Source organism: Rhea pennata, chromosome 10 (assembly GCF_028389875.1).
Source record: "Rhea pennata isolate bPtePen1 chromosome 10, bPtePen1.pri, whole genome shotgun sequence".
NCBI classification, from domain to species: domain Eukaryota; kingdom Metazoa; phylum Chordata; class Aves; order Rheiformes; family Rheidae; genus Rhea; species Rhea pennata.
In genome coordinates this window covers 9788549-9921112 of record NC_084672.1, presented here as the reverse complement: position 1 = coordinate 9921112, position 132564 = coordinate 9788549, and the positions used below count along the sequence as shown (strand labels likewise).

General features: G+C 38.8%; 1 protein-coding gene across 3 annotated transcripts; it reads right to left on the bottom strand.

Moving 5' to 3' along the window:
• Positions 1 to 11008: 11008 nt before the first annotated feature.
• ARNT2 (aryl hydrocarbon receptor nuclear translocator 2) lies at positions 11009 to 120353 on the bottom strand. Of its 3 annotated transcripts, none has more exons than XM_062583807.1 (19): positions 120275 to 120353; positions 93879 to 93990; positions 87680 to 87727; positions 81602 to 81815; positions 79097 to 79310; positions 55982 to 56084; positions 53275 to 53340; positions 52733 to 52818; positions 43612 to 43688; positions 41553 to 41687; positions 40553 to 40627; positions 34118 to 34269; positions 26402 to 26474; positions 26117 to 26240; positions 21821 to 21920; positions 19135 to 19273; positions 16884 to 17049; positions 14031 to 14167; positions 11009 to 12028 (listed from the first exon to the last, which is right to left on the bottom strand). In XM_062583807.1, the coding sequence occupies exons 1-19, from the start codon at positions 120303 to 120305 to the stop codon at positions 11930 to 11932; spliced, it is 2151 nt and encodes a 716-aa protein (XP_062439791.1). In that variant the 5' UTR covers positions 120306 to 120353; the 3' UTR covers positions 11009 to 11929. The 3 variants fall into 3 exon arrangements, with proteins under 3 accessions (XP_062439791.1, XP_062439792.1, XP_062439793.1); XM_062583808.1 differs by having other exon boundaries at positions 21821 to 21917; XM_062583809.1 differs by lacking the exon at positions 53275 to 53340.
• Positions 120354 to 132564: the final 12211 nt, after the last annotated feature.

Genomic DNA, 132564 nt, shown 5'->3' with positions numbered 1-132564 from the left:
CCTCTTGGAGTAGTAAATGGTGACCCATCCTTTTACTCTTTTTATAACACAGCCAGAAAACAAAACAAAAAAAATCCATTGCATCAGGTGTTGCTACAAACTCACTTGAAGGGATGGGTCATGCTGGTGGCTAAATACCATCACATGTTCTCTTATACCTTGAGATGCTCAAGCAGAAAAGGGAGGTTTAAAAAGAAAAATAAAGATCTCTTGTGGGTTGGTTGGACATGTCACACTCCAAAGTTTTGTCTTTCCAAAATGCAGGGAAAACATGAAAACCTAATACCGAACATTAGGGACATTCAGGCCTGATTATTATTTAAGAGTAGAATTTAAGGGATCGTTAATTGATAGCTTTGATTCTTACAGCAACACATTTTCGAGCACAGGCAAGACTGCTGTTTGATTGCTAAGGAAACCCTGTAAAGTGAAGAGAGGCTGCTAAACAGAAGAGAAAAGGCTTTTTCTTGAAACAGAACTGATTGGATCAGTTTATAACTGATTCCAAGGTCATAAATACTGAAGTCACTTGAACAGGGGCTTATGCAGTGAACATCTCAGAGCCTTGAAAATCAAATTCATTTAGGAAGCACAACTTCCCTGTGCCCAAGCCTTCCACGTGTGTCATATTGGCATCAGCCCATCCATCCCAGTAAGTACCTCACAAATAAGAAGACAGGTTGGAAAGCTGAGTCTGGGAGCAGGGAAGAAGTTCATCATCAAAGAGAAATGAACTAGATCACATCTCTGGTAGACTCAAACATCAAAATTATCTGGAATTATCTTGGTTTTTTCCGCATTTCTCTATTTTTTTTTCTTTTTCAAAAATACCATTTTGAGGGGAGGGAGTTAGGATTTATACTTACAAACAAAATAGGCTATAACTAATGAGAAGCAACTTGCATAATGGGAGCAGCTCAGTATTACACAGTTGCCTCTTGACATGTTTACACAGCTGGCCAGATACCATTAAAAGATATTTTCTCAGGAGGCAGTGTGGTCTAGAGGAATGAGCACGGGTCTAGGAGTCGGGAACTCCCACATTGTAATTTTGGGTCACCAGTGATTTGCTTTGGTGCACTGGCCGAGTCATTTAACCCCTGTGCGTGTCAGGCTCCAACTTTCTCCTCTACCTTCTCCTCTCATGGGTTGGGGATTTGCTGATCTCAAACCGGAGACGATGCATCTGATACAGCTTTTTGCAAGTCGTTCTGCTCCAAATTCAGGTCAGCCGTAAGTGTGCTGCAACAGGTTTTTGCTTTTCCTAGCGGTAAAGGAACACAAGCCTTCTTGATAAGATCGCAACCATTTTGCAGATCCTTACCAAAGTGAAAAAGTGAGGAAATACCAATGCTAATTCAGCCCAGGAACATTTATGATTAAAAAGCATCAATTGCCAAAAAGCTGACCAACATATCAAATATTATACGCAAACAGCAGCTTGCAGGGTGATGGAACTGCAAGTACCATGAAATGACTGCCTCGAATTCTAGCTCAGAGAGTTAGAAATCAAATAAAGCCTAAATTTACACTGAACCAAGGCCCAGAGCGTGACACTATTTGAAATCATAGCCTTCCTTAGCAGCGTTGCCCCTGCTATGATAATCTGAACCAGGCATTTAACTGAGGATCCTTTTGCTGTCGCACTGAGATTATGGAGTAGACTTCACATTTGATGGAGGGACAACGTGCAAACCACGCAATACAGCTGCTGGGCGATGCTGGGGGAACTAATCCTGCTGGAAGATATTTTAGCTGGTAGCTAAACTGTGATCTTACCCGTTAAACATCCTTGTTGTTTACTTCTCCCACTATCGTTAGGTCTGGAAACTGCCGTGTTTGTGTTTTACTGTGCTGTTAATAAAGGTTTTATTTGATGGATTATTGGAGAACATCCAGCAAAAAAATGTTCCAAATCAGGCTATAACTAGTTTGCTTCTTCATTCTAGTTTCTTTCTTCCCTCTTTTGGTTTCTCAGGGCCTATAATAAGAAGGAAAAGCTGCTGGCACAGCTCAGGGAACGGCCTTGCTGATAGACTGTATCTCTGGGGTTTTGTCAGCAGCTTGTGGGGATTTTTGTCAGCAGCTTGAGTCATTTTAAGGATCTGCTCTGCTCTTTGTAAAACAAATTTTTGCGAAGGACGACTGGCGTGGGAGCAGCTAGGCAACAAAATCCGAAGAGCAGCGTTACAAAGGGGCTTTCTCAGGGCCCCTCGGCGGCGCAGGAAGGCTCCGGAGGAGCAGGGCCGCCCGGCCCAGGCCCCGGCTGGCGCCCGTGCAGCCCCGCAGCGCCCGCTTCCCAGGCGGCAAAACCCGGCGAGGAGAGAAGCTTTCCTACCCGGCCGCGCCGCCCCTGCCCGCAGGAGTCGGTGGCTGCGGCCGCCCGGACGGGCTGCGACCCTGCGCTCAGGGACGGGACCTTCTCGCGCCGCACGGCTCCGAGCGCGGCCAAGAGGAGCGGAAGGCGGCAGGCGTTTGAGCAGCGGTTCCGGATGCATTTGCAAGAACTGCAGTTAGTTCATAGGCAACGGGGAATGATTTTCTAAAACGGGACAAATACAGCATTTGGCACACGTTCACTTCATCAGAAGCAACCGAAAGAAACTGCAAGTCTTGTTTTAAAAGGATTGTTCTCTTCTGGGTGGCAGCTGAGCAGCGAAGAAATTGGAGCCTTCAGGGTATCTTTAACCCAATTTTAGAACCCCCTGGAAATAGGAGTTATTAACGGACTTGTTGCTGGAAGCTCAGCTCCAGCATTTTAAATGTCTGTGAAACATACCCCGATGGGAAAAAGAGCAAGAAAACGAGAAAAAACACGAATGTGGTGCCTGATATTCCCACCTCTGCTAATAAAGATCTCTTTTCCATCCTGAAGTCTTGATTGGTTTTAAAACGGTCTTGCAAAATTCTCTTCACACCTTGCTAGCACGGATACAAAAAATCCACTCACCCCCCTCTGCTGACGCAGGGCTACAAGGGGGGAAAAGGGGGATTTTAAAAACCTGGCAGAGGAAATCCACTGCCCGCGCTGAGTGGGCGCACAGGCTGCTGTGAACTGTTGTGCCTATCTATAGCAATCTATAAATACTAAATATTACCATTTACTGAATTAAGGCTCTTGTCTTTCAGTAGCCCTATTTATATAATTGACACTTGCTTCGGTTGGTTTGCTACAGTATTTCATTGCCAGATGATATATCCAGGTCAACCTTGGTAGGTTAGCGCAGAACCCCACTCCCTCAGCAGGATCTGAGAATTTAGGTCAATTCGCATAACTTTGAGGAATCTTTAGAACTAAAATGATTAAAGCGACAATTTTCATTGACTCCCCGCTGAGGTCTCTGACCTTAAATCATGGAGGTCACAAAAAATATGTTAAGAATTCAAACAAAGTCCAATTCAGAACCCTTTAGATGAAGCACCTATGCATAACAGGCATCATCATGATTTAAAGAACTGCATTATTTGGAACACTCTAGTTTCTCAATAACTAAAAATTTAAAAAATAATTAAATTAAAAAAGTTAAAAAAATAAAAATAATTAAATAAAAATTAAAATAACTAAAACATTCACAGGAATTTCACTAATTTCAGTGCATACCCTTTCTTTTTCTACCCAAACAAAGACAATGGAAAACATAACATTAACAAACTATCAGTCCTGCAAATTCTCCGTAAGTCGGTAACCTTCTAGTTTTAGAGTTGCATGAAATAAAATCAAGACACTTTTCACTTAAAAGGGTTTGCTGTTTTTCCACACTGTATCGGAATAGATGCAAACCTTAAGGGTTTAAGCTTCACGGGTAAAATGACACAGACCCTTTCGTAGGTCACTGAATAGCTCATCGGATAAGATCTTTCCCTGACTACACGAGACAACCATGATGACACATGTGCATGGCATTAAAAGAAGAGGCCATGATTAGTCAGTGCCTTTAAAATCTATGTCTAAAAACAGATTATTTTTTTAAACATAGCTTAATTTGTTCCATTTTGAGCAGTGTTGCATGGGCAAGAGGGGTGAGTGGTCACATACCAGCCTGAGAGAACAGAGAGGAGGGGAGCGCAGAGGGGATTGAGTCGAGCTCTGCAAGCGGGTGCCCAGGGGACACTGCAATGCGAGTCAGGAGCGACTTCTCCGGCTGCCTCCTTTACGAAGGAAGGATGCCGACATGGGGTCCGTGCTTCCCACAAGGAGACCTCGCAGGGGCAAGCAGCACACGTGCATCTTTCCCGCGTGAGCACAGACCAGTCCAGACCACCTCCAGTGACCCTCAATCTTCACACACTACTCTGAGCTCTCTTGGTGGCTGGAGAGGAAAGGCAGGTGGGGACGTACTCATCAAGAACCTCCTTCAAAAATAGTTCAGTTTGAATCACCAATGTTGTACACGGCATTGCCTCCTGCTTTCTTCTGCTCAGAATTACACGAACCAGAAACGAAGTCAGGACATTCAGATGAAAGGGAGGAATCCCACAGCGTTTATGCCTCCTTAGTGAGTCATGCTTTGGTGTCTCTCGTTAGGGGCCTCCACTCATGCCACGTCCTCCATTTGGCCAGGACAAGTTGAAATTATGTGGAACAAAGAAATTAAGGAAAAGAGGAGGTCTGCATTTGGCATAAAATCCATAACACACAGTTCTCTCAGTGGAAAGTATTATAATCCAATCTTTGCCTCCCACTACATGCTGAATACCGTGCGAGTTGTATATATGTTTGTGAGGGTAAGATTTTCCCCTCTACGTTTAGCAAGTTAGAGGTAACAAAACTAAAAACAAAGTAGCAGTCTAGGTCTTCAAAATGTTTGCTCTTTGGTGACAGCATGCCTGAGTGTCTAGCCAGTAATTCCAGCGTTAAGTGGAAAATGACTATATTGTGATTTTATTTTGCAGACCAAAGCTGCCTCCTGTCAGGGCCACACACAGCACAGTTTTGGCCTCGCAGCAAAGGAATCATTAGCCACAGCAGCGAGGGACGGGCAGTATCTGGGTGTGAAATGCTAAGTGAGCTACCCAAAACATGTTTTAGATCATAGAGTGCACCAAAGTAGTTCAACCTTGCAGTGCTTCTATGCTTCAAGTCCTTTTTTGGTTTCAAATATTTAAAAAATATGTTCTTAGCTAAAAAGAGAAACTTGCTATTTATAAGAGGCAGCAGCACACCCCAAAGCACCGGGTAATTTTAATCTTCTCTAATAGGGTATGCATGCTGGAAGAGACTTCCAAACTGCAGTGGGGGCTTTGTTCTGTCCCTCAGAGTTGTGCGTGCATATTCGTAATCACAGTAATGTGTGCACAGCTGTTGTATTTTGTCTGCAACAGCCATGGTAATTGCACTTCAGCACTGCTGCATGTGCATCGTCCATGCATCGGCCGTAGGTTGACACTTTATTCAACCGGGTCCCAAATGACACGTTTTGTATATTACTATTTAGTGCCAGTCTATAATTAGAAGATAATTTTTTCCAGAGCTAATGAAAAGATGCCCTAGCAACCTCTGGATCTGATCCCAAATCCATTAATGCAGTTCAGCTGATTCCATTTCATTTTATGTGGGACGGAACAAAAAGTTTGAAGAAAGATGCTGCCAAGTATTTCCAATCAGGAATACGCTGAAAATCTTGGTGAAAAAGAGGATGGAAGAATTCATCCTGTATCTGTCCCTGTTACATCCAACTTGGAGAGAGAGTGGGAAAATTAAGTGAGTAATACTTCCTGAACGATGATGGTATATTGATGGAAATATGGCTAAGAATTTGCTCCCATGGAAAAATTAAGAACAAAATATTTCTATCATCATAATGAAGACTTAAGCCGTTACTGTGAGTCATTAGCGCCAGTTTATAGAGCCAGAGGAGATAACTGTAGGGGTACATGCAGCCTCAAACGCACTTCTTCCCCACATGCCAGCCTTCGCATGCGGATTCCTCCCACGGTGTCTGATCGTCCCAAGCTACAGCGACTTACTTGTGACCAAACATTCGGCTCCATTTCACATCCAGTATTTCCAAACCTAGATTCTGCACCAAAATTAATAGTTTCCAGCACTTCCACCCTCAGCCATCATTCTGGTGCCCAGAAGTACACCTGATTTCACACCTACGAGTGCAGGTTAACAACTTTCAGTGTGCTCAGAGGGATCCTCAACCAACCCAACCACACCACATTTTGCTCCGTGCCAGCACACCACCTGCTCTGTGCATTCCAGCCCGTCTGGATAATGTCCTTCAAAAGCAACTAAGATCCTATGAAAATGCATAATAAAAGCATCAAACAACTCCCATGGTGGAGGCATGCTGCATTTCCAAATGGGAGCTTAGGGCTTGTGGCATATCCATTTACAAAGATTGGTATTTCCACAGACACTTGCAAAAAAAAGAACATTGCCTTGCTAAAAACCTGATTTTCCTAGCAACGCTGTGCAAATGAACGTTTTTGATCCAGCATTGTGGCTACCCAGCCCCTCCCTTCAGGACGAGCGGGTCGCAGGTGAGCCTGCAGAGCCGGTGGCGCTGGCCGCGTGTCTGATCGAGCACATTCCTGCTCCCGCTCCGACAGCGGCGTCCTGCCGGGCGCCAGCGGAGCGGATGTCTGCGCTCCATGGGCAGAGCCCTTACGAGGGAGCCCGAGCCGTGCAAACCCCAGCTGCCCCGCAGCGGGAACGCGTGCCCTCCAGCACAGCGTCGTCAGCTCCTGCAGCGGCTCAGTTATCGGCACTCTGGATTTAAGGCGACGTAGATCGTGCTCACATAGTATCAGCAGACAAGGAAATGCAGTATGAATATAATGAAGAACCACTCCGAAAGTTGAACGCACTTTACATAAGAAAGTCTGAAAAGGTCACCAGAATATTTGTGGGAAAGATGCTTGCATTTTTTCCATTCTTACAACGAGACTAAAAGGTGGACAAAGAAACCACTGTGTTGCTGCCCCAGAGAGTAAATAAAATTTGCCGCAGACTATGGACTAATTCTAAACCATTTGTGCAGTAAGGAAACTCTGTACAATAGAGATACCAACTCGCACATCTCAGCTTGATCAACAGAACACGGTTGTTATTAATGCTTTTTTGCAACTCCTTTTAGAAGTTGAGGTGGCAGACTAACACCCCTCTCCCTCTGGAGAACCTTTATACGAGACAGGTAACCTGGGCGCTGCACGTCTAGAGCTCCATCATACGGCAGGACGATCTCGCACACGGAGATCTCAAAGACAAAGGCGAGGCAAAGCCTCCTCTTCTGATTTTTGGCACGACTCATCACTCAGGATTTTCTCCTACTTGATGTTTCCCAACGGCATATCCCTTTTATTAACAGGAAGACAAGAATTAACAACAGCTCATGACATTTTTATTTTAATGAAATTTAAAAAGGCAGTTATTAGTTATACATACACACAACTGATTCTGTACTTGTTAGTCATAAATATAGAACATTCAGAAGTACAAAATACACTTTATCCACAGCACAATTTCACATCAATAAGAAGAGTTTAAACAGATAAGTAACCAAGTGCCTAACAATGACAGAAGCCCATTTTTGGAGTTGTTTTCTTTTTTTCTTTTTTTTTCTTTTTTTTTCCCACTTTCTTATTAAAAAAATGACCATTCATCTACACAAAGTAATCAGTGCCCACAGTCACCAATTCCATGAAATACACTCTGGTTTAGAGCAGGAAAAGACTAACCTTTTAAAGACAATTAGATACCATCACATGTTCTTTTCTCCATTAAAAGAAAAGAAAAAAAGATGAAAACAACCCCACAACACAAACCGAACTCTCATTTCTCCTCTTCTCAAAGCTAACAACTGTGAAAAATGGGACTCCGGCAAAAATCACCACCTGAATCCAAACTTGAGCACTGCCAGGGAAAGTGAAAATATCTGAACTAAAAATTAGTCCACTCGATACCTTGCAAACAAAAAGTAACAGCAGTATGACACTGATAAGGCATTAATGACAAAATGGCTGTATTATTCTCGAAAAAAGAGTACACCTATGTATAAAAATATATGTCATAGCAATTGGGTAAATCCAACACTATTTAACACTGTGCCAAAAGTAATTAAGAGTTAAAAATGTAGTACTGCAAGAAGTATTTACAGTTTCATACTGTACTTAAAAAAAAAAAAGAAAAGAAAAAAGACAACAAAGCTACTAATGGATCTATCTGGTTAAAGCATCACTGTATGTACTGCCATTTAGCACTTTTAACAAGTAGCGTGATGGAGTCTCTTTTGTTAAACAGGATTTGCATGAATGAATAAATGTAAATACTTTAGTATCTAAAATGTTCTCAGTCTACATGCCCACTAATTGAAATAACTCACCCAGACCATAAATATTTGCAGTTTCTTGCTCCGTCAGTTTAAAAATCAGGTTCAGTTCAGTGTTTGCAACAGTTTGATCAAAAATCACAGCGTTATTTCCAAGTTAAAAAAGAAAAAAAGAAACAAATTCACCACCTGTAAAATTCTGCAAGCTGGCAGCCAAAGTGCTGGCAGAGTTACACTAACGGCACGTAATAAAAACGTTAGCATTCCAAAAGCACTTTATAACTTCACCAATAAGGAAACTAAGCTGCTTTAGTAACCAAACGCAAAAAAGACACAAAAGATACGGCACAGCTTACGCGACACAGCTTCTTCTGCCACAACAGCTGGGACGAAGCTGATCCGAAGGTGCTATAGCCACTGACACGACGGCCGCACGCGGCGACGGCACTGCCTGTCTTGCATGCCCAGCAGCACTAGCAAACGCTGAACTTGCTTGCTCACTTGGTCTGAAGCACAAAGCTGCCAAAGGCTTTAAGCACTCCCTCCTCGCTGGCTCAGAAGTGGCAACCCACGCCTGCCCGCGGGAAAGCGCTGCGGAGGTACGATGGCTGGGATCTGGCGGGGATGCAGGGAAGAGTGGGGAAACGAGGAGAAAGCACTGGCTCAGGATGGCAGAATGGAACTGGGAAGGACAACGACTCACAACGAAATCCCCAATCTGGCACTAGTCCAGACTGCCCTTCAATGTAATAGCCATGCCTTTTCCCAGCCAGAAAGGCAGGAGTGGTCTACAAGATGAGAAGCAGTCCATGAACTGATGCCTCAGGCATACTGGCTTCAAAACAATAATATTGTATTAAAAAAAAAGTACACTTGAATTACTGCTAACAGTGCACTTCTAACTACACAATCTAATTCTGTATATGAGAACCCTTCTACAGTAGTATAAAAACATGATACATTGCGAAAGTATCTGCACTGATTTTAGGAGAAAAAAATTACATAAATAAAACCTACTTTTTAGATTGGATTCAGAAACAAAGGTGAATTATAAATATAGTTAGAGCAACTTGTCAAGTAAATTAAAACAGAGGAACACTTTTTCAATTAATTTTTGTCTTTACAGAGAAATGTTTTTGAAAAATTTTAGAAGAATTGAAATTCCTCACGTCAAATGCCTTCTGTACAGAGATACAAACTGCTCATTACTGCTCTCTCCCTCGTGATTAGACGCTACCGACTCTGCTGCTCCTCTTACAAGTGTGCCCGTTGTGCAGACGCTGACTGTCTCCCTCCAGCCTGTAGGCATACAGGCATCTTTTACAGACATCAGTGAATTTCATGCAAAGGAAAGCAGAGCTTTGTTCACCTAATTCAATGAGCAGTCATTTGTCCAAGCACCATGAGCAGAAAAGGAGAAGGCTCCAAGAGAATAAACATTCATGTATTTAAATGATTAATGCTTAAGCGCATGGTTTTCTCATCTAAGCAGGTATTTTCCCTGTGTCTGGAAGAGATTCCTATTCTTTTCGTTTTCAGTGTGATTTTGGTGAGGCAACGAGAGGCCAAAAGATTTGCTGTCTCTGCAGCACTACACCTCACCTAACAATAGATTTAATTTTCCTTAAAACAAAGTCTTCAGCCCCACCTGCATGTAGGGTAAGAAACTGGCTCCAGATATAGCAAGAAAAACAGTAGGAAAGACTGCTCTTGGATATTGAAAACTACATGGCTGTTCTATGACAGGGCCAGGAAAGCAGAGTCGGATGGGAAAAGCACCGTACGGTTAAAGCAGTGGTTGGGGTTAATGTGTCTCCTTGGCACGTTAGCTGTGGCCCAGCCACCTGTGCTGCTTTTCAGCATGAAACCTGTGTGGCAGAGTGGGCTGCAGCACAGGGGACTGGTGGCTCTTCAAAGTATTATCCTGGGGCAAGACAGGCTGCAATAATGTGTGGCCCTACCCGTTGAAATATGCCCCATACTTCAAGAGGAGCTATGAGAAGCCAGACCACAGAGTGTGGGAATTGCTGCAGAAACCAAGATCTTTTAGGTGGGGGGCTAAGGACTATTGTTGCTGTTTCAAGGTATTTGATGGCAGACCTGAATATGCAAAGCTTAGGGAAGCTGGCCACTTTCCCCCTTCTGCAGAGGCTGGCTACAGCTTTCCATACCTCAAGGTTATTAAAAAAAATCCTAGACTCCTTGTCGTTTATGAGTGATTCCTTCTCCTCCGTCCCAAGAGAACAGATACGGATAAAAACATTGATTCTTAGAACCCAGCCTCTGTAGCTCATCATGCATATGCAATATCAAATAAAAATCTTTCTAATAAATTTGCATGAATATAGATGGTAAATGATTACCCCAAGAGGAAGGTAATTAACTTACCTCTGTGGAAAAGCATACATCATTCAGAATACTCAGAGCCTCCAAGCACTTGGTAGGCTGAAAATCTCATATAGTAAGTTTAAACAGAAGGGACTGCTTGGGAATCCAAGCAAAAATTCAGGTTATCACCACTGTGTACACAGAGGGCAACAGTATGATTGGTATCTATTACCAACTTGCTCTAAAAACGTACACTACAAAACCACCTCACTGCTTGTAGCAAATAAGCTCAGATGATTTTGTTGTAACAGGCCACCACCTTGCACTGTTAAAATGTGAGCTTTCACAGTACAAAAAAAGTATTTCACAGAAAGGATATGCAGCTAAAACAGAAATGATGATCTGGATGTGTTTATAGTCATTTTTATGAGGCAATCATTTTGGGAAAGCAAGAACAATATAAATTAAATCAGCTAGTGAGAAATTTATAGAATTACAGGCCTCAGTTCAGTGCAAAAACAGACTAATAGCTTATGTAAGTAAATGTTTGTTCTTAATAGAGAACAACCTGAATTAAAAGTAAGACCTATGTGAAGTGATCAAGAATCCTCCAGCTTCTAAATTCTCCACATATACTGCCAATCTTTTCAGTATGCTCCAGAATGGACCCCTTTTAAAGGCAAAAGAAACCAGTATGGGAAATCACTTCATACAGCACAAGATATACATAAAGTACCAAAATGTACACACATTCAAGTTTAAGTTAGAAAAGGTGGAGCTGAATATTCTGGTCAGAGGCCTATGTTATATTGTTTAATCTCACATTTAAACAGACCTAAAAACTACAAGAATAAAAGAAAACAGCATATTGTGTCTGCTTCCAGAAACTTAAGTTTAAAGCAAGGCATCGGAATTGAATGGTAGGCACTGTAACAAGACATTACCTTACCTTTTCTCTGTTAGTCTTTGTTACTTTTTTTTATCTACTTAAAAATTACCAAAAGGAATATTAGGTATCATTCACATTCAAATATTTAAGACTCAGAGACTTTTTTTTTTAATCAAGCAAAGTTTTTCATCTCTGAGGTAGATGACAATAAAACAAAATAAAAAAGGAGCTGTCAATGAACACCAACAAGTGCTGGAACTCCTCTGTTGGCACTCACGCAACCCAAGGAGGAGAGAGTAAGCCCTACATCACTATCTGATACATGAGAAATGTGACTTCTGTTTTAGTAGCTTCTACAGAAATGCAACACAGAAAAAGCAGAGCCAAAAATACATTGAAACGGCCTTGGAGAAGAACTTCATTTCTGCTTCACAAGCTACTCAGAAAATGGTGGAAACATGCCCAGATCAGCAAAATCTTCAATGTTGTAATTGCCAGTACCCTGCGTTGGATCCCCCGGCATTGGCAGCATGTCCTGTGTGATAAGTAAAATCAAAGTGAAGTGTCACTTTCTAACACATTATCCAGACACAAACTGTTTCCTGTTCATCTTTTCATTGTAAAACCAGAAAAGACCAAAGGCTAGATAAATAAGGTGAAAAACAGACCTGTGCAGGGGGGCTGGGTTAAGGTTTACACACTGCTTATGTCTTGCTTGAGCTTTTCTGAAAGAGATGTGGGACTTCAGCAGTACAGAGATTTCAGATTGCTCTCCTGAATAAACTAGATTTCAGCAACCTATACATTTCTCCCAGGTGGAAGCAATTACGAAATATAATGGAAGTAGTTTGTGGCAACAGGCTAAGATACGGGACAATCACTGGACTTGATACTTGAACTCTAAGGACACTCTGGAGTGACAAGTGCTTAACAGAAGGTGAGGAGCTATGCTACTAATAATTACACAGAAACTTCAAATCTGTAGGGTATGGGCAAAGGCAGAAGCTGCTTTTACTCTCTCAGTGATTTTTTCAGCACAGGAAATGAAATCTTTTGATGACATGAAGACATTAAACAGACACGTGATAATTCTGCCTCTGCATCTCACTTATTCTTCAGGGCAAAATGTTCCAAATCACCTTAGAGTCTTTGTGCTGAAGGTGAATGAGGCGAAAGTGTCCTGTGGGATATCTTCCAGGAACACAAAGTGGTTAGTGGGCTTACTAGAAAGCACTTGTTATTCCTCTGTTCCTTTTCCTCATGGCCTCTGAAATCTTTCTGAGAGCTGAAGACAGCCCTCTGATTTCACTGAGGGCAGTGCTATATAGGAAGCACGCAACATCTCATACAACCAAGCGCTAGAAGCAGGTCATTTCCTGAGCCCTACTAGTTCTACACCTTCCCTTTTTTCAATTTGATTCAAGGACCTGGTTTTGGAGAACTATTCAGTGTGCACTGAAAGGAGCTTCCTGGTATCAGCACAGGTTTGTGGAGGATCTAACCTTCTCACTAGCGCCCTGTAAGTAAGTGTATTACTGCTCTTTATCCTCTGAAAAATGCTAAAGATTGGGCATTTACCCTGGCTAACAAGCTGACCAAGCAGCCCTCATGTGCTTCAAAAAGGCAGAGGCAATGGAGGAAACTTCTCAGCAGAAAGGGGATTTCATGGTAATTGCTCCCACGTGTCTTAAACCAAGTGAGGTCCCTGCAGGAGGCTTCAAAAATACTCAGCCTTCCTTCCCAGTCAGAGATTGAAGCCACAGAGAAAAGACATCCCTTGCTGAGAAAACCAGAATTTATGCTTGCTTTTCCTGTCAACCCTTACAATAATAAGCTCTTACTGCAAAGCCAAGTGTTGCCAGGGAAGGATCATTATCCTTACAATAAAACAAAACGTGAAAAGCAAATACGAAAGCTCTCAGAGTCTGGTCTGTGAAGGAATACCTAGCAAGAGTAGCTGTGTACTGAAAAGTTACCCCAAAATAACATTTCATAACAGTGAACATTTCATAAGATGTTCACTGCTTCATCTCTAATGAAGGCTTAAAACTATGCTTATCGTTAAAAAATAGCTGAAGAGGATTCTTTGCCAACTGTATGATATCTGACTGCGTTTAGCATTAAAAAATGATTGGCTACTATCTTCTATGTAGTAACAGATGTATTTCCTGCTTGAACTGTCAGACTGATTTCTAATTGGACTCAATTAGGATTTTAGAGGTCAGTACCAAGAAAAGACACACACTATAGTCAGGACTATTTTATGGCTTCTCTACAAAATGCTGAAGCCTTAAGTAAAGGGAGCAAAAAGAATGGAACACAGGAATTTAAACAAGCAATGTTGCTGCCTTTTGGCAGAAAACCAAACTGTCTAAGGTCTAGCTAACATCAGTTATTTTCAGTGCAAACCCATGGCAGCACACAACATAAGGTGCCTTTGACGGGCCATGCTAACTCCCAGCTCATTGAGGGCCAGCGTTACTCGAATCAGCAGCGAGTTTCTTACAATGACGTTGGGCTCAATGAACTCTTCTCACCTGGAACACTTCGGTTTGACTGGGCTGTGGATGTGAATGCTGGTCGCCGCTTTGCTGGTTATGATGCTGGCTCTGCCACTGGGACCAGACTTCAGAAGGTCTCCCCTGGAACTGGCCGCTGCTCTGACCACCTTCGGCTGGACGAGGGGAAAAGGCAGATGTCAGAGAGCAGCTCCTTCAAAACGCCTGCCTGCTTTTGAAACCTCATCTAACACCACTTCTGTTTGCAAATGAGTTTTAGTGCAAAGACCCTGAGTGACCGCCTGCCCCTGGAGGCTGGAAGCTGAAGGGAGTTTCAGCACTGATCGTAGGTTGCAGGCCAGCCCAAGAGCAAAGCTCATTGTCATGGCTGCACAGACACAGCGGGCAAATTGCTAACAGCAAAATGTACAGTGGCACTGTAAGCCAGGCAATAGAAAAGAATTTTCTAACACTCTCCCACTGTTTTTCAATCACTAAGAGGGAACATTTGCCATTTGACTAAAAAAGAAACAGAATATAGCATCTGAATGCTCCTTTTCTTCTTTAAACAGTCCTTCTTCTTGGAGCAGTGGGAGCAATATTACCTTCTCACCTAAGAAGCATGCTTTCAGACTTTGTAAAGGGATGTAAAAACAGTAATAACAACCAACAGCCTTGCTGTCTTAAATGCAGACATTACCTTGTTCTGAGTGCTGTTTGCAGGGCTATCTTGTCCTTCAATACTACAACTGCAAAATGTATTTTCTGCATTTATACGCATTTATAACATGCAACTTATAGCTAAATTATCATCCTGTTCATATGCTGATGGTTTCTTAGAAGCATGATGTCATTTAAAGCTCAGAGCAAGTAATGAAAACAGCAAGGTTTTATGGCAAATACACTTAAAATGATCATTTCAGGGACAGGGATTTCTTTCAAATAGTCTACTGGAAAAAAACATGAGGCCACGCACATCACTTCAGCACTTACTATTGCACATATACTTTTTATGAGTTCAGTCACCACTCACATTTAACTGGATTCTGTGTGATTTTACCCTGTACTTGTACAGACTGGTCCCAAATGTATAAAACACTTAGGCAGTTCTCTTTCTATTTGAGTTACCTGCAATGTCGTCTAAGTTAGCATTCTAGAAAACTTGCTGCTAGGAGGCCAGCTTGCTTTCCTGCTAAACATTTTCTCTCTTCCTTCCCCACCCCGCCCCCCTTAATAACTCCTACTATTTTTGCCTATTTCCCTCCCTACAGAGAACAAGGTTGGTTGATCTGATTCTCCCAGATTATCAGCATCCTCCACCAAGAGTTGAGATCTCTGTAATAGCGACTCTACAGGGATGCTTCCACATACTACATTGTATCAGGCCTCTGATAACCAGAACCGACAGTTTTCACAGAGAATGATAGAAAGAATGGAAAACTCAGTCACCACTCCATAGTCATGGCTATAGAAAATACAAGAACACGTCTTTAACTCAATCTTTTTTGGTGACAAGCTAAAGCAAGTAAAACAGATAAAGTGAATATTTTCCATGAAAATAAACAGGCTGTAGTGGCTTATTTCTAACACATCTGAGGTAGATAATTACATCGCTTCTCTTACTGACCTTACTACAACAAATAATTCAGTTGACTCAGAAATCCTGTAGCCATTTTGCTAGTCAAAATAAAATTCATCTAGATTACCATTTAAAAGAAAACTGCAACTTTTCTTTTCTTTTTCTTCCCCCCTTGCCCCCACCCAGAACAACAAATTGAAATTAACTCAGTGAGGCAAATGATGCTTCTTTTCAGCTAAACAATTATTGCCAGCCGGAGGTTCAAGACATTTGTCTTTGTAGAGGCTGTGTTATTAATAGAATCCAAAGTGATGTAGGTCAGGAAATGTTTCTCATTAGGTGAAAGGGTTCTTGCCAAGTAGTTTAGGCCCGAAATGCAGGCTGTCTCATAAACAAATGTACAAAGCCTAGTGGAAATGGAGTCATGAATAAGCTCTGCAGGAAAGCGTTCCATTTCAATATACTTAGTCCAGGCAGTGCAGCACAGGTCTACACTCTTAGTGAGGCTAATCTGCAACAGAACTTCAATTTTATTCTCAACAGACAAGGGAGAAACTACATAAATAAGCACAACACTACCTAAGCTTATTGGAACTGCAGATTATTATCAACCAGCAACATTTTTCATGGACTCCATTTGTGTTTAACACTGATTGATCCATAAATTTTTACTCTTGAATATGATTCTGCAGGTGGAGTGCAGCAAACCTACCAAGGCCTTCTGGTTCATTCATTGACTCATAGTCTGAGAGTCACTAAATTAACATATAACAGGAAAAGAAAACCATTTTAAAATATGTCACCTTCTTTGGTTAGGTTAGTAAAAGGGGTTCAGTGTGGGTACAGAAAATCCTGTCCTGCTAAGTTCCAGTAAACCATCTCCAGACAAAAGGACATCATCATGCAGCCAGAAATTTGAAAAATAAATAGTAAAAAAAATTGGCCTCTGCCATTTAAGTGTTCTCCTGAGAAGTTGAAAGAGACTGAACCTTCTAGTCACAGCCTAGGAGGACATGTACTAGTGATGCAAGCAACTTTTGAGTCTTTCATGACGTCATTTAAAGAAAAAAAAGAAGTACTACAGTATCACAAAACATCACAACTTTCTGAAGTCTGCTGGATGTGGTAGAGCTGTAGCATGGAGGAAACAGGTCATCCCAGACCACTGTGCACAACAGGAAAAAGCAAAACCCTTTTACACTCTGGATTTCTCAATAACAAATCCACCAGAACAAGTTTGATGATTTTAAATGAAGTTAATACTGGAGTTTAATTTTTAGGTGCATTTGCGTGCTATGTTGTTTAAAACTTACCAAACCCTGCACTTCGGTTTGCTAAGCTAGAGTAGGCATTCCCACTTGGAGAAGATGTGGCAGGGCTGGAAAGAGGGCTGTATGATGATGGATCAGCTGGATAAGTGTGACTTGTTCCAATCCCAAAGGGTGATGACTGAGCCTTGCCAGACTGAGATGGAATTTGCTGAGGAAAAAGGGGTGAAATAACAGAATGAGTTTTCTGTTGAGGAGCAGCACAGCAGACTTGAGTTTCAACAACATAAAGCAAAGGCTAAATAAACTCTGCAGGTGACAGCAGGCATATTATCCCTAGTTCAGCAATATTTAGCTTCTGTCAAAACCAACTTACTGCTGCATGTGGAAAACAGCCAATTATAAACCAACACTACCACTCTCCCACTGATCAACTTGCACGTACTCAGTATCAGAGCTTTTTGTAACAACCTGACTTTCTTCATCTCTATTACAAGAATTAAGCCCGAACTGAACAGCTGTAAAGAATTTATCTCTGTTTGCCAAGTTTTCACAGTGCCACAGTAAAATCACAGTTATCCAAATTTCCAGAGAAAAGGTGCAATTTTCAGATGGTCAGAGTCTGCAGTGCTTGAAATTTCTTTGACCATTTCCCAAAGTTAATGAGTTGCTTTTTCTCCCCACTTAAGATGTACAGGGAGCAAAGTTGTCTTGTAAAAGGCTTGGGAAGGCGTGTGAATCACCAGCCCTGGAGAAGGGAGGAAACAGTCTAACTTTACTTTAAACGGGCAGCTGAGTTATCTCAAGAGTATTAAAGAAAACATCTTGCTGTCACTTTCATCTATGCAACAGCTTTGTCATAGAATCTCCAGGAATGTTACACAAATGATTAAGCACCGCAAGACTGCTTTGAAACAGGTACACGAAGACTAAGAGAGGTGAAGCGTCTCACCCAAAATCATGTACTATAATAACACACAATGCTACAGATAGAATCTGCTTGTAAATTATTCCCTAATTCTCCCATTACGGACAAATCGTGCAGTTCCAAGAAGTTTACTGCCTAATCGGTTCCACAAATAGAAATTAAAAATGGTTACATCTCTGGATACTTTTAATGATGTGCACTGTTACTGGCAATCGGCGTACTCAAGCAGAGCTATTCGCTTGGACAAACACCAGGGAGTTGCGGGGGTGAGGAGGGAGGAAACAGATCCCAACAGACATATAACGTGATGAAGATGCTATTAAGTCTTCAGCTCTATTCCTAGCTAAGCCATCATGCCTTTCAAAGGTTGCCACAATTACAATGAGTGCACAACATGTCACTTCTGCAAGGCTTAACTTTTCCTTTATTTTAGTTAGGATGCATGAAGGAATTACCAAATTCCCTACATTCACACACAAATTCTCTTGACTGGGACAGCACCTGGACAATCAGAAGGATGAGTAATTTTTTAAAGTCATTATTAGCATCCTTTCCATATTTTTCAAAAATGAAAACTGTGCCAATGTTTCAGTTGGCTTTCTTTGAAGAAGTGTGGTAGAATAACCATGGCACAGTGAGGGCTGGGCAGCATCAATGTGATTAACATACAAATAATTCAATTGCTGAAAATTATTTAGTGCCTGCCATTATTAGTGTGCCATTCCAGCCTATAGACCAACGGAAAGCCAATAGTGATTAGGAACAGCATTAACGCTAGATCGAATGCGACTATTTTATGTCTTTAAAAGAGCTTCAAAACAGGGTGTTTCTCATTACCCAGAACAAGAGGAGACTTCAGGGCTGGCACAGCGCTGTGCTGCTCAGCAGAGGCTGAGCTGCAGTGGGCAGTGCTCATGGAAGGGCAGTGAGCTGTGGGCTCATGCCTGGCTTTGTATGCTCCACTTTCTGATAACACTGCTAACAGTGGGTAACATTGCCGGGTGTTAGGCTGTGGTCCAAGAAAGATTTAATGCGCAGGCTTAATATTAAAGCCTAACAGCTGTCCTGGTTATTTCACTTCAGTGCACACATGAAAATAAGTGTAAGACTGAGATCTTCTATTAAGATTTATGTAGTGTAGCAAGTGCCACTATTACAAACTAAATGCCTTTATGCACGGGGCAGCCATCTCAAGCTTCATTACCTGTCAAGGAACAGAAGGGAACTGATTGCTCTCCAAGCACAAATGAAAATGACAAAGTGTATTTAATCACATGCCATTATATGTGGCATGTATGATTTCTTCTATAAGTAGTACACATTGCAAGCCTTAAACGACCAAGAAAATAAAAGACCTTTAATCAATACCTGTCCTGGAAAAGGTGGACGATTTCCTGTCCAGGCAACCTGACTCTGATTTAACTGGCGAGATATCTGTGTCAGATTCTGGCCTGTTGATGAAGATGACTGGATGTCGTTCACACCGGGCACATGTACCACGGATGAACTAAAGAAGCAGAAACAGAGGCTACTGTATTCCAAATACTGAAATTTTGATAATCATCACATTAATATGTTAAATTTGTCTTAAGTAAAAATTACTTAAGACCATCAGAAAACTAAAGCTAAAATGTCTATTCAAATAGACACTGAGAGCAAAATTATTTTGAATTAGACTTCTATAATCTCTTCAAAATAACCTGCAAGAATAAAATCAGTCTAATACAGTGCATGAACATTTAGTTCCAAATTAACTTAGCAGCTAATACATTAAAGAAGTTGTGTGCAGAGAGTATTCAAGCTGGTATTTCATTTTAAATTTGTGCTTATAGTCAACAGTATTTAAGTATTTGATTAAATACCATTCCCCAATTAAGATGCACAAGAAGATGATATGCATAAATATTTCTTTATTTGTTTCTTACCAGGGAAATGAAGGAATGTGTGTTATATATTAAAAATACAAGATTTTAATTCCTATTTTCACCACCAATGCTAAGAAACAGCATAAAATTACATATATCCAGGCAAAAGAATAATAAAAGTATAAGAATAAAAATAAACTACAGTTAAAAGGTTTGGAATTAAAAAGAAAAATAATTCTGAAGGAGTTTGTCTGTGTGTTAGCTATTCCCTAATTACTGAGTTTTATTATAGAGAAATCCCCCTGAAATTCCTCATTAAAGGGAAAATTACATGAGGGACTGCTTCAGTTTATCATTTTCTTCTCACAGAAGTCTTCTGTCCTACTGTTCAGTATATATTCATATGCAACCACACATTGTGAATGTGCATATATACATATATAAAAACACGAACTGTACAAATGCATTAGTACATCAATTAAAATAGCTTGCCCTTCCTCCAGTCCAATCCCAAATATCTATTTTCACAATCATTTTACATAGAAAGAGGAGACCCAAATGGGAAAAAGAGTAAACAAAGTTGAGCAGAGAGGAAGCAAGAATTCTGAATCCTCTAAGGAGACTGACAGAATCCCTCCTAGAACAGCAAACAAAACGTGGCAGGCATTTGAATAAAAGATTTGCTATTCTGTGTTTCTCTAGCTGCTGAAAGGGGAATGTCTGCTTAGAAATTCTTTGCAGAGTCTGTATTATTATTGTTGTTTCTACTACCATAGGGTGTCCAAAAAGGGAAATTTGGATTGGAAAGTCCATCTAACTGGCTACCCTGGAGGCACATCAGCATCGCTGGGGAGGGCTGGCCCTACTGCCAGCACCTTCCCAGTCATGCTGGTGAGTTCCTGGCATAATAAGCTGGCACTGCACCTGGAATATACATCTGCACACCAGCAGTTTTCAAAATGGTGCCTAAAGTCTGCCCAGGTTCAGTAACCTAACGTATCCACCTGGAAAACACTGATAGAGGACAGTTTATCGAGGGTAGTAATGCTGGCAGATGTGCTACTGCTTGATGTAATAGAACAGTAGTATAAAAAAAAGCTACAGTTAAACACTAGGAAAATTAACAAAGGAAATAAATAAAACATATGCCAAACTCCAAGGTGGCAAGTCAACCATCCAGTAATGTACAATATCCAGTTAGAAGACATTTAGTTTACTGCTATATTGCCCCTCAAAGTTATTCTTGTTTTTACTTGGACAGAACACAAACACAGTAACTTTGTTTCTCCCCACCGAGATTATTAGCAATTACAACTTTAAGAACATACTGATTTAAACAAAATTACAGTTTGAAGATGATTCCTAATTCCTGGAATTGACAATGCTATCCTCTGAATGGCTTTTCCTTCACTTTCAAAATCTTGGCTTCATCCAAAACAGGAGAATAAACTTCAGTATCGCTGTCCTAATACTGGAATCCTAAGGTTAGTGACACGGAGGTAAATATAATTGCTGTTACCGCATTCTCAAAAAAGTCACTGGAAGTGCATGCGAATTCTTAAATTTCAGATTAGCCAAATCTGTACACTGCCAGCTAGTAGGCAGCAACATCCACTCCGAATAACTCAAAGATACTTCAGAAAATACCAGAATGCCATCTCATATGTATTCTGAATTTGCCTCAGAAAACTGTTTCTGCCTGTGTCCAGGCCTCATCAGAGGCTACAAATGAAGCATCCCTTGTTCCCACTAGTAGTGGTTTTCCTGCTGGCTTGGATCACTGACAGATGGTGTCCTTCAAGTCAGCTTGCAGACTGCAAAACTACTGGGAAATAAGTGCAAAACAACCTAGTTCGGTTGAATGTTCCTCAGTCAGGCCTCTGGGGCTGGTCCCAATCACCCTTGGAACTTCCCCTCATGCCTTTGTTGCTGCTTCTTAGCTTTTTCCAATTATATCACAGCAAGAAGTATCTATCTATCATTTACTATTTTTAACAGAGATTCAAATCTTCTCAACTTGTAAGCCTAGTCCAGGTGCTGAGATATCATGTAGGAGTTAAGCATGCACAATGAAAAAAAAAAATCATTCATATCATTAAGCCAGCCCCATAGCCTTAGATTTTGTTTCTACCAAACCAAAGTGGAACTGTCCTCACTTTCAGAAGCTCATCCTTTCAGGACTACAGTACCTGAAAGTCTTTCCTGAATGTCCTGGCTGAAACGGGCTTCCTTGCGAATAAAGCTGCTGGTTTCCTGCTGTGGATGCTGAGGCCATCATTTTTTTATCTGCTACAAAAGAAAAACAAATCACGAGAAGAAAAAATTTAGGGGTGATAAAATGAAGGCATAATTATTTAATGGAAATTGCAATGCATACACACAGCAGGGTTCGTTTTTCTCTTCTTAACCGTTTATGAAAAAGCCTTATGGCATACATAAAAAGGCTATATGACAATTCAGTATGTTAACCGGAGTCACAGCTGTTTTGTGTCTTTTTCACACCCCCTTCCCCAAATGTACTTTATTAATGCTATTGTTTGCATGGAAAATAATACTGGTATGTGTCCTCTGGGCCACTCAGTCCAGACACCAACAGCAAAGCTTCACCACAGGATTAAATGCCACCTTGAAACAGTTTGTTTTTGTGTCCCCACTGGAAGCTGCTCCAGATCACAGAAGACAGGAAGGGGAATGGGACAGAAAGAGTATCTCTGGACGACAGGAGAAGTGATGGGTGCACAAGTCCCAGCAGTAGACTAGAGAGGGGAATGCAGCTTTCCTGGAATAAAGACAGAAGAGTCTGCCAAGCGCAATGGAATAAGGCCACAGGAAATGAGCCTGACCTGAAGGAGGTCTGTGTGGGCCTGTGTGGCCTACTTGAGAATAGCCTCAGGGAAGGGTACATTTCTGACACCAGGAGAAGCACTCCAGTGCTGCTGCTGTTACTGTAGCCTGTTTGTACTGAGGTAGCAGCTAAGAGCCCAGACCCAGCCGGATTAAGTACTCCACAAGTAAGGTATCGAAGAGCCCCTGTCTTAACTTGCTGACAGTCTCCTTCCCTCAGGGAGAGCAGGAGCAGAGCACCTGACTCTCCTGGGCAGTCTGGTGGCTTGCCTGCAAATCAGGGTGACCACCTGCAAACCTGGACAATCCTGCAGCCTCTGACTGCAAGAGGGCAGGCTGCAGACACTTTTCTTTCAGGGTGTTTGCACTACTTGCCTATGCACAGGATCTGTAGCAAAGCAACACACTGGTTTCTTACGGTCTTTGGTGTCCTATAAAATCTAATGCTTGAAGGAGCCATGAAATAGGATGCATCCACCCCACTGGGATGCAAGACGGTCTAACAGAGCAAGTAACACACACATGCAGATGCCATTAATTTTTATGATCTAGTCTTACATGGCAACAAAACCACTGGAGATCAATCTCTAATTGAATGAAACGAGCCTGGGTGAAAAAATGCCATTCAGTCCTATAGTTTACTATTCTGAACCTGGATTATTGTAAAGCCCAGAGAAACTCTCACTACTATTACTTTTTTTTCCCTATAATAATTTAAAGGTTTTGCTCCATCATTCCTCCATCGTGTTCTGTATTTCCTTTTCTATGTCCACCAAGTGCAAAACTCCTCACAACCAGCTGATCACTTCATACCCATCTCAATCCTGCCTCATCTACCCCTTTGCTCTTTTCAATTTCTCCTCCATAAGATGGTCTTCTGGGCACAAGGCACATTCAACTCACAAGTAATGCAAGACTCTGCTTGAGGTCCTGAGCTTTTAAGACCTGGTGAGTCTGGCCCTCCAAAGGCCTCCAACACACACCAGCTCTTCTCTGCTACCTGTCTGTAAGTTCTTATCATGTTATGTTTGTAGTAAGACTCCAAGCTCTCCTTCCCAGAAGAAAAAGTCATCTCAAATTACTCCAGAAGAGCCTCAGAGGAGGAGTATATATGCCACTGATGCAAGCTGCCATTGCTTTTTCTCTGTAATAGAGACATGCAATTCCTCACTGGCTACATATTGCCCAGCACAGAGAACAAGTCTGGGCTGTGAACCTACACTGCCATGTAAAAAGAAGGGGAAGAAATAGAGACAAGAGCTAGGAGAAGGCTGTGGATACAGTAGGAAGAAAGAGTTGAGAATGGGTTAGAATAAGGATTTCTTTGAGAAGAAGGATAAGTCATTTTGAGTTTTTGCAATAATCTCTCTCTTGCAGGAGGTCTTACCCTTTCTAGGGCCAACATCTACTGGGATATCAAGCTCTCAGGGTTTGCAGAGAGTCAAAATCCTGCATGTGCTTCAGATATTTGAGTGACTTACCAGCAAAATTGAGAATGCCCTAAACAAACTGGAATTCCTCAAGTTGGTCAGAGTTGCCATGGCAGTTACTGGGGTTTGTGCTACAAGACAATGCTAAGAGAAATGGCACAGCTCACTTCAAATCACCTTGAAGACCTCTTGCTTGAGTTGCATTAAGTGCTCCTTAGCCACATCTCTGACTCTTACTCACATCTCTCCCAGATGTATTCCCACTTAGGACTGGGCTCTACTTCTTTACTGTCACCTTTGCTACAGCACTAATAATCTATTTTGTTTTGGTGTTTTACTGGGATCCTCAGTCCTTTTTCTCTTTAGATCCTTTCCCTGTACTGCAGCCCCTTAACTCGTCAATCATGTACTCTTCTCCCAGTAGGACAAGTGTTTCGACCCACAGGATAAATATGTCCTTAGAAACTGCATCATCCTGTGCCTCAACATATTTGCATGAATAGGTAAAGCCAGACTTCCTCTCCCCTCTCTCTTTTCTTAAATACATGTGGCTACTGCACATGATTATGATCAATCTCCCTGTGTCAAACCTGTATTTATCAGTTCCTTAAAAACAAAATTAAAAAAAAGATACCCAGGAATCAGATTTGGTATCAACAGAATGCAAATGTCTTGCAGGCAGCATGCAGGTTTGCCAATATTGGTTTTGGACAGTTTATCTCCCCTCTAACTGAGAACTATCCCTTTTTATCATTCAGAGAAGACCTTGATCACCACTCCCATGAGAAATTTAGGCAGGGTGAATGTCCCAAAAAAAGCAGAGCCTGTAAATTGATAAGACTGAAAAGAGTAATGGTATTTCCAAGAACATAACCTCACAGCTTGCTAGACCCTTAACCCTAACCCATCCCCACAAACAGTTGAGAGTTGCCTGAAAATGAGCCAATAAGGCAGCCAAAAAGCAAGATGTTCTTGCTTGGAAAAACATATTCTGGTGTTTGGGGTTGGAGTCCTGCTACTTTCTAATGGACCCCTTTTACGGCCTCAGCTGTTGACTTCACTGTTAGAGTAGACACACAACGATGAACAGGAATAACAAAGGTCCCAGCAACAGGAGGACAGAATATCAAGTCTCTCCTGCAGCTACACTGCCTTCTCCGTTTGAAAAGGTCAAGTCAAACATAAGAAACCAATGCAGTGAGGTCATCTCCTAACATCCCTGGACTCAAATCTCATGGGTTGTTTCCTTCATGCACTGTGTGACTTGAACATTGATTTATTTAAAACAAATGTAAAAACTTTTCTTTTTCAGTGAGGAAGGTTTAGAACAATAAACAATTAACAAGTTCTTCCATGAGCCTGGTTTCCTACAGATATATTTTGGATGATCCATTCAACTGCCAGTTTTCTGAATGATTCCTAGGCAGCTAAGCTGGGGCTACTTTGAGGCTACATCTATCTGACTGATAAGTTTACTGCTACCTCTTGGAACAGGGCTGAGATCTTTCAGTGAGGACACTCAGCAAGGACTTTTCTATACTCACAGTAATTTCCATGAAATGTGTTAAGAATTTATACTATTTCTGAGACTGCTATCATTCTTACAAATACTTGCCAAAAGGTTAAAAACAGGTTTGTGGGGAAAGAAAACACAGGACTCGCAGAGAGATGGACAGACAGAATGACTAGAGATGCCTCATCTCCCTAGGAAACAAGGATATTATTACGCTTCAGAGTAGCACATGCATCTGAAAACTTCAATGTAAAAGCAAGTGATTTAAGAAAAAAATGCAGGTCCATCTTAAGACTTCTTAACAGTTTTCTGAATTCATGTCTATTGAGATTAACTGACACCTGCTGTTTAAGAAAGAAAATATATATTTAGAAGCTGCAAGTTCTACCCAGCAGATTTATTATTGATGAGCTGCACAGCTTAAGTGGCTCTTGTGAAATGAAAAGAGAACCAAAATCAAGCAACTCCAGTGACAGCACAGCAGTCCTTCACTCCTGGCATTTTGCTCCTCATTTTCTTTGGGGTAAATACCGACTAAAGACAAATTCAAATAAACAATCTTGAAAGACTGACTTTACCTGGAAATCTCCCTGCCACATAGTTAGTACCTTTTCTTCATTCTCATCAAGCTGCGTTCCAGATCATGTAACCATGCTTAGCATAATATTAAAAATTAAATAGCAGAGACAATAACTTACAAGCAGCTATTCCAGCAAACATCTCAGCAAATCTGGGATCTCTCTCTTGGGAAAAAATAGTATCTGGCTTTTCAACAGACTTTCCACCCTCATGGACATTGGCTGGTATACTTGGAACAGGCACCTGTTGAGATATACAGATGAAGGCAATACCTTCCATTATATTTGACAAAAAGGCATTCAGGGATAAACATAACATATTTTTATAATTCTGCCAAGATCTAACATTCTTCCGCATTTTAAAAGATCAGAGTCCAAAAATAAAGAACTATTAAGCAATTTCACCTGAGATAAGTCATAGGATGACAGCCCATCTCTTTGATGTACTTCAAGCTCTGCTTGCTGCTGCTGAAGTTGTCTGCAAAAGAGAGAAAATTACTTCAGTTACAAAAACCAGTCAAGATATAAAAAGGATCAGCCGTGGTCTTCTCTTTTATACTCAGAGTGAAATGTCTGTCAGTTAATTTAGGAAGTCTTTTCTTGTGAGATTCATCTGTTTTTAAAGATTTCTGACTGAGAAAGCTTACACCAAATGAACGTAACAGGGCCCATGAAAAGTTTTTTTCTGTAATAGCAGAGAAACGTGGGTGGGTAAGTAATGGAAGATGGAATACATCATCCTCATAAAGGATTTGAGGATGTGCTGTTAAGACGACGACAACATCTTTTGCACATTAAAAATGAATATATTAGGCAATTTCCCTGATCCTACTGAAATAAATATAAACTCTCATTAATATTAATGTATAATCATGCCAATCAACAAGAAAAACTGATCACAGCTCTCTCTGAAGCATGGCAGACTAAATGCAGCAATCTGTTAAGCTAGAAGGCAATGAGAAAAGAAAAAGAGAGAGCACTACATGTAAGTCTTTTCTGTAATAACATTATTTGGCTCCCTCTCCTCAGGATCAGAGTCCAGATTCTATTTAATTTTTGAAAGCTTTTAAGGCATCAAATCTCAAGAAATAAATTACTCTTATCATTGCATAAAATCAAGACATTACATAGAATCAATTTGTGTTCACAAATGCTACACAAACACAAGGCTCCTTTTCATGTTGCTTAGATGTGAAAAAAATCGGTTCTTTAAACAAGATAAGAATCACTGGAAGTAACAGCCTTTATCTGATTATAAGAACTTAGGAAAAATTAAAAATGTGAAAAAATTAAAAAGAAAAATAGTTCAAAGGAAACTGAAACAGGCAATAAACTTTAGAAGTATGTCAGAATGAAGAAGCTGAAAACTCTGAGGATCCTTGAAACAGATTTGATTTGTGTTTAATGTCAGGCACTGTTACTTTACAACTAGGCAAATACCAACAGATAAAGTCATTGGAAGCTGTGAGAAATAACTGGCAGGTGACATTTTTTATGGATAAAGTCTGGTAGGGACAGCATACAAGTGGTGCTAAGCTACGCATATTAACTTTCTACATTTACAGAATCTGTTTATGAAAATGTACAGATACTTTATACAATTGTAACATATCTAGCATAGTGATTTTCTGCATCAATTTCTTCACTTGCCTTTTTAATTCTAAATTAAATTTAATTCTAAAAAGATACAAACTCAAAGCTCCTAAATTATTATTCTAAAAAAAAATCGTATACAGTTACATTAAGTAATGCTATTGGAAATTTTGAAGTCTCTGTAACAAAACAACTTCAACACAAAATGGCACTGCACAGTAAAGTTTATCAAGGACTAAACTCTTTCGAAATGAAAAGCAAAACTGCATTCAGATTAGCATTTGCCCCTTAAAATATGGACCTATGCTTTGTTGTTTGGAGTTGCATCATGCACAAGTTGGGTTATTAGGAACCCCGTTTGCCCAAGCATATGTCTACATGATCTTCTGCAGACAGACAAGCTCTATTCTGAGCAAAGTGCAAGAGCTGCACCATCATTTAGCCCAGCACTGGGCTAAGTTGTGCCCAGGCACCGGTCTGACCAAGTAAGAGGCTGGCGTTCCTGGGGCATCCCCCCCCCTGCCAAGCACGCAGTATTTTGGGTGCTACTTCTGTTAGAAAGAGCCAGATTTTGGCTTTTTTGACCTACTTGGACACCTTTCGGCATTGCAAAGTCTAAAGGCGGCGCCAGGTGTGCAATACAAAAAAACCCAAGCAGTTTCTCTGCTGAGTCAAAGGCAGGCACAAAGGCAGAGCAGAGGGAAGCCACCAGCAGAGGTTGTTATTCATCTAATTACAGGCCATGAGGAAGACCAGTAGAGACTCCTGTTTACGAAAAAGCAAAGAAAAATCAGACACACTGCTATCACTCAAGCCAATTCTCAGCAGCTCACCTAAATGTTCTCTATAAATGTAAAATAATATAGAAGAGAAGGCTGAATTTTTGGTACACCTCTGACTCTGAAAGTGCAGGAACAGTCCCTCAAAACAACAGTTCGGCTTTGACCTGAGCTGCATAGCATTTCAGTTTAAGCTTTTAGCATCACAGAAGTGGAACTGGCATATTTTGTGATCATGTATTTTTTCTCAAGTGCTGCAGATAACACCACACTTCTGCTTCTACGGAGAGACTGTCAAAACGTTTTGCATCTTTCACTAACTGCTGCTTTCTGTCACTTGGTCAATATTAGCAAGATGACTTTTGGCCTGAGGGTGTGCAGGCAGCAGACTATCTGTATGATGCTCTCTGCTTGGTAAGCAACAAAAATACATAAAATGCTGGACTGACCAGAAAGTTATCTGACTGTGTATAAGTTCTGACAGCTGTCACAGTTTTTGTATGCTTCTGGCCTCTTTTCGAAGGAGAAATTCAGCTAACAGACAGGAATTACTCACCATGTGGCCTTTTCCCTGAAAGATATATTATGGTATGATAGACAGTAACAGTAGGAGAGATGTTCCAAAATACCAAGATTGTGGATTTCAACATTCTAGATAATCAGGACACATTTTTGGTCACTTGCTTAAGTATTTTTTTGTTTTGTTTGGTTTTTTTTTAATCAAAATCTTTCTTAAAATTTTGAATTAGATAGATTCAGATTGCAAGTGACTGAGAGAAACTTCCAAACAAATTGAAATAACAAATTAGGCACAAGCTGGTGTGAAGGTGAGGAGCCACTAGAACAAGGTACTAAAGTAGTTACTAGGTTTTTCTGTCCCTTGATAACAAAGGTTTTTCTGTCCCTTGATGTCCCTTTCAACAAAGACTTGGTGCTTTTCTAGAAGACACTTTACTCATGCACTTGTTATCAGGCTCCATGGCAAGCTGGACAAAACTCTGTGACCGGCAACACAGACACAGGATCAGAATAGACAGCCAAAGACCTTCAGCAAGCCTTCTTTTGTATCGTGAGTAAAACATAGAAAAAGCTAATCCTCGACGTTATCAAAGAGTCATGGATTTTCCTTATTATTTTAACCACTAGAAAAAAATACCTAAAAATTACCTCTGGAACACAAAAAGGTTCTTTGTTCTGCAAGCATAAAATGCTTACTTTTTTTTAACAGAACTATGGGAGGTAATTTAATCACAACAAATCTAGGGGGAAGTTTTCCTAAATACCACCCTGTGGACGATAAACACCCATTAAATCCTGTTGTTAACGTGAAAGCTAATTACACTGTTTCATTTGTTTTTATTACCAGTGACTTGGGTGCGTGTGTCAATAAACAGCACATTAGGTCTCTTCTGTTCCTATTAAAGTATGTTTTCTTGATTCAGCCATATACATACAAATGAGCCAAACAAAACAGCATACTTATCAGTTATTTGTTTTGTAGGCACTTCTCTAACTCAGCGCTCCTTCGCCCTGCTCTATCATCTATAATACTCGTTAAGCTACAGTACAATATAAATATCACGTTGTGTCAACAGCACTGAACTTGCACAGCAACCTACCAAATCTACTCCTTATGAAAACCAAATACTTAAGCACATCTTCACTGAGTTGTACGTAAGCTATGCTGCACTTGATTCCAACTGAAATGTAAAACCAGGTTAGCATTTTCTGCTCTTGATTGCTGCTATTGTAAAAGTGTTCAAATGAGGCTTGAACCACGCAACAATTCAGGGCACAGCTGGCCAGGGAGAGCTTGACACTGCTGTTGTGGTCACTTCCAACATTGCCATCTCATCAGCCCTTCTGACCAGACAGTACATGCAGACCCCTTCAATAACACAATTTCTACACCATTTTTGTAAAAAAAAAAAAAAAAAAAAACGGTACAAATCAAGTTTGGGCAAAACTCAAACTGCCTTCCAACTTTCAGACCAAAATCCAAATCATCCCTGGTTTTGATTTTGATTTTGCAACTTAAAGCAATAAAAGAAAGAAAAATTTCCAGGCTCTATACACGACACCATGCTCTATACGCGACAGGAAATAAGGTATTGTCTGGGTCGACACAGGATTCTGCACGCTCTGCAGGAATGCCTGGTCACTCGGGGGGTTGGTAGGAAACCGGGAAACCCCTTGGCTTAAACAAGGGATGCTCACTGTAGCAGGAGGTTTCAAATTTATTTAAGTAAATGTATTTGGAAGAGAAGGGAAGATTCTGCAAAAATTCGTTTTGACATTGGAGTGTATCAACTAAACACTAAAGGGACTTGCTCCTTTTCCAGGCATCAAAGTAACCAAAAAGGATCTGAAAGAAGCAACACTGTATCCTTACCAAGCCTTTTTGATTTAATGTTGGCACACATACTACTTGTATCTATTTTGGACAAAAACGAGTGAATACAATGGCTGCAACAAGGCCTTTAAAGTTCTCTTTCAGTTAATCTTAAAATTTCTCTCTTATAGATTACTGTTTCAAAGTCACCAATGTGAAATGGTTGGTCTTACACAGGCCTTGAGAGGTCAGATTGCCCACAGATGGCAGAGGGATCATGAGAAAGTAACTCCACTACCATAGACTGGAATTCTATCAGAATAGCTGATCACTGGTATTTTGGCCCTTGAGAATCAAAAACAGAAAGTTTCTCTGCCATGAGCATGGACTGATTCATCTGGCAGTCTGCCCCCAATATTGACCTATGCCAGCTCACTCAGTGATGAAAATCTTGAGACCCAGCACAACTGCAGGATTCATAAATGGATGCAGTGGAACATAGGACTCTTGGGCTTATAAAAACAAAAACATCAGAAGTTTCAATGAGGTCAGGAAAAGAACTTTCTATGTATGTAAGGTCTTTAAGAAATCATTCATTCATCACCATGATGGATTATTTTATTCAAATGTTGCTTTTTGTGTTTCTTATATAAATGCTAATCAATTATTATTTCTTTCTGGAACTCAAACAGCCCCAATTAAACAGGAAGATGTGGTCTAACTGAGGACTCACACAGCACAAATGCTAAACATTAAATGCTTCATTTCTCCAGGAAGTTTCTCTTGGATGACTGCACCCAAGAGAAACCGAGAGAAGTTTTATTTTCGTTTTTTTTTTTTTTTTTTTTGCAAGGAACTAAGTGACCATTTGAACCTAACGTTTCATTATCCTTCCACACCAAAGGCAAATTTGGAAAGTTGACTGTTTGAAGCTCCAAAGGAATATCCTTAAAGAAAAAAAAAAGCACCAAAACAAAACAAACAACAAAAATCAATCAATCTCCTCAACTGGAACCACCACTGCCCTCTACAGTCTTTTTGAAAAACATACTTCACAGATCAATGCAAAATTTGAGAACTTTACCCTTAAAAGGCAGATACACAAATGTGCACACTGTGGCTTTAAACTATTCTAAGTTAAAAACACACTTAAATATAGATTTATCAGATGCCTTGTCTTTAAAATTCATACTCAAATTTAACTACCTCAAGCCTGTAATTTATGGGGTTGGATACATTCTCAGAATTAGAGGCAAATCAATATCTGCTTCCATGCAAAATTGCATACAAATGCTCAACAGAAGACACCCTTGGCTGGTCCCTAGGGGAAGCACTTTGCTGGATCCATGACATCTGCCAACGTGTAAAGATGACGCCATGCTGGGGTTGGTGGAGAATAACCAGCCCCAGCAGGAGTTGAACGAGCAGGCAGAAATCAACAGTTACCACAGTTACACCTCCCCAAGGCATAAAGGAAATGTGAATTTAGAAACTGACCCCCAAAAATCCAGGAACAGACAGAAATAGCCCTGCATTACAGTAAGCCCTATTTGCACATTTGAGAAGTGGGAAAGAATGGGGAGGAGGGAGAGAAAAAAGTTTAAATAATGCATTCTTTCTGCTATTTGAAAACAAATATATAACAGTTTGTATCTTGCCATCAGGCTAGAACATTTTGAACATGACAGAAAGGAAGGAACATCCTCTGTGAAAGTAGCAGCAAGCAACTTCCATATTAGGTCAACATTTCTGGGTTGTTATTCAAACCTACTAAGACAGATATAAGAAGAGCCAGAAGTTGGCATAGTCCTACTCATTACAGCAAATACTGTGATGCCAAGCTGGTATAGTCAAGTCTTGGAAGAAAAAAACATTCCCAGAGTCAACACAACGGAGTCTATAGGTCAGACTTTCTAATCTCCGGACTCCTGGGAATCAAGTATAATTAAACTAGCATGGGACAGATTTCAGCAGTTGTCTCTTATTTTGCAGGCCTGTTTTCATATTAACAAAATTATTATGAAAAGAAATATAGGGAAGTAGATGTGTAGAAATATCTCTTTTGGCAGGGAGATAATCAGCTGTCTGATTTCAAGACATATTTGCTTGTTTCAAGGAACTGAACTATTCAGTTGTTTAAGTCCAATAGTTAGGGTATGCAGGGAAAAATGAGCAAACTGAGTGTTACGCTGGGTTTCAAATGACTAAAAGCAAGGCCCTTCTAGTCCAAGTATGTGTCACATCCAAACAGCTTTACTGTTCCCTAGTTTGCTCCTAAAGAGAGACATTTACTAGCTTTCTAGGTTCAAATGCCAAAGCCCCGGGGGGTTAGTTTTGCAAGTGGCATCTCCACTAGTAGACTGCTCATTCACCATTTCCGTTATACACTCTAACAGGTTTAGATCTTAAATCCAATAATTTCCTCTGGGTTAAAAACTTGGCAAAGAAATTAGTGGTCATACCAGAAGCAGATTTTGTTTTAGAAACAGATTTAAGTTTATATTGGAAGGAAGAAATATTAAAAAAAAAAAAAATCTGTAAAGCAATGTTATTGTTATTATTATTATTTATCAAATCCAAATTAGCTTCTGCAGTTGCTGGCTCACAATTCAGAAGGCACCAAAAGTTTCTCTACTCCATTATGCAGTGACAAAAGTCCACTATACTGCGAGAGTGACTCTTCTTTTAGAAGCAGCTCCATGAGCTGCGGAACTAAACACCTGTTTTAATCTCCTTCTAACAGGTTTAATGACCCATTTTTAAAAGTATTATTCAAAGACAAGATGATTTCAATCCCCTCTTAATATGAGGTTGGATCTGTCCCCAGACTTGAAGACAGTCCACCAGATCTTAACTGAGTATTAGCAGCCCTTCCGCCTCAAGCTCCCTAGGAAATCACTTTGCCAGCTTTTATATGCTGTAAGAGTCGACTTAGCTCAAGGAGAAGATGACCAGGACTACGACACACTATGATCACAGTCCACAAGAAAAAGCAGTCTTGCCCACACATGCGATACTTGTAAACACAGACCTGCAATTTTTCTCTTTGGTTTAGGAACCAGGCTAACCTTTCTCCAATACCACGACAGCTGCTCTGCTGCTGGAAGCCCTGTGCTAGTTAATGCAGCCTGGACTGAGATCTATGGGCTTGTCTAATGACATAACAGATAACTGACGTTTACCTCTGGTGCAACCAGATCCTGGAAGCACCACAAGATAATGACAGAAACAGCTGTAGCTGCAAGTACTTCTGATGCAGAAAACCTCTGTCATAATTAATACTGTTATACAGAAAATAAATACAACTGGAAACAGGCTACCACAAAAATCTGAACATGCATTTACACTGCTGATAACAAAAAGCAATGTTTATGTTCTTCCAACATCATATACGTGAGCATCTAGAAAGGCACATACTTTACATTAGTGTTGGTGCAGATGATGTATTCAATCTCATCGGAATAAGGATTCTGAAACGTGAAGCTGCTGGTTCTGATCAACATCCATTCCCGGTTTTTGGTACGAAAACGATACATCACAGACAGGACTTGACCTTTCAGTTTCACAACCTGCAAAATCATTTGGATAGGTTACTAACAGCAGATTGCTACCTGCTGTGCAAATGAATAGTAAACAACATAACTGGTGTGTTTTAGACTTAAATTACAGAAAGATATGAAAACAGTGGAGACAGTCTTGATACAATGAGAACGAACAAAATTCATTCTATGTTTGCAGTATCTCCTTTAGAATTAAACCTTCATGCTCTGTCGTACAAAACGTCCTCTTCCAATTTGCATGTGAGAAGAATATAGATTCAGGAAACAACAGGTTGTGCTGTTATCCCAACAGGAAAGTTTTAAGAAAGTTTTAGTGTGGAATGTTTATCAAGAGAGATTGACAGAAACCAAACTGAGGCATTTTTTTAAATATTTATATGAAAATCATAAACCAAACCCTGCAGCAACCTGAAACAAAAGCCTACAAAAAAAATGTTTTATGAAGTTGCCTATTTCCTTTTCTTCTTGGATACTTAGTTATCCAATTCACATATGTGGCATCTCAAATTACACCTTAGAATCAAAGTTGAGGATGATACTTTGATTCTAAGGTGTAATTTGAGAAAACATATCTGGCTTTTTTTTTTTCCAAAGATGTTAGAAGTCTGACAGTCTTTATGCTAGTGCAGAAATCTGTCTTCAGATGACTACTGTCTGGCTCCTCAAACACTGTGAACATTGCCTATCAAGTGCTAGAGATTCTCATTCCACAAGCCTGCTTGCATCCTTGGGTATTCTGATTTATATGTCCCTGCTGGATTTATCTTTGTCACTTCTCTTTACAGGTTGTGACAGCCCTTCCAGGAAAGTCCAACAGAAGTGCTTAGTCATCACAATTTTTAGACCAGCTTATTAATATGAATGGAAAATGATGGTGGGCTCCTGCTGGTAGCTGAGAAGGAGATATTTCTTCAAACTCAGCCCTTTTCTTTGCAGGGCAGTAAGGTTTGTCAGAGGGCTGGGGAAGACAGCTTGGGCCCCCTTCAACTCTCCCATCATGATTTGGAAGAATCACGAGACATCTCTTGAATGTCGCTTAAAGACAGAATTGCTCCAAGATGAAAGACCTCAAAGCACTGCTCAGGATGGCTGTGCTTTCTGTTGCCAGGACAGCTACGATGTATCAGCCCATCTTCTGAACTAAATGTCTCTTCTACCATCATATTAAGAGGTAGCAGACGGACCCTGGTGAGCTGATGTCGCATCCTGACAATTTCTCTTCTCAAGCACCACCACGCTAACTCAGTTACTCAAGAAATGCACTCTCTTAAAAAGCATCTGCTCATACCTCTATTTGGGAAGACATTATAACCTATGTCCCTGAAGGATAAGAAAAGAATAAATACAGCCCATGAGCTATTTTTAAGGAAGACTATTCAATAGAGCCATTTCCAGAAGTCCCTGCTCAGTGCCTTGGTCTCACACCTAACCAGAGTTCTGCTGAGCATCTACTCCTTGTAACTGTCTTTCACCAGCTCTTTCTAATGAGATCAAATGCTTTAAAACATCACCCTTGCACACCTGTTCCCTTAAAACAATCTTTCCTGTCTAAAGGCAGACAAGTCCTCTTACACCTTATTCTTCCCAACAAATGAACAGGTAGCAGGAAGTATAAGAAGTCGTATTATACTGCCCTATAACATATAAAAGTCTCCAAAGAACAATTCAGAGCTCTGAGGGAATACCAAGAGAGGGAACTCAAATATTGTTGTCATGAACAAGCTCAAAGTGGAAAATGTTTATCATTCACAATATATACATTTATACAATGATGTGCTATGGAGATCCCCTCAGCCCCCTGCAAGCAATGATGTAATTACCAGGGATGGGAGGAGAGAAGCAAAACACCACAAGACTTGGATATGGAAACCAAAAGCAGTGTTTAAACTGCCCAAGATACTGTAAACAAAGATGGGAGAAAGGATAAAGAACAACTTCACTACATTTCTTCAAAAAAAACATTTGAGTGAGAAACTAGAAGGAAAAAGAAAATCAGAGAAGGGAAATCATTAATAAAGGGATGAAAGAAGAAGAAGGATGTAAGTACAAATGGGAGAGATCAATCAATTAGACAACAATTGATGAGAAAAAAAAAAACAGCAGAAAAAAATAGCCCCGTGGTCTGTCTCTGATGTGTAGATGATTTTTTCACTGTTGCATAAACCCAGCAAGATCTTGCAGAGATGAAGTAGACCACGGGGTATGAACTCACAAAGAACACACAAAAGCCAGCAATTATGTTGGATGGGAACAAGATACAAAAAGAGATAATTGTAGATGAGAAAAGTCACAAGTGCTTTGTCTCAGATTCAACAAAATGCTTAGCAGCATGCTAAGCTTTCAATCTAATGGGAATTAAGCATGTGCTTAAATTAAACAGCTCTTAAGGGCATAATTGAATATAAATGAACCTACCACATGCTTATGGTTAGGTACATGCTGCAGTGCTTTGCTGAAATGAGCCTTGAAATTCGTGTGTGCAATACCTGCCAAAGTTAAAGCACCCCATTTCAAAGAGCTAAGCTGAAGCTGATAAATAAATAAAAATACCCACTTAAAAACAGTTTCAGCAATTTTACAAAGCAAGGCAGAGCTTACGCATCTCAAGCAAAGACAGTTTTTTGACTGAGCTTTCAGCAGAGGTTTGCTACTGTGTGCTTGAAGGAAGACCTGTCATTGCAGCCTTAAAATCACAGAATCAGTAAGGCTGTAAGGGACCTCTGGAGATCGTCTAGTCCAACCTCCCTGCTCAGAGTCACCTAGAGCATGTTAGACAGGGTTGCATCCAGGCGGGCCTTGAATACCTCCAGAGAAGGAGACTCCACAACCTCTCTTCAGGTTATTGAGCAAACCTAGCATCTTTGCATTAAAAATAGACAGGCCACACAATAGATCAGGTGAAAGAATATCTGTGAGCCTATCTAAAAAAGGCTAGAATGGCAGAGTGCTGAAAAAAAGTGCTTCTAACTTTCTTAAGAGAAAGGATGAGCCACCGTGTGAATGGAGACAGCACCAATAAACTAATGTCTATGTTCATAGTATTAATCAAAATGGAGTGAGAATTCTTCACTTGGATGGCCTATTTGTTTAAAGCTCAAACAGAATTCATATATCTGGTAACATCCAGTTCAAAATTTGCCCTTGATTGCCAAAGTTTCATTGAAGGCAACAGTTGGGTATCAAGTGAGGGATTTTATCACTAGACTACTATGGGCAAAAATCAAGGTTTTGATGGCAACAAAGACAATGTAATCATGGGCTGTCTCAAACTGAACCACCAGGCCCTGGACCCCATGAACTCTGGAAATATATGGCCTACCTCAGACTTTGAGGTCTAGATCTATCCCCACTATGCAACAAGCATGGATGAACTTAGGAAGCAGCCAACCAAAGAAGTATGCTCAAATATTTCTACACTGGCACTGCAACTGCATCGCATATGTTATCTAGGAATATTAGTTTAGGTCAGGAGAACACTTGTAAGGTTTAGTCATTCAACTGGCACTTACCTGGGCTTTTTGCATTCATTTTTTTTAACTGCTTTTTCACCACGCTATCTCAGGGGTGCCTCAGGGAAGCAAGGGGAAGGTTTACTGCAAATAAATGCCACATCTCATTGTGGAGTCTTAATCCTTAACCACTGGAATTTATTTTTTATTAGCTATCTACAGCCTGTTTTCCCTAAAAGTAGTTACTTTAGCAGAAACCCAGTATTTACCCTCTGTCTTTATTAACAAGTAATTGGGTTTGGAAATGGTGCTCCAATCATTCCCCAACTCCTCCTCCTCCCCCCACAAAGGGCTGCATTTCAGATTCATTAGCTGGATACAGGATTAAATGGAAGCAATGCAAAGAGGAGACATACAGTCTTCAGTAATGCCCAAAAAAGTTCAAAATAATACTGAAGTAAATGGCTTTTTCTAAATAAATGCTTTTGTAGTTTGAGTTCAGTAAGCCACATTCTACTATCAGCAATTTTCTACCACCACACCCAGAGAAAAGAATACAGAGCTTGTGTAGAAGTGTCCAGTCTGAACAGCATCCACTGGATATCAGATAGCTGTTTTCTGGAACCTTTGATACTGAACTCTATTTGTTGATCTTGGCCCTGAGAATATCTCGTTCTGGCTTGATTTTCCCACCCTGCCTGATGAATGAATTTATCTTCCCAAGGAAGTAAAAGCTTTGGGATGGATAGTGGCAATTGACCAAAAACTGCAAACCTCCCTCCCTCTTACTGTTATACACCGACCTGGTTCTGATATTGTCAGCAAAATAGAAATGTCAGGTTTTCAGAGGGTTTGAGAGAAAAAGAACTTACTGGAAATCAGTTACCTTTCTAATGAAAGGATTTCTAAAGCCAAACTAACTATAATAAAACAAACTGCAATGATCTATTTTCCCGAAGTATGAATTAAACAAACACTAATTCTGTAATAATACATAAAGTACAGATATCTTTGGTGGGAAAATTCTGAACTTCTTAAATTAGTGCACACAAACAAGATAACACAAAAAAGATTCAAAGCTAATGTTTAGCCTCTACTTTTTTACATTCTCTAGGAATAAAAACCACCTGGTGCATAGCTAAACCATTTACTTCAGTCTCATTTCATGATCAAAATAACAACCTCGATCACATTGCTACGGTTCTGAACAAAAATATACAAAGAAGGAATTGCCTACTAAAGAAACAGTGCAGTATTTTCATATTGAACTCTGGCCCAGGGAGCAGGAATTCTTCACTTCTCATCTGTGCTTCTTCCACTGTCTTGTTATGTGACCTTGAGCAAATCATGTAGGTCCCTGATCCAACAAATCATTTATGCATATGCCTAATATCCAGTAGTTTGATGAAAGTCCCCAGCAATTGACTTCAGGGATACAACAGCAGCCTCTTATGGCCTGATCTTGCTCTCACTGAATACAGGGAGGACTGAGTCACTAGCTTGAATGTTAGGTAGTCAGCCCTTCTGAGCCTCCAGCTGTGTTAAGACAATCACTTTAGAGACGGATATTTGACAAGTTATTATCCAGCAGCTCTCTGTCATTGTCTCTCAGATAAATTAGTGGAATCAATCACTTAAGCATTAGTGAAAAACAGCATATGTGTTCTCCCTGTGCTTCTTGCATGACAGTGCTGGTCAGGCACCAGTGCAGGGAGCTGAACCATCTGAAAACTAGCCCCATATAAAAGTGATTAGTCTCTTAGCTAGCTCACCCAGCAAGTCCATCTCTGTTAGTGCCAGGAGAGCAAGAAGGGTGGGGAGGAGGTCAAGGACAGGAGAAAAAAATGGAGCAGGACCTCCCTCTGGGTGACAGTTAACCATCAAGTAGGTTTAGCTGTAGCATCTCATCCGCAAGAAGGTAGGGCAAGAAAACCGATGGGGTGCCATAACCTACTTCAGGGGCATCCAACATTCATCTGTCTCTGCCTTTGAATAAACATCTTAAATTTAAAAGGTCTTCAGCTGCTGTTTGAAAACAGTCCACTGATGTGACACTGACATAGAAACAGCATGGTCACAAAGTCTTTGTCACTAGCTCAGCAGTGAAGCTAGTAGGTAAGAAATAGCTCAGGAGCAGTGATATTTTACATTATTTCAAACACTTCTGTAGGGACTGTAACTTTAATTTCACCATCTATTCTATGAACACAGAACAGCATTTATTATTTTCCCCCAGAGAGGTTTTTGCAGCTCTATTTTTGCATGCTATGCCTGAATAAATAATTAGCTATACAAATGATATTAAAAGTCACTTCATATCCATGTTTTACAGCTGAGAATCTCAACATCCAACACAAGATGCATCAACAAAACTTGCTTATCTAAAGGCTGTTGTCAGAAAATCTGAACTTCAATAATTGCTTACACATGTTACATCATGGTTTCTAGTGCAGAATGGAAGGCACTGAGAAGACCAGTAATAGACAGAACGTTTGAGAAAGCACTCCTACTGTATGCCCCAGATCAGTTTGGAACAATAAGCTCTACAACACGCTAAACTTCTTTGATATACTTAGGGTAACAGAGGCCCATTGCAAAAATGAATCCAGAGCAGTAACCTCCCGCATGTTCTTTCCTTTCTCTTGTTACATCTGTCTGCATTTCAATTCCCCCATAGGGAAAAGGGCCAGATTCTCTGTTGATGTAAGTGCTGAAAATCCATCAAGTTTATGGAACATGTCGTTGTCTACATCAGCAGAGAATTTAGGTCACAGACTCTATTACAGAGACAAAGTAACAAAGAAATACATAAATGGTGGAAGAAAGGGAGCAGGCTGCAGCACCTGTTGGAAACTCTCTCTCAAATGGCTTTGATCTTCAGGATGGCAGAATTCTAAAATGTCTTTCCCCAAAAGATCCTAGAAAAATAAAACATAAAACTGTGTAAAAAACCCAAATCACAGTAAAAATCCATGTGCATATCTGCAAGTAATCCTTGCAAACCTCTCTATCACCTGATCTATCACCCACAGTGGGACTATTCACTTACCAAGGGATAAATCTTAAAAACAAGGTTTGTAGGGATCATGGCCCACATTGCATTTATACTGTTGCGCAGACATATGTATTTACAAATAGATTTTAATTGAATTTTTAATACTTGAAGAATGGTGTCTTGAAAAGTCTAACATCCTCTGCTAAAGCTCATTTTATAGCACTACTTTTTGTAAAAATAGGTGTTATAAAGCTACCTAAAAATCAATACAAATGTGAAAAATAAATAAGCTAGAAATAAAATGATTTTTGCCTGAAAACTGTAACTGTTGAGATCAGAAAAAGTTATCACTGGAATTAAAAAGTAAAATGTAGTTATCAGAGAGAGCTGCGATAATTAGGAGTTCATTTACTAGTCTACTCAGTTCTATGATTAGCCTTTACTAAAAGGAGCAGATGCAAGTCTAAAGCAAAATAGATGCTATAAATGATGTTTGCCTACTGTTCAATAAATTGATAGAAGTTAAGATCTACAAGACCCTCTCCAAGCACTACTAACTTTCTATCACAGAAATGTCTTCACTGGGAAGCAGAGTAATATTTAAAGTAACTTGCTGTTAGAATTTAAATTGGACTTAAAAGGATAAAGTGATTTCCCACAAGGCAAAGGGGAAAACTCTAAATTTTACAAAGGCATGAATAGCAAAGAAAAGTAAACAGCATTTAGCACCTGACATACAAATAAGCAGCTAGAAATATTTCATGTTTTCCTGTTTTTATTCTTAATGTGCAAATAGAATTTTGTTCGTTAGTTTTAACCAGTCTCTGCATTCACAGTCATTTACTGACCTGAGGCTGGTAGCCAATGACACTGATGCATCTGGGGTCAACGAAGGTGATGACTCCATCAGAGTTGTGCCTAGACAAGAACTCAGTTGGGACTGACATGCCATTCATGTCCATGCACACTGGAGAGCTGGTTACCTAAGACCAATCAATCAAGTTCACAGAACTTAGTTCACAGAATAGTCATCCTAAGTCGAATTTGCTTATTCAGCTAAAGAAGAAAATCTGTTGGCAGGCTGCTAACTATTGAAGGAAGTCATAAATAAAACAACAACACAGATATATATGACACAGGAGTAGTTTCGGTTTAGTCTGCAGTGTAAATATGTCCCCTCGTGGCACTTACCTAGGCTTAACAGTACAGCAGAAAAACAAACACGAGAAGTTTCCAGCAAGGAAGGATATAGCAGAGATAAAAGTAAGGTTGGGTTTACCTCACAGTGGAAGCACCTTACAGCTAGGCATCTTGATGTCCACTTTCGTCAACCAAGAGAGATTTCCAGAGAACAAGTCAACCCAGAGAACCAACCAACCAACTTACTCTGGAGAAGGCTAGCTCATTATCTGTCTCACTGTCTAACTATCTGGAGAAGACCAGCTCATTATCTCACTAGCAGCTCTATCATTTTTATCTATCATTACCTAATGCTCCTGAAAGCTCATCAGAGAGAATGAAGCACGTCCAGCTATCCACCTGAAACCTGTGCGATCAGGACACTTCATCTCCTTTCCTAGTGGGGATACAAACGAGACTACACTTTTACTTACAGCCTTTGGCATCATCTCTCTTAATAGCACAGATGCAAAAAGAACAAAAATCTTACTTTTTGGTCTTTGCCTTGAAACGTAATAGCTTGTATGCAGGACTTCAACTTGCTGTTATAGAGCACAGTTCTTAATGTGTGCACCTTGACTTCTTTGTGATTAAATCCACCACCAGAGCCTCCTCTTGCCCGCCCTCACATAGCACCTGCTGGCTTGTCTTACGTGACAGATGTTTTGACACTCCACATGTTGCTAATGTGGTTTTCTGGGAAATCATCTTTTTTGGCAGCTATAACATCTGAATCCCTGTAACTTCCTTCCTTCCATTAGTGGATTATTTTATTCTTGATTATAAAAGTACGATTAAGTTAAAAAACATTAAAAAACATTCCTGTGGCTCTGCCACAATGGAGAAAACTTCAGTAATGTGCAGGTTGTTCACCTCAAACAAAACTGGTTTGGCACTTAGACTCCAATGAAAGAGTCATTCTATCTTGTAAGAAGGATTAATACCATCCTACCAGACAGCAATGAGGGTAGGCCAACTAGAGACCCTGCAGCAGGCTCGAAGATTTTCACTAATGGCTGAATTCCCAGGCCAAGAAGATAAAAATTAGCCTGTGCACTGCCACAATAAGAGATTCACCTCAACTGCTTGAGCTCCAGCTCAGAACTCTTATTAGCAATGGAAAAGGAAGAAAATACATCACTCTCAATAATCATGAGAAAAAAGAGGTAAAATTTTATTCCCACGGTTCCCTCCACTGACATCATATTTGAACGTGCAATACATTACATATTGAGAATAAAGCTACGATTTGTGAAGCCTCTCTTGGCTGCCTAATCTTTATTATTTTCAAAATAACCTCTGCAAGCAGTTTTCTAGAGTAGCTGATTAACGAGAGAGAAAGACAGTGAGTGTGTGAGCGAGCAAACAGTGGGAAGCACATCACTATCTTTGGCAACCACCTTAACCTACCATCTACACCAGGCTTCTCACTGTCTAGAATATCCCAGCCCTACACTACTTTAGAGAATGGCACGTGTGTACATGTTCATGTGCCAGGAGCATTTCTGCTACTGTTGCTGGGTTGAATAGAAATATAGGCCAAAATAACATTTTCATTTTGCTTTACTGACAGGTTTTAAAAAAGTCTCTGGCTGTATACAGACATCAAGGCCCTTTATTTTGTATGCATGTTAAAACCCACAAATCTCTGCACAAATCCTTTACAACTAAACCACAGCACTGATGATGCTTTCAACAGTAGCTCATATAAGGCAACATCTGCATTACCTGAAGCCTGCCTATTGCCACGAGGCAATATTTACTACCTTGTCCCACATCAGCATCTTCTTCTGGTATAGTCATTCCTAAAGAAAACAATAACAAACATTGTTACAATTAGAAAATTAGAATGAAGAGAGATGCTCTTGGCTTGGTTTTATATAATTTCAGGTATTCTAAATCATAAAAAACAACCATATCATTCTCTCTAGGATTCAGACATTATCTCTGGGTTCAGATCAGATAATCTTTCTCAGTTTTATTCTGTCCTACATGACTCACCGGCATATATAGCAATTTTGCTGAAGTCAAAGCAAATACACAAATTCCATTACATTGGACAATGAACAGTAACATTCCCATGACTACTGCTCTACAGCAAGTTAATGGAACCATGCTGTCACTTAATATGTTACGTCAATGCACACTATGTTCAGTTTTCTTTTGCAAATAACGTATTAAAATCATCCTTTAAAACAAAGATTATTCATTAACTTTGTGCTCACGCTTGACAGCCCGTTTTGCTTTTTTCTATAACGGACTAAATCTGGGTCATTACGTTGAAAGACTGAAAAAACGCGGATGCTTTACTAAGTGTTCATTTCAGTTGTGTAACAGGAGTAACTGTTATAAACAAATGAATAATTTCAAAACATACATGGGGATTGTCTTCCATTTCAGTATTTCACAAATAGGAGCATTCAGGAGATTAGCTCTGTTTACTTGTCAGTCGGCTGAGGTCTTTAGTAAGGCTGTTTCCCAACTAAAGCTTTAAGATGGCAATTTCCTATGAGACATTTCAAAACTCATCCTCCAATAGTAGCACTGCTGACTTATTTTAAGGGATTTGCAAACTCTTTTACAAGGCTTTTCAAGGAATTCAGTCACAACGGGCAGTGAATCATTTAAAATGCACTTTAAGGCCTTAATTAATTTAATTTCAAAGCAGCTACCAATTATGAAACAAAAACAACTTTTCCCCCCATAAAATTTATAATTCCCAGTACAAGTCAATCTTTGGACGATGTAGAGGATGACAACACACAACTCTTTAGAATGATGCCTCTGAAAAATGACTATAAATGCTGGTAAACAAACTGAAGTAGTCTCTTAATAAACTATTTTTTACCGAAAGAATTCAATCTTCTCTGATGATCGGTTTCTAAATATCATTCCACAGGCATTTCTCAGTCCTCACCAAGCTATGTAATGAAGTAAAATGTACAGAAGTATGAAAGAAAAAACCTCCATACTTTGGACAACATACTTATCACTTCAAACTTTATTTGCAATTAACTTTATTCACAACTGACCTCATTCACAGTTGGTGACAGATAACTAGGTTTTTATCAGGAGATCTCAAGAGCTTTATAAAGGAGGAACATTACTGTCCCTTACAAATGGGAAACTGAGATGTAGTAAGAATTTCAATGTCAAATGCAGTAACAGAGCTGCGAAAAGGACTGTTGTTTTCTATGCTAGAACCTCGCTAATCAGAGATATAAACTTGGCCCTAAATAACTTCTAAACCTTAGTGATATCCCTCAACAGAAGTCAGGATACTTTCTTTGAAATGCTTTTATAGAAGTTCTATGAAAAGATCAAGGTAGCACTGTATGACCTCGGGAGAACATTTTAAGAAATCACTAAACACGGAAGTTAAAAATAACACTGGGCTAAATCAACGCATGTTATTTTTCAGTTGAACTTTTCTGCCAAAAAAAAGTTTTGTGTTTCTGATAAATGCCCTTCCCTGAGTTACTAGAGACCAAAGCTTTTTATGAAGAGCCTTCATCCGACTTGGACTACGCAAAACATCCCTGAAATCAACACAAGTTGCTGTTACACTTCCCAGGGGACTGTTTTGCACTGCCTGCAGTTAATAAGAGAGAGGTCCTTCGGGCAGTTAAATTACAAAGCAGTGTTTTAATGTTTCACACACCACTTTTCCAGCCTCTTTTCTGGTACATACTACAAATTACAAAATAGACTCCAAACACAAACAAATCTCATGCTTTGAGACACCAGCGTATCACTGAGTATGAAACATCGACATTCAACTAGAGTTGAGAAATGCATTTTAGAGAAGTATTTTTACTTCCCTTGAAGAAATAACTGTGTGTCAATACAGCAATACAAAACTTAATAATCAGCTAATGACAGCTACAATACGCAAAGAGAAATCTGGCTGCCTCCTAATGATAGACAGAGAGAATTACACTGGAAAAGTAGCAGCAAATATCATCTACTGAAAACTGTCCACATAAGGCAAAAATTTCGCAGATACGTGGCTATCTGCTCATGTGGGGGTGGGGGGCAGGAGGTGAGCTCTAGAACTAAGCAAAGAGTACATGAGCAATTTTCATCTCAAAGAGGTAGAAAATGGTTAAATGAGAATTATATGAAGCTTTCAGAGGATGTTAAATGGCATCCAACACTGTTTTACCTCACCAAGCTGTGAACAGAGCGTGAATTGAGGGTAGGACAAATTAAATGATGTTGTAGTTTTGAGAGGAGGACTGATGCTGATATGAGAAATGCAGTAGTGGACAAAAGAAACAAAAACAAAAATCAAAAAAACCCAACAACAGAGTAGGAATGGTACTTCTGAGAATTAGCCTACTTAAACACAGAGGACCAAGCACAGTTTTAAGAAAATAGTTTTAGGCACTCTAGCACCTAAAATTATTTTCTTTAAATTAGGCATTCTAGTTGGTTAATGTTAACCAAAAGTTCCCTTACTTAAATAGGAATTTTCTATTTGAAAGGGACAATTTTGAAGTATTTTCCCTTCATTTCAATAGCTTTTTCAGTCATTTCCTTAGTGGCACAGTATATTGCAAAGGACAGCACAGATATTCAGCTGGATGGCTTCCACTTAGCTTAATCTTTTTGCTGCAGCTTTCAACAACACTCTCCTTTTTAGGAACTTGGTTCAGGCTTGCTACTGCCCAAATAAACTCAAAGCAACATAAACAATCTCCAAAATTAAACCTAGCTCAGAATCACCATTCCTGATGGAACTCAATGTTGGCAAGGGAAGCTGTTGTTCTAAATTACACTTTTTTTTCCCCCTTCTCAAAGATGGATTACATTAAGTCTGAATAACACACTGGAAAATTTATTAGTTGCGTTATCCCACAAGGCACGCTATGAATAAAAAACAATCTGCCTGGAATTAATCAATATATGACCCAGTGAATTGCTAACCCTTCCCTAAGTGCCTAGAGCAAAAAGATGCCAAAATGATTGCCAGCTCACCTGCAATTTAGGTGCTATTATTGATAGTATTCCATAGATGGCAATTCTTTTTCTTTTTTTACTCACTGATAGTTACAAAGATTCAACTGCGTGTGTGCTTACATATGACGATGCAGTTGTAGAAGAGATTTACTTTGCTTTAGTATACTTCCTATTGAACGTACTCCAGTAAGGACAGGTAAATAAAGATACGTGCGCTGCACCTAACGCTGGTTTGTCCAGCTCGACAGAACGTAATATAGCCCTGTAAGTTCATCAAGATATCAGTATTTCCAAAAAAAAAGTTCATCCAGGAGCAAGACCACGAAACTGACCTTGGAGAAAGCATAAGCAAAACAAACACTAGAGTTACTCGCATTCTTCACATGTAACCCTGCGAGAGGCTTTATTTCTCAATACCAAATATATGCTCCTCTTGGACAACAAACATAGTGCTACGCTTGTTCAGGTTAATATCAACAAACTGCAAAGCTAAGCCTGCAATTGAACATGACAAATAAAACTCTGTGCAGTTAAAGGTTGTATTTAATTTCCCAGCGTCCCTGGATGCCAGCAAACAGTATCCCACAGGGCAACAGCATGCATTTGGGTGGACATAAGGAAATTATTATTGTTACTTTTTAGTTTTCTCCACGAGCTTCCAGTTGGCCCTACCATCACAACAGCTTCGTCTTCTGCCTTCCATCTCCATCCCTCTGCCCTGTATTTTTGATGACACACAGAAAAGTGTCAGTGTGCTTGTGGTCTCACTTCACTACATTGAAAAATAAATGATTTATGAGTGTTTACAAAGGTAGAATTAAATCCACAATGGTCACTAGCAATCCCCTTAAACTGCCCATCTCCCTCAGAAAATTATTGATACAGCAAAACTGCACGATACTACCTCCTGAAGAAGCTTCTCCTACACAACAGTGGAAAGGGGTTTTCCAAAAGAGTTTTGTGGATGTTTATAGCATACCAAGGAGCAAATCTCAGGAAAAAATTCCAATTAAAAAAGAAAAAAAGAGGGTCTTTTTTAAAATAAAGCTTTAAAAATGACAGCACTGCAATGAATATTCAAACTACTATTTTGTTTTGTATTGGAAATGGGAGTACTCTGCACAAATGTCCAGATTCTGGCAAAAACTTTAAAATAATCTAACAGCTTTGGCATGTTGTGGTTAAGACGTTACCGTAAGTCTGACTTGGAAGACTAACATGTTTCTTTTTTTAAGATTAAAAAAAAGAAGAAGAAGAAGAAGAAGGAAAAAAAGATTTCAACATTATTTGAATTCACTATTATTCTGGGATTATTTTATTTGAAGTTTTTGAAATAAGTATCTATTTAAGCCTTTTATTCAGAATGTTTTTTTATTTTTTTTCCTGTAGGTCCTGGCTTTGATTTATAAGAAAAAAATTAGCAACATCCTGACAGATCGTAGCTTCTCTCTCAACCAAATATTTTCCATCAATTGTTATGGCATGAAGAAAACTATTAAGAAAATATCATATGGACCACATAAGATTCATCTCCTTCCAAGAATAAGATTCTCTGAGGGGGGAAAAGAAAAAGTAAATGCTTAAGCTTGAAACTAAATGATCAGAAGAAGGTTAGCATTTCTAAGGTCTGCGACTGGTTATGAGTTCGAAGCATTCTCTAGGCTAAGTATCACAAGGTCTTTTAGCTGTTCTGCTTCATGGAGAACAGAAGAACAAAGGCCAGGATTGGTACTCGGCCAGCTTCAAATAAAGGGTCTTTTTACTTCATTCAGAATAATCCAACATTGCACTGTCCTTGTTTATTCTCACATACCCTCCACATGAGGGATGAACAATGTAACTGGTTGGAAAGCTGAGTGGCAATATCTGATCTTTTTTTCAGTTGTCTCCCCCACAAAGTTTACTCTAATGCAGAGAGTCCACATGAGGTCAATATATTATTTACAAGGGGATAAGTGTGCCTGTATCATATGCTGGGCTTTCGTACTGAGTTTAATTTTACCCTTCTGTTGCAGGCGCAGTGGAGGAAAATGAACGGATCATTAACAAACTCAGCTGGAATAGATCCGCTCCTCAAAGAGGATCCGTCTTCTCTCTGTCGCTTCCTCAGCCAGAGGTAAATGCACTGCGCCAAGGGAACAGCCACGCGGCTCCTTCACCAGGGCAATGAGCAGGACACGCAGGCTGCAGCACTCCTTGGCACTGCTTTGCTAGGAAATACAAGCGAGGCAGGTGCTGCCCATGAGCCCTACATGCTCTGTGTTCATTTCCGTGCACAGGACGAGGCATGACACTGCCTGTATTTCCTCTCCCATTTCTCTTGCAATGAAAAAGGGCTAAAGACAGTTTGTCAAATAAGTAAGCGAGCTTTGCTGCTCCGTAAAAAGGTAAGGGGTAGCCAGATGCACAAAAGGGATTTCAGGCCGACAATGTTCTCGAATTCCCTTAGAGATTGTGCTGGGAGCAAACAGTGCCACCAGACTGCAGCCATGACGTAATTCTCTTTCTACTTCAGGCCACTGAAACAAAACCAAAACACCCTAGTCCTTAAAATACAATGCCATACTGACGCCAGCTGGTCTAGTTGATTTTTCACCTGTTTTAAATATTCAGATTAATCAAGAGATTTAGCACAGACTACTGACAGCAGCAGCATCTTCAAATCTTGGTGTATCATATTAGATACTCAAATCAGTTGGTTTATCATATTAATATTGATCACAGAGCAGTTCTTGTCTTTATATTTCTGTATCACCATTGATTGTGTTATGCTCACAGTGGGACTAAACAAAAATGTAACACATTGGCCACAGACAATACAATGTAACCCAGAAAGAGACAATAGAAGGTGCTAAACAAATGCAGATTGAGTGCATTTGCTAAATATTTGTTACTTTTTTATGAAAGTATGTATTACTCTCTTAAGTGTTGTACATTAGCTGCATAACTCAAGTGCCACGCTGAGTGCTCCGAAAGAAAAGAATATGGGGTACATATTAGAGTGTCCACTTGGTAACTGAAAAATAGATGACAATGATCCTTTCCCTGGCTGATTTTTAAAACATACGTGACCTGGCATAAACTCAATTCCCAAAGACCCAGAGACTATGCAAAGCCCAAGGGTTAGCTACTCTCTATCTGATTGGAACAAAAGTAATTTTATTATAGAGTAGAAGAGCTTCAGTAAATTCAATTATTCCCATGGTTATTTCATTTGCTTTGCACGTTATCGTTGAATTACCATCAGAAATAAGAACAAACGCAGTGATGTTGCCACTGACTTATTAAAATGTATTAGGGACCAGTTCAGCCATTAGATACCCACATTCGGCTCTCCAAATTAAGGGATACATGACAAACACCAGCATAAAGTGGGGAAGAATTGGAAAGGGAAGGAACACTCACAAAATTGATTCTGTACTATGTACCCTGAAAAAGGCACCCAAGCATGACCCTGATGAGTAACAGTTTGGACGACAACATAAAAAAACCACTGAAATTCCACACAAGAGTGTCAAAAATTGTGACGTCCCCTAGGAGCGTGATATAGTTCGGAGGCATTAACATTCTAGAAGAGCACTGGGATATCATAAGGGGAGCACCATGTGATCTCGAAGAGCAGAGTAATAGAAATGGAATGAACTTCAACATTACTAAACGCATAAGCATGCATTTCGGGACTAATAAATGTCATAAACTATAGCAATAGAAATGGGATGAAAGTTTATATTACTAAGCAAAAGATCACATAATTGAAAATGATTTTTGCTATGAACTGGAAGATTTGCATTGAGAACAACTGAGAAGGTGGTAGCCTTGTTTGCACAGCAGGTGATTTAGGATGCAGTAGGATGCACTGTACAAAAAAGAAGTATACAATATCCTATACCAAGAGGAAAGACACGAAATTCCATTGTCATTATATACCACTACAATCTCATCTGGAACAGAGTGTATAGTTTCAGTCACCCACAGTTTGAAAAGTTAAATTAAGACAGGTATAAGTGCAGAGAAAAGACACAAGGATAAAGAGAAGAAAAGACAGTGAGTGCATCATACTAGGGGAGATCAGAAGAAGCAGGCTGTCAAGGCTGACAGGATATGACTTCTATCTGGAAATGCACTAGAACATTCGAGAGGGACAGAGAAACAAGGCAGGAAAACTCCTGTTTGACCTTAAGGGAAATATTAGCATAATACACTAGCATAAACTGCTCAAAAACTACTGAAGACCGGAAATTAGAGAGAGGTTTGTAACCATGAGAGAGAAGTGAGATTTTGAAAAAGCTGGAGTAGGCAAAAACACCTCACCTTATTAAACTGGCATTTACAGTGATACCTGACCACAGGGCACTTGAAGATCCAGAAGATCCTTTTCAACCTGTGCTGCTTTACTGCAGTTACCTACTCCCCTATAAAAATACAGACCAGAGGCTGTACTGCTAACATATTACCTAGCACTATAATCAGTTCATCTGTTTGCAACTCTGTATTAGAAGAATACATACGTAATCATGTGCAGCAGCCTTTCCATTTCAGCTGAGCAAGAAACTGCAAGAATCTCATTAGACTCGCATCTTTCTGAAGAGATACTCCGTGCGTCATGGCTGAATTCACTTATATTTGAACATACTAGTAGAAAAACTAATCTCTTTGTGGAAGATACAGTATGTTTTGTTTAATTTTGACAGAGCAATTTACACCTACTGTTCTGTTCGCTCATCTGAAATTGAAATGAAATTGAAACATTTTGACTTCTATAGCACACTGAAATGTATTAAATTTATTAGCAAAAGGAAGAAATGTTTTTGCTATCTGCAATGTGGTTCTGAACCACAGATCATGTTTGATATAAATTACCCTTATTCTGCTTGGCCGCATGAATTACAGAAACATTCACATGCTTCAGTTTTGTCTGTATTATACGCGCATACATATGTGCTTATGTGTGAGGTGAGAAACACTGGTAATAAACTATTATTTAACATTTGAAACTGCAATTCAGCAGGAAACCAACAAAAAGTTTACATCTGCATACTGAAATCTGCACAACACTGTATACGTTCAGTACAAGCCAACTTTTAGTGTTCCCAATGTCTGAATAAATATGATTTATGTTTGTGGCATACGACCATAAAGGAACAGGACATGGTTTGATTCATGCCAGGAGGCAGAGTCATATTAAAAAACAACTTATTTAACGACTGCAAACGCCAAGGTCAACCACTTCAGTTCATGATGATGCCTGGATGAACTCTACTGTCTCCCCTTGTTCTATGAATTTCCCAAATGGAAATATTCCCATCTGTAATACTGCGTTACAGTAGGTAAATGTTTTTCTTCTGTAGTTCAAAGTAATATGCCAAGACTTGTTTCCCAGAAAAACAGCCTCAAAACAGAACTTACCACAAAAGCTGAGCATTCCCCATTACCACCACCACCTTCCAGTGAAAATACATGCACCTAAACTGAAACTGAACATTTTCCTACATCGGCACTTCAACTCAGTACTTAAATACAAAACTGCTACTTGCTTTTGTTTAGAGGTACAAGAGCTCTTTGTTTACCTTCTTAAAATCAGGCTGTTTTTATGTAGGCTATCAGATTGAAAACCTTTGGCCTCAGTTGCCGTAATCTCACGTTACTTGAGACAACTCCTACAGCTCTCTGGGCCAATGAAATTGAGAAGGGTGTTTCATACAGAAAGCCTAGGAGACCATGAATGCGTAAAAACTGATTTCTGGCATCAAAAGCTTTTCAAGGATGAGACAGATGGGGTTGCCACACAGAAATTCAGCCTGTTTCCTTATCAGCAAATTAATCTTTATCTAGTTTTTCTCTCATCTTGCAGACAGTAAGGCACATGCTCTTTGAATGAGATACATACCTGCTGGTGGCCAAGCCTTGATATAACCAGTGCAATGGACAACAGCATACTGTGCTTCGCCTTCTTTTACTGGGCCAAGGCCATTCCTAAACGATAAGGAAACAAACAAACAAACAGACAGTACTGATTGACCCACAGAAGCGCTTTATGGGTTTAAACTTTTACCAATGATTTACAGATATTTGTAAGTTATACAACCAACTCTCAATGTAAGTTCTGTAGTCAGCTCCATTATAGTGCTCTTCAAGTCTTATTCGTCTTCCATAACACCTCTAGGAGGAAGATAATTAGTTTTATTTCACAAATGGAGATAGTTAAGACAAAGAAGTTGAGCGACTTCCTCAAGGCCTGCACCAGGATCCAGTGACACTGCCACAGCTGAATTTAGTGGCAAGTTCTTCTCTCCTGTGACCCAGTGCTATTTATATGCTGTATGCTAATACAAATGTTTGTCCAGGTAGTACTACTCAACTGAATATTAGCCCAGGGAAAATGAGCATGCTTAGGTCAACTACGTGTAGTGGTAATTTAAGTAATAGTACCTGTATCTTTTTCTCATGGTGGTTATTCTGTTCAGAGGTAAATGATCCAGAGGAGCATTTCCACACCTAGAAATAAATTCATATTTCAACGGGCTCAAAAATGAATATAAATGCCTTGGATGAAAATGCATTTTAACACCTTTGGTAGGATATACAAGCACACAGCAATAGCAATTCCTGATAGGAATTTCCAGACATACCTTTCCTTAGAACTTGCTGTTTCTGCAATCTGTTTTTTTTTTGTGTGTGTGTACTACAAATATTTTCATGATTTTAGAAAGAAAAATAGAAAAAGCTATAAAAATAATTCCTTCCAAACCTAAGGACAACTTGAAACAGAAAATTCCAAGACCAGTTTAAGAATAGATTTGTAATATTTTGACATGTCTTACAGCATAACAAGAGTGAAAACTAGAGAAGAATACAAATTGGGCCTCCAAATAAAATCTCCACACAAAACAATGTCAGTGTACCAATAACCTCCCTAGACAGAGAAATTATGCTCATCGTATACCAGCTACAACATATTAGACACTAATCTAATCTTTGCAAGGATGGACTATTTATAATGTTAAGTAACTTTAAAGCTTTTTCCTGTATATTTTGCGATATTCTAACTGTGCTCAATTGCATAATTGTAACACCCCTTTGGAAGGTAAGTAAATAGTTCAAAGTAAAAAAACAGAGTTCATTCTCAGTGGAAAAAGAAGAACAACAACAATGAAAAGTAGTCAAAAGAAAGTTCACATTATTTGCACAGTACTTGAGGATCAGTTTCCCCACAAGGATTTTTTTTTTTTTTTCAAACCAGTCACTGCCAAGGAGAAGAAATGAACAAGTACAATAAGATTTAGAATCAGAAAAACAATGGGGCTACTGGCATGTATAAAATTACTCTCAATGCACTGGAGTTTAAAGAATTGGAGTGTTAGGAAATAACTATGACTTGATTTGTTGTTTTAAAAGCTGGAAAACCTTTGTAAACAGGTCATTAAACCTGGTTTTCTTTGCTCAAAGTTGTTCCGGTCACATGATCACTAAGCGCAGCTTAGAGGAAGAGTAAGTAGTGTTCCAAGTATTTCTCTGCTGGCTGTTATTTCTTATTCTCTGAAATTAATAGTAAAGAGTAGTAACACTACAGGAGTCAGACACTTGTGTCTTTCAAAGAGACAAATTGCTGCCAAACAGTAACATCTTTTCTGTGCTAGCCACTCATTAGGAGCTGCTGCCCCTAAAACTGCATCTTTTGACATGTTCTAGCTCCTGACCCTGTATCAACCTTGCTAAGGGACATCCAAAAATCAAACTCCATGCCATCTTTGGCACCTGGAACCCACTGGCTGTGGGTTGCTGACCCTTGTTAGATGAGAAAAGATGCCTGCTGATAAGCAAATATCAGACTTGATCTTTCTAAAGAAATCTTTGTCTGAATATCCCATGTTATTTACTAATAGACTGCAGAGAAAAACATTTTTAACATTACTTGAGAGGATGTGTATATGGTACTGGGTTCATAATTTCAATGGACAAATTTAGTTCCCACTTCTGCAGATTATAATCTCTCACACTGTTGAGTATCAAGAGAAGGGGCTGGTTTGAAAACAGGTCCACAGAGACAGTGTGTTCCTATTGCACCCTTCTACAATGATAATTTGGTTAAATTATGGCCATTCTCCTGCACATATCACCATAAAACAGAGCAAGGACTAGGGCCCATGTCTTCTTTGCATGGACCAAGAATGGCTACGCATAATAGGAACCATAGCTTTGAAATCTGATCTTTCAGGTTCGGTAAACTATATAAAACCCTTAACGAAGGCACCCGGGAGCCATACATTCAGCCTTCTCTTGTGACTGAAAGAGCATCTACCACACAAACAGAAGTACGGGCATCTGTTGTAATGTGTGAAATATTTTGGTTTGTGTTTTGCTACATAACTGATTTTGCATCATCTATTCCTAGCATAAGTATTGGATAAAAGATGCAGATGCAATTATGTACTTTCCCCATTAACCACACAGAGAGCAACTTATTGCAATAACAATAGACATTTTTATCTAGTTAGCACTGTAACAACACAAGTACCCACAAGCCCTAGTCAGAAGTACGAGGCAGACACATCTCTTTAAGAAATCTCCAAGCAATACAGGAGAAGTCAGAAAAATGCAAAATAAAACCTTTAACAGTTAGTCATTTATCTAAAATTAACCAGCTGACATCTGGTTAATTCATACCAGGCTTAGGTTGATGTCTTACATTGCTGGCAAGTTTGCAACTGAATTCCTGTTTGTCTGCAAGATTCTTTCAATATTATTAGTGCGCTGAAAAAATATACAGAGTTGGGCTTTCATTTCACTTACGAAAGCTTCCCAAAGCATTGATTTGAATAAACTGGCTCAAAGAGACAACAGTTTGCATTCCCGGAGTAAAGTTGTCATGAAATTCTCTGGGGAAAAGCATGCAACACACCACACTGATATAAATAACTGCTACACATATAGGGGGTGCTGACTTAGTGATTAATCACAAGGAAAGACAGGTTTCAGCTATACTCCAGTTATAAAAGCAAGCTTTCTGGAAATGCTAAATGGAAGTATGCCATCACAGCTTCAGTTTTTAAACAGATAAATTAGTCAACAAAATGTCTGAAGTTTATAATCTGAGAAGGATCTGGAAACATCACAGGAACACAAAGTAAACGCATACCTCATTCGGCAAATGAAAGAACGTCTTGATCCCATGCACATTCTCATTGAGGACTGCTGACCCTCCTTCTTTACTGTTCCAGTCTTCAAGTCCAGTATTCGTCCTAGAAAAGCCAAAGAGAGTGACTGTGTAGCACATACATTTAATTCCATTTACCAAAAGATGTACTAGATTAAGATGACAATATATTCATAAACTAAATGTCATCAGCCCATTTAAGCAAAAAAAAAAAAAAAAAAAAAAAAAAGAGAGAGAGAGATCAGTTATGTGCTGGTTTAAATAACGATTTCAGTGAGTCACAATACTGACTGCTCTTTTCTAATTCATGCTGGTCCAAGGCCAATTTCTAAGGCAGGATCAAAATGCCTAAAGACAGAGGAGACATCAAAAGCAAGAATAGCTTTTTGACTCGTCTGCTTTCTCCATTTCTTACTAGAACTGTGGATAAAGCATCATTTCCTTGAGAGCTGTTTTTCTTCTCCTGTGTTCCATTGTCTATCCAGAATGCCCTCACTGTAAGAGCACCTCACATGCACAGGGCTGCAGCAACAGTCAGGAATACATCAGATGAAGCTTTTCTTCTTGCCAGTTAGACTAAGAATATGTCACAGTAGCACATGTGTGAAGCCCCTTCAGAACTGATCACACTGAAAACTGACACACCAGCATTTTTTAAAGATTAATTTTCAGCTGGATCAGTGAGATGATCCGATTCACCCCATGGCAACACTGGAGTCTAGGCAAGGTCAGCAGCAGGACCCTGCAGATCAACATAAGCTGACTGTGGACCTCTGAACTTCACCCCAAAGACACAGAGTTGAAGAGAGATGACAGCAACTATGTCAAGGCATCTCAAGAGAGGACAGGGTGGAGGGCACTGACACTCCTACTGTAGAGTGGGAGAAGGTCCAAAATAAACAAACAAACAAAACACCAAAAAGATAGCAAAGCAGTAGCGCAGATTAATCTCTCCATACTCCTGAGAGAAAACAGAAGGCAGTGAGCACTACAGAAAACTTCAGATCAGGGTAGAGGCCTAGAATCTTATTGCTTATTTGCAAAGAACTGACAGAATTGACTTCTGCATCTACAACTCAATTGCCAACAGATTAATATAAAATCTTCCACATTAGTAACATGGAGTAGAAATGAATTATTGGCCTAGACATACTATGCTTCAGGGCAAAAGTGACAGGGGCAAAAGGAATGCAGCAAGACAACAGTTATACAATCCAAGGGCAGCCACTAGCGCTGATGGGACACAAGGCCTCCAGTCTTCTTAGACTCCATTGCCCAGCCGTGTAAGTCCAGCCATGAGCAAGACCTACATGTTTAGGAAGGGAACAGTATCTTTTAATAACTGAAGTTATACAGACCTAAGACATCAAAGCCTTTATTGTGATATAACAATAACCAAGTTTGCAGCAATACAAGATACCACATCCTCTTTATATGAAACGGAAGAAATAATCTAGAATATATCTAAAGTCTTTCTTAATAGATTTCATCAAAAGTCTCTGTCCAAAAATTAAGTTCTGAAATAAATCCACTGCCAAAACATTTGCATTTCAGAATTATTTTAACTGAAAATATTCACCTGCATCCATGAATGGGAGTAAAATCATCACAAAACACTTTAAAGATTAAAATTGTAAATAAAAACTTTGGCAGTAGCATTTTATTCTTAAGGTTTATTAAAGATAACTACTTCTGGAGAAAAGCTATCCTCATTGACATAAAGTTAGACTGTGTCAGTTGGTATATCTCAGAAATATAATTCAGATTGTTAAAAATTGGGCCAGCCTGTGAACAATTCCTAAAGATGTTTCAATTCAGAGCACTTCTCTGAAGGATTCCATTCTTCAGCTATATATTAATGTAGATGCATATATAATGCATGTATTAATGTATGATTCAGGTGTTAGCTGGAAGGAAATCACAATACCATATGTCCCAGCTCAGTTACACTGGCCCTGTGATGCAGGAGCAGCCCATGTTCAAATCCACTCCACTCAGCTGCATGAGAGAAAGCCTTGCACAGAGGCAGTATCCTATTTCATGCATTCCAAGTCACAGACTATTTTCCCCACCTCCTCAACTAGTGGCGGGGGGGGGGGGGGATATTTAGAGAAATAAAATCAGAGAAACAACTTATACATTTTAGAGAAATAAAAGGTCACGAGGTAAGAGGCAAGCTGACTCACAGAAAAAGGTAGTATCTGACAGTGCAAACAAAGTATCTGTGCAGGACTCAATGGCTGTCCATAGCAGCAAGAAAGCCAAATCAAACCATTAAAAGCATTTTTCTCTTTGGACAAGATAACATTGTCATACATATAAACAAACAAAAAAAAAAGAGTTGTTTTCTATGCACTTTTTTTCATACCAATGAAAATTCCTAGTGTGACACTAATGATCAAAAAGCAGAGTCAAAAGCATCATTCAAACAGCTAATAGAAATTTCTCAGTTTTTATCATCAAGGACTATCTATAAATACAAGGACATTTCAGAACTACATGACTGTTAAGCTTAAAATTGCTGACCCATGTTCCTTTGGCAAGCTTGTAACCCTCTCGCCAACAACAAAAGTCACATTTTTTAAAGTTAGCTTTTTATTTGGCAATGTCTTAAAAAGATGCACCAGACAACAAAATTAGTGGTCTAAATTTTGCCTTGACTTACAGAATCACTTGCGGTGGGTGGGAAATGAGTCAGAGAAGTTTGGAACATAGATAAAGCTCTCAGTCGCTTGTTTTAGGAGTCCATCACATGGGTGTTTTAACCTTGCAAAACTCTAACAATATACTGCAGCTTTTTATACAGAACAGGCAATTTGTGACTTGTTTATTATTAGAAGTTCGTGATCACGTTATAGGGAAGAATTACAGCTGAATAAATTAAGGACGGACAGAGCTTTCAATTTAGCTCAAACCAGCCTGCCAATGTACTCCTTGGGATCTCCTAAGACATGGCACAACAGGGCTCATAACTCTGTTGAAACTTTTAAATGACTGTAGAGAGCATCTGTCAAAAGAAACCCAGAAGCAAGCCAGCTACAAGATCGGTACTCAACTAATGTGGCTGAGCACACCTGCCACAACGCAGGACCCAGAAGCAATGCTAGCTGTGAAAAAGCAACTACGTAACTCATGGAAGTCCTTACACCCTGTGTCTATGCACAGTACTGCATACAAACTAACTACAGTTAGAGCTTTTTCTGTTCAGCTGCTTTATGATGGCAATCTGGATACAGTGTCATTACCATTCCCCCAATTTATTTTCATATGTATTTCTCAAAAAAAAAAAAATCAGAAAAAACAAAAGAATAAGTAAAAAATCCACTTCATTTCTTGACCGAGATTTACAGCACCTAGTTTTTACCAGATAGTTTTACTGAAATGCAAGCAGACACAAAACAGGTAAGTCGTAACAAGCTGGAGTTGTATCACAACATTTGTCATGACGTCTTATTGCTGTGAAAATCTACAACTGCAGCAGTAATACAGTGTTATCTGGTACCAAGACAAAAATCACAGTGTTAACTCTTCCCTGGACTACGAACCACTCGACGCCCGACTGGAGAATGGATTGGCCCGTACTGTTCCACCTTGCGAAATCATCGTCTGCTGTCCTGGATTGTAGCGCGTGGCACGTGGCGGGCGGCCTGGCACGCGCCCACCAGGCAGCACAGGCAGGGCCCCGGCCACTGCCGCTTCTTTGGTTCTTCCTGGGAAGCTACCGACTGGGAGCCCTAAGCAAGTTGCACGTAGGACTCCTAAGATCTACTTCTGACCTAGGTGTTGTGAATGCCAAATTAGTCACAGAAATCATCAGCTGCTTTAATACCATCGAGCAACAGTTCACTGCAGCTGCCCATTTGATGCACCCAAGTGGATCCCGTATCACAGCCACGCAGGCTGAAATAAATCTCAACTCCATGTCACGTGCACAGCTGAATGCAAGCAGGCAGTATATCACGATGATAGCTCTGTAACAGAACTGTAAAATACTCTTTTCTCTCTGTGTTTCTGCATCTTTTACCCTAATGCTGTTTCCTCACGGATAAACGGACATTTAGGTTCCTCCACAGGAAACACGCCCAAAATATCTTTGATGTTAATATTGGCAATTATATTCTGATGAATAAGAAGTATTTTAGGACACTGTGACAACTTCCTATACCTGAATAATGCACTTGCACATTTTCTTTCATTCTTCTGGTTTCTTTAGCAGAACCATTTTAAAGGGGAAATGCAACCCAGTGACACCACCAGCAGGATCTCTGAGATTTCACACAAAGTTATAATTGCATGTAGTTCATTTTATGTTAAACTTCTCCCCTCTCCAGCTCCAAATACAACTCTTAGATACAACAAGCACAGGATGCACGTCTCGATCATGGCCCTGCTGTGACAGACGTTGCTGTCTTATCACTTGTAGCAGCTGCACAGTTGAGAGGAAACTGCAGTTTATTCTGCTGCAAACAGGTGAGCAAATAAAATGAGCAGAATGCTTACTAAAACCAATGCATAAATCACTCTGGTCTGGATATAATTGATAATGTATTGAAATTTACCCATTACAGTCCAAATGTAGAAGGCAGTTTCACTTAAATCTGTAATAAACCAACTATCTTCTAAAGCACTGATCCACCAGGCGACCCAGGAACCTGATGTCTGCTGTTGTTACAGGAAAGGACTGTGAAAATGGCCCACGGGGGTGAGGAGGCTGTGCAAGAGATTAATTATCTGGATAAAATTACAGAAGCCATATAAAGCTCTTGCCACTAATGAGAATAGGTAGTCAGCAATTCAAGTACTGAGGATACATGCCAGAAACATTCCCTTTGTGTTATGCCAGGGCACATTTTCAAAGATGCTCTAAAAATGTTCTTATAATAATTAAGGGGACAAATCTTCATACTGGCATTAATGTGCCCCTGCATGTGTGCAAATAGTGAACAAATTATGCATGTAGCTTCCCCTTTTGGACATACAATTGCTACTGTGAATGTTCAAATTTATCTTTTCTACACTTTCAATGTTTGAGATGAACCTAAGCCAAGGATCAGCCTGGACCTACTGAAGCTCATGGGGTGTGAAATCTGGGAGTTTGGCTCAAACTCATCTTTACACAACTACAACAGCATGTTAGAAAATTGACTCGTCTGTGTTTAAGCACTCCATGCGAAGGATTATCAAGCCTGATAATCAAACACAGTCTGTTCTTTGTTACTTTTTTTCAGTTCATTTTTGGTAGATTCAAAACTCTATGCTGCTAAACCCAATTCTATAACAACTGCTTTCTTCAATTACAAACTGTAGGATTCATAAGAATTACTAATTAATACCCTTGCCACATAAGCATGGTATTCTGAGAAAATTTCAGTGCATCCTTCTTTGTAAATGCCTTAAATGTAAATGTCTCTTAAAAATGATCAGACAATATCCAGATCCAGGACTGTAGCTTGCAACTTGGAAATACCCTTCTTTCGCAACAAAAGTCTACTACCTGTTTTCAAAGATCAAGAGACTTATTTTGGTTTCATGCACATCAAAATACTGTCAAGTAAAGTACTAAATAAAATTTTCCAGTTCCCTCTAACTCATCAGTAAATTGACTACTGTGTTGCACAGAATCTTGGACTTGATGAGAAAGTCTGAACTCAGACTCTCACATGCCTTTGATACTACAACCTCTAGCAATTCATCAAGCTTTATGCTGTACATGATACTGTCTTGTCTTACAAAGAACAAGTTAGATATTTTATAATTATTCTCAGCCACTGGATTGTCTACATATTTCTTTCCAGGCAAAATAAAGTAAAGGATAAACTAAAAGTTTGGTTTGGACAAGATAACAAAAGATGACTTTGTGCTCATCAAAAATACTCCACAGGCTACTCAGGGAACACAAACAGAACACAGGAATACTGCAACAAAAATCCTTACAAAAACCAAAAAATATCTTTATCTCAGTATAAAAAAAGGGAAAAAAGCAAGACAGGGATGCAGAAAAACAAGAGGAAGTAATTAAACGCAAAGTGATGGTCAAGGTACTGATGCTTCTTGATATAGTTCCAAATGTAAGCTGAGCCTCAAGCTGATGGTTCTGTGAACAAAGGACTTATTCTGTGGTGATGTTCTGTATTTGTATGTTAAACCTCTAGAAAAGCAGCAGAGATCATCTTTAGGATGCATGCTCTCAACTAAAATTTCTCTGTGCCAGCCCATCACACAAAAGTATCTTCATCAATCATGAGAGTAGTATTAAAAAGTTTTCTACTATTGTACCTCAGTACATAAAATGTGTGTGTGAAGACAGTATCAGTAGTTGAAGTACTGATACTCCCCAACAGTGCCAACTGATACCAGCTGTTAGCCACTGCTTTGGCATAAACAATGAAGCTACAGAAAACTAAGTGAAACTCCTGTTTCTTTCTTTCTTTCCTTTTCCTTTTTCTTTTCTTTTTTTCTTTTTTTTTTTTTGCTTATTTTTCATTTATCAGTTATGCACATACACTGCCTATTACCAAACATTCAGCTTTACACTGAATGAGGTATTCAGTTGGCAGAATTCTTTCTGAAAGCAATGGATCACCATGAATGTATAAAATGTCTTCAGTAAGAAGACTAAATAGTCTAAATTTGATCAATGTAGATTAAATTGATTTTGCTAACAGATAATAAGCTCTTACAAAAACAAAGCAATTATTATGTATTAATTCAACAATAAAAAGAAAAAAAAACATTTAAAACAGATTTAGACCCTTACAATTGTTAAGGAAGGCTATCTCACATTTAATGCAGCTCAGCAAGTGCTTTAAGCTCTCTTAAGTTTAATAAATATACACTCTCCCCATGGATCCAAAAACAAAAATTTTTCCAGATGATCTAAGAGTATGTCAAAAATCCGAACTGAAATGCAAACACAGTATTTGAGGGTTCTCCTTCCTGGAACTCAAGTTTATAAAAACAAGAAATGGCTCATGGTATATAAATTAAGCCATATATACATAAAAACAAAATCACAGTCCCACAGCTCCACTCTTAGCATCCTGGGTTTTATTATTTACATGAATTTAAAGTTCATAAAAGGACAGATATTACCTACCATGCACATATACACATTGGAGTACACAGTCCTTGTCCTGAAATCCAAGTCCTCAACAGCCCCCTACGAATGACAGGATACCTACTGCAGATATCTACCATAGGATTGGTGTGATTAAGGGAAACAGCCATAGCACAGAAATGTGCTACTAGTCACCCAATTACTTTCCAGAAAGGGAGTGTGTCTTCAGCATCTCAACACCAAAGATAGGAAATATGTGAAGTAAACACATAGAACAACACAATCCTAACAAAAATGTACCCATGAAAAATGTAGTCATGAAAAATGCATCACCTGGGCCCCGCACTGAGGGGAAGGCTAACACATGAGTAATAAGAACAGCCTGGATGCTCAAAATACAGGGGAGCTTAAGATCACTCTAACTTTAAATTACAAACTGTCTAAAGATATTATCACATAATTGGCACCAGTTACACCGTGCACCCAAATACCAACATTGTTTTTACAGCATTCCTCTCGCACACAGGTCAGAGGTTACAGTGCGGCTCTCATAGGCAATGGCTGTAATCAATTGTTTATTTTAATACCACTGCTTTATACTCCCTGAGTTGTTAATAATCTTTTAAATCTATGACAAAAAAGATAAAAATTCATGATAGCATTTAAAATATGTGGAAAGGTCATGAAAAATGCAGAGTTCTAGAAAGTAAGAGCAGTTACAAAAAAACATTTAGCTAACTTGTAATGCTTAACTCATTCACCAAAACCCTCTGCCACAAACAACCCCAGTGCAAAGGCAACAGCATTCCTGAACACACTCACTTTCTATCAGATCAGATGCAGCAGTGCTGTGCAGGACTGCTGCCAGGACCCCTTCGAGTTCATAGTGATGCAGAACAGATGGGCTCATAACAGGCAGGAGGCTTTTTTCTTTCACACTCCAGATTTACGCAAAATAAGCATTGTAGCTGCATCGTTAACAGTGTACACATATTTTTAATTCAAATGTGGAAATAACTGAGGGTCTTGGTGGTGATGGAGGCTGTTCTCCAGGCTGGGTGCAGGAGCCCTTGTGTTCTGCCTGGAAGGTGTCCGGTAGTACAGATCATCCTTTACTGGTACAGCCTTTACAAACCATAATTATAGTCTCAACACCTGCTTATGGGAAGCTCAGGATATCGTGGGGAGAACTTGTTCCTGGTCATGTGGGGATGGCTGATACTATTTCAAAATTTTCCAAGATTAAAATCACAACCTTACTAAATCTTTCAGGGAGCAGATCAGCAGGACTTTGAGGGAGACAGGGCTGCCAGTGGGAACAAAGTGTCTCCACACACACTACCTACACTTGCTTCCCAGTCTGACTGTACAGAGAGGATGGGACTTGCCCATGGAGACTTCACCCTACCAGGAAGGCTGTAGAGCAGCGCTGCATTCACAGCCATTTCCTCTGCTGTACAGGATTTCCTGCCCTATCACAATCTTCTCCTGGGACCTCCGAATCTCCAATGAAGTCAACACACACCAGCTTCAATCCTCAGGCTTTCCGGAAAAGAGGAAGAGTGATACCAGCAAAAGGGCAGGATAAGGTGGAGAGAGGAAATAACTGTCACTTCCAGTCTCTCCTTGTCCCTGCAACTGGCCTGGGCAGGACTGGAGGTGGCACCTTGGAGGGGGCATGGCTACAGCACAGCAGGATCGGAAGCACCAAGTGGGACTGTGTTGGGCTATGACTAGCAAAATCGAATGGGGCACAAATGCCACAAACATAGCAGTGCTTCCAACATTCAGTGATTTTGGTTGCATGTACATGAGGAAGATGCGCATGAAATCTCTTAACAGAGGCCTAGAGGAACAAGCTGTAGCTCCTTCCTGCTTTGCCTACTTTCCATTCTACAAAGAAAACTCAGTGTACTGGGAGATTATGTGTACTTAGGTCTCTTCCAACACAAGTCGGGATGTGGCTAGAGTGTATACCAGCACTGTGTGGGCACACTTGCCCAGCAGCATAACCACAGACATCCAGAAGAATGAAGTCAGTAGGACAGTGACATAGCAACATCCCATGAGAATACAGTGCAACTGCAAAATTGGGCAGCCTTCTAGAGCTTGGAACAAAATCAGGGACTGCACAGGACTTTCCAGCTGTCATTACACTGCACATACAACCAAGAAGCTCAGCACTCTCTACACATGTTACGAGACTGCCTGAGCTCTCACAGACATAGGGCTCCACTGCTCGAGTGGTTGTTTCATGGTGCAGCAGAAAGCAGTACCATTTACATATCCTATTGTACATATCACTACATTACAAAGCAAAACTAATACTTCAGTGAACAATAGCTGGCTCCAGGCATGCACTTCCTGTTAACAAAGATAGAGATTTCCTTTGAATCTTTATCTTTCTTTTAAAAATGAGGAAACTGAAGCATAAAGGAACGATTTGATTTGCTTGTGGTTAGCCAGCAGGTAGAAGGTGCAGTTAGGAACAGAGCCCAGTCTCACGTAAGCAATGTGAGTTCTCAACATACTGTAGCTCTAGCTAGTAATTCTCAGTAACATAACCTACAGTGATTCTCAAAGTCCATTAACATCTCACGATGAACTATATGCTTATCAGAACATTATCAGCATAAAGGAGAAACATGCAAGATTACACTTACAACAGAAAGTATACAGCCTGCGCTGTTGATTTATCTTTCTTTATAACCAGTGATAACTGCTTGTATGAGTGTCGAACCTGCAACGAATTAGCCGAAATAAGGAGATTTAACTTGAGTCAAATATCCACACTTTCAAAATGCTACTCATAACCAGCACATGCTCATATAGCTCATTTTTTTCTCAGCACTCATGAAAAATTCCTGAACTACCTACCCCTTAATGATGAATAATGTTCCACTTACAAACACAAACCACCAAAGCTGGTTCCCTCCAAAACTGGCCTACCTTCTCAGGGGAACTATTTTAACCTCCCTAGTGGTGTCAAGGTTTACATCATCTAATTGCAAAAGGCGTTGTATAAGCATTAGCATCAACTTATGACATTCTTACAATAGAATGAAGAGACGATCCAATCAACAGCAATCAAAGTTATAAAAAGTAATGCAATTGAAATGTAGCTATTTTTAAAAATCTGTCTGTCCCCTCAAGGAAGGAACTGAAAAGCTTTCTTCCCTTCCTTGTTTTTTAATAAGTAAACCCCCACATTACACAGCTGTTTGCTTAATACAAATTGTTCTTATAAAAGCTCATAAGGCCAAAGGTCTCTGTTGTGTCTGCCTTCACGTTTGACTAACCAGTCTGCATCATGTAATTCTCCACTGCACTGAGCAAATATGCATCATTTTAATTAAATTAAAAAGGAAACTATGTAGGCTTTTGAGCCTTGCTATGCAGTTAAAATTAAGGGACTATCTGAAGGGATAGTGTTACAGATCACATGCAAGTTTCTCCCCTGATGGGCCTGGAAAATCTGGACAAAATAAAGTAGTAAATAATTCAAAGCACACGCTTAACACTAAGTTACAACATAAAAAAAGCAAAAATATTTTAAAGACTAAATGCATTCTGAACTCTCTACAATGGTCATCTTACACATGGGAAAAATTCAGTATAATAAATAAAACAGCTTTGACAAGAGCACACAGATGCATAAGCCCTCTCTAGACCTAAATTATACATATATTTTCATATACATGCAGCATTATACATGTATTTTCAGTTCCTCATCCATAATGTGGGAAAGAATCCTCTTTTTTCATCCTTGCATTGTCCCTCTAACCTTTCGGCAGCAGCAGCTTTATCGTGCTACAGGTTTGTGTAAGATGTAACAAAGCAGCACAACACATTGTGATCTCTGCAGGCACTTTTAGGTTCAGTCACTAACAAATAAACATCACCAAGTCCATGATTCCACATGATGGGCAGTTAGTTGTAACAGAGCTGATACCCTAGCAGATGCATTTGAAGGAAAACCTGAACTAGAAAAGATTACTCAGGCCTATCAATGATTCAAGATAAAAATAGTTCCTCAAAAGAGAGAGCAGAGATTCTTTAGCTTAAAAAGGGATCTAAAACTCCAGAAACAGTTGCTCCTAAGTACCATCGACAGAGACTCCCATGACAGGATCGCCATCCAAACTAACTCTATAATAATGTAATTCATTCTTTTACCATTCACAGTTGCATAATAAATACACAAAGTCTGTAAGTAGCTTTTAAATTAAGCTACGTGTTTCACTCGAATGGACAAGCAGGAAGCTTTACTGAAAAAGCCACTTCTGCCAAAAAAGCTTCAGCTCCTTGCATTCTGAATTACTTGTGCTTCACTATATTCCAGTAATGGGTAAACCTCATGTTTATATGCTTTATTAACAGGTAAATAATAGTATCATCTGGTTCCAAAATTTTTAATGGAATGTGGTCTGCTCTGTGTTAGCCAGTGACAAACCACGAAACAGCCCATTATAAAAAATGGTAATAACTGCGGATGATTTTGTGAGATACTCTGCTGTGGGAAGAAGTAAGTTTTAACACAAGAAGAAGGGAGAGAGAACAAAAGGTCCAGAAAAGCTCCAATTCTCTTGAGTCTTCAGAAAGAATTGTGAATTACATGCAAAAATCTACATAATATGAAAATAGGAAAAAGCAAATGTTCAGTGATAAAGTTCAGATCTAACAGTGCCTTAAATCCTCAGGTGACATTAAGCTATGACTACACTGACAACACCGTAAGGTTCTACTGCATGGTGGCATTCGTTTTTCCCCTCAAAATTCAGAGCCAGTATATCTCTGCAGCCTACTTAAAAATAGTCTTCTGATAGATTTTACATTTATTTCCATTTTTCTTTTTTTAAAGCAAGCTGTTATAAAATCAATGCATCAAAAAGCCTTACTTTTGCTTTATATTTATATAAAGTAGTCACACTGAACTAATACACACTCTCTGTCAAAAAGCCATGAATGCAATCAAGCCACAGAACTGGTGGAAGATTGCAAATCAGTACATGCACCCAGAACTCAATAAACGTCTAAACCAAGTCCTGAAAATATTTGACATTTTTACAGGAATAAAGATAATTTCTTCTTCATTTTTTTTTCAACTAGTTCAGCTCAATGATGGGTTTGTTCAGCCAGCAGGGAATGGAAAAAACAAGGATACTTGTTTTCCCCTTCCTATTAACTAATGGTAAGGAGCGCTATCACAGTCATATAACTGGCTGCCAGAAATAATCCACTTATTAAGCTGAAGGATTATTACCTGCAATTGGTGAACTGATCAATTTCAAATGCAATCATGTTCTTCTTGTATTCAATAAATACAAAACTAATTAAAATTATAGCTTTGCCCACTTCTGATATCTGCCCAACGGCACCAATGTATTTCATGAATTTGAGACTAAGCAATCATTTTGTTCTTCATCATTTTCGTTTTTGTCTCTCATGCTTTTGCCTCTACTTGATAAGCATCAAAGAAAGCGAGAAATTAATGTATCTGCCTTTCCCTGTGCAGTCACTTATCAGATCTCTTGTGGGTACCCAGCTACAAAATCCATGAAACTTGCAGGAATGCGATATCTGAGACCACTGCACCTTCAGCTGAATTCAATCGGTTCAGAGACACACTCACTTGGATGCTGCACTCGCTCAGGCTCGATTTCCACAAGACACTGGGCCATCGTTGTGTGCTAACTAACCAAAGCCTCAGCACTCCCCAGTACAACTGTGAAATTCAGAATCTGACTAAGGCCATGTTGAGCTATGTAACCACTTATATCGTATAGCTCATAGCTGATGCTCTTGGTTAGCAAGTCATGGGTAACATAAACGCAAGGCTTATTTGCAAATTAGCATGAATCAGTATCTTCTACAGGAAAACATATCTAGAGAGCACAAATGTATAGTAAAATTAAAATAGACGATCAAGACTCCACTTTTTGCTGATTTAAAGAAGGATTTATATCACATTTATACCATCTATGCTACCACACTGTATGAGCCGACCAGAGACTTGCTGTGATTGTTCTGTATCCCTTAAGCCCTGCTTTTTGGCAGTTAGTAAATCAAACAGTAGCAGTGAGGAGTAATTCCCACAGTAAGTACCCAGTAACTTGGGCTTTTCACTTCCCTCTGAAATTGACCCAAAGCTGTAAAGATAAAAAAGTATCAGACCAGCTTTTCTTTTTAAAAAACGCTATTTCTACTGGTTTTTTTTAACAAACGTAAATGTTAATTTATCCTTGCTATTAACCATCTTCTCAAAATCCTAATACTTGACTAAATTGTTTGCCTACTCACGTGAATGGAGAATTACATATAGAAGTCAGGAACATGAGGCGTGTATAGACTAACTATATTTTGTTGAGGAAAAGCCTCTGGTGAGTTTAATACGAGAAGACACTTTAGTCTTGATTCTATCTGTAGTGTGTGTCTACCTAGCTTAATACACAATTAGAAAAAAACAAGTTACAGTCTTTTTTGCTTTAGTGAGGTAGGATAGCATAAAATAGGACAGACATCTCCTTCAGCTTACAGAATATCGCAGAAGTTGGTATTTAGGATCCTGCCTGGGAAGTTGGAGAACATTTTCAAGTCCCCTCAGGCAAAAGAAGAAACTGAACCCGATCACCCACATCCTCAGTGAATGTTAAATAAAGGTTGAAAAGTTCAGTGTGGTGCTGCTACTTCTTACTGAGGCCTAAACATTAAAGCCAAACTCACAGCTAGCCATGGAATAACCTCAACTACATCTGGATGGGAATCAGCATTTTTGGAGACAATTATGCATCAGCTGAATCCTGAGCTTGTGTTTATGTGTATGTACTCCCATTCCAGGTCCTCGCTGAAAGCTAAACAGGTAGAGGCTGTCTCATGCATTAAGCTTTTTTGGAGGTCACCTCTTTTAACTAAAACCTGCTTCTTAGGCTTTTTGCTTGTTTGTTTTTTAATTTGCCATCAGCCTGTTAATACACTTGACTAAATATAACTGGAATAAAGGAAAACAGAACAACTCACAGAAAACTGACAACGGGCCATACTACAACTCTGGTTATGTGCTTATGTATGGGGCATTTCCTTCCATGTGACTCTGTGCAGGGTACCAGTAGAAGTAAGTGGCTGCCATAGTCCCAGCAAGCTGGTGGGCCTCTAGGGAAGGAGCAAAGAACGAAGAAAGTCCTGCCTCTACTGTGCCAGTAACACGAAATAGGAGAGCTTGAGGTAAGGACAGAATGAAGGTAGACACCAGCATGGAATTCTTGGCAATTACTTTCCTTTTGGAACAAGTGAATACTGGAGGTGGAATACTATCACTCCAAGGCACTTCCTTGTGCCTCCCTTGTTTGATGCTATAACTCATCACCCATATAACAACATATGTTAGTGCACTGTATGAGCTTAACTGAGCTAGCATAACATTCAAAGTAGGCTGAAGAGAAAGCTGTTTCTCCACAAGGCACATGTTAAGGCCAACACTGCATGCTACCAGCATCTGTGGAGTTCCCATTGCCAGCAGTGAAGCACAAGAGATTTTTCAGAAGGTTGCAAGCAGGCTCAGCACCATGAGGCTTTCAAAGGCACACTCTGACTGCTTTATTAGAAATATGTTTACGAAAGAGTTTGAATATTTTTGTTAGGCATTTGTGGAATTTTTTTTAAAGGAGAAAAAAATTGCTGAACTTTGTGTATTTCATCATGCATGAATACAGGATAACAAAACAGAGCAGGCTGAATAAATATTGAACATTACAAAAAATACCCCCAAAACTCCCTGAAACCCAGCAACTGAAACTGATGCAGTCAAACATCTGTGATAATAGACTTCAGTACACTACAGTTTCCACGTGAGAAAATCACAGTGAAGACTAAAGGGAAATAACAACCACCCAACTCACTTGCACAAGTATATCCACACACCTGAAAAGCTACCCTAAAAATGTTCCCTAATGCTATTCAGGTGTAGTAGGTCTAAGCTACAGCTGCTTCCTTATTTTGGCAAAAACACATACTAACCTCTTTAAACAACCGTGACAATTAGCAAAGCCATTTATAAAGTCAATTTATTACCATTAGTTTTCCTGCCAGGACTACCCACCCAAACAGAGTGCCTCGGCAGCAGGGAGACCACTGGATAGTGTGTTTGTGTAGGAGTTGCTTTATGAACTGTTTTATACATAGCTGGCTTCTGTCAACATTTGGGATTTCTTTTCTCCCCATAAAAAGCCCTGGAGACTGAAGCAAAACAAAATTCTCTTGGAATAAGTTAAAGAGATTAAATGTACCATACATTTAAAATATGATCATTTGAAAGTACCTATTTTTTGAGAGTGGACTAGGTTTTCCTCATTGCTGTAGTAACATTCTGTGTCTCATAAGGTAGGAATGGCATCAGAAACTTGGCCTAAGGCTGAAAGTCCTCTTTCTCACATAACCAACACAGAAAGCCAAATTCCACCCTCTATGTTTTTACCCCTGAAAGATTACTGGACCCCTGCCACTGGTCACATAGCCACAACCAAAGGAAGGATTTGTTTCATGCACTTCAAGTGAAAAACAGGGCAATGCACTTGTAAAGGAAACATTTAATCCAGTATACGTAATTTAATACACAGAATATTTAAAACTTTCCTTGTCTTCCTTCTAGACCTCAGCACATTCAGACTCAGACAGCCCGCTCACCCACGAGGCTTTTCTGTTTTGTTGGGTAGGGTTGTCAAACTGTGGTGGACCAAATCAAATAACGTCAAAAGAGAACCTGAAAACATCCAGGCTCTGGGCATCACTTCTAAGCAAATACTGATGTCCAAGCTGTAAATACCAAAGAGGCACGGCTTTCTTGTTCTCTGCTCCTGAGTATTTGCTGTACTAATTCATTTGCTTGAGAACAGAATGGAGCTGGGGGAAATAAAACACTCTCTTTCTCCAACTAACACTTAAAAACTTCATCTGTTGAACAGACTGACACTGAGAAAACACTAATTCCTATGCTCAACACTGCCCAAGTTCGAAGGCTATCTCGGGCTGGCACTGCAACCTGCCTGCTACAAGGACAAACAGTCCACAAAACCGTAGGCAGATTTTTTTCTTCGGAACAACAGCATGGCAACAGGCTCATGTAAACGGAAACCACTGCACCTGAAACAGCCTCTTCCATCTCAGCAATGCCAGCTGGACCACTTAACTTCACTGAAAAACAGGCATCACATGGTGATTTGGTAGTTGTCAGCAGTGAGCCAAATCTCTCCCAAGATTTCACACTTAAATAAGAAAAGATGTTTGGCCAGAATTGGCTTTTCCTATAGCGAAACCAGGTTGAAATCTAAACTACTTTGTTCACATGAAGCATTTTTATACATCCTATAAAAGAACACAGCAACAGTATGTTGCAAGAATTCATGTCCTGATCAAGACGGGACAAACTCGGCGCGAGCGCTTCTGTTTTCAAAAATCTCTCTGTCCCTTTCCATTGCAGGTGCAATAATCCTGGCACAGCAGATTAACGCTTCCACCCTTCAGAGGAATGAAGTGGTTTGTGTGAGGAGGGAGGAAAAAACAGAATAAAAATCACATTACATTTTAAGGGCCAAAGTGCAGAAACCCTACAGAGACATAAAAGATCTCAGGACCTCTCACATGATGTATGTGGAAATTTCCTCTCCTCATCACCCACCTGCCTGCTATAATCCATGTTATTTACTAGAAGTCTGCTTCTTCCCCCCCTACAGGTTGTTATGTTTCACAGCCACTCAGTGAAAACAGCTACTGCTGAACCACTGTTTTATCCCACAATAAAGACACGTGTATAAACAACAACAACAACAAATTACAACTCCTTCCCTACCTGGCAAGAGGGTAACAGTGATACTAGGTCAGGTCAGACAGCCTGTGCTAAGACATTAAAATGCAAAATACTGAGATCTGGTTTTACATCTCTGTACTCTGACTTCCTAAACTGTCGAGCTGGGCACATTTCAGAAGTAGACGGTTTGTTAGAGTTCACATACTTAAAAGAATTCACAAAGAAAACAACAAGAAAGAAAGAAAGAAAATGCAGTCACTTGAAGCAGTCCTCCACACATACAACACCTTTCGGACACACAGACCTCTGATAAATGCATTCTTTAATACCAAAGGCTGGAGAACAGAAACCCAAAGGAGCTTTACTACAACTCACAGGTCTGCTGACTGTCTCAACAAGAACATGCTTATCTGAACAAAAGCGAACTTTCCTTTCTTAAGGTGTCTTAACAGCTCTGGTTAGGAAAGCATCCACCTTTGGCAAGTATCTTAATTTCCACAAAAGACAGAAGGAAAAGGCATCTGACAGATTATACTCATTGGTATATAATTATATGCCAATACTTATAGCATTTTTTTTTATTAGTGTCAGTGAAGTTGACCCAATTTTCAGTTGGCACTGGATTTGAAGAAGCTCTCTAATGCACCAATATATTCCAGAAAACTTCCCATTAACGAAATGTCTTCATAATGCATTACTTTTTCATTAATCATGAGTTTTTACTGTTACTGATGATGACAACATCTAAGGTATAATTTATCAGAGCTGAATTTTTGGGCAGACTCAAGTTAGTCTCTGAATGATCTCTAGAGACAATTTTGCATATGTAGCCAAACAAGAATTTCATCCAACCCTTCCTTTATATCAGTTGAAGTCTCTCCTGAATCATTAGTTCAAGTCAGTTAATAGTAATTATGAATAAAAATCACATTCACAGACTGGTTGTGCATATAAAAGGAAATCATTTTTTTAAAAAGAAAGATCATGCAGAAGTCACAGTTGGAAGGTTGACATAGAGGTGTAAGACAACTTACAGCACAGAAAAACTCTATGATTTTCAGAAAGAAAAATTATTAACATTCCCTCTCACATGGTTATTTACTATTTCTTGAGCATTCCCCATCTGTTCAGTGCTGTGGAAAGCTCCTCTTTGCTTCATTACTGGTCCCTGGCATAGCTCTCTTTTGAGTTTAACACTATTTTTTTCATTTTTACAGACAATCTGACTCTATCTGTATCTATCTGGATTTTGTAGTTGTGTGTACAAATTCTGCCTGGCAACAGAGCGCTTTGCAGTTGGACAGGAAACTGCATGTGAAAGCAGATACTGCAACCATCATCACAGGACAATATAATATTTGAATGTTCTGTGAGACAGGTTCTACAACCTAAATCCCCACTTGCATGAAGTGACATTTCCATGATGCTCATGAACCACAGTAAATTGTCATACAATGGCCATTTCTTCTAGAAATGTACCTATCAGCTCAACTCTTGCTGTGGTCAGTCACCATTTCCATCATAAAGTTCTACTTCTTTCTACTTATAAAATCTGGCAATAAAATACTGTGCCAAGATTAAACTTGGCATACAAGTTTTGTCCAGAAGTAACCTCAATTCATCTTTTTCAGCTAGCAAACTAGTTATGTTTAGACTTAGTTATATTTAAATAAAGTGTTCTGGTTTTCATCATTTTCTTGCAGTCACAGGTTCAGAGTTTCAGCCCCTCCCTTAACTATTCCATTAAAACAGTTTGCAAGGACTCCTGATCACGAGGGTCGTGATAGGCTCAGTGCCACCAACGGGATCCCATATGCTGCTCCCTGACTCGTCTCAGCCATAAAGAGCAAGGCTGAAGGAAGACATTGTAGCTGGGTTACTATGAGCCATGCTGCCTGGAGCTCAGAGCTGAATCTGAACTTCAGTGTTTCTCATTTACACCACTGGAGACGCTGGTCTCACAGCTTTGAACTAGATACATCACGGAAACATACAGAGGTACTTTCATTCCTCCTTCTACTCCTTCACGAACTGTTTATGGAGAATTAGATCGGCAGAAATCAATCTGTCAATGCGTTCTGGATTGCTGTGCTTTAACTAAAGGAGAGTTTATTACAATTCTAGCTCAGTCATTTTTTTGGAGAGTAATTGTATCTAAGGCCTTCTTCAAAAGTTATTTTTTGTTTGTTTGTTTGTTTTTTTATTTAATTCTTTCTTAGCTCTGTCTATCCTTTCCCTCTTTGAGGTTTGTTGCTTGCAGCTGTTCAGAGCTCTCACTTGCACTAGGATTCCACTGTGTTATTCAGCCACTCCACAACTTCCACCTCCTGAAGCCAAATCAGGAACCAAAAATCCACCAAGTTTCATCAGTGCATCTGATGTCTTTGCTAATGGATCCTACTGTGAGATCTGATCTTCATCCATATTTAAAGTGATTTGTTTTTCCCCTTCTGGAGATTTCCAAGAACAAAGAAGGAAACCAATTTATTACTCTGAATATGTGCCCCATTCTGATTAATCATGCCCATGATGCATGAAGTCTTCTTGAAAACACCATTTGTTGCTATCATCAAGTCTCAGCTGCTTTTTTTCTAGAGCATTTTGAGCCCTGCATATACTTCACAGTTCATAGTTCAGCTTTCCTGTTGTTACAATGTGTTAGCAATTACATACAATAAACAAGTAGACAATTGTATCATATCCAGGGAATAAAATCTCCTAGGATATAAAACAAATTAGAAACCAGCTATTCTTCCTCATATCCAGAGAGTTAAAAATAGAACATGCAATTAATTCCCAAAACACACCATGTATTTTAAGCCACAGTTAAACAATCCAATTTGGCATACACTTCTACTGTTCTTCTACATCTCCTTATCTCTGACTATTCACTTCCCCCTCCTCTCTTGTGCTAGCACAAGAGTTCATGCAATGCTACAACAAGGTAGGCTGGGGAGCTGCCTCTACTGAAAATCAAGCTTTTTTTTTTTTCTTTTTTTCTTTTTCTTTTTTCTTTTTTTTTTTTCTTTTTTTTTTGCTTAGGCTAGCTTTCAGCTGGGTCAGCCCCCTTCACATGACTCACTGTAGTACCACACCAATGCCAAAGGAAGAGAGGGTGAGATGAGGTGAGAATTGCATAAGCTGGTGTGACTGCCAAAGAAACATTCATGCAACCACAGCCCAGTCTTATTCCTGGGGGCAGAAATGCAAGAGGAAGCCTGCTTTCTCTACTAGCCTGTTCTCTGTCAGTCCCTGGTGGCAATGGCAGCATCAGAAGTCAGAGTCTGGAGGAGCTTCTCTGTGCAGCAGGATTGCTCAGAGGTGCTAGGAAAATGCCAGTGAAGTAGTGATAACAATCAGTGTTCATACAGGGCAACATAAATATAGTTAAAGGCCACTGCTTTGATCTGACATAAGGCAAATGACATTTCTCCCTTGTCAAGATGATGTCATTGCTTCCCTAATTCAAGATTACAGAGTTGAGAAAGTGGGTCCTGAGAAGGTGAGGAGGAAAAAAAATCTAAAAGTTGTAATATTGCATTACACTTTTCCCTGAAAGCCCCTCTTTCTCCCTAAGTGGCCCCTGTGCTCAACAGCTAGAGGTCACTAAGAGATAAGGGCCTTCCAGCTGCCTGTAGTGAACTTCACTTTGAGTAGAGGGAAAAACAAACAAACAAACAAACAAGCAAAAATAAACCTCAAATATACAGCTGGCTGCCTTGTAATTTGCAGCTCTTTCAAACTCTGCATTGCCCTTTGTTCTGCATGAAACACAACCCTGAAAAGGAAGAGAGACTTTAAATCTGTATTTATCAGATCATTTGGGCAGTCTCCAAGAAGTACATCTACCTACTTAACTTGTTTTTAAATGTCACTAGGTCACTCATTATTTCTATTCACTACACTATTTCATTTTAATAATATTACTATTAATACTACTACTATTTAATAATACTACTACATTTAATAATGCTACACTCCACTGCTACTTTGAGTGTGGCTTATGTTACAGAAAGGGAAATGTAACTGGTTGGACAGACTCCAGAATCACATTGTCTACAGAACAGTATCTCCAGGAGCAAGCAAGAGTGAAGGTCCTAAAGTCCCACTGCATATTGCTTTTAAGTAAATTTAAGAACTGTTGGTTCAATATCAAGAAGAGAGCTCCTACTTACAGGATCTTACAGGATCAAAAAATTTTAAGTTTAAAACCAAAACTAGAGAGCTTTCCATTTGTTTATATGCTTCACAGACTTTGACAAATCTACTATGTTAACTAAGCATACTTCATCAGTTGCATCTTCTTATCAAAACAACTAAAAAAGTAGAACTATATTAAGATGCTACTTACTTTACATTAATTTTACTAAAAAAGCTAGAGAAATCCAATAGACATCTTAAAAATCTATTCTTTTTTGATGATCATATGAGGGATGAGTGAGATGTTCAACTGACGAAAAATATCGCCGTGTATATGTAACTGTGATAACTTCTCAACTTGCATGATTTCCCACTACAGCTAGGAGTGATTATGAACCTTTTTGTATTTTGTACTTGTTTGAAATGGTTGTAGCTCCACATGCTCTCCAGACCTTCAGAAGCATCTTTCTATACCCAGCCTGCCCATACACCATAAGGAGTGCAGTTAAGCAAGCAACCCTGGCTCTGCACTGGCTGATGCTTTCCTCACACCAGGAAAGTTTTCAGTTGTCCATGTATGGCAGATTTAAAAGCCTTCTGTGTCAGTCTGGAAATTCCAAAAGGTTCAGGCCGGAAGAAGATTGAGACCTAGCAATGAGATTATCTGAAATTCTATTTCCACTGGCTAAAGACAAATTCAGTGTAAAAGAAAAGCATACAGTTAAAACTAAAAAAAAAAAAAAAAAAAAAAAAAAAAAAAATACAGGAAGAGTTGGATTTTAGAAGTGTTCTGCATTTGTTGTCTAGTCTTGCTCTTGTTTGAGCAGGTTAAGCTTACTTGCTGAGCACTAAATACAGCTCACTGAGGCTCTGGAGTAACGGCTTCTTAGAGGAAAATGGTACATACATTCGAATGTTATATACTAAAGAACACAATCACTGTTTTTATTAAGTTTGGCACATACATTTTAAAGTGGTATGAAACTCGGCTGTTTGCTCTGCACAGGTTCCCCTAACTGTTCAGTTGGTGTTGATTCATCTGAATTTTCACCACAGATTTTTGCTTTGAGTGTCCAATTTGAACAAAGCAAAGCTCTGCCAAACCACATCACATTCTAACCACAGGAAACCATGAATTTGGCACTGTTTTGATATGGAAGCTGTAAACAGCATGCAGGTTCACTCAGAACTGCACTATTCTCCTTTGAGTTATGAAACACAATAAAACTTCCAACAAACCAGGTCAAAATTCTGAGTTATTAAAGCAAGAGAAATTACATGACTTTTGCATGGTAGAGGATTTGTTTTTATATATTTCCCTTCCTTTTTTTAAAAAAATCTTTATATATAAAGACACTGTGGAAAAATAAAAAGAGAAGTTGAATTTTCTCCAAGTTTGAGTTAAAACAAAATTTAGCTAATTCTCATAGCTCTAACATACGCATATTCTATTAAAAACAGATTGGTTTCCCGTGGCAGTCTTGAGCTTGGATAACTGTAAAAGCCACAGTTATAATATGAAGATATAAACGTGTTTTAGTTTTATGTTTCAGATGAAACATAAAACAATTGCAAATAACTTGCACCATTGCTCAGGAGCAAACTTCCTGTTTAAAATCCACATCAGGTTTTCAGCTGCCGAATATTTAATTTTTTTCCCCCAGGATTTCCATTAACAAACTGCAAGGAACTTTATAAAAATGGAAAAACCTAAAATATTATTTTTGCCTTCAAAACAAACACTGTCATAAAGAAACACGTATTTGTAAAGAAGTCGCAAGTTCACTGAGGATGAAAAGAAAACAATGGATTTTTCTAGACCAAGCCTGAAAATAATCTAGATTCCAAACCTCCCCAAGCCAGAAGTATGAAGGTAGAGCTACGCTAGGATGGTCTACATACCAGCTTAAGTAGTTGTAATAGTAGCTGACAGAATGCAGTTTTGCGAAATGGGACCTATATTATTGCACTGCCTTCAAGAAAAAGATGGTCTAATCTTGCTAAACTTTATTTTTATGAGATTTTTAAAACAGACATTTTGAATGTCAGATGAACTCAGGAGAGGTCAATAATACAAAGAACCATATATCAAATATCTGACCTGTCATAGAGTTTTCAGATGTGCATAGTTGCTCCCGCAGCTTCTCCACATCATCTGGATGAACCTGCTCATACAGAGTGCTGCCAAACCATTCAGACTGTGGCTGGTTCAGCACAGGAGTCACAGAATCTGATACATAGATTACTCTTCCGGTTTCAGCTGCAACTACAAACAGGAAACCATCTGCAGCCTCCAGGATAAGATGTTTCAGTTCCTTCCAAAGAAAGGATTTGATTAGAATGCCAGCAAGAAAAGGGAATCAACTGACACATCTGCCACCCCCACACAGTAGCATTTTCTTGTGATTTTAGTAGCTGATCACAATGCACACTCTCCATGTAGTATTGATGCAAATACACAGCCAATCTTTCAGCAATACATAAATTGCCAGTCCCAATAACACATACCACTTTGTGTTTCTTTATTATCTTTTACCTGGTGAGCTCAAGGCACTTTAGGAAAATTAAGTAATTTAAACTCATGGTATACTGTATGATAGGTATCTAATATGTTAGAAAATAAAAGTAATCTAATGGTACAAACAAAGGAAATGAAGAGCCATAAATCACATGGCAAACCTATCCCTTAATTAAACCTTCTGGATAATTTAATTGGAAAGGAATCAACTGGCCTTTCTCTTAACCCCCAGCTTTGGACTAGCTCTGATGTAGATTAAATACTCACTGGGTAAAAAAAAAAAAAGAGACTGTGATGGGAATGAGGACAGGAATCTGCAGCCTCCTCTCCCATTAGAGGACCCAAGCCACTAAACAAGAAAGTTGTATCATTTCTTGCTGTCCTTTTCCAACCTCTGAATATGAAGCTTCAGAAACAGAGTTTGGAAATGTCTTTAGCATTTCTTTAGTAGTTGTTCTCTCTGCCAAGTATGTTGCTGTTATATGGTCCCCTAATCAGCATCATGGGCACTTCTGTTCTGAGATAGTGACCCTCCCCTCCTGAGAAACAACACTGAGACTCAATTCCATCTCGGGCTGTAAGGGGGATAGTAGGCGTTTAAAATCAAAAAGCCTCTGTGCCTCTCTTTCAGACACTAGATTTATATATCCAATACCTTGAACTGCATATGAAAACACCTGTTTGCATGCATCACAAAAACGCTACCTATGGTTAACAGAGCTTGAGAATCTTAGTGCTTTCTCATATCCAAGGAAGACAACTTTGACCTCAGTTCTCAAAAAACAAATTTGCAATATCCTTAGCTTGGTGACTCCATTGACTACCAGGACTTGCTACAGTACATCAGCAAGTTACTACAGCTGAAACTTAGACAAGGAGTTTTCAACAATCCAAGCTCTGCTGCAGGATAGAGAGCACAATATGCTGGTGTGAAAGCAGCAGATACTAGCTGATAAGGTAAGGATACTAAACAGGTAAATATTACTAAGACCCAAGAGAAATGCATAAGTGATCTTGAGGAACACTTCAAATAGACTGTCTGCTTCTATTGACTTCTATTTCTTCATTGTAGAGAAGACATATATATTGTGAAACACTTAAAGAAGAAACACTCAGCGCACAGCTAGCTGTACTATACAAAGGATAATGAGACCTGTTTTAATTGTATTATTGACAAATGTGAGGATTAAAAAAAACACTTCCATTCTGTAAGGTTCAAAAAGCAAGATGCAATTAAAAGTAACTAGCATGCCCTACAGAAAACCATCTGAAACCATTCACCAGAAACCATGGTGAATGACACCATCCCTCCAGAAGCACACTCTAGGAAAGCCAGAATAAGGGGAGATGTGAACAGAGGTCAGCAGCAACTGCTGTTTGTCTGTTAGAAAGAAGCACTACCTCTAGCCATAACTTACATGTGTAAGTACTTAAATTGTTCCAGCCACAAAAATGCACATTACACCCATAGGACTTCAAAAACAATGAAGACAGTAGGAATTTCCAGTGTGCTCAGTTGAACTCAGTCTTCCTTCAAGCACTGGGTGCATCCTTCTCCTTCTATCAAAAATGTTGAGAGAGAAGCATCTCAGCCAGTGCAAACACAATTCATGTTACCTCAGTTCAGCTGTCTAGAACTTAGGCACTGAGAACAAACATGTTTTTTATTCTTCCTCTAAATTCAGAAGGAAGATGAGAGTCTTTACAGATTCATTTTGGCTATTTTAGAGAATCTATGTTAGCATGGGAAGAATTGTTTTCCAGGGGTGATTATCCCTCTTCACAACAAGAGACAGTATGTGACTTCTTTTCAGATGGACAGATTTCAATTATAAGAACCTTTTGCTGTGATCAGGACAAAAGTACCCAGTTTGTTGCTTCAGAGAGAAGAATTTGTCACATGACAAACCCAAATAGTCACAAAAATATTGTCTGTATTCATATCCTGGAGATTTAGTTCACACCAGTTACTATACAAAGTGATAAAAAAACAGTGAAGGATTCAAACAGACTCTATTTCCTCTCAGTACTTGCTCACATCATTCAGGTCCACAAACCAGAGAAAACAGACATTTGTGAAAAATCTACCTGTTCTGTAAGAAAAGAAGGCTTATAAGCTCCATCAGTAGATTTGTTTCCAGTACCCCTCATTGATTTCATGTGTGAAACTGCCATCCGAAGAATTGTCAGCTTGTCAGGTTTACGAGCCAATGCGCTGCAAGTGGGTACCATATCAGACAGCTCAGTGATGTACTGTGTCATCTTATTTCTCCTGCGTCTTTCAATTTCACTATGATTCTCCCTAAATATTTAAAGAAACACCAAACCAAAAGAAAAGCAGACGTGATCAGCACAAGAATTTCTATTGGATGTAGTAAATCACAATACTTCACAATCTTATTTATTTATTGCATTTTTCACCCCAGGAGAGCAAAGTATTTAAAAAGATAAGCACTATTATTATTATTCCTCACTTTGTAGGCAAAGAATCCAGAAAAGAGAAGGAAAAATATGATTTACCCATAGCTGTGAAAACAGCTTCTAGGCTATTGCTTTTGGCCTTAATCTCTTAACTAGTGAAGTCTCCTTTGGTTTAGGTCAGAAAATGGAAGAAGAGAGACATGAGATGCTGACACCTGCCAACTCCAGCCCAAGTCCCAAATTTGCAAAAGGTGTGATGCATCTCACAGCTTCCAGTCCTTGCTCAGGGTGTTGGCCCTGCTTATAAAAAGTCTCTTCTGGAAGAAAGCTCTCTCTTTTTGCTAACAGCTGGATCAAGTCAGCAGTAAGTGTCAGTTCTGACTGACAGTTAAAAAAAAAAAAAAAAAAAAGTAATTACTCTATAGATCTCCAGTCCTGTAACGCTGTGTGGCAAGTCCTGCATCCCTGTGCAGCACTACATGCCTGCAGGGAGACACCACAGGCCTACAGGATCAGATTTCAGGACTAGGACCATACATGGTATAACAGTAAACACACAACAAATCCCCAGTAAATAAATAAAATGAATACAAAGACAGTAAGCAAACATTTGGCTTGTCAGAAGCAGATCAGATAATTTATGTAAGGGAACAATCTAACACAGCAGGGAAATAGCAATGACAGTGCTGGATGCTGCCCCATTTCAGGCTGAGCTCCAAAATTCTAATCCTTTAAAAATGACTGAGGTAAGTCGAATTCGAGAATTCTCAAAACTGGCAGTCACCAAAAATCCTTCATAACTGAAAATCTGGGATTTCAGTTTTCCCTTATGGTAGACCAGATATCAATGATATCAGTCTGTTATATCAACATACACAACTGAGAGAGATGGCCCAAAGGGACCCTAGAAAACTGAAGTGTCTAGCATTTATTTTCCACATACTATACCTGTCAGGTGGCAGCTAAATACAAGTACAGGACAGGTACCTGATGCTTCAGATGTCAAAGCAGCATCTTCCACTGATTTCAATGAGCCGTGCATAGCATTTTCTTGTGGGATCGCTGGCTGATCCAACAAGATGTGAAAAGGTGATCACATGAAGAGTCCACTAGCATTGATTGGTATGATACACAACAACAAAAGAAACTGCAGTGTTCTTTGGGGTTGAATAATATGAAGTGATCAGGAAAACAGAAGCAAGGATTGGCACACTTTTCAGCTGCTTTTAACAAAGGAGCTGGTCATTTTCTTAAAATGTAAAGAGGGCTCCAAGATGTAGCATGCTGTTTTATGAAACAGAGAATGCATTGGTTTGCCCCACTTTAGAAAGTGTATCCTGTCCACTGCACATGGAGGTGTTACCTGCATGAGGCACCTTTTACAGCTATACGCACAATTATTATTTGTACTGATGCATACGCCTACTTCATGTATAACGTACCCATATTCAGGAAATGTAGCTATGGCTTCCTGCAATGATAGCCAATGATGTATCAGTAAATTACATAAAGTGCCTTGGCTAAAGTCACCATCTACTAAATTTTTTCATTATGTCTTAATAGTGAACACTTCCATCTCAAATGGTTGATCAACAGCTTTTGTGTGGGTCTGCACAGATGTGGGAGAGTACAGGGACTGCAAGACTTGGATCATATATACAAACACAAGCAAAAGAACTTGTGTGACAGTGCACATGCATTCAGAGCACATGTGCATACTATCAGCATATGTATGCATATAAATAAGGACAAAGGGAAGAAACACGCTTTTTACATGACAAAAGCTTGCTCTAAGTTCAGCATATTCAACAAAAATGGTGAAAGAGAAAGAGACAAAAAACATACATATACAAAATATTTTACATTTATACATATTCCACTGTCTGCTACAAAAACATCTTGATAACACCTGACCGTTAAACACAATTCTAAAAAGTAAACAGAGATAGCAAAACTTCCTGAGAAGAGAGAGAAGAATATCCAATTTTATTTATGATAATAAAGGCTAAAAAATAATTCTACATTTATCAATTGGCTGTGAAAAGGTTCAGCCAAACAGAAACCTGGAACTATTCTGAAACTAGTTCAAACTTGAACTCTGTAAAGAAATAGAAGGAACAGCTCCTCTTCTATGTCTGTCATAGGAAGCCTGGCATTCGTAAACATGCACGCAGAATGATATCCTAACTTCGTCATTTCTAACTTCTTTTTTTAATGAAAGTTTTGGAAGAACATTAAATTTTGGGAGACTGGGAGCTGATCCAAATCGACTCAGGTCCAGAGTTAGTGGACAGACCGAAACCACTTTCAAACAGCACTGGATCAGCTAATCCTGCTGACTTTTCATCAGTCAGAACAGCATTAGATAAAATAAAAATGGGGGCAATTCATATTTGATTTTCCTTTTTCCTACCTGGCCATCCTTTCTGTGTCAGTAGTACTTTGATCATCTTCCCACCTAGAAACAAAATAACCAGCTCTCTAAGCTAAGGTACACATACTGGGATTTTTTGGATACGACCATCCCCCTCTTTTCTCTCAGTAGAAGATCTCTGCAGAACACGCCTACCTTGCAAACTTTTCCTTATCACCAGAGATTTGATCACCATCATACCTATAAAGAAAAGATGATAAGTAAATACACAGAGTTTACGCATCATATGGAAGTCAACATACAACACAAAGCAAACAGGTTTGCAACTGCAAAGTATTACAAATGAGGACATGAGAATGATAAAGCAAGGAAAATAGTAGCTTGATGAAAATTCCAAGCCATGCCAATTCAAAACTTCACTCCAGTGTATTTTAAAAAGTTCAAGACATATTTCATTGGATTTATGCAAACACTTTGACATACAATCACTGCTTGAGAAACTTAACGACCAGCACTACTACAGAAAACACAACTGAACTTTATTGACAGCAGCTCATGAAATACTCATTGCTGTGTTGAATGCGAAAAAAAATGCATCTTTTCCAGATTGCAACCGCAACCCACTCCATTCAGCAGAGGGCACTGACGGTCTACAGATAATATAGGAGGGCAGAGAGACACAGTTAGGTGTAATTTATTGTATAAGGATGCCTTCAGAAAAAACGGTAATAGGTACATATATTGTACCATCTCTTGGAAGTACTGGAAAAAGTCTGGCAGGCAGATGAAACTGCTGGGTACGTAGAGGTAAAATTAAAACTGGCTTAAATTCCTAAAAGTATATAGATATCTGATTCCTACCAAAATAAGCAGAAATTAGATGCCCAAACAAGTACTTGCAGAGTATTACCAGCTACATTCTGGAGGAAATCAAGATGAACAGGACTTTTGACCCATGAGATTAAACTGTTTCTGAAACACTACCCCAAAGGCAGGTAGGCAGCAATGAGACATTTTACTAAAAAAACTCAACACTCTCCTCCTTTTCCTTTCCCCAAATCATTATCATATTTTGAAATTAATTTTACTAAATATATATTTTAAAAATGCACTTTTTTTAAAAAAAAAAAAAGGTCTTGCTTTTTGAGAATTCAAAATGCTTGTTCCAAAATAGAACACACAGGTTATAAGGAATACAAAAATAGGAATAATTGCTTTTCTAGAATTGAAGAGTATTACTGCTGAGGAACAGTCAAGTAAGATCTTGTATTAGAATTATGCCTTTCTAAAAAGATGCAATTTACTACAACAGAGATCCTGTGAACTTTCCATGTATTAGCTAATAAGGCAATACAGCATAATTATCTTTTCTCCTCTAAAAAGCTCCTAATTAACTTTTTCTTTTTTTCTTCTCAAATCAATTAAAACTCTGTAAGGCCTCACACTTGCCTTGTTCACTGAGTCCTGTTTAAACTCTCAGGACAAAGCTTAAGTGAAACTTAAGCAGCATCTCTTTCTACCTTGTGTTTAGCACTCTCAAAACATCCAAGAGAAAATGCCCCTTTTCTTCCACCTGACTCTGCCCTAGGAACAGACTGTGCCCCCCTCCCCCCAAAAAAAGACAGGTTCAGTGAGGAACGGCCACATGCCACCATTTGAGAAGTACATGCATATGTCTACATGTGATAATGAGATGCCATGCAGAGATACCTGAGCTGGATTTGCAACTCTGTGTTGCAAAGCCGAGTGTATAAACTCATGTAGAACCCCGTACTAACACTGCAACTTCTAGTGCTCATGCTAGCTTAGGGATTGTTTATCTACTCTTGTCTGGTTGTCTGGGCTGAAGATGTTGCTCCAGCTACTTATTTCTCCCTTGCAATCTTCCATCTGACCTCTTGTGTGCATGCTCCTTCAAGCACTTCAGTCAAAGCAAGCTAGTTTGACTTAAACATTTAAATAGCAGGTCTTGGCTAACTGCCAAATTTTGACCAAGTTAAGTTAGGAATCAGTCAAGTGAGCAATTTGGAGAAGGGAAAAACTCTAAGAGGATGGCACAACTTGGAACAACATCTCCTGGTAGGACAACCACGGTCAGAAGAGGATATCTAAACATGGCCCTAGGAACCTCTGTACAGTTTTTCTGTACTCTCTAAAAGCAGAACAATCCAGGGTTTTTAGAGCTTAAGTATCTGATTTTGAACGGACATCTAAAATGAACTGATTCTAAACACAGCACAGCATGTTCCTCCAGTAAAGATAAAGGAACTATTGGCTCTCTCCTCCCCAGAATCAAAATTTCAAAGGCTGAAGCCAGAACTGAGACAGTTAGCTGCACGTGCACCACTGTGCCTACAAACTCTGATGCTTATATAGACCCAACCAGTATTCACAAATCTTGTTCCCGTTATATATATATGTATCTAGTAGTAAGCATCAGGACTAGCACTCAGATCACCAATTTTAAAATCAGAGACTGGATTATTACTTCTGCAAATATCAACTAAATAGGGGAGCTGTCAGCATTGTACAGTAGGTTATGATATGGTATTACGATACATCTTCAGCACACTATCATCTTCCAGGCTGACTAGAAAGATTATGTTAAAACCCTATTGTGACAGCTGGGTTCAAACATATATATATGCTATACATTTGCAATTAGAATTTAAATAATCAACAATAATCTGTAGGCCTCAAAATATCTATCCTCAGTACAGCCCATTGGTTTCTGATGGAAAAATGCAAATAGAGTGAGCAGAACAAAAGGAGGAGTGAGTAATGGCAATGATGCTTTGATAACTGTTTTTATTTGCAGTCTGGAATATTATACATCAACTAACATTTCAGTCATTTTTACTCTTCACTTACAACTAATGACACATAACAAACTTAAATCTTAAAAAAAAAAGAAAAAAAAAGAAAAAAGAAAAGACAGACAAAAAAAACCCTCACCACATCTCTAGGTTCTGTAACATTTTCTTAATAAACAGCTAACATCTAAATTAAATTAAATATAAAATTGATTTTCAGTGGCAAAAAGACAGCTTCAGCAACAGGAAATAATCACAGTTCATTTACAACAGTTCAAATATTGTAGATAGAAGTCACAAATTCTCTCATTTGATATAGTTTTAGAGTGAAATTAAGACACATGCTTTGTAAGACAAATACTACATTAAGTAGATTTCCAGCAGGCTGCCTAATTTGCAGAAGAAGCTGGTAAAAACAGTAACTAGAATTTAGGCGAAACCATTGGCAATTTCTTCAGCCCATATTCATATACATTTATCAAACAACAGTAGTGTGACAGTTGTCTTTCTCCACTGAACAAAGGTTAGTAACTTGACCAGCTCCTTATAAATGCTCACCTTGAAAATTTGCTGGGACCCTCTCCATCTTCATCATCGAAATCCATTCTGTAAGAGCAAGATATTCAAATCACTAATCATGAAGGTGGCAATGATGACTTGAACATTCAAGCCAGTAGTTCACAAACTTGTTTGATCTATGTTATTGACTGAAGGTGTTAATGACACTAATTTCCAGCCTTGCTCATATTCCCCAGACTCAGCTGCCAGGAGTCCAAACAACACATGTTAAAAAATATATGTATGTGTCAATCTGCACTGCTAAAATTAACAACTAAAAGGAAACATTAAATTAACACAGTTCTTGTGAAATAGTCAGGAGTAATAGCCCCCAGTGCTGACAGAAGTTTAGAGAAATCAGCAGATATACTTTGTCGGAGGACTGAAATTAAGGCTAAAGAAAATGAAGTTCTAAAGTTGATACATAATAAATATGAGGCAACTGTTATTGCCCCAGTCTAAACAAAGTAAGTTAGAGAGAGAGTAGAAAAAATTCCCAGTCTATCTGCAGAGAGGATTATTTACTTCACCTCTACCGATTTTATTGCAGTAACTCTTCTAGACTTACCCTAAACATTTCACACAAATTACCAACTAGTCTGTAGACAGCAATTATTTTACTATTTGAATCACTTTTTTTGAACTTTCCCTACCAAAAGGAGTTATGGGTCTAGCACGCACCTAACTTACCTGTCTTGTGTCCTGGGAGCTTCTTCTTAAGTCAGTGGAAGAGAAGAGCTCTTCCCTGGGCCAAATTGCAGCCCTCCAGTTAGGCTCCTCCAGGGAGCCACAAAAAGCAGGAACCTATTTCTTCACTAATTACACATACAAACTAAGACTGACCTCCTAAGTTAGCCACCTTTAATTAGATAGTACAATAGTATAGTTAGATAGTATCTACTGGAGCAAGACCAGTGAAGGGCTACTAAGATGATGAAGGAACTGGAACATCTCTTCTATGAGGAGAGACTGAGAGAGCTGGGGTTGTTTAGCCTGAAGAAGAGAAGGCTCAGGGGGGATCTTATCAATATGTATAAATATTTGAAGGGAGGGTGTAATGAAGACAGAGCTAGACTCTCTTCAGTGGTGCCTAGTAACAGGACAAGTGGCAATGGCCACAAACTGAAATACAGGAAGTTCTATCTGACCATAAAAAACAACTTTTTTACTGTAAGGCTGACTGAGCATTGTGACAAGCTTGGCCAGAGAGGCTGTGGAGTCTCCATCCTTGGAGATGCTCAAAAGCTGTTTGGACAGGCTCCTGGGCAACCTGCTCCAGGTGGCTGTGCTTGTGCAGAGGGGTTGGACTACATGATCTCCGAAGATCCCTTCTAACCTCAACCAGCTTGTGATTCTGTGACTATCCCCTTCCTGCTTTATACAATTGCATATTCCATGTTGGTAACACTCTTTATGTTAACAACTGATAGAAAACATAGTAAAGGCAAAAAACTCCCTGCAAAATGACAATGCTATATATCTCTTAATACAAAAAAAATCTACCAGTTGAAAGTGAAGATCTGCAAGTTAAAAGTCTAGGAGCAGTGGCATAAAAGTGCTCCTTAAAATTAGATGAAGACTAGAACATATAGTGTATGAGTGCCAGTTAGACAACATCACCCCACTTTCTAATTTTGATATCAAAGTCAGAATGCTCTATAAAAGGTATTTCCAGCTCACAGATCTCTACGTACAATCAGTTCAGCAAATAAGCACAGCAATCTGAATCCGTATAAGACACAATAATATTTTCCAGATGGTAATAGTGATTATTCATTTCTACAGGAAGCATGGAGAAAATTATTTTCCCAAAAGGGTTTTAAGAAAAGATGTGTATTTAATTTGGTTGAGGTTTGATGCAATCATAATTTTCACTATAAATTACATTTTGCTCACCTAATTATCACTAAACTCAGCTTTAAAAACACTTCACTTGCCAGTGATTTCTCAGTAGTATTTTGTAGAACAACACCGACCTCCAGTGGCCAGCAAGCTGTCGCTTGTGCAAAAGTGCTTACTGATAACCCAGGACCAAGCCAACATGCTATTACTCCAAAATATGGCCTTCATTGCTACCAGCTTCAAACATCCTGCATTTCTTCAGACCTGTTACGTACAAAATACTCCTAGTAATTTAACACTTATGCATTATCAGTTAGCTGAAGCTCTCGTGTTACCCACCTGCTTCTTCCCCACATAATAAAGTGTCTATAATGTGACATCCCAAAACAGATGTCTGTGTTACTTCAATTCTAATGTTTCTACCTACAGCAAAAATGTGAAAATCAATGTCATATGAGAATTATTTGTTTAGCACATGCTCAGACAGACACTGGGCTGTGTCCACCCACTTGCAAAATCATCATCGATCAGGTATATCTTTTCCTGGTCTCACTAGCAACTGAAATGCAATTGAGATAAATCCTGAATTTCAAACTTGAGGAACAGGGCACAGTAAAAAACAGGCATGTCTACTCTGAGAAGAAGTCTTCTCCTGGACGGTATTTAGTAAGACACTGTTTTAATTTAGGACAGATTTATTTTGTAATTCCTTCTCTTCTGCTCCAGTGCACTAGGACTCCCTGCCTTGGCAGACTTCTTAGCTTCCAAATACTCCAGCTAGGAGCTGAAAGAAATTTTCCCAGAGAAACCAGACATTGGTTTTATTGTGTTTGGGCCAGCTTATTATTACTGGAATGCACAGAATTACAGATAACACAGAACCTGATGACAATTTAAGGGTTGATCCTGCTGCTGGCAATGTATATATAGTTCCAAAGGAGTGAGTGGCACTAAATACATCTACTTTTCCAGATAGCTGGATAGCAGCTTCTTATCTTATAACATTTCCTTAGGGTGATATCTATAGGTAATACCTACTATACTAACACTTGGCTCATCACTATAGAATCTGAGCACCTAGGGTGCAAAACCAGACTGTGAGAGACTAAATCTTTAAATATTTTGTTCATCTTTGCTTTGTTAAACTACCTAGAAATCCTGATTGTATTCCAAATAAAAAAGATGGAAAAAAAATAAAATTTGAATATAAAGTTCATTAAAAATGTTAACACCTGCAAAAATGCAACAATAAATGCATTTTGACCTGTTGGTTAATAAGCAATTTTCCTATTTCCATATTTCACTGGGCAAAAAGAGATGAAAAACCCTCTCAAAATCTGAAAAACAACCCTCAGGTTTAAAGTGAGCGATTCTAACTTCCTGACTGAACTATTTCAAGTGCATTGCAGTAAGGTAAAGTGAAAGATAAAGAATCAGCTGTAACCTTTAGCAGAACACAGTAGAGCACATAAAAAATAATATTCCAACAAACCCCTCTTACCCTGACAGATAAGATCTTCCATTCAGATAGAATATATTGCACATTAGTAAAACAGTAGAAGCAGCCTCCAAGAAGACAAATGACATCATTTCAGAAGTTTCAGAAACAGTACCTTTCATTTAAAATTCCTATTAAGAGACTTTAAAAACGAGCTGTACTACGCTCTTTGTTTTGAAGAGACAGCACAAATCTTGTTTTCTTCTTTCATACTGTTCACATCAATTGTGAAAAGGCCTGACATACGAGGTATTTGTAAAAAGAAAAAAAAAATCTTCCTCAAAAGGTGTGTGGTTTTCATAGGAAACGTGGCAAATTGAAAAACTGAGATGAGGACTGGAATGTTGTAACAAAAATGATTATGTAAAATTGCAGAGAAATGTCAAAAGATGGCTTGCCATGATTAAACAGAGCACGAAGGGGACATGCAGGAATGCTCAGGAGCAGATGCAACCGAGAGGTACACGGGGAACTGCACTATCACCCTTTGTTTTACACAATGTATGGGGCTACATCCAGGAAGGGAGAATGGTGAGCTACAGCCCCTTTTTCTCTGTACCCCTCAGATCTTACAACTATGCATCGGAGAAAAGACAAGACCATCTCTCGAATTAAATCAAAATCTAGAAACCTGTAAAAGCAAACAAACAGGAAACCTGAGTATAGATAACCCAGGAAGGGAAAAAAAAAAAAAAAAAAAAAAAAAAAGACATCTTCTAATGCACAGAGCTAAAAGAATAGCTTCTAAAAATAGCAAAAACCACCTTAAACATAAAGAATTGACTTTACATCTATCTAAGGTGGTCAATATAACCCCAATAATGTGTTATTTTAAGCACTACCAGCTTATCACCTTTTTTTCTATAAAACACTTGGTATAATTTAGAGAAAGGAAAAATATTTTTCTGAGCTGTCAATGAAACTAAATGCCTACACCACAGATGCATCTTCTGGGTAGCCAATGAGTTTAAACTGATCTACATTCAAGTCCATACAGCAATTATTCTGCCAGCTTGCCTCAGCAATTATGAGGAAAAGAACAATTTTCAAAGATAATCGAAGCTGGAAGAGAAGATTGTGTTCACTGGCTATATTCCTTTATGTTTGATACAATCCCCAAGGATTTAAGAGTACAAAGATATTTCACTAGGACAGTAATGAAAGGACCAAGTGTTAGTTGCAAGTTTGTTCAAAGAGAAACTGCAATGAATTAGACACAGCAGGCATTCTTTCCCTCAAAGTCTGGACACATACACAGAATGAAATGAATGTACTCTCTTCTCAGGCTTGAAGGACTATTAGTTTAGAACTATAGTACACGCACAAAATATTTCTGGATACACCTGGATATACATGCAAATCTATACTATTCACTGAATCCGCATATAAAATACATATCAAATAACTTGATTTTATGTTCCTCTCCCCCTTTGTTTCCTTACAAACAGAAGATGCTACTTAAAATGCAATGTATAAAACTTAGTTTTCAATTAATATCAAGTTTCTATTTAATATAATCATAAGATTTCAGTCAGCAGCATCAACCCTTGTATTCAGAGCTGACCTGGCTTATGATTAAAAACAAACTCCCTGCCTCCCAAACAATTTAGCATGTTACTCAGAAGTATGAACAGTTGTATTTGTTATGTAGCAATGAAGAGACATTAATGCCTTGTTTTCTCTTTTGAGTGCAAGTCTAGGTAGGCCTAATTAAACAGCTTCAAAATACAAATGTAAAGTAATAAAAGGACTTCAGCAGTCTTTATGTCATATCAGTTTTGTTCCACATCCAAGACGAGGTGCGTATTTTCTTTCCTTAATTCATTCCAAGAATGAGAGTTAAGCATCTTGGCCACTGCTACCGACCAGATATCTAACATTGCCAATACACCTTGGCAAACAACTCCAAGAATAACTCTCATTAGATGTCCAACAGTGGAAGATTTTATTCAAATTATTGATCTTATCAAGTTCTATCGCTGTCATATTCATGGCTAAATGTAAGACTAATCAATCTCTTTTGCAGTCACTCTCCTTACAGAGATATGTCTGGGAAAGGATCACCTTAAGACCATTATATATTTGACCAATCTTTTATAAAAGGTATTTTCTGGAAATATTAGAAAGTAGTTTTCTTCCTGTCTGCAGCTTTTGATGTACTCTTCTTCCAATATGGAAAATTATTATGCCATTGAATTATCTGTATGTGGAAAAACTAACCATGTATCATACAAACTTCTATATCTGGATAAAACAAGTTATTTTTTTCCTTAGTAGAACTTTCAGCCAGTGTAAGAGCTGAGCTGGATTCAGGCCTTTTCTCTCGGTATCCGAGAGATTGTGTTGCATAGCCAGTGAGGCCTAGGAGATAGACCACAGTCTCTAAAGAGTGACTGCTTATGCTATTTCTGTACCTGGGACTAGCAAGAAAACATTTTTAACAGAAAGCATGTATCTGACATGTTCCAAGTCCAGTTTTCAGATGAAGATGGATAAGTTTGCATGTAGAAAAGCATCTTGCTACTCTTATTCATACGATAAGTCCTTTTGAGATTAGAAAGATATAGGTAGTATGCATTCATTTACGAACAACAGCCACAGGATCCAAACTCCATCTCCGGATGCTTTGCGAGATTTGAAAGTCTTTTGAAGCATGCAAAATAACAAACACAATACACTTTTCAGCTAGCTTGATCTTGCAGGAAGAGCATATGTGTCGGAGAAAAACAAAACATCAGTGACTAATGCTGTAATGCAGCTTGCATACATTAACATTACATAAACATAAATATGTATATTTTCACTTTTTCAATACAAATCATTTCCAGTTTCAGCCCTGAAAAAAAGGAAATGGCTTACCCAGAACGGCGCTTTCCTCCTCTGGAGGACATGGATCCTGCCATTCTCACTTGTCCACTTGCCATCGGTGCAACTGGCAAGGCCACTGAGCCAGGAATATCTGATGCCATTTCTGTAACACAAAGGAGGGTGGGGGCAGGAAAAGTCTTTTAATTCATCTCTGAAAGGAGGAACCAAGATGACAAAATTAGAGAAAGGCCTTTTGTAAAATAAGTAGTGCAGAGAAGGCTTTTGTTTTTATTTCTAAGCAAAAGTAAAGCCTCCTATCAAAGACTAGACAAAGGGTAGCAAATTCACAGTGCCCCGTTTTGTCAACGGCCTTTAAAAGTGTCTTGGGAGAAAATGAGAATCACGGTGTATATGTACCTCTGTATATCAATTTACCTATTAGGTTGTTAGAATTTTACTTATCATAAAGGCTATCAGATAAAGACTAATAATCTTTCACAATAGTTAAAACTACCCAGTAGAGATACTCAGAGATGAATTCCTCAGACAAATTAAGTTATGGTTCATGTGCAGGGGTAACAAGAAAAATAAAACTTCAGAATTTTCTCATTGGCTAGTAAGATCTACAGCTTAGAGCAGGGATAAATTTTCAGGTGATACTGGATTTTTTATTATTTATATTTTTGTACTATTCAAAGGACTGGACTGAATGCAAAAGCCCCAAGTCTCCCTATACATAGGGCCTTGCAGAATGGAACCGAGTCTGAAATCTAGATTGATATTCACCGCTCTGAGTACAACCACAGGTTAACCAGCTTTTCAAACCTTTCATCTGAGGAACAGCACCTTATTCAAGGATTTTCAGACCACTAATGGCAATAATTTGACAATCTATTAACAATATTTCATTATGCTTTAAAAGAAAAATTGAGTTTAATATATCATTTTCTCCTTTCCACTGAATTAAGTATATTCCTGTCTCCATGCAACTCTCATAAACAACGTAGGCAATTAAAACTTTTTTAATGTAGATGAGCTTTATTCATTCTGGAGGTACAATTTACAGTCACAACATTTAATTATCATAAAAGAAAATGTAGCTTCTTTCCAATTTTTCTTTTTTAAACCTGGCAGAATATTTGGAGCTAGAGATAAATATATTTATTAATGGAAAGCAAATCTGTTCAAAAATCTTGTTATTCTTCATCAACAGATCAGTACAAAAGTTCAACTATGAAAACAGGAATTCACTTCTTTCACTACATGTGGTGAGCACTTCACCTCAGCCATACTTTATATAAATCCATTACGCAATATTATGCATTTTAAATAATATAATTTTTTCTGTTCACTGATTTCATGAATTTCTTCTAGTACATTTACTTTTATTAACTGCTTTTCAACTAAAAGCAACAGAGTAAAGTACTCATCTGATGTTTTTCAGCAAAGTGTTCAAGGACAAACAAAAAAACTTCTGCCTACAATACCACAGCATGGAGCACCTTGCTGCATCTAAAGCTTTTGCTATGTGGAAACACTACATTAATGTACATTAGCGTATTTACAAACAAATAAAAGAGTGCACATCCAAACAACTGGTAAATCACCTATCTCCAAAATAAGTACTCTTCAGGACTCTAGTGCCAGTAATTCACTTGGAAAATTCAAACTCACATTTCATGGATATAACTGAAGGTCATTCTGAAATGCTCTGCTGACTCATTTGTTAAAGCAGATGGTAAAAACCCTAATAAATCTACCTGAGAAGCATCCCTGTCACTCAGAAACACATTTCAGAGTAGATGATCAAGGGGATTAGTCTTTAAGAAGTGATTTTAAAACAATATGAAAAAAATCTAGAGAATAAAAGTAATACTGCAGTTGTGATGAGGAATTTTTGCAGCACAGCATATCTTCAGGCATAAAACAAAAAAATCTATGAAAAAAAATCAAGTCAAGGAGTGGATTATTCTCCTCTAGTTAGCGGTCCACAAGGCAAAGCTCAATAGTCAAGGTAACTTTATAGTTCACTGAAAGGAAAATGAAGAGCCATCCTTGCACAACCATGCAGTCTATGCTTAGTTGAGTAAACCACGTTCTGCAGGTCCCTTGCTCCTGCCTCTGACTACTCAGGAAACTTGGACAAATAGTTTTAATCAGATGTCTAATTTAAGTGGTTATGGCTTAAGAGAGTAAGTTGTTTTTCTGATGTTTTGTTCAGCATTTAACATATGAAAATATGAAAGGTAATCAGTGATTTCAAGTTGTATGCATAAACAGGAACTTCATATTTTTTAAATGAAAAAATAATAAAAAAACAAAGGTCACAGATAAATGATCAAACCACAGGTTGGGTCACGTTAGTGTCCAAAAACACCTGAAAGAAAAATTCTAAAGCAAATGAAACATCTAGCTATGAGGAAAAAGACTGGAGTTACCGTGTAGGTATCTAGAATCCATAGGCGGACACATCAAACATAGCAGAAGTTGCCTTTTTCACTGTACACAAAGTAGCCTTCAATCATGTCCTCATAACCGTGGGAGAACAAAACCAAGTTCTTCAAGCTGACTACTTTAAAAGGGTGTTTTCAAAATTTTCCATGTTTAAGACACAAGCACAGAAAGAAAAACCAGGGTGCCATACACATTAAGCAAAATCCGAACTCAGAGGGAGAAAAGTTTCAGGCCCTTAAAATCAGACTTCCAATTCTGCAATACCCTGAAGGTGTGACAGGCCAGTACACACATCAATGCATAAATCCCACAATTTACCTTTCCAGTTCCGAGTCTGCCATGCCCAAGGGACACTATCCATTGTGTGGTCTATTATAGCCTTCATAACATCCAAGCATGTAGGATATACACTGCTAAAAAAGTAGTTAGATTTCTGATATTCTTTCCTACCATAAAAGAATTATTTTGAGCTCTGAAGATGGAGAAACCAGGAGGACTGGTTCCCTTTCAAGCTGCTTAAAAAATACCGTGAGGAAACCAATGACAAGGGCAGCAACCAGCTCCCAGAAACGTCTCAGCTGGGACCATTCAGGACCTGAGCAGCAGCATCAGTGACAGCAGCTGGAGCAGCAGAGAGAAGCACCCTCTTCGGTACCTCACACTTGTCACAGCGTGCAAACAGTGACACCAGAGCACTAAAGGGAGACTTCAGAGACAGAGCCAACACAGCGACCCCATCCCTCAGCTGCAGTCTCCTGGGTGCTGGAGGCCCTATCACTGAAGCTAAACAGACTCACACAAACATCAGTACCAGATTGCAGTATGAAATTCTACTCACAAACCAAGCAGCACCTTGTTTTCCCCAACAGCTTATAAGAAGGTATGGGGAGAAGATGGAACAAATTTAAGCTGCTTCCCAAATTATTTCCACTTCTACTCATCATCAAGCATCTAAAAGAACCAGATCTTTCATGTTATTTTTAACTGTTCCAAAAGGCATTTTATAGATAGAGCAAGATGACTAGAAGGTCTTCCCAAATTCCATTTCTACTCATCATCAAGCATCTAAAAGAACCAGATCTTTGATGTTATTTTTACCCATTCCAAAAGGGAGTTTATAGATAGAGCAGGATGACTAGAAGGTGGGCTGGTCACAAAAGTAGAAACACTTTCCATCCGAAAACAACGGCCAATCTGGGAAGGCAAAGCCAAACAGAAAATGTGATGGGAATAGTGAGCTGCTTCTCTGAGCACTTAAGATCCAGAGAGGTAAACCAGCTGTGCATACTTTGAGGAGAAGAGAAAAAAATTTCAATAGACTGGAATCTCAGACTGAAATGTTCTGGTAAGCAGATACTCCAAGGAGCCTAATACTATAAAAAAGACAGAATGCACCCCAGATGAACAGACCTAAAGGAAAAGAAATACATATATTGGAAGAACAACCTGCAATTGTCTGAAATCACATTAAGCACAAATTTAGGGCAACCTCTTGCAGGGGGGTTATTCTGTTGCATACAATAGAATGAAAGCTCAGCACAGCAGAGGCAGGTGTCAAGTTGGCTGTATAAAAAAAGATACAAGCTTCCTTGGTCAAAAACGAATCACAAAGATTATGTTTCCAGGCCCATCTACACCCACACCCAGACAGTTGTTAACCCTGATACTCACAGAAGTGTTTCAGCAGCAATGTGTATCAGGAAACAAGCTGTCTGCTTTCTCAGCTTTGAAAGACTTCCCCTTTGCCAACAGAAATAAGCCAAATATTGCTTACTTAATACAGAATTAAAATGTAAGAATAAGGAAGTAATGATGAGAAAATAAAATTAAGGCTGCATGTTCATGAAAGTCATCTAGAACCACAATGGCAGCACTCTGAAAACACCTGTTTAAAAGAAGTTCCCTACTCACATACTGCTTTTATATTTAAAAAATACATAGTATTTCATTTTAAAGTTAGAAAGCTACCTAGATATCTGCTGAAGAATACAGAAATGCTATTAAATAAAATTTAGCAAAACATTGGCATTTTTTAGAGAGTACTACTCCAGCTACAAATTCGATGACCTAAGAGATCTTATCACCATCATGCCACCCACAAGCCAGGTTTTGCCACTACTACTCATGTTGATTTTGAGGATCCCAGAGGAGATCCTAGGAGAATGTCAGTGCTCAATGCAAAAGCAGTAAAATTAGTTCCTACATTTCTGTCCAGAATTTAACTGACTGCTGAACATTTCAAGCTTTGCTATGATGCTGTTCTCTAGTATTACATGTAGGTCACCCCCAAAATATTTTGAGGTCTTTTCAAAATAAAAGACAATCTGCAAATGTACTTTAAATACAGGGCTAATCTTAAATTCCCAATAAATCCCATTTTTATGGCAAATTTGCTATGAAACTCTGTATATAACTTAGCTCTAGGCATTACAAAACACTTCCCAAAACAAAACATGAAAAACATGTTAGATATTGCATACGGGTATCTTCTTGAAAAGGCAGTTGCATGGCAGTTACTGTATTTAAACTGCTATTACCACTGAAGGTGTTGTTTTCAGTTGTAAAACTAACGGTCCGAACCACAGCCACAAGAATTACTGGATGGTACAGCATGCCGGGATAAATCTGGACTTCTCTTTTTAGTCAGTGATTACTAAACTACAGCTCTTAAGCCCAAACTTCAAATCTCAAGCCCCATCTCAAACCACTGACTGAAATCCAGCTCTAACTCTTCTCTAGCACAAACATATAACTTGCTCACTTGCTTAGATGCCCCTCAGAGAGGCACAGCTGCTTTGTCAGGTGTCTTCACAGCGTGCATCATTTAGCTCTGGAGAGACAATGTTGGTTTTTTTTTTTTTTTTGCTTTGCTTCTTTGAACACACCGCAGCTGCACATCCCCTTGCTGTGAAGCTTTGAAATACAAGACTGTGCATGACGAGACTTCCTAAGTCCATCTTACAAAAGGACCTATTGGCCACACTATTTTCAGCCATACAGTCATTCCAAACTATGCTTTTCACATCAGCATGTGCAAAATATGAACAGGGCTAGGTCCACTGACGTTGACAGAAATCCTCTCACTGACTTCAATGAAATTTGAATCTCTAACATTAAAGTTAATGACCAGTTCCAGGTTTTCTATTTCATGTCAGATCTCACTGAGTATGCTCTTTCCACTGTTCTTATATCCTCTAGTATTTACTGTAATAAACTGCATTAAAATCAGGTACCAGTATCTCACCAAAGCTATGAGATTCTAATTCACATACAAATACAAATGTGACAGATTTCTAACCACTAGTCCCTAAAACGATTGAGATGTCAATCATCTCAAAGTAAATGTAGATCTAAGGGTAAATATGGAATTTACAATGTGCCCTTTCCTGTGAAGAGAAACCTACACATACATTTTAAATGTTCTAAGAAACAGATTTCAAGAACTTCTTTGGAAACTGTATTTTTCTATAGCCTAAAGTCATACAGGAGTTAGATGCATCTCAGCAATAAGATTTTGATTGCAGTCAATTGCAAAGGGGTTTTTCTGCCTGGCACAGGAACATTTAAGAATAAATTAAACTGTATTTCTTACTTTAGAATATAACAATGAAAAATGAAACTATCATGCAGCCAAAAATATTCCACAGAAACACCTATGCTTAAACCTAACTGTATGTTTAGCCATTACTTTTGCATGTTAACTATGGAGACTATAAAACAGAGATCACTTTCAGAGACTATCACAAAAAATAATTTTCATTGTTCCCCGATAACTCTATTTATACTGTTATACTTCCAACCATTGCCAGATACTTTAAATAGACTTCACATTAGAAAGATCTACTGTACAAACAGGATATGCAGAAAAGCAAAAACATTCCCTTTGATACTCTTAACACAATTATCATAACAAATAAATCAGGAAATGTAATAAATCCCACCTTTAAAGAGGAGTCTTACAAAGATGCTATTTCTTTCCTGTGAACAAAAGCTTCTTGGAGAGAAATTTTATCCGCATATAAGAAGTGTCAGAAACCTCTGGGAAGAAATGTAGCAGCATTGGTATTCTGCTCAGAAAATGTCATCACAGATCTGTTTACCTTAACTGTGGACCATGATTCAGCCAGTGACAACCGTCTTGCATACTGATCAATTTATTTGCAGCAAAATTACTAACATTTTCTACATTAACCATTTAGGTTCTGGAAAAGCTACTAACATAGGGCTTTTATGAATACTGTATAAATCCTATTTAATTTAAAAATTTCCCCTCCACCAAAATGCCTTGTACTTTGGCATGGGCTCTCCAGATTATGGAGGGCTTCCCCACATAATCTTGAAGAAAAATTAGGTCATACTGTCAGTTACTAGGGACATGTTCCTTTCTCAAAAATAAAAATCAGAGCTTCATCATCCTTCTACCATCACAGGTAAACATTAAGTAGGTATGAAAGGGAGAAAAAGATGAAATTAAGCTAATCATTTTGGTGGACTGGCTATTCAGCAGAAACACTGGGTTAAGAAAGTGGTGGTTTAGAGGCCATATTTGGATTATCTTGCCCACTGGCTTTTCTGCTGTGGCTTTGTAAGAGATACTAAACAGCTGTTAGTGCAATGTAAAACATCCTTGAGATATCTATTGTATGTTCCATCTGTAGGCTGTGGGAGCAGATTGCAAAGCCAAAGACCTGAGAAATTCTATGGTGTCTCTATTCTTTACTATTGTGTCCACAAGATGTGTTTGTAGACCCCAGAATCTCAGCACAAACCCTACTTTTTTTACATAGCTTGTAGTTCAACAATATCAAGGGGATATACAAGAGAAGGTAGGATACAGAAGTAGAATTAAAAGTGGACTTTGACCAAGAGCACTTTGGTCTGCTTCAGGGAAATCCTTGTTTTAAATGCTCAGCCTGAGAGACAACAGGAGCCAAATTCCTGGAGGATGAGCAGCCAATGCTGTCTGTAAATCAGGGTTCTCTGAAGTATCCAAAATGAGGCAGGTAGAAAATACGACATGCAGTTCTGAAAGTCAATCTTACGATCTATAACACAGAGAAATGATTGTATACAGTACTCCTAGGTGATTTTAAAATGTGACTTTGAACACTTTTTTTTTTTTTTTTTTTTTTTTGAATTTTTTTATTTTTACTCCCAGATTTTATGCTATATGCTTTTTTCATTCCAGGCATTTATGATGATCACATTCACCCAGATTTATCCTGTGGTCAAAGGCATGGCAGTTTCCATAGATATCAGGGCATAAGGAAAGGATATGGATTGCATTCACATCTACCTGCCTATGCCTTCACAGCCTGAATGATCAACAGTCCATATGTAGCTGAGTAAGTCCAGAATAGCCTTTTACAGGAAACAGAATGAGGCTCAGAGTCATACCTCTGTAATTAATGCAGAGATCATCATAGACTAAAACACTCATCTTAGATGACAAGTAAAAGATGTACATTGCTTATCTAAGGCTAGTTTGAGAAGGGAAGGGAAGGGTACTTGCTCCTTCCTCTGTCCCTGTCTCCCTGCATGACACCATTTCACCTGCAGCTTCTCACATATTCCCATGTTTCTTCTCTCTTTTTCCATTTCTTATTCATAATTCCCTTTTGCTTCTCCCCAGCATCTTCACTCTCTGACTTAGATGAGCCATTTCTTGTACACACTCTAATAAGCTAACACATCCAGCTTTGCTGACAAGTCTTGACAAACTTTGACCCTCCTCCTTATATTTAAGGAGGTTTCTGGAATTCAAAATAAGAAGGAAAGAATTTAAAAACGAGGCTTTAATAGCTCCTGTTCTGAAAGGTTGTCTCTCATCTCTGAAAATAATAAACCCCTTCAGAATTAAATCTAGGCTTGTATCTTCATTGCAGAATGAACTTGGAAGTCTGTCACTTGCACCTGAGCACCCATGTTGGCCTGCCTCTAACATGAGTACTGCAAAGCCATACCTGTGTTATCACAGGGTCACTGGTAATACATTTTTGCAACACCCCACAGAAAAATTCTGGGGACTCATCTTATGCTTCCTAATAACACAGTAAAGTAGGACACTTTACATATCTTTTTCAAGACACTGAGGGGAGGAGGCACTGCAGGCCAGCACTTAAGTATCCTAGTTTCCATTCTCACTGCAGAAGCGGGGACTTAAGTTGAACATCACTGAGGTTTTCACCATATATTATGATGGACCAACATTTTAGAAGGAAAGCACTTCTCATGTCAGAGGCCTGCAAGTGCACCAAAATCAGGTGTAGGAGCAAATCTACAGACTTGGACTAACCCTGCATTGAATACATAACCTGAGCCTCAAACACTTGGTGACAGTATAGTCACAAGGTAGAGTTGCAAGTAGGAAAGTGTATAAGTAAATTGGGCAGGAAAGCAGGGTAAACAAACATGATAAAACAGTTTGCAGAGAGGACAAAATTTGGCTTTAAAGGGTTGTTCCAGGAACTGAGTATTTAGAGAGGCAGATCCTTAGCTTACATGAAGAGCCACAGTAAAACTGCAGTCAACAGTAGTAGGATCATTTATACTGCTTGAATTTGACTCTATATGGTCTTAGGTCATTACATAAATAATCATGCACTGATCAAATAGAGTTCTTCACTTAAATATCTTCTGCCTTAATTTGGTCTGGCTTTATAGATATTATTTTATTGGTATTAGAGACACGTGGCAACAGTACTAATTAAAACGATTCTGCATTACAAAAAAAATTAGACTTCCCACACAATGCATCATTTCCATTTAAAATGAATGGTGATCCTCCCTCCTCCTCTGACATTTTGTATTTGCCAAAAATAACTGCATAATTATAAGTTGTGTGCAAGAAACAGAAGGTAACATTCAAAGTTATTTTCCATAATTTTTACTTACTGTGTCAGAACTAGCAAATAGAATATATGGCTGTTCTGTTATGCAGAAGGGACCAAAGCTAACCCATTAATGAACTCTCAAAAAATGAAGAAGCATACGCCCAGCCTGGGCAAATAAACAAGAAGAAGAAAAAATAATGAAGTGTAATGACTTTCCTTCAAGTTTCCCAGAGATAGATCATGCCCAGTCCATTAACTCATCATTTAACAAGTCTATTTCATTTAGCTTGTTTTGGTTGGCATTCAACTAGAAATTCATATCTTTTCCCTTTTCAAAACAGAAAGCTTGCTGTATTTCACACAGTAAAACACCAAGAGTGGAAGCTCTAAAACGAGCTAAAGCTATATTAAGGTCAGGAACAATAATACTGAATAAGATGATAATACTGACCTAGATGAAATACCTGCATGTGCTGCTGCCCCAGAAGTTTATCAGTAGTTATTAGTTAAAAAGGCTTGGTAAGACTCTGACATTTGTTGCTCAGTAGAAAACAGCCAACTGGGTAACTCTGAATTTGTTCCAGAGCAAGTAGAATGAAAAAAAAAAATTAAACAGAAAAGAAAGGCAAACCACCCACTGCACAGAGCTTTACTGGGTTTCAAATTATGGCCAAAATCTGTCGCATCTACTTCCCACATTGCTAAAACTTACTAAGACTGGACATTTGCTCTCATCCAACTATTTCTTATTTCCTGTCTTGATAAATGTGATGTCCCTTGCTGGCTTTCCGTATGACTATATGATAATATAGAATAGCTAAATCTAGACTCCTTCTCCCAATGCTTGTCCCCTCTTCAGAATCATCCGAAGCTTGTCCGCTGCTCAATAGCAAAGTCACCTACCTTCAAACTGTCCCACAGCTTGTCCCCTTTAACCTTTTTGATCCCCCTACATCCTTACTACTTTTGCCAAGCCCTTCTCACCACTCATGACTCTCCCCTGATGCCCCAAACTCTTTGCAACAGGTAGCTGTAGATGCCAGTTCAGACAGGTTTTCGTAGACTGCACAAAATTGTATCAAAGAAATCCACTGAATGCTACTAAATACACAAATGCCACACCTGGCTCAAGAAGCCTGAGTCACACATGGTTGAAGGCTGGGAAGGTACCCAGGGGAAGCACCATACATGCTTGCCCTGATTTTATACTCCCTCAAGAACCTGCTTTCATCCAATGCTGGATAAGGCATGCTGGGCTAGATGAACCTTTGGTCTGGCCCAGGACAGTCACTCCTAAGTTCATACCCAATGAGCACAACACAAAAACTTTGCAAGTTTGCTCCTTCCACAAAGGTAAGAAATTAATCAACTACCAAAATTGTTTTATTTCTCTAATAATCAAATTAAACATTTGTCAGAGTATGTCCTTGTTCTAGATGACTAATTAATAGTTTTATACTGTTGTCATCACTGTTTGACCTCCCCCAAACCCCTCATTTCATTTCCATATTCTGTCATGTTATCTTAGAGATAATTCTCCAAAGGTGTTTACAAGCTTTTACAAGCTCATGTACTTTTATAAACTCCTACACAACTTCTTTTTAACAAATAAGAACAGAAGTTGCAGATACACTATTGAACAATTACTATGTCATTATTTTAAATCTCACTTTCATTCCCTCATCTTCAAGTGATTTATTTAAAATCAGTACCTCACTTCTACTATTTATTAGCCTTGTTGTCTACCTATCCATTTTTTTCCCTAACAATAGAATTGGTTTAGATTTCTACCAAATATCAATGCTTGATCATCTACCTCACCTATTCTGCTCATGCACAAGTTCAACTCAGTTTGCAGCAATTGTTTTGAAAACATTTACAATGGTACAGGCAAGAAATCCCCTACCAAGATCAATACTGTAGTTCTCCAGAGTATATGTCACAAGATGACAGTGCACTCCAACCACAGAGATACTAAGTGCTCTCAACTATTACTAACTTCATAAAACACACTGAATAGCTGTAAATAAACAATGAACTCAAGGTAATGGCTAATAAATCTAGCTATGATTGATCCTAAAACAAATGCAGCCAAACAGGGATAGCCTAGCTTTCCTAGGCATCCAAAACCTTTTCTTGATTGTTTTATTTTTATTCCACATCTAGAAATGCACCAAATTCACATGAAAGTCATCTTACATGACCTGAGAGTTAACATTACTTGACTCTTGACCGTATTTTCTATTAAGCTGATTACATTAAAGTTAGCTATCAGATTTCGTGTGCACACAAGGCAGTATTTGTGACTGTAACTTCTGGCTCAAGTTAGAACAACTTTGACATGTTATTTCTTAAATAATAAGCAATGATTTTTTTCTGTAAATGAATCCATTCCCAGCCCCCTCTCATAATTGCTTCACATAAATAGTTTTATAATCCATTTTCACTGGGGTGGACAAGCACAGGAAGTGTGGTCCAAGTGTTTATATTATTTACACTAAGTTTAAAAATTTCAAACTGTAAAGAGCCAGACCTAGACAGAAGTGGTACCTGGTGACTGAATGGTCTACCACAACAGAGCATTGGTTGAATACCCAGAGAAATCACCTTCGATGGTCATTTCATTGATCCAAGTTAAGGGGGGGGGCTTCTAAGGAAGACCAGGAAAGATCTGAACAATCACTTTTGAAGAAGTGCTGACTGTCAAACTACCTAAATAGACCACTACTGTCCCGCAGGAGACCTGTGAGCTCGATCTGCCCCGCCGGCTGGCTTTCCAAGGCCTTTGTGACATCCCTGCCCATACAGAGACACTCAGCCTTTGTTATTTATTACAAAGCGTTTTTAAAGCATGCCTCAGAAGGGTATGTTAATTTAAAATTTCATTCAGAACAACAACCTGTATTATGAAATACTTAATTATCAGTATATTTACAGTGTCCTTGGGCACTGCTGGGTAATCAGAGTTCTATTTTCATTAAACAATATTTTATTGATAGCACTGATGACTTCAGTTCTGCTTGATCAACAAGCAAGTGTTGTTTATTTGATGTTATGATAATTAACTGGCTTTTCAGGTGTTTCCACCCCCAAGTTTGTCACCAAGAATAAGAATATTTACAGGAAATAACCTGAAAAGAAATCACTATGCAGTTACCGCCACATACTCTCAAAATAAACTGTGGTTCCTCGTTTCTCTCTTTCTTCAAGATTTCTATGTTCTCTGTCTAAAAACTGGGGGGAAGAGGGACTGACACATTTAACTCCAATTTTGAAAATCCATCCCAGGTTTTGCATATCAAGTTCCTTTACTCCCTACTGAGCGTCCAGTAAATAAAAGGGGATTTTCTGATTAGCATCTATTCTTTTCCCTACAGATGGCAGAATACAACCAACCTCACTTTTCCATAGCAGCAACAAGAACCAAAAATCCCATAAGACTTAATAGAGATCTACAAATGAAAAGACTGGCCAACTGAGCTATTACTTTAAACCATATTTTCCTGAACTTCAGACACAGTTCATGAAGCACTACAGCCTAGCCCTCAGATCACGGAAAGGGCTGGGAAAAAGAAAATTCCAGTTTCAAACCTAATTGGACTTTAATAGGACACCTGAATATAGTACATCAGTCTTCCCCTCAACCTTCAACTGGCACCTATCAGAGACCTAGGTGTGTTCAATCTCACCTCTGCAGAGGTAGCCTTAAGAACCTCTCCCAAAATTTTATCTGATCTAACACACCAATCCGTATTAGCAGCTATCACTTCCTCTGAAGATGAGCTCCTCATAAATTGAAATTTTCTGTAAGAAAAAAAAAATCTAAATAAAGGACTTCAGGTCTAACATGCTCTAGGTGACGCTGCTTGAGCACAGAGGTTGGACTAGATTATCTCCAGAGGTCCCTTCCAACCTTCCCCATCCTGCGATTCTGTGACTTAATGCTTTTCCTACCCTTCACTGTCCCAGGATCATTAATTATGCTGTTAAGAACATTCTTTCCTTCAGGTAGTTGCAAACACTGTATCTTTCACATCTGCAAAAAAATACAAAATAAAAGCCTATAGGCCAATGAAAATTCACAAGGTAGCTGCATTTCCTAACGTTACTTTCTAAACATGCTCCAAATAGAATATCCCAAATAGAATTTCCCAGGCAAGGAAAATCTTTATAGGCACACTATAAATACGAAATATTGTTCTACTTTGCTGCAGAAGATTCTTTAATGTTATTGTAGGTTTACTACACACCCAAAAATCTGTCATAAATTTTGGAATACTTGTTTTTGCTTAAATTCTTCACAAAGATCTATTTCCTGAATACTTTTTATGATATTGAATCTTATACTTTGTCTTAGTCAAAATTTTCAATTTTAAAATAAAAGACAATTGTATTTCCAGGTAAGCTTTGCTAGGCTTTCGAGAGGAAATGGTCAGCTGTTAAGGCTATGCTGTTACTGTTCTTTTTGAACTACAAAATATAAGAATTCACTAGAGGTTCTGTGAACAACTAAACAACTGAAAATATGTAATAATAGAGTATTACTTTCCATGTCCCCATATTCACATTAAACATGATTTGACATCCATTACAGCCACTTGTTCCCAGAAGTATACAGACAATTCACTGGATACCTCAAATATGGAAGTAAAGAACGATAGTGAAAAAAGACTTAATACAAACAAACTGGATGTTTGCTAAAAACAAGCTGAGTATTTGTCTACAAATATTTACCAAATTAAATTTTTAACATCAATATGCACTGACTAAAGAGCAGCACAGACAAGTACAAAGGACATATAAAATTACTTTTAATGCTACACCTGGCACTCAGGTATTAGCTACTACAGGAACTCTACATGACAGAGCAAACAACTAGTACCAGCCAAATGCACTTACCAAGAAATCACCACAAATACTTTACCATGACATTTCAACATTAGAATGAATTACGATTTGATAGGAGATATTTCTGAAAAAATATTTACTTTCAGTAATGGCTCATTGACTTGATTTAAAGAGCAGTTTGAATTAACATATTACCCAAATACCTCCCACAAAACACATTTTTCTCCTTCTTAAATTCAGCTCTCAAATATACAACAAACATTTGAAAAATGTCTCATCATTTTTACTCTGTGAACTGTATTTTTCCTATGGTTTGATCATTTCTTTTGTATATGAAGCAATGAATATTTTGCTCTCAATTTTAATTCAAACTGTACCTAGTTGAGACAAAACTAACACATTTTCAAAGGCAGATTAAGTGACAAAAGCTATATCAGGAGAGTAAAGAGTGAGCAGTAAAGCCTGTATCAAGATCTTGTCACACAGAACATTGGTAGTTCAGCATTTAAATAGCTATCCATCTATGCTTACATCTACATTTTACTAAGATACTTAAAACAAACAAAAGAAAAAGAAAAAAACACCCCTTTATCCCAAGATTATACCTGCAGTTTAAAGCAAAGACAAATTAATGGTTATTAATGTGCCTGGAATAAATAATATCTGCTGTTTCCAAGGAGAAATAAGCCGTATATTCTGCTTTTATATCTCTGCTTCTCCCCAAGGGCAGAAAAATTCTCTGCTAATTCAACATAAACTTGCTTGGAATAAAGTCTATTCTTACAATGTTATCAGTAACAGCATCACAATGAAAAAAAAATATATATATATAGATATATAGATATTCTTTGCCCCAGGACAGGCTCCCCACCATCAAATAGGTCACAACTGTGTGTGTTGACCACAAATAGGTCATTTTATAACCTTCTTGTAATTGAACCAATTCCACAGATGCATATGGAAAGACCATCCCAGAACACAGGGTCTTAGGACAGGCAAATAGAGGGTGTGAGAAATGGAACAAAAATTAGATGACTAGAAACTGGAGCATGGGTTATTATAGGACATGTCAGAGGCTAAGCAGAAAATCTGTATGGTAAATTTGAATCCTGCCTTGTGTTTGTATCACAAGACTCTCTTCCTCCCCTGGTCAGTCCTCAGACATGAGACGGCCAGCCAGCAATAAAACTGAAAAATGCAGGCAGCTTGTAACAGCTAAAAATTCTCCTGCAGAGAAAGAATTTATTGGTCTCGGATATTCTTATTCATAAATTACCACAGTCATTTTAAATTGAGCAATGATGAAAGAACATTTTGTCCTAAAGCCCATCTTGAAAAACCAATCCCAACACAGGGGTATAGGTGGAGACACAAATGAGCTCTGGAGCTGAACTCAGAGGCAGTAGTATTAACCTCCACACGTTCCATCCTAAGAGCTAAAGTCCTGACTCCGCATCTTCTAAAACACATATGCACTTCCTAGGGCAAAATGGGGGCTGGCATTCTGCCCATCTGTTACTCACTTCTGCCAAGGGCAGAGAAGGTTCTTGCATATCATCAGCAGAGGAGGCAGAATGAACTCCTTAATGACAAATCAGCCTTTCCATTGAAGTAGTAAGGTACAACTTCGTTAGCTAAGGAATGAAAAAAAAGTATGTGCCAGCTATGAGAGTAATGAACAGTCTTCCTCAAGCAAAACATAATTCAGTGAGAATTTCATGGTAATGTTGTTCTTTCCACCCACACATACATCTCCAACCGATTCTACACAACCAAAATGCCAACCAGCAAAACCATACATTTTTCGATTTGGTTATTGTACCACACCATTAAGATTCTGTTTTACAGTGATACTCCACAGCTGCCTAACCTCAGGCTCAGTTTATACATTTACACAATCTCCTTTTTAAAAACATATAGGGAAACTAGAAGGAGTAACACAAGTAACAAAAGAATATGGAGAAAGTTAGCAGGGATGCCGGCACACACGTGGCTTAAACATCTGTCTTCAGGCCACAGCAATAGAGCAAAAGCAATTTAGAGTGGCAACATCCATTAAAATGTTAGAAATCTTTGTAAATTTTAGTCTCATTTAAAGAAAAGAATCAAAAAGTTTAACTTTGGAGTTGAAGGAGGACATCCTTAAGAAAAAAAAAAAAAGAAAAGAAAGAAAGTCATGAGCCAGCAAACACACTGGAAACTTTCAGTGTTAGCTTGTTTGGGGAGTAAACGGGTATTGAAATATATTTGGTAAGAAGACAGCTATATCTCAGAGAGCACAGGCTCATTTATTACAGCAGGAAGATATCACAGACAACAGCAATGCAGAAACATTGTTTCATTTAGCAGAAATAAAACCAACAACTGGCATCATTCAAGAACCAAGTCTCAAACTTCACTAGCCTACATAGGACTCAAAAAGACTCGAATAAACCTATGTGCTGCAGGATGCACATCAGTGACAAATAAGGAAGAAACTTTCTACTGGTGGCTTGCTGTAAGTATCCATGAAAGAAATTTTATACTTTCTTCTAAAACATCTGCAGCTGGCTAGCTTTGGAGAACACATAGCACAAGTCTCATCTAGTAGTTCTGTTCTTAGTGAGACTCCAGTTCAACCTCAGCTTCTACATAACAAGAGAAACAGTTTCACATAGATCAACTTAAGTCACTGATCAGGTAAGTTCTGGCAGAGGATCTGCCGAGATATTACACATTTTGCAGTACTTGTACAGACACTACCACATCTGGATTCTGCGTCCTTTAACATGTGGCCTTTGGAAAGATTACTAAGTTAAGCCATTCCTAATTCTAGAAGTCCATTGTTCTCTTTTCTGGAGATCATCACCACTACAGGACAGCAAGGAGAACAGAACATGTCCTCAGGCCTGAACTGCTAATGGTTACCAAAGACGTAGCTCAAATCCCCTCTATTAGCCTTTAAACTACACCAGGGCCATTGAGCTGCTGAGATGCATCCCTCTGGCCCTTTCAGCACCGTGGACGGTAACATCGAAGGGAGAGGCAGGCACGCTGTCCTCACCACTGCAGGCCTTTCTGCAGGAAGACAACCATCAAAACCTCAAGCCCAGCAGTGCGGACAGACATCTCTTCAATCTAAACTATGTTTTGTAGTCACTGAAGGTCTGAACTGCCACCAAAACTATTTTCAGGGAAACTTAGTCCAATTGATTTCTATAATAAAGGAGCTGAAGAATAACTGTAAGGACTCTAATCCACCTCTGAATGTGTGGGCACATTTAAAAAGTGTTCTTATTTTCCAGTCTTCGTATGAGAGTTTGAAAGCGCTCCTATATTGCTTTCAGTGATGGTTCATTTACTTTAATTTCAAAACTGAAAATGCATACTTCAAGCCTTCACAATACAATGCATCTAAGACACAGCTGCTGTTCCCACAAACCTGATTGCCCAACAAATTAAACTTCATCTTTTTTTTTTTTACATGAAAACATCAAAAAGACAAATTGGTGAACAAGTATATATTCTAGGAACACTAAAACCTTTACACACATCCAATAACTTGCTATTGAATTCCTAAAGCAGTTGAAAATCCCATTATTAAAAAAAATAAAAGAGAGAGAGAGAGAGGTTTTTATTACAGAACTTTGCTTCCTCCTGATCAAACCACTACTCAGTACAGAAAGCACAGAGCTTTTTCAGAGTGGCACAGCTATTCACAAAAAGCCAGGCAATCCCTCAAAGATACTCTCTAAAAAGTTAGGAGAAGCCATTGGTATCCACATGTACTATGACAGGAACATGACTCACAGGAGTGGTCATCAGATTGACCTCTCTCACTCTGGCCTCTGTCACAGGGCCAGCCTCCACAGGCTTCGGCGGCTGCCCTTAAACGAGCTGCCTCTCAGTGGCTGGGATATAAGAATTTAGCATTTCAAAACCAAGCTGACCAGGTGACAGCACTTTAAGTCTCTAAAGCTAGACCCAGAGCTCTTATTTCCACAGCTGCATTGGCTCTGCAGTACTGACAGCACTAAAAGTTTTTTTTTTTTTTGTCAATAAACAGATCAAATGTGACTCGAGGGCACTGACATACAGAAGCTAGTGCCATTTTATAGCTAATTTTATGACTATAACCCTCTTCCTACAGCTAGCATTACAATTGGCATCTAATTTCAGAGGTTGTTGAGTTCTGCCATGTGTTGAGGGTCATTGTGTGTTGAGATTAACCACTTTCCATATGACAGAGGCTTAAAAAAAATTAAAATATTAGCCTCATACTGACCTGCAGGTTAGTAACATAACTTCACCACCCTGCCACTTTTCAGGACATTACTGAATAACTTACAGAACAACGCTAGATGCAGTTTATTATTACTTATTGCAGTAGTATCTGGAGATTGGGGCAACACTGTGCAAAACATCATACAAATAATAAAAGATAATCTGCAGTCTCAAACTGTAAATTAAATATGCTCTGAAACTACTAACATATGATCTAATCATAAGAAGTTACTTTACTTCTCCTTGCATTCAAAGCAGTCTGTCTTATCCAATTTTTAAGAGCATCTCCAATTCAGTCTGATTTTCCATCCAGGTATCACAGAGAATGGAGTTTTGCAAGTACATGAATTGCAAGGGCATTTTACAGCAACCAGATGTCCAGTTGCCTTTACTAATGGACAGAGCAAGAAGTAGCAAGTCCTTAAAATTATCTCCTTGTATAACAGTATGTTTCTTGATGATTACTGAGAAAGTCCTGGAGATCATTTTTCAAAGTCATGCCTGTATATTCAGTAAAAACAGATTTTTGCCTTTACCTCTGAGGAATACAAATATCCAGTGTTTTTGTTCTTTGCAGCTCAGTGATTTACTGGCATGTCTCTTCCCATAAAATATTTGCATATATCTGAGAGTCAAACTGTTCTGATACATTCTGTGTTTGCCAGGAAGTGTACGCTCCAGTTCAGTGTAACTGAGCATTTAAACGAGGACAGGCACCAGGACAAATGGCAGTGTAATTAACATACCAATGAAGAGCAAGTTGTTAATTACTATCCTTTTCAGGCATTCTGTATGAACAACTTACCTGAAAAGCCTTTCCATCTGTATGCTGACAAAATCACAATTCAACACCCCTTTTGCTTGATTAGAGAAAAAATTATAATTATTTTGTATAATTCTATTTGTCACATGCAGTTGACATTCAGTTGAGAAAAATGGCAGCAGCCCAAACCTAAACATTTAAAATTAACATTAAGAGCTGTTCTCGAACAAAATAGCAACATACATACAGGGCTGATGTAGAAAAATATATGTTCCTAATTTGAAAGCGATTACCCGTCAAGGCCTGCTGGTTTTCATGGAGGGCAGTACAGTTAATAGTTACAACAGAAGAAAAAGTGCCATTATTCATTAAGCGTTTAGACGCTACCTATAGAATAGAGATTGAACTTACAAGCTGTTGAAAGACTTGAGAAAAACAGCAGTACAACGCCAGTATTCATTTACACTTACACAATAGTAATTGAGAAGCCAAAACATAGCTCAGCACAGCACCACTGTTGAAATATGGTAGTTGCAGGAGTTGTAAGAAAGGGAAAGGCGTTCAAGTGGAACACGAATTGAGAGCAAAGGACAGAAATACAAACAGAAGATAGGCAAAATGGAAATAAAAGCAGATAAAAAGGAGAGAAATAGAAAAACTAGAAATAGTTATCAATATGGACAATATCAAAACAAAGGATTTCTCTTTCTCCATGTGAAGCCTGCTTTGCCCACTAGTGTGTTTGGGCACAAGAAAGGAAATTATGTCTGTCCTAAGAATTGCTTCTAATGCATTACCCATGCCATGACTACAGTCATCAATGCATGTAAACAATGGAACCAAAATGGATAAAAGCCAGTTTATTCATGTTGTCTTTTTAAACATAAATTCTTTTGAAATCTTGACTAACCAAATTAGTTTCAATCAGCACTTGCTAAAAATTGGCATTCTGTTTGGTACAAAAATTTCAAACTATGTACCTTATCTACTCTACAGGCCAGGCTTGGCTGAAACTCTGCAACATTTCATGACAAAAGAGCTCCTTCTATAGTAGACAAGAAGTGGGTATTTTCTCCATGTTAAATTATTAGTGTAGTCAATCAATTCAGTTTGATTACTAACTTGTCACAAGGAAAAACAATTTGAAATTGAAAAGCAAGAAAGTTAAAGAAACAGCTACCAGGTTTAAAATCTTCGAAGAATATAGTGACTAAACATAGTAATTCTTTTTATTTCATAAACATGAAGTAAACACTCCATACAATAATCTGGATAAGCAGTTATCTAATTTAGTACAGATTTTTTTTTAATACAAAGAAAGATGATAAACAACTAACTTTATACATTTACTCACAACATGCATTTTGCTTTTTAGATTATAAACAGAAGTCATCTGGAACGTATATAAGCAGCTTTATAGAATTGTTCTTTTCCTGTCACTCTATGTATCCAATGTTCTATTTAACGAGGAAACGTTTTACGTTTGAACAAAGTACATACTATTAGCAACCAGTAAATTGAACCAATTGTTTACACAGCAAACATCCATCTTAGATTTCTGAAATTACAAATTTTTTGCCTGTATGATCTAATAAACCTCTTTTTGCACAGATTATCTTACAGAAGGCTGCAGAAGCACCTCGACCTTTTCTAATTTCTTCCCCAAATAATCTTTATCAAGTATACTCTATAGTCAACAAAAGAAACCAGCCTGAGTTAGTGTCTGCCCATCTCTGCACTCCATAGTGTTGTGTAGACAGAATGACTCGTCCAGAGGTGGCTAATTTATCTCTAAGGCAGATATCTCCAGAGAATTTATCTCCAGAGGAGCTACAACAATAATAAAGATCTAAATCTCCATGTCTAAATCCTTGTGCCACAAGACTCCTCTTTCCCATTTCTATTGCAAATTTTAGTAACATTATGCTTTCTTCAGTTAGCACTGAATTAATGCATTTTCTACTCTTACTTGGCAGCTATGAAGTTAAACCTAAAAAAAATTACCCTAAACTATACACATATCTGATCTTCACAAGCCATTTAAGCATAATCTTTGAATTCATCTTCATAATGACAGCCCCATTTGTGTCCTCTTAATAACAATCATCACCACATCAACAGTGTTATTTTGCCTTGATTGTTTTGAAATGGCTATTTTTTCCTTGTCTACTTAATCTCCAGAGCAATTTTTCTTACTTTTTCTTACTGGAAAGAATAGTCTGCGATGCCGTCTGGTATTACAAGAATCAGCAATATTTGTTTTGTTTTACAATTTTATTAAGAGGCATAGAGAAACATTATTTCATTCAAAGCAATATTTGAAACAAAACACATGCTGCATATGAAGAATCTAAAGAAATAATATGTGATTGAAGAGCTACTTTGAAACAAAATCTTTGGTATACTCTATATACCAGAAATATTAGAAAACTATATTTCTTTAATGCAAGTTATTGTTCTGCACACACTTCTGAAGGTCAAAACACCATCACAAAACAATCCAAGAGGTGCTACAATCTCACACCACAGTTTGACTGAAATAAGGAAGAATTTTGTAGAAAGAAGTATAGGAACATCAGAGAAGAAGAAGATCTTAGTTTAAGCTTCCCACTACTTAATGAATGATCAGTTTTTAAGATCACTGTTTTTGCATCCCAGAATCACTGTAGTCCATTATAATTGCCATCATTGTAACACTCTGTTTACTCCCCATGATGCTGTTAAATTGTTTTTGGAGCTTACTGGTTAGTCTACACTGTAATCAAGAGCAAAGGAGTTACTACTGTAGCAATAACACACAGTAATTTTTTGACTCCAGAGCTGAATAGAGCATTTTGAAATCTGTAACATTGAAGTAGACTTTTTTAACCACCAATTTTAAAGTTGTATGAAAGCTAAAAATAATTGCCAGATTTTCAACCTCAGAAAGCAAAATCCTTTGTAGGACTACACAACAGGCAGCATTAATAAAATTCTTCCACACATCCAGGATCCTAGTACCTTGAGAGCAAATGTAAGACTGCCTAACAAATGACTTCATTCTCACAATGTCCAACTGCAACAGTGGAGAAATCTCCATATTTAACTCCCAAAATAAATGAATAGATAAGAACTAAACTCATCTCCCCAAACCCAATCCACTTGCCTAAGAGAAAACACAGACACACGGCTGAGTTACCAAGTGTCCACTGATAAGACACAAGATTTGGTGTTAAATCAGTACAAACTAAAAGTTTAAAAAAAAAAAATGTTTTCAACATTCAACTTCTTAATTTTTATCTTGCATTACCCATAGGCTAAAAGTACCCACAGTCAGCTACTGTGGCTCAAATAACACAGTAACTCTTTTGGCTACAGTAGTACATTCCTCTCAAGGCCCACCATCTTGCTCAGTCTCAACACATCTCAAGTGGATGCCCTTGCTGGCCAGGTATGGTATTCTCCAAACTTTTAGACCTTAGGCTCTCTGCTTAATAATAAAAACAAAACAAAATAAAAACAAACAAACAGAAAAACCAACCCTCAACCAAGCTTTAGAAATTATGTAAACAAATCAGATACTTTTTTTTTTAATTACATACAAGGATACAATCCCAATGAGCCACAGTATTTTAAAAGGTGGTCAAACCACATCCAAAGCAATCTGCCTTCTAACGTAACTTTAGATAACTTCTAACTGTTGAATCTCACAATTTCTTCTGATCTGACTTACAAGTTTGCTGCATTTGGCAATATAGCTGTGGGTTAGCCAGAGTGGCTGTTTCACATAGGGATACCTCACCAGGAAGAAATCAAGTGATATAACAAGCTCATTTCACAACACCTTTTATGACAGAAAGCTGCCCCTCCAGGACCATCTGATAAATCAAGCAAGTAACGTTTCAGGAAGATAAAATTCTGATTTCTCTAAGAAATTTATGTTTTCATCCTAAATTGGCTAATATAAAACCATCATACTATGTATTTCACTGCAAATTAAGCAAAGTGTGACCCAAAAGTAACAAATAGTTATGGACAAGTTTGCATTCCAAAAATATATGCACTTAAAACAGACATGACACCAAGTTACTTTGCTGCAAGCAGTAATTTATGAAATGCTTGTTACACCTCCACATTTTTTTTGTTCTTAAATCCCATTTAATATGCCAATCTTATTTCAGGAGGAAATAAATTAACTCTGATTCTTTGTGCCAATGCAGATGAGCTTCCCACACACCTGTACTGTGTTTCACTCTTCAGTTAGTCATCCAGATTACGACAAATGAACAAAGTACCTCTAACCAGATCCCATTCCCAAGGTTAAATGCGAGAGAAGAAGAAGAAAGATGACAATCTTACCGATTTCCCAGTTTTGCCAGTGCGATATTCTGTTGGAGCTATGGATGAACACATTCACTACAAAGATCTATGGGTTTAGATCAAACACAGCCCAAGAGGCCCATACAGGCAATCGTGCCCCTGCCACGTCCCTGCTCTGGTCCTTGGCACTACAACTCCACTGGAGCCCTGGCGGGGAAGGGCTCCGAACAGCTCTTCTAGGAATTTTCGTAATTCAAATTCTATACTACAAAATCATCAGTGGAAAAAAATGAATAAAATCCCACCTAACCTGAGAGAGAGGATGACACTGTTCAGTAGTGCACTGTCTGTAACAGGACATCCCTCAGTTAGAGGCTTCCTCATCCATAACTACAGAATATCCAGCTTTTCTGTCTCCAATACTTCCCATTCTGCTACCTAGAATATGACTAAAATCACATGTATTTGTATTGTGGTAGCTGTAGGTTAATGTCCTGCCTAAATTATCAAATGTTATTAGAACCCCAGATAATTGCTTAATAAAAATTTAATCATATTGTAATTTCTAATCATCATTAAAGACGCTTAACAAGTTAATCTCTCTATTGTGCTCTCCTAACATCATGGAGCAGAAAGTCAGGTGGTATAAGATAGCACAGCTTCACCAATACTAATAGAGTTACTTTCACTTTACTCCAACTGAGGATCCAGACCCAGAAAAAAAAAGCAGTCTTAAAATTCTCTTACTACAACTTTCAATTGTTTGTCTGTACCGCTTCGCAGTTAACTCCCCCCCAAAAAAAGCAACAGACAATCATATTAAAAATACAGCATAAATCAAGATATTTCACACAGCTTTATCTACTGCTGTCCTTGGTAGAGCAAACACAGTGTTACCACACAGATTAAACGTCTATTGTTCTCGCCTCTTCATGGCTCAAAAACTCCTCACTTCGACTTCGACCGCACTTAGCTACGTTTGTCTGACAGCAACGTTCACATACTGAGAACGTGGGAGGATCATTAACAGTTAGTGAATTTGTCTTTCCGCTCAAATCTGTTCCAACTGCCTGGAGAGGAGTGAAAAGATGCTCTGTAACCTCAACCTCACAGAAGTATGCATTGGTTCACTTCAGGAAACCAACATATTTCCTCATCCTTCCGGTGGTCTGGCAGTCTGTGTTTAAGACAGTCTGAGGACTGCACTGCAAATCAGCTTTAACCATAGCAAATTGCTGCACAGTGATGTGTACAATCAGCAAGCTTGGCTCTTGCTTCCCTCATATTTTTTATGCTTCATCAATAATTTCATAATGCACCTCAATTTCACAAGATGAATATTTCTAGGCTCATAGGTTACAGCCCTGAAGCACTGCTCTGAGGCTGCTCTGTGGTGCCCACATAGCATATCTCCTGCAACCACACTTCCCTGTGACTCCAGCTGCAGGCAGGTCAACATAAAAGGTGGAAAATGGTCAATGCAATGGTTTTACTATAATTCAGTGGTTTCAACATACATCTCTAAGCAGTCATGGCTATTCCTCAAGTGCATAGCCTGGAAGAGTAGACAGGAGAAAAGCAAACCAGACCTAAGCCAAAGAAGGCACTTCTTACTCTACTTTGCTGGTATAACAGATCAGCTATGCGTGTATGCAGTAAAATTCTCTGCTATCATATATGACATAGTAGCCTGGAAGCTAAATAGTATTCATTAGACAACCTCTCATTAAATATCATCTTTCATTTAATACGTGGAATTCAGATATTAAAACTTAATCTGAGTGGCAAAGGTCTGGTCCTGCTCGCTTCATTGGTGCTCACTGAGCCAAATTAATTGTGTATATCATTACACTTCAGCATGACAACTCACAAGAGTAAGCACAGCAGGATTTAATTTAAAGAACAACCTTTAAACATTGGCCCTCATTTATTCAAGCACGGCTGTAACCATCAGAATTGAACCCGACTGTATGAAAAATGACAAAATGTGAGCACATATTAAAGCAATTAAAAACTGGAATCCACTTTTGGTAAAAATATTCCTCAGTAGTACTGAAACTAGTGGATTTTAGGGTTAGATACTTTAAGTTGACCAAAGTACATCTCCAAAATACACACTCCTGCATTTCATACAAACCCACTTTACTACATTATGCACCTGTGTTAACAAAAGTAGGTGTTGCATCTTGCATCAGGGCACACACTGAATGTCATGTCAAGGAATGACTGCCACCACGAAAAACTCAACGAGGAAACTTTAATAAGTTTCTTCTCTTAATAAACAGGTTATCAACAAAAAGCATTTATTGCACCTTTTGGCAAAAAAAAAAAAAAAACAAGAACACGGCACAGAACTCACAGGGGCTCGGGGCAGTTCTGAGGCACTGTTCTGAGCCCAAGCAATGCTTCATGAAGTCGGTTACATCTCCCGGTAATAAAACCTGCTCAACGTTCGGGCAGGAAATTCCTCTATCCCTACCATTTTCCAGGGCACAGACAGGTGTGTCAGCCCTACCCGGCTGGGCACATGGAGCTCGCTGCCGCAGCGATGCCCTTCCAGCCCGGCTTCTGCTCAGGAGCGCACATCCTCTCGTTTTCCCTTCCATTTGGTGGCTTATGCTTATGCAAAACTGTTAATTTCTCCGCCGCCCCCGCACAGCGGCGCAGGGAAGGCGGCGGGACTCCTGGAAGCTGCGACACCCGCCGGGGTCCGGGCAGTCCCTCGGCTCGGGGCAGGCGGAGCGGAGGCGGCTCCGCGCCCGCCGGGCTCCCGCGCCTCGGCCGCCCCCCAGGACCCGCGCGGGGCGTCGCGGGCCCGCGGGGCCCCCGAGCCCGCCCCGGCGCGGCCGCGGCCCGCGGCGCGGCGCGGCGCAGGGGAGACGCAGCGGCACGGCCCGCCCCGCCGGCCGCCGCGGGGCGGGGGCGGGGAGGGACGTGTCGTGCGGCGGGGCCACATGGGGCGAGACGGACTCCCTGCAGCTACTCACCGGGAGGGTTTACCGCCGCCGGCGTTGCCATCTTGTCTCTGAGAAGAATTAAGACAAATGCAAGAGGGGGAGGAGGGATGCGCGGGGCAGCCCGGGGGGAGGTGGAGGAGGGCAGCCAGCGCCGGGGCGGGCGGGCGAGCCGGGAGGCGCGGCGGGCGGCGGGCTGCTCCCGCCCCGGGGCCCGGCGGCGCTCCCCGCTCCGTGCGGGGCGGCCCAAGATGTCCGATGGCCCCGCGCCGCTTCTGCTCATGCGCCGCGCGCAGTGAGCATGTGCCGGGCGGCCGCACATGTGCGCTGGGCCGGGGCCCGCGGCCGCCGGCGGCGAGCGGCGCCCGAGCGGGACCCCCCACCCGGCCCCGTCCTCCCCTGCCCGCCGCCCTCCGCGCCGCGATGCCGGCGTAAAACTGCCCCGCTCCCTCCAGCCGCCCCCCTCGGGACTCGAACCCGCGGCGCGGCGCCTCGCGGGGCCCGCCGCACCCTCCCGAGGCAGGGGTGTCCGCGCCGCGTGGCGGTTGGGGCGTTGGCCGCCCCCGCGCGGGAGCCGTTAAATGACGTTACCGCCGCCGGCGCCATCGCCGTGTCTCCTGAGGCGGGGACGGGCTGTGGGGGACGGAGAGGCTCTCGGGCGGCCCCGCGTGCGGCAGCGCTGCCTGCGGAGCTCGCAGGGCTAACGGCGCGCGCTGGCGTTCAGATTAGCGAAGGGTGAAGTGAGCCCCATAGGTTATGAGGGCAAAAGATGAGCCGTGGCATCGCTGGCACGTTACAGCGATGTTATACGAAAGTCTGGGCTGGAGATGGACGATTTGGTGGATAATCAAATGGATAATGCTAGACAGAAAATTCTTTCTTGAAGTACTTCATTAATAATACTAATTTCATGGTTTTGCTAATGAAAATGTAACAACCCTTTGAGTTATTTAAAGTTAAAAAACTTCAGGAATTCAGAGGCAGAACTGGCCATTCCTTGTGAAATACATAAAAATCATGAAGAATCATAGTTGTAGCATATCCTTTTAAAAAACTCTGGTTTACCCTAAACTATGCTCAGTTTAAAGCCTAAGTAGTACAACTGAACAACTGATCCTGTATAATTTGCTCAGCTCACATTTTTCGTCTTTTCTTAACAAATACAAGGACTAGAAGTACATTTTTAAATGAAATCTGAGGTTTTTCTCATAATCTCATAACTCTAAGTGAAAAAGCAGTATCACAAAATTAATAAATGCAAGATCTGTTATAAGCAACCAGTGTAATAACTGCATTAATGACATGCAAAATATATATTTTTTTTCTTTCTCAGCCTCGGAATGTGCAAAGGTCTGTTAATCTTTAAACTCCTTTAAATGGCTGTGTTTAGTTGTCCTGAACAGACCTGCAGAATTAATGGAACCATTCAAAATGAAAGGTTGCAAATCAATTCCTTCTTTGCTGAATAAATAACCTGAAACAGTTTAGTCATTAAGATGTAAACTGGCAGAAAGATGGAGAAAGCATGGATGGAGTCCGTGGTTCCTCATTTTCTGTAGATGGGCTTAATCAGCTCCAGTTTATCTAAAAAGTGTACTTTCTCTTTGATTTATTGTACTTTTGGCTACGAGAACTTTTTTTCTAAGCATCTTACAGCTTTAACGCCTCTTGGTGCTGCAGCATTTTGGATGCTCTATGGGCATTTTAATTCTTAAGACACTCTAATTTGCTAATAGCTAGAAGATAGTTTGTTTTAATCAATATTGGAAATTCTGTAAGTTTTTATATTTTCATTCAGATAAAACTACATTGTTGTGATTTTAGAGAATCTTATTCACTGTATTTCTAGATTCATATCCTTAAGGAGGAAGAACAACTTTAGAGTAGCTTCCCTACTAAAGCCAATGAGACATGGCTCAGTTCCTCTAGGTTTCTATAAAATTCTGTCTTCAAACTGTGCAGATAACATTACTCATGAAAGCCTGGCCACAGACCTCCATTATGTAAAGTTACATCTCCATAAAATACCATATAAAACAATAATTTATTATACCAGGCACTTTGAGGTGTCCTCCAAAGCCATTTACAAGTATTTCCAGGTTAAGCCTTATATCTTTCTTACCAGAAATACATTAACATTTCTAATTTCATCTCCATTTGAGAGATGAGGAGGCTGCCAAAGAATAAACACACAGGAGATCTGACTGCAGTATTTTAGCTTCTGATGCCATGTATACAGTAGACTGAACAACAATGGAATATAAACCAATGAAGCCATTCAACTATGTAAGCTGTTCCCTTGCAATAATATCCTGTGGGACTTCAGATTACCCCAGAAGGAGCACATTACAGTTAATGTATTTAATATGGTGCTCCATGTAAGTAAGGTTTTAGGGTTGAGAGGGAATGTCAAATCTACAGTGATTCAGACATGATTATGCAAAATCAGACTTTTTGTTTTTTTGGTCTGGTATAATCTTTGCTGACTTGCTCCATTCAGTTTTGGAGGCAATTTTTTGCTCACTTAGATTGAGAAATAAGATTCATTTCATTTTCTCTCTATCTTCTCTATCTTAATAGATAGTATTAGGTGGATCTTTCAGAATCCCCAGAATTAGAATTCTGCAGATTCAGAAGTAATCTGCAAGTGAATGCAACTCTTCTGCATTTATCTGTAACAATTTATTTCCTTGCTGATCTCATTCTGAGGCTGTCAGTATCTGTAGTGAGAATTGGAAACTGTTAAAAAAAAATTCATCACTGCCATTAAAATAAGTTCCACTAACAGTGAAAATACATGCTGTGTGTTTTACTTTCACTGTAGCACAAAGAATACATACGCAGTACAGCATAAAACCAAGCTAGTTACTGAGTATCTGTTTTCTTCACCTTTGCAGGTTGAAGCCCTAGTTCCTAGGGAATGGGAGTTCTTCATAACAAAAGCAGTGACAGCACTAGAATCTATCTTTGACCTAGCTGAGAGATTAAATAGCACTTTATCAATACCAACTGCAAAACATAATACATATGCAAGATAGCAGTATGCAAAATTTTTACTGTTCATGTGGTACAATAAGGGGTGCTTCACTTACCATATTAATATAATTATAAACAAGTGATGACATGATGTAAATGAATTAAGAAAAGTGATTTTTATCTCAATTTTGTTATTATATACCAAAGAGCAAATGTGGTAGATATCTTTACAATAATTATTTTCAATTTAGAGGGCTATAATCATTGATACGAGTGTTCAGCACACATGCATCTTCTCTATCTTGACACTAGTACTAGAAACAAATCAGTTAAACACTACAGCATACTATAATTGCTTTTCATTAACACATTTCCTTTGAAAGGTCAGCACTGGCCTGTAAATTGGCAAATCTGAACTGGTATCTTTTTTGCTTTTTTCATTCCATGACATGCACTAATATTTTCTAAAAGATCTTTATTTCTTTTAAAAGGAGGAAAGCTCCTTTTAAAACTGAGGTCTTTGTATAATGCTTTACTCCATCTGAATCAGTAATGCAGAATAAATTCAAGAGAATTAGAATAGCTGTCAGTGTCAAAAATGGATAAAGTGCTTTGGCTTTTCTTACCTCTTTAATTGTTGAAGATTCAGTTTCCCAGTAAAATTTTATTTTCTAGGGACACAAAGAAGCTAAGAGAAGTTTCAGATATTTTAATAGTCAAAAACAAGGACACTTTAATAAAACCCCATACTTTAATAATATGTCCTTTGATCCATGTTTCTATTGTAATTGAGTTAATATATTGTACTCAATTCATCCCTAAGTTTTGGATAGTTTGGAACAAGTATGATACATCTCTATTAAGTAACTCTATCCACCCAAGTATCGGCAACTGGAACATTTAGTGCCTCTTTAAAATTTGTTTCACTGCAAAGGGATGACCACACTTGACTAAACAAGCTGTACAAAAAATTATGAAATTTAAAAAAAGGATTTACCATAGAAAGGTCTTCAAGCATTTGCTAAGGAAATTACAACCTTGTTCTTTAAACTACCTAAAGTATCTAACCCTAAAATCCACTAGTTTCAGTATTACTGAGGAATATTTTTACCAAAAGTGGATTCCAGTTTTTAATTGCTTTAATATGTGCTCACATTTTGTCATTTTTCATACAGTCGGGTTCAATTCTGATGGTTACAGCCGTGCTTGAATAAATGAGGGCCAATGTTTAAAGGTTGTTCTTTAAATTAAATCCTGCTGTGCTTACTCTTGTGAGTTGTCATGCTGAAGTGTAATGATATACACAATTAATTTGGCTCAGTGAGCACCAATGAATTTAAGAGAAAAGTGTATTCTTTCTACAAAATGCAGTAAGATAACTAGAGAAGACTGTGGAAGTTATGTTAATCACTATTCAGTCCTGGAAGTACAGAACTGCAATTTGTGTCATCTTCACTGCAGTTATTGCTATTAAATTCTGCAGTGTTTTCCTTTAGGGAAAATGACATTGAGTATTAGAGAAATCCTCCTACAGGTGAAATGTCTATAGCAGAAACCCTATTACCTGTAAAATGTAACTGATACTGAAAAAATATTCCTGCGCTATTAGAAGTATGGGCTAGGTACCAAACATGCAGGCTTCCTCATCTAACTTCAACACTACCTTCTCAAGCTGCTTCTGAGTTTGTATTAATTTAACGACATATGAAAAAACAACCCAAAATAAAACCAATGAAGGCTTGATAATCAAGCCTAAGAGAGGAATATGGGGTGCAAACACATTGACACACATTATGTTTTCTGTATCAGGCTTGCTGAGAAGATTTTGCTTTTCTCTCCTATCAAATAATACATAAATATCAAATAATATATAAAATATCAAATAATTCCTATTAACATCATTTTCTGACATGAGTAGAAATACTGCTATCAAGAAGTGACATTGTTAAACTGATAGAGGTTGTTGGTGGTTATCTCAAGCAGAACTGACTATATAGCATATAGGAATATAGTTTTCACACTGCGTACCTCATTATATCCCTGGAATAGGTCTACAAAGCAACTGGATGAAAAAGAAAAAACTTAAACATAGTAATGTTCTACTTACCAAAATCCCAAGACATGAACATAGACCCCAGAAATAACACCAGAATCTGAATCAAACCTGATGCAGAGGTCAAAACTACAAAGCTAAAGGCTAGATTTAAGGGTAATACGTAGGGTAGCATTTGCAGGCAGTAAATTTCTCTTTCCAGTCCTGTACTCTTTAGAACTAAAGCTAAATCATAGGAATCAAAATCTTCCTCATTTCTATAGAGCTCTTCCTACCTCCAAAATGCCATGTTTCTCACTTTGAAATAAAATAAAAGCTTATCTGTTTGGAAAAAAAAAAGTGTTTCTGGTATATTTGATCAGGATATTACAATCTAGAGCATGAGGTGAAGCCTGTTGAGTTGGAGTCATAGAAGCAGAGTTCCAGGTCATTAGATATTCCTGAACAGCGTATCCCTTTCCACTTTCAGAAATAAGGGTCTGATCTAACCTTTAGTGAAACAAATATGCACATTCTCATCAGTTTCTGCAGGATGAAGTCTTTCATTAACAGTTCTGTTGATGTGACATCCCTCCAACTCACTAGTCCTATAATACTAGCTGGAGTCAAAACTTATTTTAGTTAGTTTAATAATAGTAAAACCAGAGGTGTCTTCTGAATGGCAAAAGTGTCATTTTTACATAGTCAGTGCTCAAGGTAGGACCAAACTGCTGGTTTCCCAGATTTCTGCCACCCCATCTGCTATGTTACAAAGTCTATGAATGCAATAAAATGTAAGGATTCAAGTAATGTAACATCCACACATTTTCACAAAAGTACTTTGTTATTATTTCAGGATTTCTAGATTTAGAACAGTACTTCCAGAATTGATTTGTCTGTAATCCACAAAGGACTGGTATGTTCTGACGCAACAGCAAAGCTAACAGTAGGGCTAGAACAAATTTACATTTATGGCAATGCTGTTTGAAAAGTATACTTTAAGACCACCATATATTATAAAAATCATAGAATCAGAATCATATACTGCTGCCAACGTAGTTGAGGCCTTTGCCTAGTTTGAAATGAGAATTTACGAAGAATATTTTGTTAAGTTTTATAAACAACATTCTGTCCACTTTAGAGAATTTTCTTTATCTCATCAGAGAGATTTGCTGAGGATCATAAGCTGCAATAACAGTAAAATGGTAGAAAATCTCTAGGAACTGATTACAGTAAAACAATCTGAGTCTCCTGAGACATAAAAGGCACTCTGTATCCTAAAGAAAAGAAGAAATGATGAGGAATCTGAAGCATGCTGCACTATTTCAGTTGAGCACAGGCCAACTGAAAAAAGCAAATATGCCAGCGAAGTGACTGCCTGATATTTGCCCTCTATTCTCACATGCTCATTCTCTGCTTTCTTCAGCCACTCTTTCCCCAGCTACGCAAAGTAATAACTTCTAAGAACCATAAAAGAGAACAGAAACATATGCATTTAATTGTCTTATAAATTGAATTATGATTTATGGCTGGTTTTACATTTCACAAGCAAGATATTATGCAAATCCTCAGCAGACCCTTTCACTGAAGAGCTTGCACAAAACATTTTTGGTAGTTTCCCATCTGATTTTATTTCTGAAATAGTCAAAGTGAACATGTGAACCTATGTCTCAAAAACCAGAGAATATATGCTTGATTATGTTAAAAATCTAATCTCTGAATTATGGAAAGCAGCATAATTCATCTCTACATTTACAAAACATGCTTTAAAAATGATGGAACATCCATTACCATATGCTTTATAGTTCCTGTATTTGCATTTTAAAAGAAGGAACAACCATCTTGAATATTTTAATAGCTGAATATATAGTCACATATCATTTTTCCTTTTTTATGCAGCCTTCTAGATCACCTCCAACATAATCTAATATTTTTTTTATTGTATCTGTTAAGACATAAAAATAACGATATATTAGTAAAGCTATATCAAAAAACTGCAAATATATAAGAACTAATGAAACCAGAGATCCACCTAAGAATTTTACTTCTGATAGCATCCACTAACTCAGCAGTGTCTAAGAAAAGCGTGTAAAGACAACGCAAATACTGAGTTATAGTTCCCTCTGCTGTATTCTTGCAGCTTCCAGCAAATTGCAACTAAGGGAATTCCTGAACCAGGAGGTTGCATCTGCATAATTAAAACCTCTCTTAGTATTAGCCCAGTGTTCTGAATTGTAAAATGTCACATTAATTAGTTTCCATCCAAGTGGACTAGGTCATACATGAATCCCCTGAAACAGGAAGCTCAATGTCAGGATTTTAAGCAGTGGAGTGATAGAGGTGGTACACAGATTGTTGTTTTGTAGCTGCATCTTTGGGGGTATGAGAGTGATACAGTGCAAATAGCACTCGAGGGCAAACTGAGATGAAAGCTTGTAAGAAAAAGACTCTGGAATACCAATGCCTAAGATGCTGTGCTTTGAATTGGACAAAATAGAAGGGAAATCCATTACAGAACATCCTGGGTATCCAGATACTGAAATACATTTTATTATGTTCATCATGTTTGTATTCACTATGTCATAACATGTCAAATCACAAAGTTTTACTGAAGATAAGGAAGATGAGGCTCTTAGATAAAATTAGGGAAATGCATTTTGAAGGGTTAGAAGTGGGAAAATAAGCCCTTACTGTTCCCACTCATCTTCTTTGTTAAAAAAAAAAAAAATGGCTGATTTGCAATTCAGTCACCATGTTGTGAAGCATACTGTGATGAGAGCTGGCATGCTATCTTGGCCTTTTCCTGTTTGGCAAATAGACCAATTCAGACTTCTGGAAGACCTACTCATTACTGCTCCAGAACTACATGTCTCCCTGAACATGCAAGAAATTCACTCCAGAGCACTTGTTCACAACAAACTTGAAAAAGAACTACCTTTTAAACTTTGTCAGCAGGTTGTAAGCAGGAGGCTAGCTTTTCATAATGCCCCATCCATGATGTATTTTACTCTGTCCATGGGTGTGAGGCAGAATGACAGAAAAAGACAGAGACCAGAAGAACGGTGAATTGATGACTGATTCTTCAGTCCCTGAGCCATCACCTTTTAATGTGATACTTACAGATTTTGTCATGGATTTCCTGTTCCAAGCACGTTGTGCTCTACATCAAAGTTACAATCAATTATAGTATTGAATGGTGAATGGAAGACAAGATCAGAGAACAGGATTTTCAAAAAAACGCTCTTAGTGCGTTAGAGCTGTAGAGGACCGCAGCAATTACTCTAATTCCCAAACCCCTGTAGGGAGCATATTAAGGTGATGCAGTTGTACCTGTGTGCATAAGCCTATATTTGTTCTCCCGCACTGCAATACACTGCCAGTATCTGCAGCAGTGAGAGAACAGTGGAGAAAGATGAGAGTGTTGAGAAAGAGGGAGTTACATGAAATGCTGTCAGCCAGGGCCTAAGTAATAGCAGGGGACAACAGGTAAGTACTGCCCTCAGTGCTTCCTGGAATGGTGCTGGACACAGCTGATTCTTGTATAAATTTGCATTTGATCATACTCAGCATCAGTCTAGTGTTTCCTCTGCTGGCCTTGTTGCCTGAAACAGATGGTTTCCACAGGGAACACTAAGGCTTCCTAGCTGTGATCAGGCTGGCCAAAAGCTGCTGAGTGTTACAGAGACAAGTGGATAGATTTACCTTTTTAATGGACCAGACCTGGTAGTGAGAAGTTTGTACAATTTGAGCATTGTACAGTGTCAAAATGAGAACTGGGTTAATTCTGCATCCCTCCATTTCCCTCAGCTACGTTACTGAATTTAGGCTCTTCAAAAGGCCTAGGAAAGTAGCCCTTTGTGAATCTCAGCATGAAATGAGAAGTAGTAGTTAAAAATGTGACTGAGTACTCTGCAGTTTCCCAGTGAAGACCATTCTCTTCTCACTCCCAATGAACACATTCTCTGCAATGCGTTTGGAGTATTTAATTTAACAGACACTGTTTTTCCCTAGGAGCACAGGTAACAGAATAGTAGGAAAGTGTTCTGAAGACTAGCATCTGCAAAATGTATCTTTTCTTGTAATATTTTTCATGGAAAACATATTGACACAATATTTTCATACTATCATGACTAATATCAAATGCTGTTCTCAGACATTATTGGGCTTGTTAAAAAAGAAAAAAAATTAAATTATACTGATACCATATGGAATCAGATTTGGCCTGCTGCTAAAACACTCAACAAGAAGGCAAATCCTTCTATTTTCTCCTATTCAAAGCAATAGCAACATAGACAATAAGCTATGTAGTTACCAGCTTGCAGATGATAGAATTCAAGGTCATGTTGATTTACTACTAATCATCTAGCCATCACTTGGCAACACACAGCCCCATGCAAAGCCCTGTGCACCAGGTTGTGTTACATCAAAGTAGTGGCACAATTGGAAAGAAAAGCCTTCTTAAATGTTTTTTTTTTTTTTTTTTTTTTTTAGAAAGCTCATGCTGTATTTACCTCATAATTGTAAGTACAGATTAAATTCCCTGTTTTTCTGTATCATATCTTAAGAATCAAACTCTGCCACAGTCAAAGGGAGGTGTAAGTACCCACAATTAAATAACGTGATTCAGTGTTTTCAAATTCTTTTCTTAAGTGTGGTGCTGCAGGGCATATCTCAGGATTAAAACAGAGGAGGAAAATTCACTGGTAATTGCTCATTTATTCCTGTCTTCACTGCCAGGAAGAAGAAAATACTTACTAAATTCATGGCTTTCTCTCACCAGCTGATCATATGGGGTTAGAGCTTCTCTCCCAAATTGTCTGACATCTTTTGCATATCTCATCGGCATCATTTCTTTTGTGCAGAGGAGCATGGAAACATGTTCTCTAGGCAGCTTAGCTTTCTGTTAATATTTGGAACTTTCACAGTCTAAGAACTCTAAATTTTTGTTCTACCAAGACTTGGCAGTCAGATAAACGCTCTCATTAGCTAAGCCTCACCAGGTACAGAAAAGATTATTGGGGACTTTTGTAGCTTACAGCCCTGGGTAGAACTATTTTGGTTTTACCACTTTGCAGGTATACATGCCCACAAAAGAGAGTAAGAATATGAGTTTAGTAAACAGCTAGTACCAAGTATTTGACATGATGCCATATACATCCTATGGTTCTACAGTTCTAGTGTTTTCCCAAATTTATTACCCTTTCAAATATGTGTCTCTAGTCCTTCATGATGATAAGAGAAAAAAAAAGTTCTAGCTTTCATGATCATTAAAATGCCTGAATGAGCCAAAGATAGAGCTGACATTTTTTGCATGGAACAAATTTCTTCCAGAACCTGCAGCTTCATCAAGGTGTTCTTTTGGAACATGTTTTCTTTGCCAAAAAAGTCTGTAAAAAAGCTGGAACCATTTTTTCTTTCTTATTTCATTTCAGTCATATCAAAGCAGTTTATTTCAAGCATATAAAAAAGTCTAGTTTTATCTACCATCCCTATGTGTTTGACTTAGACCTCTGTAACATATTTTAATCATTTAATAATATTTTAGTATAAAAGTTAAAATTGTAAAAGCCAGCAGCATCAAATATTTCCATCTCATTAAAAAATCTATTTAATTATTAACAAAGCAAGTCATTCCATTTTTCTAGAATTGAGTGTATTTTTGCCACATCAAACCTGCTAAAAGTTACTGTTTTTATTGCAGTCAATAATGAAGAAAATCTTAGAGATATTAGAAATCTCTAGGAAATGACAGTTTTATTTTCTGATCAACTTTTTTGGATATGTTTTGGCTATATTTCTAAATACCTACCATTAGCATTGATAATGCTATTGGACTGCTGACAGCATTGACATATTTAATTAGTACCATTGGGTTTCCGAGTGAATAATTCAATTGCTGTTATTTTCAACAGGTATACCAAGGTGCCCTTTGCTCCCAAGTGCCTCCAAACTCTGTCTAACTGCATGAACGTCCAGATAAGATAACACCTAGGATAACAGACACCTGCACCTAATCTGCACCTAAGATAACAGACAAATGGTCTGCAAAAGTTATCAGTATAAAAACCACAAGATAGTAAAGATAATAAAATACTGAGATTGTGGAGATAATGTTAGAAAAGCAACATTAAAACCTAAGTAGAGAGATGTGTAGTGTGCATATTACACATTGTTCACCTACACTCAGTAGAAGTCCAAGTTTTATATATGTATTAAGCTGCTGCAGAATTTCCTTTTTACCAGATTATCTTACCACACAACATTCAAATTCTTTTGCAAAATTTGTTTCATTTTACTGCAGAGCAGAGAGCTGTAATGCACAAAACATAAATTGTCCTGTTCTTGTCGGGGGAGCAGTCTTGAAATCATTAGTCAGTTTGGCAGCATAAGGAATATAACATGGAATCTGTGAGATGCATATGGTAAAAATTTTAAGTCTTATGACCAATCTGTTTTTTTATACCAACTTTGTATATCTTTAAATTAAATTAGATCTATTAATTTATCTCTGATTTTGGATTGGATTTTTATCTCAACTGTTTCTTTGCAGATTTTGATATTTTCTGCTTTTTTAGCATATGTGCTAAGATCTGAATACCAGAGGAGATAGGGATCATTAAAATAACATTTATTGTCTTATTGTTATTGTTATTCTTGGGACATGTCTGGTGCTTTTAATGTGTTCTCCCTAAACAGAAATAAATAACACACTTCCCTGGGAAAACCCAATCTCTTCTTGAGACAGCCATGTTTTAAAGCTGCCTTTACTGTCTATTTGGTTCTCATAATGCTTTTTATGCTTGTGCTTGTTTTGCCAATTTCCATTCCCAGGAAGCCAATTTAGCCTATGTAATAAGACTGACACTTGACATACTGCAGGGAAGTGTACCTTATCAGAAAGGCTTAGTTCCACAGGAAAAATTATTTGTCCGAAAGTGTGCAGCACAGCTTTCATTTGATCTAATTAAAGCATAAATGTCATTGTTCTAAGGTTCTTTAAATTACATGTGTTAAGCTATATGCCATATTTTTGTATACAATTAATGGGCAGCTAACTTTTCCATTTCCTCTAATGTCACAGGGGATATATTTGGTATAATTTTATTTAACGTTTTAACAGAAGGTGCAGAAGCTGAGACTAGGCAAGTTTGTTATAAATTAAAAACTAAATAAGGCTCAGTGAATCAACCTTTTTACGGCACGAATAACTTCTTCTACATGTTATATTGCTTCTGTATAAGAAGTACGTTCCAAAATCCTACTCCCTAATGTGAAGGGCTTATACACAGTTTGATCGGTTGACAGGCAGGTTCAT

Excerpts from the sequence above, each read along its gene's own strand:
- ARNT2 (XM_062583807.1), bottom strand. The coding sequence starts at position 120,305 with ATGGCAACGCCGGCGGCGGTAAACCCTCCCG. Across the intron at positions 81,816-87,679 it reads GGTCCCAGCAAATTTTCAAG|GGAGAATCATAGTGAAATTG; the intron begins GTGAGCATTTAT and ends TTAAATATTTAG. Across the intron at positions 19,274-21,820 it reads CATTCAGGAAAGACTTTCAG|TTCATCCGTGGTACATGTGC; the intron begins GTACTGTAGTCC and ends CTGCTTCTTTAG.